Below are 144,179 nucleotides of genomic sequence, written 5' to 3'. Positions count from 1 at the left end.
TTAATGTGAGATACTGACCAGTCAGAGCAGCACCGTGCCTGCTTTCCAGAGAAACAGAATTTCTCCCTCTAAATTTCTTAATAAGAGGCCTTGGAGAAGTTCTCTTGTTTTCACCTATCAAAGGAAGATGTAAGAGGATGGCTTTTATTTTTAAAACAAAGCGCCATGTGAAAGTCATGGGACATAGGCCCCCACCTGCCTTTCTTGATTCTTAAGTTAGGCTGTCTCTTAGGTTATAAAGTTGAGTTGCACAGTATCAAAATGCATTTAAAAACTGGGCTTTAATCCATCAGTGTTTTTACAATCTTTATCTTAAGCAGATAAGGGGCTACATCTGTTACCTGGGGAAAGTGGAGGATACGGTCAGGATGCAGTAGCTGAATAGTTCCAGTGCCTCACCCTGGTATCAGTGTGACCCTTCTCTATTATTGTGATCCATTTCTTTCTCATTCTATATTTAGCTATAAGTAAAGGAAGGGATATTGGATGTACAATGTTAACCTATCCTAGAACTGTGCATCAAGTCCTGTAAACTTGTGGAGCATTGGAGCCAGTCTTGTTTAATATATTTTTCAATGATATGGATGAGGGGATTGAGTGCTCCCTCAGTAAGTTTGCAGATGGGTGGGAGTGTTGATCTGCTCGAGGGTAGGAAGGCTCTACAGAGGGATCAGAGGGATCTAGACAGGCTGGATCAATGGGCCGAGGTCAATTGTATGAGGTTTAACAAGGCCAAGTGCCAGGTCCTGTACTTGGGTCACAACAACCCCCAGCAGCGCTACAGGCTTGGGGATGAGTGGCTGGAGAGCTGCCTGGTGGAAAAGGACCTGGGGGTGCTGGTTGACAGCCTCTGAATGAGTCAGCAGTGTGCCCAGGTGGCCAAGAAAGCCAACAGCATCCTGGCCTGTATCAGAAATGATGTGGCCAGCAGGAGTAGGGAGGTGATCGTGCCCCTGTACTCGGCACTGGTGAGGCCTCACCTCGAATACTGTGTGCAGTTTTGGGCCCCTCACTGCAAGAATGACATCGAGGTGCTGGAGTGTGTCCAGAGAAGGGCAACAAAGCCAGTGAATGGTCTGGAGAACAGGTCTTATGAGGAGCAGCTGAATGAACTGGGGCTGTTTAGCCTGGAGAAAAGGAGGCTGAGGGGAGGAGACCTTATCACTCTCTACAACTACCTGGAAGGAGGTTGTAGTGAGGTGGGTGTCGGTCTCTTTTCCCAAGTAACAAGTGATAGGACAAGAGGAAATGGCATCAAGTTGCCCCAGGGGAGGTTTAGATGAAATCACAAGCATTTTGGAGAACATACACCTTTTTTGAATAATCTTACAATATAGGAAATAGGCACAGTTCTGAAGTTCTTATAATTTTTAAACGGACTGGTTTCTTGCTAATTTGAAGTCAATGTTTTGGATATGCTATCTGTAGCTCAGTTATTTCAAATGCACTATTGAAAAAGACAAATTACTTAAACTGTTCAACAGTTTTGTATACTTTAATATGTTTTAAGTTTTGCTGTACACTTTCTTGTATAATTTTTTGGCAAGTGCTCCATAAATTCAGATAGCAAGTTACAGCTTGCATTTAAGCTGTTTGCTATATTTGATTGACTTTTTCAGTGCTGAGGTCTTTGGATCTTGAAAAATGTCTGAGCTAGCATGTTTTCCAGCCCTTCCTGGAAGTACTGGGAGGTGAACTCTAACAGCTGCCGTTCATTAGCTTGAGCGGTTTCTTTGCTTAAAGTACAAAACCCTGGGCTTATCCTGCAAGGGAGACCTAGCAGAGCTCTGAAGGCTTTGGTTATTATTTAGTGAGTTCAGAAACTGTTAAGATTCAATTTTTTTTTTTTTTTCTTAAAGGTTTCCCTGTAACTTGTGGATATAGTGACAGCAAAAGATAAAACTTATATTCTTTGTTTTGTCTCTATATCTCCTTCTGTACTTCTAAATCCAACTCGTGCCCCACCAGAGGGTTGTGGGACAGATAGCAGTAATAGTGATTCTACTGCTGGTGACCTTGTATTCAACATATGGTCTGCGGGTGCTTAGGAAGGGGATTATTCTATCACAGGACAAGAAGTCAGAGTGCCTGTTGAAATTACCAGCCAGCAGGCTTAAATCAAGCAAAGGCAAGTTCTTTTTACATAGCACAGTAGAAATAAACTATGAGACTGATGGGTGCAGGGTGTTATGGAGACCAGGAGTATCAATGGGTTTAAAAAAGGAGCGGAAGAAAGTCATAGAAAGGCTTTTAAATGCACAGATGCAAAACCAGCCTCTGGCTCTGGCTGTCCCTGAACAGCAAATTACCAGATGTCACTAGGGTATATTAGAGGAAGAGTCAATCTTTACCTGTTTTTTGTACTCTTTCCTAAAGTACCCCTTTTTGGTCACTGTCAGGGGAAGGAGCCTGGCTTTTTATAGATTTGTTCTGATTCACTGTGGCTGTCTTTTATGTTACTGACCCCCTACATCTGTGAAACAGGAGCAGGATTCATGCCCAAGTACACATTTTCTAGTGTGCAGAAAAAAAAAAGTCGTGTCCTCGGCCACACCACAACCTGTTCTTACTTTGTTAATATGCAAGGTTAACGAGCATAAACACACTCGCTTGACCTAAACGCATTCCCTAGACTGAGGGCAGGAGTGCATTAGATCCTGGGATGGTTTGAGAAGAAAAAGTAGAACAACATCAAGTTACTCTTAATTCTGCTGTGGTCTTATTTGGTTAGCTCACAAATACTCAGGAACAGCAAAAAAAAAAATGCAGGCTTCAAGTGTAGTCCAATGCCAAGAATGTAATTCACAGTTTGTCCTTAATCCCATGAGGATCATCTCAATTCCAGTGCTTTTGGCAGGAATATTAAATTACAAAATCCAGAAACAGAAAAAAGAAGGTTCTCAGTAAAAGCAGTGCCCCTCCTCTATGCTTCTGCAGGAGCAAAATGGCATGTCAATATGGATGATTACTTTGAAAAAAACATTAGAGAGGCAACTTCTCCTAAAAGTCTTGCAGCAATCCATTCCAATTATTTCCCAGTACTAAAATATGCACTGTTAGGTGTCTGATGACAATTCAAGGAAGTAAGTGAAGTTGACTATCTTGTCAGTATATTGAGCTTTTCTTTTATGGAGCTAAAAGTACTTATCTTTCTGATTTCCAACTCAGGCTGTGACCTGAGCTCCAGAGCCTGACTTCTGTTTTGTCTGTGTGTTGGAAGGAACTTGCAGAACAGAGTGGGGTTTCTTCAGATTCGCTCTGATAGAACCAAGGCCAGAGTTCAAAGATTGCCAGTTTTGCTGACTTTACCGTCAGAAGGTACTTACACCTTTGTAAAATAAATCCTCGACTATACAAAGAGTTACAAGGAGAGAGAGTTGGAGAACTGTAATATCTTGTTGTAAGTATGTCAAGCCTCCTTTGAGAATTACATGGAACTCAATACTTTATTTGTCAAGGTGAAAGTCCCATTTGTCTTTAGAAAGTGAATCTTTAGCCGTTTCTGATTAAATTGTTATATGAGGGTACTTTCATGGGTATAAGCTTTCCACTAGAGAAAAAGACAAATTATACATTGTTTGTTTATTTAGTTGATATTGGAAAATTTTCTTACATCAGACACGTCGACTCTGACATATTTTCCTTCTTTCTCTCTTTTTCTGCTCTCTGTCCCATATGATTGCTTTTCCAGGGTCTGCAGAGGAGTGCCTGACACTCTCGTCCCTTCTAGGTAATACTCCAGTTGCTTCTGCAAGAGATAGAAACACCAATGATTTATTTAGTAACACATTTGAATTTTGTGACTCTATTTGTGTTGTCTTCCTCATACTTTGTTGAAGAACTATCCTTAAGATCAGGTAGAGATTTAATTTAGAAATTCCAGCTGTACCTTATCCAAAGGTATATGCATCCTACAGAATACCAAGGGTACGTAGCTGTCCCTTTATTGGCTATTGTTTTAAAATGAGTCCAGGCTTCAGTCTCTGGATTTTTTTGCAGTGCCTACCCCATTCGGGTCTATTGATGCGATGATGATACAAACAAAAATAGTGTAGTTACATAGAGCTGGTAACTGTTTTATTGCCATGCTGTTTAGCACCAATGCCAAAAAGTCTTCATGGATGGTGCTGTACTTTGCTAATGCCTCCCACTCCACAAGTGTCCTAACTCAGGCACTAACATCACAGAGTCAGTCTCTTATTTTCTGTCAAGAATGTGGTGGCTGAAAAATACTTTCTTTTCTGTATCAGACAGTTGTGCTTTTCTGTGGTGACAGGAATGGGTGGAGAGGAGGAAGTGTTGACCTTGGAGCTGCTTTCATGCTTACATTTCTTGCCTTTTCTTGGTCTGGGGCTTATGTCCGCCAGCTGGGACTCACCTGCAGCTTCAGGTCTTGCAAAGCCGATTGACTTTTTAGGGTGCTTAAAAGACCAATATATGCTGTTGCATTTGCACCACAAATGTTAGAGGCGACATCTGATATCACATATGCAATTGAAGCCACAAACAGAAAATAGGACACATTTTCCACTTATTGCTCCAGTTTTGATAAATCTGAACATGAGACAGCATCTAGCTTATCTTGATTCTTTTTGCAGCTCTGTTCAGATGAAAGGATTTGAAAGAACACTGAAACTAGAGGGAAGGTGACAGACAGTTAAAATACATGGAGGAGCAATATGCTTGCGCTTTCTCTCTTGTGAAAAAGGTAGATATAGTTTCTGGAAAGCTCTGAAGGCACAAGGCTTGTTAAATGCACTGCACATATTACAGAGGAAGCCAGACACATATTCAGGGAAATCCTGCTGGCAACATTAAAGTTTCTTAAAAATATAGCAGCACTGTTTTCTAAACATAAACTCCTCTTCCTTTTAGTTATAAATCACTAGTAACTTTCATCAAAAGACACAGTAAGATACATTTTTCTTGTTAACTGTATACCTAATGACATCTTTTTATTTTCTGTTGAAGATCGACATGACCTTTTGGTAAAACAACGTTCTTGTTGCCACAGGGTAACTAGCTAGAGTGTTAAGGAGAAGTGACAAAGCGGTAGCATTGGCAGAGAGAAGAAAATTGAGGCTTCCCGCTTGTAAGTGTCAAAAATATGTGACTGAGTGACAGCCTAGTCAGCTAATTCCATACAGCAGCTATTTTGCTTCGTGACCCCCGTTTTCAAAAACTTGGACACTTAACTAAAAGTATATGAAAGCAAGTTATGTACACTTGCTGATAAAGCATACCTTTCAAAGACTGTCTGGCAAGGCATTTAGACCCTCATGTCAATTCCAATTCTTCAATTGCCATGTATGCTAGTTTTGGCTGGGCTAGAGTTAATTTTCTTCACAGTAGCTAGTAGGGGGCTATGTTTTGAATTTGTACTGAAAACAGCATTGGTAATAGAGGGGTGTTTTAGTTATGACCAAGCAGCGCTTACACAGAGCCAAGGCCTTTTCTGCTTCTCACACCACCCTGCCAGCGAGTAGGCTGGAGGTGCACAAAGAGTTGAGAGAAGACACAGCCTGGGACAGCTGCCCCCAAGTGACCAAAGGGATATTCCATACCATACGGCATCATGCTCGGCGTATAAAGCTGGAGGAAGAAGAAGGAAGGGGGGGACATTCAGAGTAATGGCATCTGTCTTCCCAAGTCACTCTTATGCGTGACGGAGCCCGGCTGTCCTGGAGATGGCTGAACACCTGCCTGCCATGGGAGGGGGTGAATGAATTCCTTGTTCTGCTTTGCTTGCGTGCGGGGTCTAGGACAACTCTCTGTGGAGACAACTTTTGGGGGGGGGGGCAACGCTCGGTGGGTCGGCAGATTCTGCGGGTCTTCCCCAGTGTTTGGCGCCATGCTGGTCCTCCCCACTGCATGGCACCGCGCTGCACCAGCCCTCACCAGCATGCAGCACTGTGCTGGTCCTCCCTGTTGCACAGCGAGCTCTGGAGGCGAGTGGCAGGGGGAGCTGGCTGCCTGAGCAATGCCCGCATGCCTCTTCCTCCTCCCCCAGTGTAATGTATACAGCAGGCGTGGTAGGAACGAGCTCACAGACAGTCCCCCCTCTGCCTCCCATGAGAGACCACTCACTGCCAGGCACTTAGAGCTCCCCACAGCACTGTGCAAAGCCCCTGCTGATGTTCAAGGGCTTTGCGAAGCTTGCTGTGTGGCAGGGAGGACCAGCAGAATCAGTTGACCCATACAGAGTTGTCCCATTTCAAACTGACAGGCTCCAGTGCTTGCCATGGGGCTTGCTTCCCTCACTGGAAATTAGAGTCTAGTGCTCGTTAGTGGCTGCTTGTTGCTGTCGCTCCTTGCGGGACTGCTTACCATCTTACTCTGCTGCGCCTGGGGACATGTTGGCAACGGCAATGGCCACACGCCTGGGCTGGCAGATGGGCAGGGCCTCACTGCCGCTTCTGTGCTGCTGTACTGGGCAGCCTGGACCTCCAGTGTGAACTCGAGTCAAAGGGACTGTGACCTGTGGATGAGTCCACGTGGGAGCAGGACACCCTGAAGCATCTGTGGCCATGGATGAGGCCACACCAGAGCAGGTACGTCTTGAAGCGTCTGTGGCCATGGTCCCCAAAGGGACCAGGGGTGGAGATTGTAATGGATATACCTTTAAATTGTTGTAATCCATGACTTAAGCTGCATGTTATAGAAAGTACTATAGGAGGAATGACGTGAACCAGTGGAGGACGAGCCTTACAAGAAGCAGAGCAAGCGCGTCATGTTTTCTGAGCGGTTGTGGAGCAGTATCGACGCAGAGAACAGTCATTTTGTATGCCTGTGCTATAGTGTTATCATGGCATTGTAATGTGAGTGATTGAAAGGCATAAGTAGTTGAGTACATGGGATATCTGAGGCTAAAGTAGACTCATTAAACATACTGAATAATTAGCTTCACTGAAATCAGAAGCAAAACACCCAGCATTTAAACAAGAAATGCTGGCCTCTTTTCTGTGTACTATATACAAGATGAAAAAAGAAACAAAATTAAGCCTTGGAACGCAATCTCAGATAGGCTTGGAGTCCTAAATGAAGAAAGAAAAAGGACACAAATTCAATAACTGAATTCAGCGCCTCCAGTAGGTTCCAGACTCAGCATGGGAGGATCCAGGGAGATTGGAGCCCAAACCTCTTTTGGCAAATAAGGGCAGAGCCTTACTGAAGGAACAGAGGGATAACATAGCTGGTTTGCTTGTGTTAAACTTGTCTTTCAACTGAACAGAAGCTCTAGTTGAGGTCGGTGAGTTTTGCCAAAACAGAACTTTGTTAGGCATTGAATAGAATTTCAGGACTTAAGGTTCATTGATGTGCTTTATAGCCCCTTGGGAAATTGTGGTAATTGCGTGTCTTCCCCTTAGGAAGTGACTCTAATGATACTTTCCTCTTCTTACGTTATATTGTGCAGATTTGATAAAAGCCTTCCCCCCAACTTTCAGCATATCGTTGCATTGCTTTGTGCTGGCATGAAATCAAATGGCAGCTGTTTGGGACTCATACTGCTTTGTTGTGGTTTTTTTTTTTAGTATTTTTTTGTTGTTCATGTTTACTGTTGTTTTATTATAACAGCCTGGATAGTATATGGGGTGCTTTAGTTGAGGAGAAATTGGTCATTTGTATTTTATTAGCGTTCTTGAGGCATGCCAGTCAAATCATAGTAACTGTAAAACATTGAGCAATGATTAATCAACAGTTCAGAGAACATAGGTGAGTCCTGCTTCACATTACATTCTGATAAGCGGAAGAACAACACCCAACATTTTCAAAACATCTGCTAATGCTGTAAGCTTCAATAACTGGGAGATTTGCTATGTGCTGGGCCCTATTAAACCAGCGTTGTTTCCTGTTGGCAGCCCGTTAGCCTTTAAAAAAACATCACCAGCCAGAAATGCTGCCCACAGGATCTTAGAATTTGTTTGCTTCTTGAAGCCTTGTCTTGAGGGATGCTGAGGACCTGCAGCACTGGTTCTTAACTGCTGAGAGCTACTTCCCCTTGGGACTTCTGAAAACTAGCATAATGTGTTTCAAGCAGAGTATCTAAAAATGACTGGATGAGTCATTAGGTAGTAAGCACTCTGGGGGCTCAGCCAGTCTTCCTGTTCTGCATTTATGCAGTGTGTAATATTATAGGGGTCCGGATCTGAGTGTCTTAGGAGCTATGCAATACACTAGATATTAATAGGAGTCATAACTAAGGGATATAGTTTGGCTGCTTCTGATCTCATCAGAGCTGCGTTTTAAATCTTGCAGAGCTGAATGTAGAAATCCAGAGTCTCTAGACCTCACCCTTCATTATTTGAGCAGCAGGCCATCCATTGCAGTAGTTACTCTGTTCTATACACAGCAGTTCCCTGCAAACTAAAATAAAAATGACAAGATGGAGAGAAGATACTTGATGCATTGCCTGATGTTTCGTTTGCTCATGTGGCATTTACAACTCTGCAGTGTGCAACTGGAAATAAGGCCTCCTACTGCCATGTCCTATGCAAACATGCTGGAAGGCACAATGTTTTCACACAATTGTCTTAAAATGATGTTGCCTCTTAAGTAAAATTTTTACTTGGGCACGGAGATTATCAGCAAACCATAAGGAAAGATTAGGAGATGCAATGTTGCCCAAGCCATGCGTTCGAAGATGACTCAAAGTCACAAGATGTGTTTAAAATACATAATAACTTGGGGTTCTTTTCTACTTGCCGTCTTGTGCAGGGGTTCAAATTTTTCAGCTTTAGATCTTTAACCAGGCTGATGAAAGACTACTTTTATCAAAGGAGTTGAAGGTCATGTGTAGTCATGTGATTGCATGAGTTGGCTTTCAGAAAGAAACTCCAGATATGACATTGTTTAGCAACATGGAGTAGCATTACTATCTTTTTAAATTGCTTTTCAGCGCCAGGGAAAGATGGTATTTCTGGTAATTCTTCCTGAGAATATGAATAGACCCCCTTGTTGCTGTATTCTCAAGGAATGATGGTGAATCTTCTTTATAGTCATAGGGAGATCACATTTTGCAGCATGTGGGGGCAAAACACTTCTTAGAGCAGCATGCTTGTGTGTGAATGAATGCTTCCTTAATGGAGCACCCATGTTTCTTTGGGTGGCTGCATGTGTGTCAAAGCAGGGCTTGCAAAATGCCAGCTGTGATTTAGGCATTCTCATGACACTGGAAAAATAAAAGTGAACGTTGCTGAGAACAATAGAGAACTACAGTATGTAACCATTCTGGTTTTAATCTGATCTTGATGCTCATCTTCTGTGAGCAGCAACATTAATGACTTTAAATGGGGTCTGAGTGAATTGATTCCAGAATTTCTGTGGCCTAAAAGCCACACCTTCCTAAATGGTGAAAAGCAAAACCTCAGTCAGCCTCTCCTTTCCACTGGGCCTTGCAGAGGCAACTGGCAGTTAGCACATGTGGACCTCCCAGCAGTTCTACAGCCTGTCATGCCAGTGGCCGCTTACTAAAAAGCACTGAAGTTCTGAGCTCAAAGTTGGGACTTAGAGGTCTGTGAGCCTTACTTATATAGGGAAGGAGCATCATGATTGTATCTACACTTTATTTCCATTCCCCAGTGTGCAGGTTAAATCAAATCAGATGGTATTAGATTAGTTAGACTAATATACTGTAACTCATTTCTCCTTACTGAAGTGAAATTTGTGTGCCTACGCCATCTATCACTTCTTATCGTTCCCCAAAAGGTGTAAGATACATTTATACACCAGCAAGTGGCATGTGACGAAATTACGTTGGCATGCAGCTAAAATAACAGTGAAGACAGAGCAATTCCAGGTAGAACTTGGGGTAAGCCTCTTTTGTTCGACTATGGTCTTGTCAATAAACTTTAACTACTGCAGCCAACACAAGTTACAGTGGCCTGATGGCTGTCTAAACCTTTGTTAAGAACTCCTTTGGTTTGGGGTTTGGGTGTAGGGTTTTGAGTTTGTGGGTTTTTTTAATGATATGTTGAAGAGTGTAAATTACTTTAATTCCTTATGGACAAAAGGTAAGAAATATTAATTAGAAAAGCAACTAGCAAGATAGAGAAGGCTACAGTTTTATGGATGGGGAGACTTGAAATCAGGGTGACATAACTTTCTTGAGGTCACATCAGAGCCCCCAGCAAAGCAGGTATTAGAATGCAAGATCTCCTGGCCACATTTCACAGTTTATTCATGCCTACATGTTTGTATAAGTCAGGAAAAAACATGTGTGAGGGAGAGAGAGAGGAGGCTGTTTTATTCTTGAGCCTGTGCAACTATTTCACAACCAGTCCGTGGCTGTGACTGCAAGTGTTCAGATATGTAGGACTCAGTTCTCCCTTATTAAAGCAGAATTCATGTCCAACCCTGAGGGCGTATACACTCCTACACATATCCTAGTCTTGGACCATTCATTGATACATAATGCTAGATCACATAAGCAATCTGAAGTGACATAGGGACTTTACTGACTGCTGAGCCCATGTGGCATAATCTGTCCCCTGCAATGGGAAGAGTAAGCAACAGGCAGCCATTTTATTTCTAATGCCAGCAGAAGACGGCCTATATCCCAGGTAAGTTTTTCACAAGTGAAAAATTAGTTGCTTAGATGTGCAAATTGGACTGACAGTTCTGGGTGATGTGTTTATTATTTTTCTAGCCATTCAGGGAGCAAGCATTATTATCAGAGAAATTCTGGAGTATCTTGCTGTTTTCTTTTCTTAATTCAGTCTTATTCTTCTAATACATCTTCAGTTCATGCACATTTTCCTTCTCTTTATCATCTTTTTCTTCCTTTCCCATATCTCTTCCTATCACTGTCATTTTTTTGCAGCTCACCTCACTTCAATCTGTTCTTTCTACTCTCCTACCAGATCAGCTTTCTCACTAGTGTACACTAACCCTGGTATGTCAGCACGTACTGCATATATATGATCATAGCATAATATATGGCAATATATGAAACAATATGCTATGATAGAGAAACCGTGGAGAACCGTACATTTATTTTTGTTGCATGTGTGTCTATTATAATACTGTGAGGTCTCAAGCAGAAAACTACTTTAACCAACACATGTTGAACTCACCTAGTTGTCCTTCTTCTAGTTCTGCCATTATTCGGTTTTTATTGACCCAGACAGCCTGGAAAGTGCCTAGATCTGAAGGACACATCATTAAATATTTTCACCAGCAGTCTGGCTGACATAGTGCAGTAAGCACCTAACCCCGATTAACGAAATCACACAAAAGCAGGCTTTCCTAAGCAGTGTTAGGCTTGAAGTATCACAGTTTTTACGCTTTCTACCTCTGTTCATTCCACCTTATCATGATCTTTGCCAGATGATCACCACATGCACTGTAGTTAGAAGAGTCTTCTGAATAGATGAAGAGAATTGTTTTATCTGCATTTTCCATGAAAAATCCTATGTAAGCTGATTCGGTCTATTTTCTGTTGTTACTGCAATTTCAGATTGTTAGTCTACATAAGTAGCTACCTTAGCTAAATCAGTGCAACCAAGTCAGAGTCGAGTGAGTAGGTAGACCCAGATCTTGGTCCTCTGTCCTCTACCCTGGAGCATGAGGGTCATTGTTGAGATTCTGAAAGTGAAGAAATGAGTATTTGTCATAAAGAATGAATTCTTTCCCATTCAAGCCATGAGGAAAGTTACACTGATCAAAATGGAAAGAATGCCAGAAAAAAACAGTAATGGATTGGAACAATTGTGCAAAGACAGATCTCCTTCTCAGTCATTGGCTTTGTGAACAGCTTGTTGCCTAAAAGTAAATTTTCCATTTTTGCAGGAGCAATGGTGTGTTTGGTACTTTTTATAAAACTTCAGACGTTACAGTTAGAGGAGATATGTTTGGGATGCTGATTCAGGAGCTGGGTATCTTCCTGGCTTACTCAATGTCTACTGTAGAATGTCTAATGTTATCATGAAATATTTCATAATGGCAAATATCTTTGGGAATATTGTGTGGATAAAATGATTTATGGGTATGTTTCATTAACTAGGAGTGTTCTTAGTGGCATTACAGTACACTGCAGGAGTAACACCTGTAGCGGGAAGGGACCTTGTGGAAAGTTCCCATGACTGCTAACCTTAATGAAGCTTTGGAAGCAACAATGAGAAATATAACAGCAAAATAATAGTAATTTAAAAAACAACAACAACAAAAAACTACTAAGAAAGTTATAGCTCTAGAGAAGTTTCTTATGTAACATTTAACCATATTTCTCAAACTTATGTTTGAACACTAAAAGCCTTGTTTTCATGCTGCCTTCTATTTGCACATTAACTCAGAAAAGGGCATTAGCCCCCACAGTTTTAAAACAAAGCCTACAAAGCAGAGGAAAGAGATGCTTATGAAATCAATAGGAAATTTTAGCTGGTAAGAAAAACAGGAGCATGCTAAGTAATATGCTTCTTTCTTTTTCCAGCAAAAATTGTCTACAGAGGAGTGCAGCAAGCAACCCAAGTTTTCTACTCGCTGACTCACAGAAGTGCTAGTCTGCACAAGCCTTGCTGGTCACAAAATTTCAAATACTGTTTCAGTGAAAATCACCTTCCAGGTAGAAGGGAATTAAATGAATTGCCAGAAATTAGGGGTGTGGATGGTGAAAGGAGGACTGAGGAAGGAGAAAAGCCTTTTGTAAATGTGTTATTCTTTTCATAGGGAGAAAGAAAAAAAAAAAAAAAGGATACTGAAGGTTAAGTTCCCTGAGGAGAAAACCTAAAGTATGGGAATGGGTGTGCTTTAGAGCAGAACAGAAAGGAAGAAACTTGATGAGGTGATATGAAAGAGAACAGGGCTACTGAAAGGGCATCCATGTGGAAAATAGTCACCCAAGATAAGAGGTAGGTTGCAGCTCATGTATGAGTAAATACAGACATCACAAATTGGAACAAATTGATACCATAGTGAGTATAGCTCTTTGTTTGTGGAAATGATGGTCTAGAATAGCTTTACTAGACTTCTCTGTTGGTTTTATCTTTAACAAATGAAATTTTAATCAAGAGATCTGATTTAAAACTCAAAATGGCCGTAACAAAGGGAGCAGAGGGAATAGTGGGTGTATGTGGGACTATGTCCCATGATTATGTCTTGTGGTTTTATTACAGAGAGCTAAAGCACGATCCAGTAGATAAGACAGATCAAGAAGAGCTTAAGGCTTTTCTGGGCAGCTGTAACTGTTTTTTAAAGGTGGCCATTTACTGTGTAGAAACCTTCAGACCTTCTGCTCCATGGGCAGAGAGAGAAGGTTAATATGCAGGACTATTAACTTGAGTTTCAGATTTAACATCAGTTTTGCCTCAGTTAGTTCCTTTAAACTTTGGCCGTTCATAGTGTTGATCGATCACCTGCTGTGGATGTTACTGGGAGATCCATGTTCAAACAGAAACACCTGGGTTGCGAAGCTGCCCTGGCTAGCCGGGACACCTGGGCTGCCTTAGAGAAACAAACTCTCTTTTTTCAGGTCATTGCAGCTCCTCCTTTCCTGGGGAGGGGTGTGTGTGGGCACCTGATAAGAAGCATGCTAAAAGCTGCTAGTGTTATGGAGATACTGTTCAAAACTTTATGGACTCTCACCATCAGTGTTGGAAGCTAGTTGAGTCAAGTGGCACAGACCAGACCACTCTTGTTTCCTGAAGATGTTTTCATTTGTAGGAATCATTAGTGCAACTTTACACTCATTTAGCAATTCAAGCAATGAAAAGTTGACTGGTTTTGTAGCTACTTACACTAACAATGTGTTCCGGTTACTTCCTTCCCAGGGAGTGAACAGGACTTTGAGCGTGACAAACACTTGTTAGGTCACCCTAGGAACACATTTCTACAATTGTTTGGCCGTTCTTGAAAATGAGTCATGCCCTTTCCTAGCTCAAAGTTTCACTGGTGAGCTCCTGCTTGCTACTTGTCATGTCCCAAACCCAACATGTACCCGTGCCTGCTTGCACACCACAAAATGTTTCTTGCGCTATCTCAAGTGACCTATGCCTCCAACTGATACACTATTATAAACAGTCAAGGTCCATTTTTGAACAAAACTGTAACTAAATACTGAGCTTGCCTCCCTTGGGGTTTTTTGGGGGTTTTGTTGTTGGCTGGTTGGGTTTTAGTGATTATATTCATATAAGCCAACTAAAATTAATTTTGAACCAAGGTGCTGCAAATCCACCTGTATTTTTTCCTACAACATTACGGCAGTAATTACAAATGAGCAAATTTACAGTATCAAGTCTACTTAATGTAGACTTCATTAGTCTACAAATGTGCTATTATTTGTAATAATTAGGTTTGGGTCTTTTGCTTTTTACAAAATAGATTATTGTCAGATTTGATATTGACAATTGACCATATTGTGTTCAGGGATAAAACATGTAGCAAGGTAAACCATTAGATGCAGCTGAGCCTGCAGGCATATAAACAAGCAGCAGAAAATTTGTGTCATAAGTTCTGGGTTTTGGTTTTTGTTGTGGTTTGTTTGGGTTTCTTTAACACTAGTATATCATGGACATTTTCCCCCCCATAGTTGATAAATCACACCCATCAGCCCAAGTATTAGTGAATGTGTGTGACCATCCTGCATAGCTGAAACCAGCAAAGAAACCTGTACCAATTTTGCCAAAAAAAAAAAAAAAAAAGTATCTTGTTTAGCTGAAAGTAAGAACCAGTAACAATCAGAATTGCCTTATCAACTGGAGGGCGAAGAAAGGTCCATGGACTGGATACCAATCATTGTTTATTTCTCCCTTTTTTTTACGTTGGCAATTGCATTTTCTGTTCTTTTTCAGCAGGCATAACTATCAAATATACTAATCAAATGAGTGCTTGCTTACTGCAAAATGGAGCATCTTTCATCCTTAATTTTTTTGCTTTAATTAAAAAAAAAGGTTATTTAAAGTTCATAGTATAGAATTTAAACACATGCATGGGAGTAGAATTGGTTTAGACCACAGAAAAACATCAGGATGCTCAGATCTGCATTCTGTTTGTTTAACCAGTATTTCAGTCAGCTTGGCTGTCTCTTTATTGCCTCTGAGGATTGTGGATGCACTTCATCTTAAAGGTGCTGGTAGATAAAATAATCTGATTCAGGCTCTCTGTTGAATTCTGATTTATGATATTTGAGTTATTTCCTAGACAAAGGTATGGGGGCAAGTTTTCTCCTGTTGTTTAGGGAAAGCTGGTTTTGCTAAGTTTAATCAGCTCAACAGCCAAACATCGCATCTTCAACATTTTCAGTAAAACTGATCCCCAAAAAAGCGCTAAAGTATTAAGGTGAAACCAGCTGTAACAGTCGTCATACTAGACATACTTTTGCAAATCTCCACATATGATTTTTCAGTGTAGTTTTAATATTGTCTTTTCCTTTAAATCTCTTCTATTCTCATGGTAAAAGTTAGAGCCATTTTTGGAAATGCCTTTTTTTTTTATCTGTCAGAGGCTTTTCCTCTTCAGACTAGCCTCTGTAATATCTGCAGATAATTATTAATTACCTCTTGTTCAGACTTGTATTTGCCCATCTGTCTTTCCAAAGACACAATCCTGACACTTCCCAAACCAGAGGCAGGAAGAGAGAACAGTAAATTCACACATTACAGATGACTTTGAAAATCAGCAATTCTGTTTTCATTCCAAATGGCAATGAAAGATAATTGCCAAGCTCTCTGCAGAACAGCAATCTGAAAAATGTTGGCTTCCTAATTCAACAAATTAGGACTGAGGAAGATTAAGAAAGTGCAGGCTTCCAATTTCAAAAGCCCCTGGGTATGCCATAGAAACTGGGGCTAGCTTGTTCCATTTCAGCCTACGTAGGGGGATGGTGGGAGAGGGAGGAAACATCTGTGATTCTCTGATTTCTAGACTATTGTGGCAAGGAATCTGAAAATCCTGGACACTCCTTCCTGAGCGAGCTGCCAGGATCTGTAGGGCTCCTGATATCCCTGACTTTGGGGGGAAAAAAAAAAGTTAAAAAAATCTGCTCAGTAGTCTGTCCATGGCCCAAGACACCAGAAGCATTCCCCAAAGTCTGTCTGTCTGAACTTCTGAGGAGCTCAATGAGTAAATCGGCAAGAGTTCAAGCAGGATCCCAAGGGAAACGTGCCTCTTGTCTTTGAATTAAAATGTATTCCTTGAAAGTTCACTAGCAACTGTAATTGTAGCTCTGGAAAAGCGAGCAGTCTGCATAACTATGGCCAGACATCCCAGGGAGCATCACCAGCAGTGACCAGCTGCAGAGTTAGATGCAGCTAATACAAATCTTCTCACAGAATTTCTGCCTTTTGGTGTCTCATGGTGACATCGGATCTGCACTGGCTTAAAACAAAACTGATCCCTTTCCTCAGTATTATAGCTATGTCTTTCCTTGATCGTCTTATTCCTAAGCTCTGAAATTATTTCAGAGTCATCTGACAGGACCCGTAGATCCCAGCCATCAAAGATAGATCTGGACCATGATGTGTCTGAACTGCAGTGTTGGCTCAAACTCTCTTTTTTTCAGACACTTTGGATGTAGGTAGACGTTACTGTCAAAAAACAGGTAATATTTGTTGAAAAAAATTAACTAAGCCTGTGCAATGTCAAAAAAATATTTTCAACAATTTGTTGGTTTGTTTGGTTTTAAGCCATCCTTTTTCTTTCCCTTCACATAGCCTAGTCCTTCTCCTTTATGTTTGCCTGCTGGTCTGAAAGACCTGAAAAATTGAGATATATGTCACTGTTTATGTGGCAGCATTTTGGTGTCTTGGTTCAAGACACAACTGAGCACATGTTTTGAAGAGGGGGAACAAATCACCTTTTTTGTTCTTCCTAAGAACAATTTTCACTCAGAGAGTGGCACATTACAGCATTCAGTTGCATTTATTTTGTGGAAGCTTCTTAATGCTGAAAGACACTTTGATAAATTTTAAAAGAGCACTCTAAAAATATCAGGTAAGCTGTAGTGACAGATGATACTGAAGTGGGTGTGAAGGTTTTAGTAAGCACCCACTTTGCAGGCATTTTAGATGGCAGAAAACCTGTTCATAAAGCCAGGCTGTGTTACCTACCACACATGCTGAAATACTGTCTCTTCGCCAGCAGACACAGCAGCGGATGAATCCCTTTTGGAAGAACAGCCTCAGGTTAGAGTAGAAAACTGGAAATGCTGGAAAAAGTAAAGGCAAAGAAGCTCCGTCTGAGAAAGGTAAAGTCTTATGGGTCCTCTTCTTTCTGAAAATACTTTAGTCCTTGATGTGAATTCTGCAAAGACCACTTCTGCTTCAGTTAAGAGATGAAGGGCATATAACTACTGTAACTGTTAGCGTTCTATGCTATTTGCCTCTTCTGGAAAGATCACAGGATCCTTCTTTCCAATAAAGTGGACCTTTTGACTCGCAGTATCCATGTTTCAGATTCTGCCCTCTAATTTCTCTTGTCATTGTTTCTCTGTTGTAAATCACTGTTTGTGATTGCTTGTCAGCAACTGGGGTAATTGTCATGTTTGTGCTGCACGTTCATAATGCTATAACATCAAAGGAGTTACAAGAACATATCCACCTGCAGGATGTGGACTCTACTATTGATTTTACATCAATCTTTCTTGCGGGAGCTGCGTGAGGACACTGGCACGATCAATGTGATCTAACAAGTGAACCTTTATTTCTGTGTTTCCAGTGCAATCTATAACCCTCGACCACACCCAATACATACTGATTGGCCTCATCGCAAATAATCGGCCCATAGTCCAACCCGATTGGCTACATTGCGAGTCATGTTCAAGTCACGTTCACAAATGTTCACACCCATCTTCTTCAAGAATTAAAACTGCGTCGTTAATGGTGGCTGTCTCTTCTGCACCTGCAAGATGTTCATGCCCTCTGCACCGGAAGTTGTTTATGCTTTCCGCAGTTCCGGTACATCCCAGCCCAGGCTCTCTGGAAAGGCTGGATTGTTCACATATCACTTATTTCATAAATATCCTTCCACACTTTCTGTCACCTAAAGGTAGCTGTTCACTTTATAAAGCATCCTCTGGTTTCTCAATTCAGCTCTAAATATATGTTTAAACAAAACTTACAGGCAAGAGTCCATCAAGATTGTCTTTGCTGTGGGGATACAAGGCTACTTCCTAGCAGCTCCTACCAGGCATTGTATTTGGGAACTCTTAACAGAGCTATTTATTTAAGAAGAATTATTTTGAAAAAACTATTATGTATGTACATTAGAGCTGATTTGAATAGAGACTTCTGACCATCCCAGATACTCTGTTACTCAAATTGCTCTAGCTCATGCGACAGCTGGTTAAACTGGCAAAGTGAGGCTGTTTGTCCCAGGTAATTTAATTCTGTAATTAGCCTTTCCCTCTTCCTATATGCCTGCAGGGCAAGAAATGGCTTGGTTCAGTTCTGTTCATAAGAAAGTGAAAAGGTCTTTGGGAAACTGAGCTTCCCAGTTACTAAAATAGAAAAGAAGAAGAAGAAAAAAGAAAAGAGAGTGAATCCTCAGAAGAAAAATAGAAAATATTTGTTAAAATAGGCAATGAGATGGATTCTGCTCTTAGCTGTATTGATTTAAATCAAAGTTGTTTCGGTGACATAAAATCTAGATTCATATAAGAGTAACTGAAGGGTGACATCTGGTTTACCACTTGTGTTGCAGTGGCAGCTGGGCTTCACTTGTGCTTGCTGGAGATAATGGGCACTTCCACATGGTCATACCAAGTTCAACGACCAGCTCAAAAGCTGAGTCATGAGTAATGATGCAAGCCTCAGCTGTGCCAGGGAGAGAGTAACATAATTGTAAGTTACTTAATTCTGGTCATCCTTCTGTAAGAGAAGGTGTGAGTTTGCCAGCTCTTCTCAGCTAGGTCAGTATGAACACTGGCCAGTTACAAAACCCTCTTCTTTCGTGTGTTTGTAGGTATTGTGACTTAGCCCTTCCATGCTTTTAAGGGAAGGGAGGAACTGGGGTTGTTCTGAGAGAACTGGGACTGTTTAGCCTAGAGAAGAGGAGGCTGAGGGAAGACTTTATTGCTTGCTGCAACTACCTGGAAGGAGGTTGTGGTGAGGTGGGGGTCGGTCTCTTCTCCCAAGTAACAAGTGATAGGACAAGAGGAAATGGCATCAAGTTGCCCCAGGGGAGGTTTAGATTGGACATTAGGAAAAATTCCTTACTGAACAAGTGGTCAAACATTGGAACAGGCTGCCCAGAGAAGTGGTGGAGTCACCATCCCTGGAGGTGTTCAAAAAAAGGCATTGATGTGGCACTTGTAGACATGGTTTAGTGGGCATGGTGGTGTTGGGTTGACAGTTGGACTTGATGATCTTTGAGGTCTCTTCCAACCCGATGACTCTATGATTCTATGAAGGAGAGTGGTGAAAGACCATAGGGCTTCAAATGATGCCCATTATGTGGGGAGAATCTCACACTGATGAGTTTTCACCCACTTACCTGTACACCTAAATAGTATGTTGAGGCATGTAAATATATCTACTTTCTAAACCTAAAGAAAACCAAGTAGCAAATCGTGATTTCTGTAACAAGTCTGAAACCTCAGTGGCATTGTTGTGCAGGAGTCATACAAAATGTATGCTGGTGAGGCTGCTTCCAAGATAGCTCCTAAAATAGGCACTGAAGACATAATAAAAGAAATAATTCCTGAACATAATAATAAAAAAATAGCTCCTAAACGTAATAAAATAAATAGGATAGCTCCTGAAATAGGCACTGACCCTGTGCTTCCTGCAGAGCCAGCTGCAGGGGAGGAGAGCTGCTCGTTGCACCTATCAGTTGAAGGAGATGGCTGTTAATGACACAACAGCACTCTTGCTTCTGATCCCATTGTTGTGCTTTTGAAACTGGTAGCTCCATGGGAGACTGGAATCCAGTTCCAAGCCTTACGGATTCACCTCTGCTGCCAGAAGAGCCCACATTTAGTTAAGGATCAAGGTTAAATATGCCTGCAGTAGCCTATAGTTGGTAGAGTGTAGTTCAAGCCAGTGCCAAGGTCAGCGCAGGGGGAAGGGACTGTCTGAGCTGACTAAAAGCTGCTGACAATGCTTTTAGCCTTTACCCAGTGAGAGCTGACTGAACAGGCAAGACTCCTCTGCTGAGCTAAAGGCTCGTCTGAATTATTTATACAGTATGATTTGGCTAAGCACCACCAAGAGTCTGGATTGAGGATGTTGCCTTTTTATTATAACTGAAATGCTGTAAATTTTTGTTTTCATCAATTTCGACTGGATCACCATCATTTTCCTGCTCATAACAGTGATCCACAGCATGGACAAAAATACCATGGAGGCAAAGACAGATGGAGAGGCATACTGAGTCCTATCTGCCAAGACTGCAGGTACCTGCTTCAGGCTTATTTGTGCCAATCAACAGGAAATGAACAGAGCTTCTTGTCCCACCTTGTGCTGCAAAGGGGATCGCCCAAACGTCATTTATGGTTATCTTTATGATTTCCTGTAATCTTCACTCTCACTGTTAACAAGCGCTCACCAGGACCTAAAAGACAAGTGGTATCATCCAATTCCATCCTCCCACTACCACAGGCAACTACATGTAACAGGCACGTGGGGATCTTAAGTACCCAGAAGGGCAGCTGTCATGGTTTTTATAGGTGCAAGGAAGGAAATGAGCCCCAGGCTCTGGTTCCTGGCTGGCAGGCTTAAGTAGGCTTTATTCCACAAAGTGGGAAAAGGCTAGAGGTATGTCTGTGCCTTTTAGGAGAGGGAGTTCCCCAAAAAAGGTGGGTACAAGTGCGTTCCCAAGAAAGAGGAACCTGGCAAGACCAAAGGTGATGGCTGCCAGTCCTGAGCCTAACATTAACGGAGTAGAGTTCTTTATGGGAGTGTTTTTGAAGAGCAGGAGGAGAGATTTTGCACCAGAAGAGCTATAGTACTCAGGGGCTTGGAAGGTCTGAGGCATGGCCATGCAAATTTGCACGACAAGTTTCTTGTTCAAAAATGCCCATAAAACATTTCCTTCATACCCCACCAATTTATGTGGTGCCAAAGGTCCTTTGCAATGCTTTACAACAAACTTGAGGCTTGTAGGAAAAGGCCAAAGAGCAATGTGCCACAGACAGAGAGGCAGAAAGCAGAGCAGGGGCACCAACAAGTCTCCAGGTTTCTGCTATGGCAAGGAATTCATTAAATTCACAGACAGTTTGTACCCTTTTGTTCTCATGCCAGCATTGTTTAGCTGCTCTCACAAGACAGGCTGTTCATTCTCTGTGTAACCCTTCTCTGCAACTTCTCCGGAACAGTTTTCTTCTCAAGTGCGAGAGCCCAAATGATATACTGTGTTCTGGGGGAAACACCAGAGTTTTGTACACTTGCATCAGTGCTTCCCTATGTCTAGTAGAGAAATATTATCTTACGTAAGGCATGTTCTCCTTTTCTGTGAATGGCTGAAGATTTATTTGTTGTTTACTTCAATTATCTTTTGCACGTCCTAGCTCATTTGACATTTGACAAATCTGGTCTTAATCCTGTGCATCTATCTCTATCTCTACACCATAGCTATCTTTGCTGACCAGGATTGTTTGCTATTTGTGACTCCTAAGAACGTCTCTGCAGTGGCTTCTCTCACTTATTCAGGCCTAAAATGCTTCCCAAGAAGATTTTTCTCTTGCTTGGAATATATATATGGGATAGTTTTTATGCCTTTGATCTAGATATATCTCCCTACACATTCAAGTCTTTCAGCTCTTCAGTCCAGGTAAATTCACTAATGAGTTTCCTTAATTTGAGAGTTTGTCCTTCTTAAGTTGAAAAATTTAATTACCAACCTGCTTCTGTTTGTTATTCTGTTCAATGTAAATAGAAACAGTTGCTGAATACTCAGCCCAGTGCTGTCTCTTTTTTTGTCTCAGTGACTACTGAGAAGAAATCTGGCAGCTATCATACATGTGGTTAGCTGGGCCCAAGTTTATTATTAGAAGCATTTGTTTCCCAAATAGTATCTTGGAAGTTAAAGTTGACCATGGCACAATTCCCAGTAGTGTTTCTATAATAATATTTCGGTGACAGACCTCTTCTTGTACCATTATATTTTAGCTGCAGACAAGAAAGGCCAGGTTTCAATGAGGTGTCCAAATCAAAAACAACAACCCCCCAAAAACACAAGGGCTGTGAGCAGGTGGTCTGGGCTGCTGGAAGCAGAGCTTCCTGTTCATATACAATGGGGAATTCTATGATAAATTAAATGATGATGCGTTAAATGACAGAGAGCTTATTTTTTTGAGAAATTGCAAAGATCACTTGATGTTTTCTACTTGTCTGGATGAAATGGCTAAGCACTAAAATAGAAGGAGTATTGTACTAAGATGGCAAACGACTTTGGATATTGGCCTATTGATCATACTCGCATGGGTCAGGACTGGCTCCCATTTGGAACAGTAGTAGAGCGCTAAAAAAGAAAAGTCTGCTCCATGAGCTTTGCTCTCTTGAGTTATGGAGACCAAGCCAGCCTTTTCTGCTGTAGGGCTGCTCTGTTCAGCCTAGAGTGCCATGAAGGAAGGATTCCCGCTCCTGCACCACCAGCCCTATTTTGTGTGGGTACCTACTGGATTCTTCTGACCTGTTGCAAGTGACTGTTTGGCCTGTAGCAACGGTTGTTACCTGGCAGAAGTTGTAAGTGGGTAAGTCAGTCATGGGAAAAAGTGCATTTAGAACTTTCCCAGCTCTTGTATCTACATCCAAGACTTTCAGTGCTGCTTGATTTCTTAAATGTAAGAAACATGCAAAGCAGTCTTCTCCTTCTCAGCCCATGTCGGTCTCTCATTGAAATTAGCCTGCTGTTCACATATGACAAGGCTTCTAGTGGCTTCTGTCATACCATTCCTGACTTCTAGTGGCTCACTTAGCCTTCTCACCCTCCTTCTTCTTGGTGTCTAAGCATAGATATTTGTATTACTTTTATAGCCCTGTTTTGTGTCCTGTCTTGCTACATTGTATTTTCAAGCACAGGCCCAATCTGAACAGTACCTGGAGGAAAAACTGTGCACCTGTTCCCAGATCTTTGGCTGCTGCAAACCAGTAAAGGAATCCAGACCAGTTAACACTGGCCAAAGAAGTGGGCCAAGAGTTTGAAGCTGAAAGGTTATAAATCAGAGAGCTGCAGTAGCTGCCTTAGCGCTTGTAATGACTCAGCTGTACAGGTGAAGCCAGCAGGACACGGGACAGAAACTTGGCGATCTGGAGGCCAGAGTGATAGGCTGTGTGATGGGGAGCCAGTGGGAAAAACAAGGAGGTCTTTTTCATAAAATGCACAGAGAAAGAAACTGGGCATTAAGCTGTGTTTAAAATGGCAAGGGCCTCTCACGTGCTGGCCTCTCCTTGGAAAGGAGACAGGGGAGCAGTGAGTCCTGGTGGGGTACTGTAGGAGTGACAGAGCTATCATAAAAGGACAGGTATTTCATCTTCCGAAAAAGCAGCTTATGTCAGTCATCTGAGCACACGAGGCCGAGTGGGTCGGGACCCAGAGCCACAGGTTCAAGGACTCCTCGTTCTGTTTGAGTTCGCAGCCCGTCTGCGTTCCGCGCGGGGGCCGTGACCTAGCAACAGACCGCAAATGAGGGTCTCCCGGCACCCTGCCACGCCCCCCAGCTCGTTCCTCCCTCCGGTGCACCTCAGCTCTCGCCTCCCAGCCTTCCCTCGGGCCAGGCGGCGCAGCCGGCGTCCTCGGCCAACAGCGGTCCGCTGCGTGCCTGCGAGCTACAGGGAGGGGACTGCCGCGTCCCCATCGGACCGGTGGGAGAACTGGGTCGTGGGAGGTTTGTCTCCCGCCAGGGGAGGAAGCATCGGCTCTTGCCCTCTTTCCCTGAGGGAAGGGCTGCTTTCAGTGCTGTGAAGCTGCAGTTTGGGCTACCCTGGGGCGTGCGCAGAGGTGGAGTCACGCCAGTAAACTGGCATCCGTTGGAAGGGTGAGGGGCACTTATCTTGAGTTCCATGTGACAACGTACTTTAACGGAAACAAGGCAACGAGTGGAGGGGAGGAATCTGTGGTTTAACGCTGGTCTTGACCTGGTGAGAACCACTAGCTGTCAGGGCACATTTTCCATACTTTTGCAAACCCTTTCCTCTTCTCCTTCCTGCTGTTTTGCTCACAGTGCTCTTCAAGTGGGTGTGTTTTGACCTATTTCTTCCTCTGCACGTGCCTAGTGAAGCACAAGGATGTTTAGTGCTGATTGGATAAGGTATTTCTTTATGGATTTGCAGATGCTCTTATGTATGGATACATGCCCCGAGGGCTTCACTTGGGTTGGCAAATAGTGCTTCCTAATGTGCTCGCCACTTTCAGGTTGCATTGGATTGGCTGCTGGGGAGGCTCCCTCAGCCTACCTGGGTCACCTCCATGATATTTCTTACTGTCATATGTTTTGTTTCCTTGTGTTCTCTCTCCCACGTGCAGTATAGGAGCACTGCACAGCCTGGGGCAGGAGAAAGCACTCTGCGCTTGCCAGAGAAAGCAGTCCATAGGGACCATGAGAGCAGTCACAGCCCAATGTAGTTCTTTGGTCGACCAGGTCTTGAAAAAGTGACCTCAAACCAGGTGGGGGTTGCATGCTGTGAACTCATGGCAAATGCTGTGGGTTCTGATGAGATGTCCTACAGCAACTTCCCAGATTTTCTGAAGCTCCTGGGACAGGCTTTAGCAAGTTGTCTCCTGGCAAAGAATCTCTGGAAGAAATATCGTGCAACCACAAATCGGTGACTAGACAAGCTATGTGAGGACTGGTGCTGACTACAGCTTGAGCGGTCAGTGCGGTGGAGAGCAGTCCCCTAGCATCTGGGGCAAGGGGACTGAGAGAAACTACAAAACAGATTTGTGCTGAGACAGGTTTTGGAGCAGAGATTTGGGCATGTATGGGCCTCGGGGCTGTTCTCGTAGTGCGACATAAAGATTAGGATCAGACTACGATGGTGGGTAGTAAAGCTAGAAAATGAGTGGAGAAGGGATGTTGTGACAGTCTGTATTTCTATAAATGCATTCATCTCTGTAAGTAATTCTTGAAGGGGGACAGTTCTGTTGCATTTTAATTCTAGGACCAGAGGTGGATGATAGACTGCATGGTGCATTGCATACACAGAGCCTGATTAGTCATCTCAATAATTGGATTGCCAGAAAGGAAGTCACTTTCATGATGCTGCAGCTTTCCATTCTGTTTATTCTGTGTTCTCCACAGTTTTGCTTTTCCCATGTTCAACAGTTGTTTCCTGCCATTTCCCGTAATTTTTATCTTTGTTTTTCTCTGGTTTTGCAAGCTGGGGTAGAGTCTGGCTGTAACATTTTCTTAGTTTAGTAGTGACTCAGGAGGTACATAGTTTCTCCTGGAACTTAAATAAGACTCCATTTTATTTTGATTTATTTTAGTTACTGCTTTGCATTTAAAGGTTTCTGTGGCTTTTATGTTTGGTTTGGGGAGAGATTTGTGTCTCGGGAGAGGTGATTTTGAACTGAAATAGAAAAAAAATCTGTTGACTTTTTGGTCACATGCATTGTTTTTGCTTGCAGGAGCATTCATTTGACTTCCTGATAGTCATCCTTTTCCAAAGCATTTTGACAGCCACTCATTGTTGTCAAATCATTGCTGATACCATTTGTGTGCAATAGGCTATAGCCCAGAGAAGTGATTCCTTATACTTTCTGCCAAATAAATTCATCAGTGTTGCAGAGTAGTGATTAACTTCTTACTTGTGCAGATTGTTTTGAAAACACCTAGGAACTAAACTCTTTTTGCACTGTATTAATTGTTCAAATTGACATTTGAATACTTGGATTTAGTTCAATATATTTAGGTGACAAACACCAGCTTTCAGTCTGTTGCTGTCTTGGACAGTTACAGTTGCCAGAAGAAACTAAAGTGAAATTACATTATTACATTACGTGGCAGAGTCAGAATTTGGGATTTTGCAGTTTGTTCCAGGTGGAGATGTATTCAGGTGTCTTAGACACAATTCTTTGTATTTCTTACACACACTGCCTTTAATGCAAGGGAATAAACCTGAGCAACAGGTCCTTTGTTCACAGCACTACATCTCCTACAGACCTCGGCTGCAAATGTGAATGCTTAGCTCTTCCTAGAGTTGATGCCTTGTGCAAGACTCCCAGAAAACAGACAAGCATGTAACTTGCAGCCAGCTGTGAAGTCAAATGACTACCTGAGTCATCACATAGTACCACCCTAGGAACGTTTTACGTCTAACTAGCTTCAGAGGTGCATTTGTTACTTGAGTTGGCCTCTCTGAGACAGTGACTCAGTCCTGCTACAGCAATTCATGTTCTTCACCCCGATGTTTTTCAGCTGCTCAAAGATCCGTGCCAGACTGTTACCAATACCCAGGTTAGCTAGTGTGAAATTAGCTCATGCCCGTGAACTTATGCACAAAAGATGCAGCTGCAGCGCAGGCATCCTGTCTGAAACAAAGGCAGGAATAGCATCAATTTCCTCAAGGTTTGCTACGCTCCTCTGCAGTGAATAGACCCAGCACCTTGTTCTGCAAAAATCTGGCACATCCCAAGGGTAGGTCCATCCTGTATCCTAAACAAAGGCAAGGCCTTTGATAAAGCCTAAAGATAAAGCAAGGCCAGAACAAAATAATACTGGACTACATAATTTAAGACTGTCATGAAATGTATGAGCAAGGGGACTGAAGTGAAGTCGCATCTGGTATTTCCCAACTTCTGACTCCTTTATTGTGCAACCTTAATGATTTTTTTTTATTGGTCTTGTGCCTATAATACTTAGGTGAATTGAAGGGCAAGAGCACAAGAGATAAGAGCTAATAAGAAGAAGATATAGCAGAGTTAAAAAAAATAATTTTAGAAAGCAGCTAATTTAGCTGTATACTTTAAAGCAGCTTGGTTTTGTAAAGGCCAGGGTGTGAAGGGTGAAGACCTAAGGAACCTCGTAGGAGAAGGGGCAAAAGTATGGGGGTGTTTTCAGCTCAAGGCAAGACAAATTACAGAGGACTGAACTTTGGTTCCCAGCTCAGAACACATTGAAAGCTATTTCAGCAGGCTACAGAGTGGGATAGTCCCTTAAGAATAGGCAAAACTTTCCTGTATTTAATGTGTTATTTTTAATACATGTGCATATAGGCTGTATAAAACTGCTGCTGAGAGCAGACTCCACCTCTGCTCATTCCCAGTGAGAGCCACCAAAAAAAACGGGAGCTGTTCTTCCAATAAAGGAAGCATCTTATTCTGATACAATGCTAAAAAACACACTGCAAGGTCCCTGAAGCACCATATAGAAAAGTTTCAGATTAGAAGTGGTCAGGATCGTAACGTTTGAAACAGGAGAGGACAAAGGAATTATTAACAACCCCTCCTTTCTTCTAGCATGATACACTGCTCTGGGCAAAGTACAACATAGATGCAGCACACAATTCCAGACAAAGTTATTTGTTGCATCATCTTTCCTACTGTGAGAATTACTTATTACCTTTCCTTTCAAATAACAATGTTCTGTCCTGTGCAGTTAGGTGCTGTAGTGTGCGGAGAAGATTTTCCAGGAGTCCCATGACTCTCTCCCGGGTTGGTCATATGAGGCGGGGCTTCATTTTGCCTCTGGCAGCAGCTCTTAAGGGGGGTAGTTCGTCCCCTCGTGGCTTTCACTGGGGCTGGCTGAAAGGGGGAAAGGAGAATCCTCCATCTGAAATAACTGCTGTGGCTTGCGGCTTGCTTGGCTTCCTCCCCGCCCCCCAGGTGACAGTCAGTTTGTCAATTAGCTGTTAATGCCTGGAGGCTGAGAGGCGCGGGAAAGGCTCATGCAGCGACGGGGGCGGCTCGCTGCCCCCCGCTTTGCGGGGGTCCCACCCCCCCGGGCTGCCGGGGCGGGCGCGGAGGGGGAAGGCGCCGGCCCAGGGGAGGAGGAGGAGGGAGGAGGAGGAGGAAACAGTGACTGCGGCTCCAGCTGAAAGTCACTCAGAGAAGATACAGTCGTTATTGCGGGGCGAGATGGAGCAGCGCTTTAGCTTTCTTCACGTGAGTGTCTGCCCCCCCTGGAAGGCTTTGGTAGAAATCGAGGAGGAATTTCAACAGACTCGAACCACAGAGCATCGCTGTCTAAACACACAACGTGCTTCCTTTTACGTTTTCTCTTCCAGATGGGGTTCAGCTGAAACAAGCCCTCCTCTTCACCCTTATCGTAAACACTATCGCGTGGAAATAAGGGGGAAGCTACTGACAGGCAGCCTGGACGGCCCTGATAAGCGAGAAGTTCTGTTCTGTCTCAGACTGAAAGATAAAGTATCTGCTCTATTGACGAGCGGTAAGTGAATACTCCTACTTTATAAAGTGTAGTTAGCTCTGGAAGCTGTTGTAGAGGCTGAGAGGATCTTTTGGATGCTGCCTGAACCCACAGGACTGGGCAGGCTCAAAGTGCTTGTTCCCGAGTTTGCCGGCATTTTTGCCGTGAGCCATCTTCCCACCACGCTCTTGTGTTATTCCAGACGGGAAAGCTTCCAGCTAAGCTGATGTACAGTCTATGCATGCTTCCAATTTTAAAACGTCCTTCAGGTAAATACTGATGGCAGCACCCGCCAACAGCATTGTTATTCAATGTAAATGACCGCGTATTCAAAGGCAGAGCTGGCTATTCCGATACATGAGCGTGTTCCTCGGTGAAAGCGTTCAAGGAATTAATTGAACTTCCAGGGGGATGAAGCCTGTCTCTACAAGCCTCCTTTGAAGAGAATACCATTTTAATCGGCTTTAGAGCTGGTGAGATGAGATGTTCCAGACCTTTCCCAAAGGTTCCTGGGAGCTTCCTGGTAAGAATTAACATCGCGGCGTAGCAGGGACCCCGTTACCGGTGGGAATAAGCCTGACAGACGCTGACGCCCCGCCGCCGGCGTTTGGATGCGCTTGATGCCGCACGCAGGAGGCCGGGCTGAGGAGGCGCTGCCCGGGGCCTCATGCGGGGCCGGGTCTCGCCGCCAGCCGAAGAAGGGCCCCCCGGGGGGCGGCGGGGTCAGCCGCGGGGAGCGGGGCCTCTCTCCGGCCGCAGCCGGGCAGCGCGGGAGGAGGCGCCCGTGTGGCGCAGGGGGTCCGGCGGGGTGCCGGGTACCGCCGCCCAGCCAGGTAGGCGGCCCGGTGGCTTCGGGAGGGGCGAGGGACGTGAGGGAAGGGGCCGTCCCCCTTCCCCCGGCGGCCCCTGGCGGCCGCGGGGCGGGGGAGCCGCTCGCCTCTTCCCGGCCTCCTGGAGCAGCTCCGCTCCTGAACCGGGGCGGCAGGCGGAGCAGGAGCCGGCCACAGCCCCAGCCCCGCGGGCAGCCGCCGGGCCGCATGCCGCCGCCCAGAGCCGCCCCGCAGGCGCCTCGGGGCCCCCCGCGGGCGGTGAGTCGCGGCGGGTGGGCGGGCGCAGGGTGGGGTGGGGTGGGGGGCGCGGGTCGGGGGCTTCGGGCCTGGGCAGGGCAGGGCGAGGCAGGGGGGAAAGCGGGCTCGTGCCGCCAGGAGAGCCCCGCGCAGGGGGAGCCTCCCGGCAGAGCGGTCCGGGAATAGAACTTGCGGGGAGGTTCGTGGCTTCTGCTAAGCTGCTCGGGTCCGGTAATCCCACCGCGCTGCCATGGCTGCTGGTCAGGCAGCTTCCCACAAAGGGTTGGTTTTAGCAGGGGTACCGAAAGGGAGGGAGTGCCCCTTGGAAATGCCGAAGGCCTAGAGGAGGGAACAATGGCTCTGTGGGTAGACTCTGCCTTAAGCTGTGCCAATCCATTACTTGTAGTTTAGGGAAGAAACAAACCCTGGAAGTTTCATGTTCTTTGCTTTTTTTAAAAGGCTTTGGATGATTATTTGGCAGCGGGGGTGGTGTTTCTATTTTAGTTATTGCTAGCTGTGAGATAAGTCCTGCTGTCCCTTCTTAAATTAAAACTTCCAGTGAGATGAACAGCTGATCTATTGGGATTTGCGGCTGTTGCACTGCTGTTACCCACTGGAAACTTTCTGTCCAGGTTTCTTAAGTTTTCGTCTCTCTCTTCACCCACTTTGTGCTGAACTACTCTTGCATACAATGTGGTTGCAAAACTACTTTGAAAGGACTAACAGTGTGGTGGGTTGATTACTTGTTTTAACCTGGCAATTCTGTTGCAGCTTAACTGTGTAAAAAGTTATTTGTAAAAATATGTAACTTCAGTTGTGGAGAATGCCATGGTACTAGGCTGATTACTCCTAAACTTAAAAAAACTAAGTTCAGGGAGGGCTTAAAGGAAAAGGAGATGTGTGTGGAGTGAGGCTTCCTACCCATCTGTTTCTGAATAGGAAATACTAGGTCCCAGAAGTGATATTTCTGAAACTAAAATAACTTTCCTTCCATATGTAATGTTGCACCAGTCATAACCTTGATTTTCCCACCTACATGACATAAACCTACGGATCTTTCTTTCCAGCTTGATGCAGTGCCTGCTCCTTTGGCATGTTTGTGTCTCTGCTGAAGTGATGCAGACACGAATTATTGCTGTTTATTAAAGCAGCAGTGTCAAACCATGGTCTCCCTGACGGTCGTCTTGCCTGTAGGAGCCCTCTCCTACTTGTGGGATGTACGAATCACCCCCTGAGACTCATGAGACTCCCAGTGTCCAGATACCTCCTTGTCAAAACCAGGAGGAAAGTTTCTCTGCGTAAGCAATTGCCTGTTGGGGAAGTGCCCGTGGGAGCAGCTGTAGAGTGTGTAGGCAGGACAGCAAAACCTGAAAGCTGGCAGGAAGACTGCAAGTGCCCGAGTCCTAAGTTGTAAAGGAGTGGGGGAATAGGTGCCTTGCGGTATTTTGGCTAGACAAGGTGATTGGTGAGACACTATTTCGATACGTACTGCATGGGCTGCTGGATAATGCCTTTGACAGTTGTGCAGGGGAAGCTGCCTGTCTGAAGAAGGAAATAGAGCAGCCGACGTGGTGACGGATCTCATTCGCGGTGACAAGCGCTTGAGGCACTTCTCCTTCACCACCTCCTCAGACCTTTGAAAGCTTACAGGCAGAGACAGTTTTAGAGGATTTTGGATGATTGCTTTCTTCCATGTGTGATCATTTTTGGACACAAGGTAGGGAGTGGGAATAGTCTTAACGATAGCTTCTTTGTGCCATTTTAGCCTGGGCTTGTTTACATTGTTAGTTTCTGGGCGCACTGTGATTAGTGCCTCTCAGTAAAGGTTTGATCTGTCCTCTCAAGACAGGCTTGGGAAAGTTCTTGTAAACCTGCTTTGGCTGATTTGTGGTTTTATGCTTCTTACATATTGCTTCATGTGCTACTGGGGGTTGGTTCAAGTATTTTGGCCTAGAAGAGGATGCAATCATATGGGTCATTTGAAGATAGAACTTGCAAGACCACCGGGAGTCTCCATGAGGCAGTCCAGACCAGTGCCTCAAAGGGGCTTGTGAGGAAAGGCTCTCATTTTTTTTCCTCCACAGTATAGCTTGAGCTGTAGTGCAGGATCTTGGTTTGTTTGTCTTTGTACCTTAACGTTAAGGTTATTTTACTTATAAACATGAAAGGTTGTTTTTACTGTCTGTATGATGCAAGATACTCCGCTGTGGCTCCCTAGTTAGGTGCATTTTAGGAATAGGCTCAAGATTACTTGAAATGTCTCTTCTTACAGACACCTTTCCTTAAGGATGCTTGCACTGTTGTAGCTAAATCAGTTGAAATGTGCATTGTGCATTTAAGAGAAGTCTAATTTATCAAGCTTATGAGAGTCTCTATTTTCTACCATCTATTTACTCAAAGACCAAGAGCTTTATAGCAGAATAAAAAGCCCCTAAACTTCCCCGTTAATCTGGTTTCTTCTTTTTCCATTTTTGCTGTGTTGTGTATGACTAGTTCTGTGCCTATTCATCGTCTTCGAGGGAAATGAAAATAAAACTTACTTATTTTATTATTTAGTTTGTGAACTTCTCGAAGTGTTAAATTTTTCTTTTATCTTCCTGCTACAGAAGAACCTAAAACCTCAGCTTTTCTTGATGTGTATTGGGGTCTGGAGGAAAATGACATGTGCAAGCTCTTGTTTTCTTTACAAGTCACCTTTCGGTAGCGTGTGGAAATTAATCTGCTCTCACTTTGCAGTTCAGTGTATTCATTACTGATATCAGTAGCTGCTAATTGTACAGAAAGGTTGAAAAGCTGAAAAGTGATATGCAGCATTAGCTGGTGTATACTATGAAGCAAAAATAGGGAACATGTGGCTTGCATGCCACTACCTTTTCAAGAATGTGTTGAAGGAATGCAGGTGCAGAATGTGGTAGAATACTTTGGTAGTGCTTCTTGCTATGTTCTGTACCTTATCTCGAAATACCATGTCCTTTTAAAGTTCCTTTTGTTGGGGTGGAGTGGCTCTTCAGGGTTCAAAGTTGGTTGTTCTTTGATCTTGAAGGCAAAAGTGAAGCCTTGATACCTCAAGAGGAAGACCTTTAACAGCACTGGACCAGAGTGAGCAAATTTTAAGTGTCCCTCGGATAATACCCAAAGTTTGTGTGTAACTGTTCTGTGTTGTCTCTGCTCCCAGCCCTGGCAGCAGCAGTAAAGCTGGAGTACTAGAGCTTATTCTTTACATTCCAGCATCTGTGGGGAGCCAGGAGGAGCAGGGCAAAAACTTGAATAGCCCCCACTTGCCCTGGCTGGGAAGGGAAGTCTGGAAAACTTGGGCAGTCACAAAGCTGATCTGCCCTGCTGTTAGCAGGGCAGGAATGGTGTAATCAAGGAACTGGTTTTAAGAGCGGGCAGGAATGAAATGAAGTTCAGACTTTATCATTGAAGCTCTTCTTAATATCTGTTGATTTACAGTGCAAGTTACTATTCTCCTAGCAGGAATATTGCTTTCTTTTGGGCCACTAGCCAGTAGGAAACTGTATTTGTGAGGTGAGTGGCTAGCAGTCTTAGATTTCTACAGACTATTCAACTAATTTTTAAAATAACAGTTTCTAGCTCTTGGGAGTACAGGTCAGAAACACTAAAATAAGGATCAGCTGCTGCAGAGCTCAGAAAAGCTCTTTGTTAGTCTGGATCTGCAGACTGACACTTTTGCAGCGCAGCAGTAGCCAGCCACTGCTTTCTCGCACTGCTGCTTTTGAGAGTCCTGTGGCCAGCAGTGAAATGAGAACAGTGTGAGGGGCACGGTCATTGGCTTACCTGGAGCCTTAGCATAGGTAGGCAGAGGAAATATGCATATGTAATAGCCATTTAATAGTCAATATAAAATGCGTATGTATAAAATACAAATGATATTGCATGTGGGATGGGGGAGGAGCAGCTTCTTTCCCAGGGTAAGAAAGGAATTGAAGTTGTGTTTTTGCCATTATCTTTTTTCTTTTTTAATTGTTCATTTACGTGGCTCCCTCCTGGGCAGCTAATTTTTGCAGGTGTAATTGCGCTGACACAGTTTTTTGGCTACATGATGACCTGTGTAGGAGAAAGGATCTCTTTAAGGAAAGGAACATACAAGCACCTTAGCATAACACAAGGGACAGTGTGGGGAAGGAACTTGGGGTTTTCCTCCCTGCAATGAGGAGAAAGGAAGGTGCTTGCTTCTTAAGAATGAAACCACAACCTTATTCATCTTCTATCAGTCAGAACAGATATTTCCTTTTTCTGTGAAGTTCTTGAACCTGCCTGTCTACGTCCTCCACCGGTGTCGCGCCTGAGCACCCTGGAAATGTTATCACGTTGATCTTCACAGTGCTTCAGGTAGTCTGAAGTCAATGTGTGGGATTTGAGACCAGGAAGAGGGTTAGTGGTGTAGATGGGAGATATACCCTGTAGGGTTTGTTTGAACATAACATTTGCACAAGATTAAATGGAGCCATAAGATGAAATCCACTTGAAGTGCCAGAGCAAGTTAGGATTTGTCTATATTGGTGAAGGTGTACAACGCTTTCTAGCATGTGGTAGCTAGTCTAGATCGTGCCCCTTGTGTAGACAAGTTACTGCCTCCTCATTCAGTTATCTGGGAAAAGCCTGTTCTTTGCTGGAGACACTTAAGGGAAAACTACAGCTGGCTCTGCTTCCCTGAGTGTTTTGCAATATTTAATGAGGCAGGGTGACTGTTACTTGCCTCAGCTGAGAGTCTGGAAGGCTATATAAGCCTATCCTCCCTCCTCAAACACCACCCCATGCCCACCCACCCCCCCCTTCCAATTTTATAACCGTCTTTGGCAGTTTTAATTCCTCATTCTCAAAAAGTCAAGAGCCTCAGTGCTGTGTCTGTAGTAAAAGTGCCCCATGGTTCAGCAGCTCTGATGTAGCTCTGCCACTTCAGTCTCCTTTGGATTTCCTGTCCTTTTTACAGCCCTGGTTCCCAAGTGTAGATGTTGGCAGGTCCATAAAAGGATGCTAAAAGGAGTAGGCAGGGATGTTATCCTCCAGCTCCAGTTGTAGGTGCTGCAAGGGGAATGTGTGGACAAGGGGAAGGAACCATAAAATGTCCACAGTGTGTTGTCCCTAAATAGCATCTCACTCTGTCACTGCTGGAGACAGGCTAGTGGGCTGGATGGACATTGGTCTGACATAGCAAAGCTGCTCACCTCATGCAGTGGAGCGCAGGCCAGGTGTGTAAACTGGGTTTTGAGTAGCCAGATGATTAAAATACTGGTCAATGTAAATACTATTTGTACAGTTTCTCAAGATTGACTGCCTTTTCTTGCAAAACATGGTAAGGAAATACTGTTACTTTGTTTTCATTGGAGCAATTTGAATGGAATCGCTATTTTCATTCCTTCTTCTGTGCTAACAGTATGCCATAATTTGTTTTCAGCTTGGGATGTCAGTTCTTGTATGGCTTGGCCTGAAACCTTAGGGTTTTTTATTAGTGTAAAGATTTCTAATCTAAATTCAGAATGTTGTTCAGAACTTGTTGGAAAGAATGGTGAAGTGACATAGAATATGCATCTCATTATTCAGATTTCACAGAGAATATTTCCTATAATCAATGCTGGCTGGTGTCAGAGTGACTTTTTTTGAAGCTGGGTGACTGAAGTCAGCTAACACTGTCTAGTAAGTGACTGAAAAGGATGTTTAAAGTGTTTTAACTTCAGGCAACTCTTTTGGGAAATTTGGACACTTAAATGTTTGTGCAAGGCTTTTCAAAATTTTAGCAGTATTTTTTTTAATGGCCAGAGGCTGTTGTAATGTCACTGCCACACAACTGTGTGACAAGCAGATATAATGCAAACCAGGTTTCTGATGTCTTTCTGCATGTAGACTTTCTGATCTTTAATGAAAGATGAGCTTATAGGGTTTCTTTGTTCTACCCAGCTGCCTGTTTATTTTCGTGAAATTTGTGGAGGTCTCAAACACATGAAGTTCCTCATCCCCTGTCAAATTTGGCTGAAATTAGCCAAAGGGGTTCCAAAGTTCTATAGGGAAGGAAAGAAAGGACATGCACATGTGCATACAGGGTATCATTCCATAAATTTCATTTCATGCTAAGAACACATGCGATATAACAGAACAAAAAGCCTTTTACTGTACTGCATTTCACGCTCTAATGGAGTTCTGCGTCATCTGCAGCATGAATAGCAACGCATGATGCTGGAGGCTGAGCTGGATTTTGATGTGGTCAGGGTAGCGGGGAAAAGATGTCAACAGGCAATGCAGCAGCTCCTGCTTACAGTGTATCTTGCTCTAGAGGACTTCCAGTTTTATGCTTAAGCAAATGTCAGGCTTCATGTTTTTTCCCTGCTGCAGTATGGGCCAGTTTGGTTATGGAAGAGCAGTCGATCACCCTGCTGTGGCTCACTGACTTGCGGGGAGGTGAACCCTGTGTTGTCTCAGGGCTTACCTGTTACTCTCTTTATCTTCAGAGGAGATACTCACACATACAGCCCTGGGCAAATCCGATGCTCAGCAACGATCAGGTAGGGGAGGACAGCTAATCTGTTTAAAAATACTAAGTCCTGAAGAAACTTCTGTTCATTTTGCTGTAGCATTTAAAGGCTATTGAAACTGAGAATTGAACAGCAAAAATAGACACTCTGTTTCACCTACAGCAAACCAGACTTGGCTTGGAAAGTAACGAATCAAACTGGTGGAGGGAGCTGATGATATACAGTAGAAGGTACTGTGTGAAGCCATTGCTGCAGCAGGGACCGGGCTGCATGTCTGGAGTCTACCCCCAGCAGGAAGGCTGCCCAGCTGCCCGCACATCTCCTGGCTCTCGGCTGGGCTGGTAGCCATTTAGCCACTCTAGGGCAACCCCAGTAGGAGGGCTGTGAGACCGTGAAACAGGATGCTTGGGTGGGATGAAATGCACCTTTGACTCCCCTGAGTTTTAGGGGTGACAGTCATTTTCAAAAAAACCAACACCCCCACACCCTCCAAAACAGTGATAAATCAGTTTTTAGTTTTGTGAGGAAATGGGTTGTGTTTAACCTTCAGCAAGGATTGAGGTCTGAAAGTCCTAAATAGGTGTGTCTCTGTGTAGCACTGAGAAAAGCGTATAAGCTTTCCCAGCATTCCCTACAGACTAATTTAGGCAGCTTTCCTCCCAGACAGATGGCAATTGAAGATTACCATCAGAGATAATTAGCTTTCCTCATGTATAGGTAAGGAAATGAAGGTGCATAATTCAGGGCTATGAACTCCACTGTAGGCAGAACACCCACTAAAGGTTAGCACTGCAATATGGGCTGTTGTGTCATTTTTTAGCTGTCTATATGCAGAAGTATGTAAATGAGCTTGTGCAAACTCTTCCATAAGAAGCTGAGTTCCCTTACAGCAACTAAGAGTTGCTCTGTGAACAATTCCAGTTCTCTTTTTTTTCATCTTTTAGCCTGCTCCTTTCTCCTGGGTTTTTATTGTGAATTTGATTTCAGCTTTGTCTAAGGAAACATGTAATTAATGATACTCTGAATGCTGAAGTCAGATACAACTACATATTTGTTCCCCTTGGAAAGCTCATTACCTTACAAATAATTTTTTTTTTTAAACACATATAGACTTACTTGCAACCTTTCCCATTCAGAAAAGGTGTCAGTACTGCATTAAATGTTCTTCAGGACTACATTTTTCAACTATGCTATGTATTTCATAGCTCTTAAAATCCTCAGGATAAGCGCTGTTTGAATATTGTATGTAGTAGTTTTTCCTGTATTTGCATTTAAGAAATGAAACAAAGCATGGAAAGCCTTTAGGGGTTCAGATACAGGCTCTGCTGCAACCTGTACAGCAGTTCTTTGTTAGCTGAAAAACATTTTATGTCCACAAAGCATTCTCATAGTTACAAAGTTGCTCATTGGAGCTTTTCTTTTTGTATTTTGTGGTGGTGTTGTGAATAATATTTTTTGAGCTTTAGTGCTAAGAAAACAAAGCTACATGTAAAGAGGCTTTCAGAAGGCTTCTGAAAATAGCCTTAATATTTACAATATTTGAGCTTTTCCAGTTTGGCACTGTCAGTTTGGGTTTAGCTTTCTTACAGTAGTTAGCAGTTACGGTGTGTATACCGATTAATTTTCAAGATCCAAAGGCAATGTGAATGTATTCATTGCAATGCTGAACTGAGAACACTGGAAATGGAAAACGTTATCGGAGAAGCTGCTCAAACTGATGGTGTCCTACAGCTTCCTCCTGAGCTGGCAAGATCACTGCCTTGGGAAACCTCCAAGACTTAGTAGTAGTGTTGGGTAAGTGCTAACACTTAGCTCCATTTTCCTCCCTCCCTGAATTAATTTAGCTTTACACTTTTCACTGACTTGTTTTGCTGCATTCCTGAGAATCCCAGAGCTCTCCATTGCACACATGCATCCCAGCAGATTGACTCGCAGAATCTGCTGTTGGGGTGAATTCCTGAATTCCATCTCAAGCAGCTGGGGGGTTTGGAGGGGTTTTATTTAGTGTTTGTGGGGTTTTTTTGTTGTTTTTTTGTTGTTTTTTTTTTGGTGTGTGTGTTTGTTCTTGTTTTTTCTTAGCAGTTGGGGCAAGATAGGGAGCAACACAGCAAAAATCAGTGAACAGAATATGTTTGGGTCTCTGGCTACAGATGTGCTTTGCATTTAAATGAAAGTTAAACTTCAGATTTGTGTGCTGGTAGGAGCACATTCCCACCTATTTGTTGGGCCTCTTAATTCACACAAACCTGCGTAACGTAACTTGTTGCTTTTTAAAATATGGGGACTAAAAGCTCTGGTAAGAAGAACTGTGGCATCAGATGATGGCAGTCTAGGCATATTTGTACTTAATCATGACTGGGGCTTGCAAATAGTGCTGTGAAAATTAATCTTACAAAAAGCACTCGTGTCTCTTTAAGGGACAGATTCTGACACCAGTAGAGATCAGGACTTACACTGTTGTGACTAAGCAAGAAGTTAGTCGGATTTACTGTGATGTAGATGGGGAGCCTTTCATTCTCCAGGTGCTGGTAGTGAAGCAAGTAAATTAGCCCTGTCAGTTATATTAAAAAAAAACCAAACCCAAACAAAAACCCAAACCCATTATTCCCTCTGCCCTTGAGACCCCTAATTTTGCTTGTGAGTGGTTTGTGGGTTGTTTTTGTGATTTATTTTAGCCTAGGGTTGAGATTATTCCTTTACTTTCTCCAAGCTGACTGGTAGATTTAGTTTCGTTATTCCCAGCCATTTTTGTGAGAGCTGAGGTTAAATCACTAGCTCCAAAACAGTCAGAGTTGTGTGTTTTAGATATCCTAGGCTTTATCAGAAGACAAAGTGTGTCTTGTTTTAAGGAGAACTTAATGCTGTATTGAATGTGCACATATAATACAGATAAAATGTTCTGGTTGGACCTTTATTTAGATTGATAATGGTTTCTGGGTGGAAAGAAATGGTGAGCTGATAAGTTTTGTAACTGAACTGTTTTGAAACCTGACTGATTTGGCTAGTTCCAGCCTTTTCTCCTTCTACTTTTTTCCAATCTTTTCTCTCTGGGAGACCTAAGAAGGATTGTTCATTTGACCTCGAGCCTCTGACTCTGCAGGCACTCATGGAGAAAGAACAGTGGGTGTAAATGAGTGAGTAATATTGTAGTGGGATGTATATCTTTCTACGGATAATTTTCTGTTTTCTCAAGCATTGTGTAGTATGTGTGATGTCTGTTGTTTATAAAGTAGGTGAAGAAGCAAAACACCTCAATGCAGTGATACTCTTTTCCTTCAGGAAGAGCAGCTCAAATGGACAGAAACCTTTTCAGTTATGCAAGTCAAGATATGAGGAGAAAATAACTTGAACTCTGACCCCCAGAACATGTTACATGGCTTATTTATTTCAGTCTTTATGGAAGAAGAGCTGAAGGGAGAGGGGAGACACAGGCTGAGAAGGAACAGTGTTGTCACCGCAGTATGCAGGAGGAGCTGTGTGGATTTATAGCACCTGTTCTGTATGTATTTTGTTCTATCATGTATTAAACCGACACCTATGATGTGTAATATATAAATAGCAGCCCAGCTCAGGCTGGCTAAAGCTTTAAAGGTTAATCTGGGCGAGTACAACAGGGCTGGAAGAAATCTTTCAGCTAAGGCTGTGTTACTGAATTTGTGATTTTTTTTTAATGTAATTTTTTTAAAGGCATAGTTAGAGCTGGATTTGTGGTGTTTGCTTTGATTAAAGCTTTGGGAGTTGAGGAAGCAGAGCTATGTGTGCTCAGCTCATACCTTCTTTGGACTTCGCATGCACAGGTTACCTTTTGACTAAACCCAAAGTAGTTGTTTTTGTGCTGCGCTGCATCTCTGTGGCTGCTGGGCATGGCAGTAATTGCTGGTCTGTGTTCAAGTGCACTGGAGGAAGAAAGAGTTAAAAAATGTGTCTTGGGGGAGGCCTGTGGAGGGACAAGACAGGGAAAGCATATGGAAATGTATGTTTCCAACTTCTGTGCAGCTTTGCGTAAATTGTCCACTTCCTTCTAGTCCTCATCTCAAGACACAAAAGCAGGCAAGAAGCTGAGGCTGTGGACTTGATGTTATTCTTGATCGTAATTGCAGGCGAGGTTTCTGGAAATGTGTGATACTTAGAAAGCACTGGTTAGATGAGAATCCAGTAGTTGTTATTGTTCCTCTTCAACTCAAAGCCACAAGTTGTATTTGGATCTACCCAGGCCTGACTTTTAAACTCAAGTTAGAAGTGTTTAACTGTGCTACAAAAAGTGTGTCCATTGTAGGAATGAGCCCCAAGCCATTCTGGAACATAGGGAATATTGTTTTCTATCTTGGAGGGGAAAATAATTAAGAACAGCATTCACCAACTGAGAAATATCAAACCTGCTATCTCTTCCACGCATGCAGTTATAATTGTGTGTTTAAACCATGCGATGGAGCATGCTATAACCTTGACTGGTGCCAGGGATCCGCATTGCACTGTGATAATCTGAGCCAAAGTATTAGTTTGGATCTCAGGGGTGACATAGCAACCCTGTGATAGCCCCAAGCTGGAGGTAACATGTTCTGCCTCTCAGCAGGGCTAATTACCTCTGTGTCAGACAATTGCACTGAATACTGCTCCTATTTGAAGGCCATTTCAGTGATATCTAATGCCTGTGCTCTGTTGTGTTTTGCTCATCAGGGTTTTCTGGCAAGATGCACTGGCTGATGCTTTGTACTCCTGATTTGCATCCGTGGAGCTAGTATTTGGTGTCAGTATAAGTGACTTAAATTTTGCATTGGTAGGCCCAAAAGTGGTATCTCTGCTAAACAATGCACATCATTGATTGCAGTACTTCTGAGAACAGGATCACAGCAGTTCTTTGCAGCCAAAACAGGGGGGCTGTTTCAGTAAGCTTCAAAAAGCTTGTAGTAACTTGACCTTTATTTGAACACGTGTTCTTGCTGTCTAAGAAACGTTCTGAGTGTGTGCAAGCTCTTTTTTTTTTTTTTTTTTTTTTTTTTTCCTCTGACCTTTTCATTTTTTCTGTTCCTGCCCCCACTCTGGGGCACATATAAAAGCTCCTGAGTGCTCAGGTAGAGGGAGGGAAGAGGAGTGAAAAAGGAATTATACTACTGAACAGATGATACTACACTAGCTAAAAAGGAGGTAAGAACAAGAGTGTCTGAGCGTGGTGATGAGACTGTAAGAGTAAGTCAGGACTTGCAGGCCTTTTGCAGCTTTTGCCAAACTCTCCCTGTTGATGTCATGTCTTCCTGGAAGGCTACAAACTTGTTTTTTTTCGTATCGTGCCTGAAATGTTGAAGGGCTTAGGTTTGGCTAGAACAAGCCACCATACCCGATTTCTTGTGTTTAAAGGTGGTAATGGGAATGAGGTGAGAGCGCAGGGCTGGAGATGAAGGTTTGGAGGAGTGTGGGTGCTGTGTTGCCTGTTATGCCCAAGACCCAGAGATAAACTGTGCTCATTCCTGTGCCTGCAGCCTTCTGGAAGGGAGCTAACCTCCCTCTTCCACCAGCTGTCCTGCCTAGGTAAATTAGGATTGCAGGGAGTGAAAATACAATAGATTTGACTGGACTCAGATTCTTTATCGATACCTTTTAGCCAAAGGATATGCCTGCATGGGAGGGGTTTCTGAGCTGATAAGTAGGACTGGAGAGTCACACAAGAGGGAAAGTAATGCAGAGATTTTGAAATTTTGGACAGGAGCAAACTGAAATGGCAATTGTCAATGAAAGATACTTAAGTTGCTTTTCCTCCTTGCTTGACCTGGCTGATGGGCATGTTCTGTTGAGGAGCAAAATACTGATGTCTATACTTGAAAGACAAAAATGGAATAAAATAATCAGGAACTGTCCACAAAATTATAAATGTATTGCTGTCTTTTCTGGTACAGAATAGGTTTCACCATTAGCAGGATGTTGAAAGGGAGGGAGGCAAGCATTTAGGCCCAAAACCAAATCTGTTAACTCTTGCAGCCTGTCCTCAATTACTGTGCAGCTGCATAAAAGGTCAAAGGTGGACACAGCTCTAGTCTACATCTCTTTGCAGTAGATTAATGTCAGCAGAGGCTACATTCCTGGCTGTAGTAGTTGAGAAAAAACAAGGGTTGACTAAATCTACTGAACATCACTACTACTGTGATACTGATGACCATGAGCCAGCAATATGCCCTTCTGGCCAAGAAGGCCAATGACATCCTGGCGTGTATTAGAAGGGATGTGATCAGTAGGTTGGGAGAGGTTCTCCTCCCCCTCTACTCTGCCCTGGTAAGACTGCATCTGGAATATTATGTCCGGTGCTGGACCCCTCAGTTCAAGAAGGACAGGGAGCTGCTTGAAAGAGTCCAGCGCAGAGCCACAAAGATGATTAAAGGAGTGGAACATTGCCCTTATGATGAAAGGCTGAGGGAGCTGGGTCTCTTTAGCTTGGGGAAGAGGAGACTGAGGGGTGACCTCATTAATGTTTATAAATATGTAAAGGGTGAGTGTCAGGAGGATGGAGCTGGGCTCTTCTTGGTGATGGCCAATGATAGGACAAGGGGCAAGCTGGAGCATAGGAGGTTCCACATTAACATAAGGAAAAACTTTTTCACTGTGAGTGTGACAGAGCACTGGAACAGGCTGCCCAGAGAGGTTGTGGAGTCTCCTTCTCTGGAGACATTCAGAAACCCGCCTGGATGCGTTCCTGTGTGACCTACTCTAGGTCACTCCAACCCCTAACATCCTGTGATTCTGTGATACTAAATCTGCTGGACATCATTGCTTGTTGTTGAGTACTTAGAGAAAAGAATATCTTGCTATTTCTTTTCAGGTCTTCTGCAGTAGTTGGAGAAATGGGAAATGTTAGAGGAAACACTGGAAACGTTCCTTAACAAAGAGAAGATGTCTCTGGAGGAAGACCATCTTTTTTTCCACAGTTACCAGACTGCTGTGGAAGTAAATGGCTAGTTCAATATGTACGTGGAGAGGAAGAAGGCTCCAGTTTTCGTAGTCACCAGCCTTTGCCTCTCCTGCTTATCGCCTCATTGAAAGAGATTAGGGCAGAAAGAGTCTGAAACGTCTTCTCTGCCAGTGCAGGAAAAATCTTTAACTGCTGGTAAAGATCATACCTGTGGTGTGATGATGGAAGTCCCCAATGACATTTTGATACAGCAAAACCTTAGTCTTTTGGTGTCATAGTTTGTGCGGGCCTTCAGGAACAGAAATCACTGTTTTGGTTTTGTGTGGGGCAAGGCAGGTTAGCAAGGATCTTTTCTAATTAAGATGCCATTAGACTTTCACTTCAAAACTGAGTCACTATTGTCAGAGAGCTAGAAATGTAGCTTTGATATGATAATCCAATATATCTGCTCTCCTCATTTAAACTTAGTATTTCTGAGGACTTCTGTTGCTTAATAAACTAAAATTGAAAGGACCGTTGGAAATGAAAAAAATTAAGGAGTGTGTGAGGGAAAGCACTAGACTGACTCAGCCACTTTGGTACCTTTAAGACTGCTGCAGTGCTATTGTATTGTCTGCTACAGCATTTCCTTGAAAGGGAGAATTACTGAGCTATGCATGTACTTAGAGCAAGAACTGGAAGAGTTAATGACGAATAGTGTATAGATTTGGCAGAAGAAATATCTAAATATGTGCCATAATAGGCTCATGATTTAGCAGCTTGAGACAAATGATGACAAGAGAAAACTCCCTCCTTGGTTGTCCTTTTGCTGCCTAGTTGTTCCACCAGGTGTGCGCTACATCCTGACTAAAACAAAGCAGTGCTGTGGGACTGTTGATCACAAGCAAGCCCACAAAATACTGACTGTCTTAAAAAAAATCTTGTTTCTTTTTAAACTTTTTGGTAGTTTTTAATGGTTTTTCCCCCTGTCCCTTTAAATTTCACGATCCACTCAAAGCATGTTCGTTCCTTCCCCACATCTACAAAGGCTAGCAATTTGAGGTCTGAGTGAGCTGAAATTTTCATGCTGTTGGTTAATTGCAGCAGCAAGAAGTTAAACTGTCACAAGACTAGGTATGGAGCTAAGACTGTTCTAAGATGAATAGTATTTAATTTAGTAGTAACCACTTTTTAGTTAAATATTTGTTAACTATTTATTTTGTAAAGCACCTTTGACTATTACTAAGGTGAACAGAAGGAAAGGCCTCCTGCATTATGTTATTAACAACCTAATTTTAAGCAAGAAAGCAAAAGGAAGTCTTGCAAGCTTTATGAAGAAAGGTGATTGTAGCATGGTCATGTGATTGTCCAGTCCAACAGCTATAGTCTCCTGTGCGATTATTTTATTCTGTGGCATGACTGCGTATGTAAAGTTGAAAGATAAACAGAGGCTATGAGGTAGTGGCTCATATCAGATAGCACACTACATGCAGCTCTGACAAGGACGTTAGTTCCCTACTTACAACAAGGGAAGAAAAAATTAGCCTCTGGGCTTATATAGCTAATTTGTCATACACCCAAAGGCATCTCTGTTGTGGGTTGGTGGGAGCTGAGGTGGACCCATCTGTCCATAGGAGATGCAGGCTGATCTCTGAGGTCTCTTAATACCATACGTAAGAGTCTGTTTTGTCTAATTCTGTAATCGTAGCTCCTGTTGCTTGCTTACTTTCAGAAAATCGACCAGCTAACACCATGAGTGTCGGGCGTTGCCATGCTGGGTTCCTCACTGCTTTCATTGTGTGGGGTCACTGTAGGCTTTTTAGAAAGAGGAGGCAATTGAATAGTTGGAGTTCTGGCTTTGTCCTCCTTGTTTCACTTAACCTTAACTGACCTTGACCTATGGGCATCATGACCTCTGTCAGTCAAGTTGATGGGCTTACATCAAGATGCTGGGCCTTGTGTTGTGATAAGCTGGAACAGGACTGTCATTTTACAGCTGAACTGTGTCTTCTCAATTGCCTATTTTCTTGCACCTTTGACTGCAATATTTGCATCGTAAGAGTTTGTTTTCCTTTGATTAACTTTCTGTAACACTCAGCTATTTTAAAATAGGAAGGGAGAGCTGGAAAATGCTGTCAACATTAAAAATACACCCAGAAAAATTTCTTCCATAAACAAGGCAATGGTTCTGTTTACTAAACCAGGTTAAGAAACTCATCACTAAAAAGACTGTCTTTCTTGACTACACAGCTTTCTCTTCAAAGCACTGAATGAAGCCAAGTGCTGGGGGATGGGATAGTCAGAAGACACTTGCATAATTAAAGACCATTTTATGTTCCTAAGAGCTGAGTTGGGTACACCCTTAATGATGCCACATTCTCATGTGTGTGCCAGGCTGAATGTCCTACATAAGATACTGAAAGTTGTTACAGATTCCTTACGATCCTGTTTGAAGGACAATGTTGGCTTATATTCTCTTGTTTTAACTAATTTTTTGCAGGCTGGGTGAGTACCTTTGTACGTAGTTTACAAACAGAAGAATTTTTTTCTCTGTAATTAGCACTGTTATGAACAATATTTTTGTTTTTAAAGACCTTTTATGGGCAGCTTTGCCTTGTCCTTTCTCTGTTTTGTAATTTGTTCTGACTCTTCAGCAAGGTTCTCTTTTACATTGAAGTTAGCAAAATCATCACTTTAATCAGTTGTTAATTTAGCAACTTTATCTGAAGAGCTGGTTCATTATGTTCTGTTTAACTGAAGTTTGCATTGATTGAATTAGGGAGTAGAAGTTAAACAGCTGATTTCCATTTTACTGGGATATTTTAGCAAATGTTTGCAAAGCAGGAGCTGGTAAAATACTGATGATGGGGGACACCCACCCCCCCCACCCCCCCCAAGAGTGCAGTATCTTTTTCAAGTAAATCATAGACTCGTTTAGGTTGGAAAAGACCTTTAAGATCATCAAGTCCAACCATTAACCTAGCACTGCCAAGTCCACCACTAAACTGTGTCCCTCAGCACTGTATCTACACATCTTTTAGATACCTCTAGGGATGATGATTCAACTGCTTCCCTGGTGTCCTGGTTTGTCTGGGATATAATCACAGCCCAGCCATGCTGGGCAGCCCGTCAGCAGTTTTGAGTCAGCCAGGGCAGCTGCCCTGAGTTGGCTACAGGTGCAGCCCATCCCATAATGTCATGGTCATTGTTAAGGGGGAAGGTTTGCTGAGGAAGGGGAGCTCCTGTGGGGTTCCTGCTGGGGTTCTGGCTGAGGTCTCCTGGGCTTCCTCATGCTCCTCCTCTTGGCTTCTCCCTGCTCCTGAGGACTGCTCTCTAGTCGATTGTGACTGCTGCATGTTCAGTTGGCTGAGTATAACTCTATATACCTTTGTTGGTGTTACTGCTGCTTCATTAAGTCTGTTTTCACTTCAATACATGGGTGTCCTCTCCTTTTCCCGATTCCCCTTCCTGGCTGCTGAGGGATCATCTGGTGATAGAGCAACTGCTATAGTTTAGCCCTGGATACAGGCTACATGTAGACACCTAGGCAGCCTGTTCCAGCACTTGACAACCCTTTCAGTAAAGAAATTAAAAATTAAAATTAAAGTAATATCCAATCTAAACCTCCCCTGGTGCAAATTGAGGCTATTTCCTCTTGTCCTATCATTTGTTACTTGGGAAAAGAGACCAACAGCCACCTCACTACAACCTCCTTTCAGGTAGTTGTAGAGAGTGATAAGGTCTCCCCTCAGCCTCCTTTTATCCAGGCTAAACAGCCCCAGTTCCCTCAGCTGCTCCTCATAAGACCTGTTCTCCAGACCCTTCACCACCTTTGTTGCCCTTCTCTGGACACACTCCAGCACCTCAATGTCATTCTTGCAGTGAGGGGCCCAAAACTGCACACAGTATTTGAGGTGCGGCCTCACCAATGCTGACTACAGGGGCACGATCACCTCCCTACTCCTGCTGGCCACATCATTTCTGATACAGGCCAGGATGCTGTTTGCCGCCTTGGCCACCTGGGCACACTGCTGGCTCATGTCCAGCTGGCTGTCAGCCAGCACCCCCAGGTCCTTTTCTGCCAGACAGCTCTCCAGCCACTCATCCCCAAGCCTGTAGCGCTGCTGGGGGTTGTTGTGACCCAAGTGCAGGACCTGGCACTTGGCCTTGTTAAACCTCATACAATTGACCTCGGCCCATTGATCCAGCCTGTCCAGGTCCCTCTGTAGAGCCTTCCTACCCTTGAGCAGATCAACACTCCACCCAGTTTAGTTTGTCTGCAAACTTACTGAGGGAGCACTTGATCCTGTCATCCAGATCACTGATAAAGGTATTAAATGGAACTGGCCCCAGTACTGAGCCCTGAGGAGCACCACCTGTGACCGGCCACCAACTGGATTTAACCTCATTTCACCACAACTCTTTTGGCTCTGCCATCCAGCCAGTTTTTTACCCAGCGAAGAATATGCCTGTCCAAGCCATCAGCAGCCAGTTTCTCCAGGAGAGTGCTGTGGGAAGTAGTGTCAAAGGCTTTACAAAAGTCCAGGTAGACAACATCCACAGCCTTTCCCTCATCCACTAAGCGGGTCACCCTGTCATAGAAGGAGATCAGGTTAGTCGAGCAGGACCTGCCTTTCATAAACCCATGCTGACTGGGCCTGATTACCTGGTTGTCCTGTACCTGCCACGTGATAGCACTCAAGATAATGAGCCAATTTCTGTTAATGACACTTGGCTAAACCCAATAGGTGAGTTTTCTTGTAATGTTCTTGCAGTTTTAGGGAAAGACTCTTAGAAAATTATTGCCGAAACTTAGGTTTTGCTCTAGAAGTTCAGTGTCAAAAAAAATTTGCAGTGACTTTTCAAAAAGAGTTGGAGCTGTAAGGGAAGCAATGTTACTTCCCAAGGAGGGCTGAAAGGTTGAAATTGCAACAGCTGCAGCCTCTGAGTATTTCATCGAGAACAGAGCAGGACAGCCTGGCGGATATATTTAAGGTTCATAGGTCATACCTTGTTCATTGCCTGGCTTTGTTACTGGTAGATGCTGTTAGAACCCTATCTCTGGCCCTGCAGTTAAACTCCTGTGACGGCTATTGGGGGGGTGGGGGTAGAAATAAGGAAGTGTTACCTTCACTTTAAAAATATAGATATGTGAGTAGGGGTTTATGCATTGTGTGCATTGAGCCTGCTTACCATGATGGGGGGAGAAGTGAAGATAATAGAAGGATACAGCTCTCGAGTAAACTTCCACAGTAACTTGTGGCCAGAATGGTTAATTTGGACTTTCACAAGATTAGGCAACAACAGTTCATTCATAGTTACTGAAAGGGCAGCTCGGTGTGTTAGACGTGAGCAATGCAGAACTTGCTTTCCAACCCAGCGTGTCTTGCCAGATACATGAGCTTCTGATATTTTTTCTGGTTTTCTTTTACTAGGCTGTGCAATGAGGTGAAAACTCTGTTTGAAAAATAAATATTTTCTTTGCTGTTTCTCCGTAACATAGTGAGTTCCACAGACTGCGTCCTAACTTCTCTTCCTGGCTTTGCGATGTGTGCAAATAGCATTTTTCTGTCACTTGAGCAATGAAGGCTGACCTGTGTCAGGAGCTGGAGACTGTGCAGGACACGAGGACATAAGCGGACAGCTTCAGTGCAGCTTTAAACGTCCCAACTCAGACTTTAAGAATATTCAGTGATCCTAAAAAAGCCAGTAGCAATTTGCGGCAGCTATTTGTTATGCTTCATCGGCATCAGCCTATCTGCCTCCTGTAAAGTGCCAATGCTCATTTAACTATGTAATTATGGAAACTGATGGTGGTGTGAGAAAGAGGAGAAGTGCAGGTACCTAAAAAGCCAACTTCTCACCCAAGAGACTGGTTTCTTTGGGCTGCCAGTGGACAGAAAGGGGCTCTTACTCTGACGTGCTTCTGGGAGAGCCTGACTTCCTCCTGTGTCTTCAGAGGGAACTTAAGAGTGAGCCTCTTTCAGTGCTTCTGTGCAGATTATGCACGTGTGGTAGGTGCAAAGCAGCGTTTGGCTCCCTGTCACAGGGACTTTGTGTGAGAAATCAAACCAGAGTGATCCCTTGTCAGATTTGTGGTGGAGGAGAATGTCTGTAATAACGATGATTTCCTTTTGTAGGTTTCAAGATGCTTTACAGAAGTTCAAGTTAATAGCATAACTTGGATTTAATTTTCTTGTTTTGTTTTTCTACATTTCAGGTCTACCAGTCATGAAACGAATTCTTTTGTTTTTTATCCTGGCTGCTGCTGTTATGTATGGTATACTGCATGGAAATCTGTGGAGAAATAACCTCTACTGGTATGGTGATGCTTTATTCAATTACAGTGCAAACACCCTCATGGCTGTATGAGAGATGTGGCTGTGAGTTGCTGTGTTGCTGAACAGCTGTTCACAAGTAATCAACCGAAGTGATTTCTACTCGATGTGTGTGTGTTTTGTTGTGTGGGTTTTTTTTTTGTACTGAGAGGGAATGAATGTGATCGTGTTCTGTCCTGTTGTGTCTTCTCTCCTGTCACTTTTAAACCCAGTAGTTGATTTGAGCCTGGTTGTATGGAGAGGTCAGGACCTCAGAGATAGGGGGCCCCTGAGTTTCATGAAAATAGATGTTCAGGTGAGGAGAAGGATCTTATTTGTATGTATCATGTGTCCATATCTCCTCCCACCCCATGTATGTTCAGTGTTAGCCTGTTCCGTTAGATGTCTGCTAAATGTCGTGGAAGAGACCTGCTCCGCACATGGGAATAACTGCAGGTATAGTGGGCACCTTTTAAAAGCTGAAATATATAGAGTGCCAGTGGCAACCTTGTGGGAAGTGAGCCTTCCCTGTCTCCAGGCTGCACGGGACAGGTGGCTTGGGACCCAGTGTGCTTGTCAAAGGAGTTGAGTTTCCATTGCTCTTTGCACAGCTGTGACCAGTGTGTTTGTGTTATGAAGGTAACAGAGATAGCTTTTAAAAGTAGTGATTGATGAGCCTCTATTTGTCTTGTTTATAGCATACAATTGATATGAATGGTTTTCTGTTGTGGTTTCTGTTATAGCAAACCACACTGTTGTGACATTTCCGTTTTTGCAGGATTAGCTTTTATGGACAGACCTCCTCTGTGAGGGTTCCTCCTTCCTATGATACTAGTGGAGTTACCCAGTAAGTTCAGCAGTTGAGTATTTTTGTGGTGGGTTTTTTTTTTGGTTGGTTGGTTGGTTTTGGGGCAGGTGGGAGGGATTGAGACTAAAATCCATAGCCTTTGTCTGTAGGCTCCCTATTCAATTGGTTATTGTACAGCTGTGTCCATTGGCCGTTTCTGTTATGAACACAATTGTAGCATGTCTGGCAGAAAGTAATTTGTCCATGTCATGTTTCCAGTGTTTGGTTAATATTTATGGCCACTTACAGTGACTGTCTGTAACAAGCCATAAATTATTGGAAGGATGTTTGCTTGCAACTTCCGGATTTCTACTATTCTCAGTTATACCTGAATAAATAAGCAGCGATAAGAGGGCAACTTTTGTGGTTAAAATTTAATAAATCAGAGGTGTGGTTCACTTGTGATGTGCAAGTGCATGTATAAGCAGATCTTGTACTAGTAAATTCCCGCAATTAGGTTTGTGGGATTAATGAGTGCCTATACTAAAACTCAAAAGCAGGCCTCTCTTCTGTCTGAAGCCATCCTGCAAAATGCTATCTGTGAGGCTGATGCTGGAAACCGACGAGCTGGCCAGCTAATATATTTCACAGGGTGCTTTCTCAGTATCAGTATTCACCTGACAACTTGAGGTTACCAAAAGCAATTAACCTTAATGGTCTGTTTAGCTTGTGGTTCTAATGTGGTGGTTTCATCCTTCTGTTCTTAATGCAGCCCAGATGCACACTGAACTTTACCCTCCCTTCTGGGCTTCATATTTGTTACTAGTTGGGCTAAATCACCAAGGTGGGAATGTGCTTTGAAGTGTAAGTCTTAGCCTTATTATGAGAGGAATTACTTATCCCCAAAGAATCTCATTTTCCTTGAAGTACCCTATATGGTACTGTCTATTCCCCTCTCCAAACAAGACTCCCCTCTCCCCTCTGAGGAGCACTGTTGATGCTATGTGATATGGCTGCAGGGGTGATTCAGCCTAGGTGTCCAGCTTCTGTGCAGGTGGGTCTACATCTCACATCTGGTTATGGCTGCTTTAAGAGTTGCTGAGCAAGGGACGTTGCAGACCCCTTGGAGCAACACTGTGAGATGAAAGCCTTTGCCAGTAAGAGTATTCGTACCGTGATGAGAAAGATCCGTCTTTATAATACAGAGGTGATCGTGAAAATTCATTGTGGTATTACCTCAGTAATTGGCTTTTACTAATTTGACTTGTCCAAGTTTCCCTACCTTGTTGCTGCTACCCATTCCTGTTCTTGCTATTTGAAATTTGTCTTTTACAGGCTGCCACCTACGACTATGGAGAGAAGGAATGCGCTGGACACTTGTCTCATGAAACCAGCATTTGAATCTTTACTGGGGTGAGTCTTCTGTGGGAAGTTGGGGGGAAAGGAAATGCCGATTGATGTAGAAACAGGCTATTTACATATTCTGGACTGTTTCACATTATGATTAACCTCTGGAAGTATGTCTTTTAGGCTTGGGTTCATTGCTGCTTCTCCTGCTTGTGGCAACACAAATTGTTTAACTTGCCACTGATCATCATCTAAGCAATACCACACAACTAGCTCAACATGCTGGAGTATGTAATGAATAAGCAAATACTTCCTGTTCAGATATTGTAGGTAGTAACAGTGAAACTATTTTAATGATTGGAATACAAGCCTTATTTCACCCCCCCCACCCCCCCGCTATGCCTTTCTGTAAAAGAAGCCTTCAGGTCCAAGACTGGAACTCAGTCATTCTGCTAATAAGAACCTGGACTTAGCTACCAAAAAACCTTAATCTTTTAAGTATTTCTGTAGCAGCCAGAGACCAGAGAAGTTTTGAAATTCTCTTCGTTTTATTTGGAAAGAGGAGTATGAAATGTGCAAAAATTCGTCCGGTTTTTAATGCTATAAGATTCTTCCCCTTCAATGAAATTTTAGTGGAATTTAATTTTAATGAAAGTATTACCCATGGTTTTGTTCCTCTGATAGTATTGTTGAATTGTGTGTAGGTGTCCTCCACTTTAAGGTACTCATAGGAAGCTTCCTTTGTAAAGCAGCAGTCAGATGAAAAAAGGAAGAGCTTCAGCCCAAAACAAAGGAGGTGTCTGGTCACAAAAGTGCATCTGAGAGGTTTTTGAGGTAATACTGGGAGGTTTTGTTGTTAGAAGCACAAGTCTTAAATGAGAAATGAAGGAAGCGCTACAGGACCAGAAGCAGAGAGGCTATATTGTTGGCTTTGTGTTTTAACTGAGCAAACATTGAGTATAGCCCTGAGAAAGCTTGGGAATATGTTTAGGCCAAGGCCTGGCTGAAGGAGTCTTAAAGTGCTGAGCAAAGACACTGTTGCTGCTTTTTTTTGTTGGTGTGGTGTTTTTTTTTTTTTTTTGCGTACAAGAAAACATTAATTCAGTGCTATTATTGTTTTAAAGAACATGGAAGGAACTCAAGTTTGTCCTCCACCACGCAGTTGTGTAGTCTTTGAGTTTGGTTAGCTGCCTGGCCCAGTGAGGTGGTCCTAGGTCCCTCGCTCACAGAGTGTGCCCAGGCTGCCTCTGTGTCAGGCACAGCAGGATAGCCCTAGTGCTGAGCAAGAGGGCAGGAATGGGCTCAGAGGTGCACTATGAGATGCAGGTAGGTGCAGAGCTAGAACAGAGTCTCTTGCATATTTCCATAGCTCCTTTACAGAGATAGTTTGTGCAAGCTGAAGGTCTGGTCTGTGCACTTCAGTAATAGCCTGGGGAGGTTGAAAGGATTTCTAATCTGGCAGAATTATTTTTTGGAAAGGAACCAGAGCTAGAAGAGCTAGAATTAAGAATGTCTTTGCAGTAGGTAAATTATTTATTATGTCTAAGCTTACCAGCTGCTTCTGAACAGCAAAGTAAGTTATTAAATTTAATATGGGTGTTTGATGCATGATGTCTCAAAGTTAGCTGGTCTTGCTTAGTTAACGTTTGGCTTGGTTCTTGATGTGTGGGCTGTGGTGTTTTGTTGGGTTTTTTGGTTTGGGGTTTCTTTTTCCTTTTTACCATTAGTCTTCTGAATATGTAAAGCTTAAACAAATGAGACATTTTGAGAAACTGAAGGGGAGGATTTTTTTAACAGCTATTAATATTCATAATGGAGAAACAAGTCATGTGCTGGCTGTGGGTATTTATCGTCAACACCAGGTTTTCTCCCTGTGACCATATACTTGTATGTTAATGTTTTAATACAAGACCTAGTATACAGGATTGCTACAGAGTCAACCAGTTCGGTGAGTGTGTGCCTACTTAACTCCAAGGTGAAGCCAAGGGCATGGTAGCATGTGATAGGATTGGGTCTGCTGTTCATTTGTTTGGCTTGGCAGTAATACTCTGGACAGTACTAAGAGTCTCTTCCCTGCTGTGAGATAACCCTTGTCTGTGGTTACTATCACCTGCTTTCTTTCTCTGAGTTCATGAAAGTTCTTGTTTTAAAAATTGATAATACTTGAAGTAGGATAGAGAAAGCCTTTTTTAAAAGCAATTGGATGAACTGTTGGCTTATTCAAATACATCATGTGGATTTTTGAAACTTCTTACTTTTTTCCTTCATCAGTGTTGACAAAATATACCCATTCCTGTGCGCTAATGATTTTATCAGCGTAGCGGAGTTCCACGGGAGCAATAAGTTTGAACTACCTTATGGAATAAAGAGAGCAGGTTTGTGTTCCCAATATACCTTGTTTTTATACAGAAATACCTAAATGGCATGTAAAGCCACCTGAATCTCTGGCCCTGGACTTTCCCATTCACTGATGCTGATCCTTTCGGGGGCTATCTAACAGTGACTTTATGGTTTCATTTAGTCCTTCTGACCTGGCATCTTTCTGTTTTTAACAAACAGAACACTGTGTTGGGGTTCCCTCTCTTAGCAGAGAAGCTCCAGAAAGGTGGAAGTGAGGAAGACTGGAGCTTACTCATCTTCCTTTTGTTTGTATGTGGGCCGGAGTGCTAAAGGTATTTAGCTGATGCTTTGCTAGGTGGAATATTAGCTGGGTCAGTGTGATGGGGTTCAATCAACATACCTAAGCCAATCGGGATCCGGAGTCCTACTGAGGCAGAAGTCCCCAGGCTGGGGCAGTTACAGCAGCAAAATTTTCCTTTTACTGAGCTAACTTCTCCCACCAGGGAAGTTGGGTCACTGGGGCTGCAGGGGGTGTTCCCACTGTTGCATGGCTGCTGTACCTGTGCAAAGTGTTTGCCTGCTCGGATCTGCTGCCCACGTTGGTCAGGGCAGAGTAAACAGGGTCAGAGACCCTAAGGGTCTTAGTTGCCCTTTTGGAAAGGGCTGTAAGGTCTCACATCTCAAGAGTTTTTAACACTGAACAGTGCACCTTCCTAGTACCTTGCGGATCTGGGCTTCAGATTCTCGATTTGCCCTCCCATCAGTGTAACAAGGATGGTGCATTTTCCCGCACCTCTCGGGCTGCGGTGAGGAAAAGCACATTTGGGAATGAATTGAGGGCCCACCCCCCACCCCCCCCGTTAGAGGCATGTTGAGTGTCCAGCAGGCGCTTGCCCACTGAGGGAGGGCTGGGAAGGTGCCTGTGCTCAACTTTGCCAGTACGCACAGGCGGGTTTGATGTCTTCTCCCAAGATATGTAATGCTGTTAGTGTCCCTGGCTGTGCGGCCGCTCGTCTTGGGTCAAGGCTGCTTCTCTTTCAGCTGAAGGTGAGTAGAAGGAAAAACAAAGTCAATTAGGCTGCAGGACTTGGAAACTCTTCCAATGCTTATTTACTCTAACTAAGGTTTGTTTGATACCAATCCCATGCTATTTTCCAACAGGGGAGTGTTGAGCAGGAAAAGCTTCCCAGAGAGGAGCTCTGATAAACCTGAATTTCTTTGGCGTCATTGATTGACCTGTGGCCCTAAATTACAAGTGTTCTTATTTTGAGTTTTTTATGCACAGTGCCTAAAAACTACTGTGTCTGAAAATGCTGTGGTTGGGGTGGCATGCTTATTTTTATATTGAAAAGCACTGAATGTTTTAATTAATCTCCTTTATATTTGCTTTCTAGAGCAATTTTTTCGTTTAGCCCTTTCAAGACTACAGAACTGTGGACTTTCAAATGAAAATGACAGGTGAGATGGTTTATTTGCTACTATTTCTGTTCGTTGCATTTTTAATATTTAATATTTATCTGAAAAGAAATGTCAGTGCTGTTATCCAGAAATTGCTCAAGTTAGCCAAGATCCAGATCTGACTGACAGTGTCTGGGCAATACATAGCTGATTCCAAGATCTAAATAGGTTTGGTTTTAAACACACAAAGCACCAGCATTCAAGAATAATTTTTCTGTGAGGGAGCTTAAACTTAACAGATTTCTTTTTGTAAGTGCGTTAGGAATTTTCTAGCTGAAGGCAGTTCCATCTTCCTGTAGAATCTTTTTATACTTGAGGAAAGTGAAACCACCACTTAAAAATTGAGTGTGATCTGCTCTTTCAAAGTCGTTGGTGTAAGCTAGAGGACGTTTGAGATAAGCAGATGCAAAACAGTGACTGTTTCTATGCAAAAGAAATCTTACGCATATCCCTGTGCCACTGCCTTGGCTGGCCTGCTGCACACCCTTGTTCGTACGTATGCTCAGCTTCCTTTTCCCGTGGGAGACGTAGGCAGCCAGGAAAGGTTGTTCTGGCATTTTGGCAGTAACCAGGGTGTGGCACGGAGCATGCCTTAGATAGCTTGCTTCCCATGTGTTAGATCACCCTGTTTAAATCTCTTGATTAGAAGCCACTTCTGCTGGGAATTTTTGTTTGGTTTTGGAGTGTCTTTCTGTGTGTGTTGTCTTGTTGTTCTGGTTTGTTTGTTTTTGGGGGTGTTTTTGGAAGTATTGTAGTAGGATTGGCAAGTGTACCAAAATCCTATGTTTACCAAGTGATGCAAATGACGTCTTAGAATTTGCAGTCTAGCAAACAGGCTGACAACCTGACATATATTGTGTTAATATGCAGACTTCTTAATAGAGTTGAATGCAAATAATGCTGTGGTTCGCTGTACTTGGTTTTGTTTTTTTAATCAGGGAGATCAAACAGAAGATTATTGCTTCAAGCCAAATGCCAGGATCACATTTTAATTAAACTTGGGTGGAATATTAACAAAATAATTGGTGTTCAAGCCTAAGAATTATCTTGGTTTTAATACCCGTTTTTCCTTTTCTTCACCTGCTGTACTCCCTCCTTTCCCTGTGATTAGTATCTGTTTCTAAGATGTCCGGGTTTACTGTTAAGTTAAGGAGAGGGGGCAAAAAAAAAAAAAAGAGAAACCCCTGTTTTCTATCAGCAGTGTGATAATTGGGGAAATTTATACAGAATTGGCTGACAAAGGCTAGTCTTTTGTCTGGAGTTTGAAGGAGAATGCAAAATGTTGTATTAGAAATTCCCTTAAATCACAAGTTTAGCACCATAAACGTTTTGGCTGTAGACACATTTGCAGTACAGCATAGTAGCTTTTAAATGGAAATGTCTGTGCTATAGATCAAAAGTAAGGTAATTGGTGTTTATCTTTTGAATGTAGGTTCTCTGAGATATAGGTATGTTTAAAGGTTCTGCTTAATTTTCATGAAAGTAATATACTTCAGTGGTACTGAAGCAAAATGAGAACTATTACTATTTAATAGACAGTAGTATAAACAAATCAAATGTACAGTGACTCATACAATATATTTTTTCTAGATCCATCAGGTTTTGTGTATAGCAGTGTTAGGGCATGAATCACTGTAGTATGGAAAAGCTTTTATGTATATATACATTTACCTGGGATACATTGGCTTTTTAATGTGAAACATTTTGGGAATTAATCCTAACAACATTCTCCAATCATACAGAATTATTAGGCAGCTTTGTAATGCTGCTGCTGAATTCAGCCTTCTTGGCAGAATGCAAACCAAATTGTCCCATAAACTTTTCTAGGGGCAGAGTGGGGGAACTGACTATAAAGTATTTTAACACATATGAGGCTATATGAACACCAAATCTATAGTGCTTATATAGCTGTATTTGTGTGTGACTTAGGTAAAACATAGTGAACTACAAGGGATTTTCTTCCAAACAGTGCCATTTTCCAAACTTAGGTGGAATTCTCACTATGTAAAGGTCTAGTTCTCTAAAACTGTTTGGAAGTGAACAGTCTCACTGACTTCAGTGGAATAGTCCATAGGAGAAGGTTTTCCAGGCTAGGAGTATATCTGGAAAGTAACGTCTGAACACCTGCTCTACCCATTTCTTCATAATTTACTTGCTGGGCACTCTCAGGACTCAGAGCTCAACAGCAGTAAATTCTTACAAATGCATTTACACAATCCTGAGTCAACAAAATGTGATCTCTGCATCTTCCTTTTACTGAATAACCTCAAAGGAAATAATTTGCATTCCTCAACTGACTTATGGGGGTGTGTGTTAAAGGAGTTGAGGTTGGTATCTTCTTTTTCCTTTTCTAGAGAAACGGTATTTCAGTGGAATGTGGAGGATGCAAGCCTTTTGACCTTTAAAGCCTACATTTCCATTTAACAATATTTTTTTTATAGACTAGGAAAATGTTTCTTTTAGCATTTTGCCGTATAAGCATTTCACCATATAAACAAAACATGTAAACTAATGCCTGGCCTTGAGATTAAGAGGCTCTTGCACACCGTGTGAATAGGGCAATGGTTTGAGTGACTGAAGGGATTGCATTTAGCTGTTGGAGATCAGTTACCATGTGTGTAAGGATCTATTTACACTCTTAAGTGTATCTCTAACACGTAAATGCAATCCCTTAGTCACTCAAGCCATTGCTATTGCAATTGTTATAGCTGAGGTCTTAAAATTTTCCCTTTCATCAATACTGTGCTGGTGGTTGAAAGCTGGACCTCCAGACTTTTCAGCCTGTTACGTTTCACATCACCTGATGTTGTTTAAGGACATCTGAATTTATTTCTCTTCTTGCCAGTATTGACTTGGAGAAAGGGGGAGTGTTTGGGGTTTTTTTTAACATTAAAACATTATGAAAAAGGAAACTTAAGAAGTGGGCTTGGTAAAATATCTGGAGTAACAGTCTGCTGAAAATCAATGTGTTGATTTCTGTGATCTACAGTAAGTACAAGTGAGTTTATTTAACTTAAATATCTTTGAATACAGTCCATCTTTGCTATATATTCTTTATCTCCATTTCATATGTCAGTTTCTTGTGATACTGTGTTCTGGTTTTCTAGCATAAATTGTTTCCCTCCCTGCTTATTGTAGTCAGTGGAATCTGTGCTGCTATGGATGTAGACGTACGACCGTGACTGAGGACACTTGAATACCGGGGGCGGGGGCAAAGGGGAAGAGACAATTCAGAAATAGCACATTCGTGCCAGACTTCCTGTTTGACTTGCCCTGCTTCGACTTCCTGAGCTTGACAGAGATTAACAGCTGATCTTTCTAATTCGTTTGACCGCATTTATGACTGCATTCATGTACAATTCCTCAGGAGTATTTGGTCTGCTTGTGGACTTTATCCATTTAAAAATCCACATACCAATATCGGATGCTTTATTGGTTATTTGAAGGCAGCTGATAACTTTATTTTTGAATATTTCAAACTCAGGGCACTGGAGTTTGAAAGCTTAATCAAACTTAAAATTTCACTCCATTTTCCATCCAAGTAGTATTAGTCAGCTCTTAGTCATGAAAAAGATCGGGTCTGCATCCATCAGTAAGAAGGAAGAGAGTTTGGATCTGGCTTGAGAGCAGCTACCCAGCTTCTGTAGCTGCACAAACCTCAGTTGTCCAGCTCTAAAGTCGTGTTTTATTTTACCCTCCCTTCCCTGAGTGTGTCCTGCTACATCACAACTGCACAGTGCAGAGAGGAGACACCAAAGAGCTCTTCGGTTTTATACCAGAGTGGAAGGCATTATTTCAATAGCTAGGGATTGACATAACAAAGAAGCTTCTTAAATCATAGCCTCTGCCAAAAATTGGGAGGTATGTAATAAGGAATCACTTAAAGTTCATCTAGAAGGGATAGAACATATCAGAATAGTACAAATCACTTGTGGTGGAGTTGACGTCGTTTTTGTGAATTCACACCAAGTAGTCAGAGGGTATAAAAGAAAATATTCAGCAAGATTAGGAGCAATTTTTCTGGCTTTTTATTGAGACCTGAAGATGAGTTCATGCATGGTGTGTCAGTGCCAAACCAAGGTGTCCATCAAGCATCAGGGATGGATGCTCTAGTCAGGAGGTACCACCAGGAGCTGGAGTATGAGTAGTAGTTTAGGACTTGCACTGTGGTGATGAGGTATGTATCTCAGTTACCTGGCTGTGGCCACATAACTTTCACTGACACTGAATTCGGAGGTTTGAGATGATTGAAACTTTCAGCGGTTTACAAAGGCATGCTGTAAATGACGGGAAAACATGATACACCATACCCTAATTCTGTGCCTTTCCTCCCTCTCCCACATTCCACCGTCATCACTTACTAATCATGTTTCCTGTCTGGTGTTCCTTTTTCCTTCCTGTTTCTCCTTGCTGTTGCTACTCTGTAGCCCAGGGTCTTGCATTGAACTCTGATTTAGCTGCAAGTAACAAAGTGTAATTCAGGAGAAGGGTAACTTCTACTGTCTTTCTTCCACTGTAAACTTGGCAAGAGGCATATGTTATCAGCCTGCTTTCTCAGGATATCTTAAATCTAGATTGAAAAACTAATTTGAAAATGAATGGGCTGAAGCAGTCCTGGAGTAGTGAGGGCAGGGTTTTATGGGTGTAGAGGGAGTGGGCATTCTGAGGACAGGATGCTGAAACAGGTTTTCACCCTTCTGATTTCCAGGGTACTGAGTCACATGGACTTGAGGAATTAGCTGGAAGTCTTTTTATGAATGCTTGGCTTCCACTAAGCTGCTCAGGAAACACCAGAGAAAGGTGTGCCAACTTTTTCCATGTCACCCCACCCTAAGGGCTGCATTTGGCAGCACTACGCTATTTATATATGTGTGTGTGTGTATATATATATAAAAAATTTTAAAAGGCAGCTCCCGCTGCAGATGTGGCCCTAGAGCAGCAGGTGAGAAGGTGCCATCACAGCATTTCTCTTGAAATAAAGTGCTTTTTACAGTTGGCATGTACTCTCATTTCACCTTTTCTGTAAGCTTCACATTCTCAGCTTTGCTTTGAGGCCCATTTTCCCTAGCCCACATGCGGTACAGCATAACTGTATTAACAGTTTTGTAGGAAATACAGGGAGCTGCTTTGTACATTGAGATGTTGGTCAGTCTCAGCTAGAACAGGCTGTTTTGATTGATGTTGAATAATACTCTCCTCAGCTGAAAAAACAGGTTGGACTATTTGAGGAGAAGGTTGTTAATTAGTGTGACTAAAGTGTCACATTGGTTATTTAATACAGATTACAGTATTCTTTGGGACACAGTCCTGGGGTCCCCTACAGTAAGAAATGGCATAGAGCCTTTTTCTTATTTGAAGAACTGTGGGAGTGGGACAGTGGGAGGTGGCTTATCCTTAGTAAGCTGTGAGCCTGTTTGTGTCTGAAGAAAGTACCAATGTTTTTATTTTGCTGTTATTCCTGCCGCAACCAAGTTGAAAAGCTTTTGCGCTAACTAAAGAACCATTTTTACAACAAAAATGATGTGCTTGTTCTTTAAGGAGGAGTTTGCAATCTTATACATTCAATGTAAACCTTTCCTAAAGAGGCAAAATTTCTTGAGTAAAAAAAACAACAAGCCTGTCTGTGTGCTTTTTTTTTTTAACAAAGCACGCATTTTACTAGAATTGAAATATGCAGAGAGCAAAAGATACACTTAGAAAACCTGGGATAACTGGGAAAAATCTTACCATTAGAATTTACTTTAATTTACTTTAGCATTTGCATAATACCTTTTTTGGGTGCTTTTAAACTCTGAATATCTTCTAAATTCAAAAGGAATTAGGGTTTTGATTTGATGTAGTATAAGATCTAATTTGTAGCTCACAGTGGTTTATATATTTAGTAATGTTGTCCAGTTTGAATCTAGTCGTATGAGAATGCAACTTTTAATCAAGTGTATCCCTCTTATGTCATGACAGCATGCACTTCAGCACGTGTTTAAACATGTTTAGACAGCACTTTTTAAGTAGAAGGAGAAAAATCAACATGATATATTCATTTGAAAAGCCATCACATGTGTCATTGGGCTAAGGTTTTTTTACACTTAAAATCAGAGGCCTGTAAGGTAAACTGTGTACATAAATCTTCCTGCTTTAGCTTATGTTGGAGATCTGTAGAGTTGTGGAGCTGACAATATTGCAGAAGCACCTTAATTTGAGTTACTTTTTCCAGACGTACTCTATCCTGCTTGATATACTCCCGAACTGGGACAAGATTGAAGCATTCTGGAAGATAGTTTATCTAATGGCACCCGTATCACCAACTGGTTAGGTGATCTTAAACAGCAAACCACTAGAAGAAGGACATGTATAAAAACAGTTTGACATGAGAGAAGCCACTTCCTGACTTTGACAGTCCCTGAAATAATGCAGCTGCATTTTTTTTTGAAAGCAGCCTTAGCATGTGGTACAGGATTGACACTGCTCTGTAGGGGCCAAGGAGTGTAAAAGATACAGGACCTCAGTTAATAAATAAGCCAGCTAAAGGCAAATATATCATTAATAACGATATGAAGGAAGGGAGGTTGTGCATGTTAAAAGTTCTGTTTGTTTCCACAGCGTTGCCTGTCGACGGTGTGTAGTGGTCGGTAATGGAGGAGTACTTCGAAATAAGACGTTAGGAGAGAAAATTGACTCGTATGATGTGATAATAAGGTAAATGGTGCCTCATTTTCATTTTGTGTACATGGAAAGAATTAACAAACTTTTGCTGTCAGCCAGTAGCTTTGGAGTTCAGTTATTATACGAACGAAAATGTCTAAAACTTCCTGTTTTACTTACTCTGCACAGCCTTCATTAAAAAAACTTAGGAAAAAATAGATCAGTGTTTTATTACACAGACTGATTGATACAGGGGAGGAAGAACCACTGGGTGGGCAGTCTGCCTCGTACAGATGTGCACGTGCAAGGTGCTGCCATTGGGCCTGGGTCCAAGCATGTGGCAGCCTGGAGCCTTTCATGTGCCCCTCGCTGTGAGCCAGCATCCCAGGCAGCCCTGCCTCTTGCCTTCAACACTATCCCTTACTCCTCTGCTGGCATCGGCATTGCTCGGAGTGGGTTAAATGTAACGTTTATGGTGGGAAGTCCATCTCAAGGCATGTGTTAACTGAAGGATGATGTTGATGTCTACCTGTTTTTCTCAAGCATGTTAGTTCATGTGGGAAGTTTGAGATGCCTCGACCTACCAGAGGATGCTGGGATCTGAAGAAGGGGCATCTGGACTAGGGAAACTGGCGAAGTGCTCAGAGAGGAACAGGCAAAGGCAGGGGTGGGGGGGCGTCGTCGTGGAAAGCTCAAATGGCAGACAAACTGAAAACGGACTGTTTGGCTGATTATAACAGAACTTTCTGCACCTTAAGAAAAAGATAAATCACTTTCTCCTTTGCAGGAATTGAGATAGTAACAGATTAAACAGCCCTTCTGCCTGTAGGTACCTTGTCAGATAGTGTGCCTGTACCCGCTTTCACTGAAACCTCTGAACTGCCGTTTCAGTTTGTCTGCTTCAACGTTGTGTTGAACATTGTACAAAATCTCATTTTTGTTACTTTGCCATCAATCCTAATGCTCGTTTTAGTAATAGTGTTTCAGTCTTCAAGCACTACCATAAAAAGTTGTATACAAAGCCTGAGTTTGACACGCTTTTGAAAACACACTGGTAAGATAGAATTGAATACATGCAATTCTTCAGTTGTAATTCCTCTTACAAACTTAAAACTATAGAAAGTGATCCAGATAATATCCCTGTTCTTAGGAAACTACTTGCCTGACAACTTTGTGCTTTAGAAAAAAACTCCACCTTGCACTTATCTGCATTGTAGTTTAATGATGCAAGGAAGCTTCATGGATTGTTTTTAAGCTATTTCAAGTATTTGGGCTGCTTGTTAATCTATCTACTCTTCTTAAAATGGAAATCTTTATGTAGACGGGTGTCACACATTAAAAACCAGCTCTAAATTCAAAACTGTTTCAGAAATGTGGTTTGCATTTGTTAGCTATCAGTGAACAAAGAGGTGACATTTGCATTCTGTATTTAATGACGAATTCAGATAAAACTTTGAAATACTCCCTTGCCTACATACCTTGTTTTGCAAACATTTGCTCCTAAGCAGTGTGCCTCCTATTCTGAGCAGTCAGTGACATTGGCAGGAATGGAGCATACAGAGACTGCCTGAATTCTCCAAAGAGTATGCAACACACCAACCAAGCAAAAACTGCAAGATGGAGACTTAAAACACAGCCCATCTAAAACCTCAGAGCAGAGAGACCTGATACACCTGCTTGCTGCTTATTAATCTGTTCCATCCCAAAGCATTGGCAGCAGCGCAAGTAATATTTAAAAAAAAAAAAAAAACAAAGAAAAAAAACCCCAAAAACCCCCAAACAAACAAAAAAACCCCCAGACGTAAAAACATGTCAGCATGAGGTACACAGTCATAATCCCTGTTCCTGTGTGCTGTAGACAGTGAAGAATATTTCTCTAGAATTGCCTCCTGTGTGCCATGGATCATGTAGTAGCATGAATGGAGCAATGGGTAATTCTCCAAGTCAGATACTCTCTTGGGACTTCTCCAGTTTCTTTGTTTGAGCCAAACTGGAAGGCCCTCTGCTCAAGTGATGCATGATAAGCAATCGCGTGATTGTGTTCTAAACCACCTTGGCCAGGCTCCTACATGTGCTTGATCCCTCTGAGTAAGAGGGTAAGTGCACCTGGTAATTGCTTATTTAGCATGTAATGTGATAAGTAAATGCTGGGCCGCTAAAGCCTCCTGTACTTGGACACGCTGTCTGCCCCGCAGACGTAACGTGTGTACCAGCCACCACACAGTAAGGACGCGGATGGGGTAGTCATTGTTGTCTCTGTGTCTCTCCTCTGCAGAATGAATAATGGCCCTGTTATAGGGTATGAAGAGGATGTTGGGAGGAGGACGACCTTCCGCCTTTCTTACCCGGAATCCATCTTCTCGGATCCGATCCACTACGACCCTAATACGACTGTTGTTCTCATTGTCTTCAAACCACATGACTTGAAGTGGCTTTGGGAGATACTAGGCGGTCAGAAAATAGTGAGTTTAATTATTCATGACTTTGGCTCAGCTTGCCACACACCTCTGACGTGAAATACCTGTTCTGTTTTTAACTTTAGTCCTCCTAGCTGAGGGGAGCACTGGATCTCCTGGTCAGTCTGCTCAATATCCCTTTTCCATAAATGCTTCTGTGCTCTTTCTCACATGCATATTTGATCAGTTCCTCACCCTGAAGCAGTTTTCCTCTTGGAAATACGTTTTTATCCTCTTCCTAGCACGGTTTCATATTCTGACATGCATGCTCCAGCCATGTCCCAGGTTATTTTATCCTGTGCACTTGGTGGAATTGCAGAATAATGTTGGAAGGGACCTCTCTCTGGAAGTCTTTAGTCCAAAACATTGTTGAAAGAAAGCAGGGCCAAATTCAAAGCCATACCTCAGGGTTCTTGAGGTGTCATCCTGGTAAGTTTTGAGTATTTCCAAAGATATTTCTACAACCTGTGTTTCAGTGCTGCAGCACCCTCACAGGAAAGAGTGTCTCCTCATCCTTTCACCGTGCGCCTCTGAGAACAGCCTGATGTTGTCTCTTTTTGTAAACACCTACCAGGTAGTTGAAGATGGGCTGAACAAACCCAGCCTCCTCAGACCCTTGTTCGCTGTATGCTCTGGCCCCTTAGCCATTTTAGAGGCCTTCTGCTGAACTTGCCCTGGTTTGACACAGTCTTGCACAGGGGGGAGCCCAAACCAGCATTTGTGAGATTGCAGAAGGGCATAGTACAAAGTACTTGAGAACAATAACTTCTGCCTACCTGTTCTCTATATGCTTTTATTAACGTGTCCAAGCACAAGTGAGCATTTACTGCTTCTAGAGCACGCTGCTGGTGCATGTTGTCTATCAGGGACCTTTCTGCAAAGCTGTTTTCTAGCCAGCTGTCCCTGACCTCTGCCGCCGCAGTGGGTTGTTCAATAGCAGGAGCACAATCTGGCACTTGTTTTTGTTGGGCTTTGGGAGGTTCAACACACTTCTTCCTTAACTTCCTGCCCTTGAATTTTACTCTGGTTAGAGTTGCTACAAAACTAACATCAACTGTTTATGGCTGTTAAAAATGTGTGTTTGCTTGCCTGTTACAGAATGCTAAAGGCTTTTGGAAGAAACCGGCTCTGAACATGATATACAAATCTAGTCAAATCAGGATTCTTGATCCCAGTATCACCAGAAAAACGGCTTATGAATGGCTTAATTTCCCAACAAGGTTTCCCAAAAAGGAGGTAAGCTTTTTCTGTGCCTTTTAGTTTTGTGCAACCGAATGTTGACTTAAAGGTAATTATCTCTTTATTATAGTGGACTATATTAGAACATTAGTTTGCATTTAGATGGTCCTCAAAAAAGATGGGAAAATGGAACGTGGAGAGAGAGTGGGTAGCCTTGTATGCCAAAAATCTCTTTTTTATGGATTTTGTAATTAGTATTAAATGAGACTGCTTTTGCAGTCAGACATAATGCTATTTATAAAATTGGGAAAAGTAGACAGGCATTGGAACATGGCTGATCTGAAGAGCCTCTAGAAACATTAAGGAGTATTGAATTATTAAATGTAGGGAGTTTTATAGTTTTTTCTTTAAAAAAGCCCTAAAAAACCCCAACAAAAATCCCCAACTAAAACAAAACACCGAAAAAAACCCACACCTAGCAAACAAAATCCCCCCAAAACCCCAACAACACAGTAATTCTAACACTGCTATAATTTCGCACTGCTGGGGGCGGCTAGGGACTAGGGAGTGTACAGGATATTCCAGCCCTGCGCTAATGACATGGGTCTAGCAGCATTCTTGTGCTGACTGATTTGATGCCAAGCATTGTAATGAGTTAACTGACAATTTGGGTGTAAAAATAAATTTTAACTGTCAGTTTGTGACTGAAGAATGTTTCTGATGAAAGGTAAGGCTTCAAGCTGGAGACCGCCCTTGCGCAGTCGGGGCTGGCCACGTGCTGTTTAGCACAAATGTGGTTCTTTGGGGTCACATCGTTGCACAGAGCTGCTTCATCAGGATCAGCCAGCTGACATGGGTGGAAACATTTGACAGGCTGTCACTGTGGAGTATCTACCACAACTTTTTTCTGGTTTAATCTTTCTAATATTTGAGGCGGTTGAGGTTTATTTTTGCTTTTGGGAGTTTTGGTGCTTTTTATTTCTTTTCCCTTTAAAAAAGTTCTTTCTTTTTTTGAGCCTACTAGTGGCTTTTTCCTCCCTTATTAACTCTCAAACTGGAATACCCAGTTTGACTGCGTGCTTGCTGGGGCTCCATGCCATTTCAGCTGTTCAGCCAAGGGTGGGTAGAAAGCAGCGTATTGGTTGGGCACCTGGCTGTCTCCTCAAGAGCTGCAGAACATCTGTGGCCACTGTGGCTCCAGCAATTCCTCCTGTCTCATCCTGTGCTCCGCTATTCCACTCCTAGTGGGAGTAAAAGTCAGACCAGTGCTGTCAGTGAGCCAGAGAGATGTGCACGATGTCCTGGAGCTGGTACAGAGGCACAGGCCACTCAGTCGCTTTGGGTAGCGTGCATGCCCTCTGCCCCTCTCCTGCTCGCTGGGCGTCCCTTTCTGCCACCTCCACATCCCGCTTGCTCCATGCCAGGGGTTTTGCAGCCCCTCATCCCCGGTGGCAGCAATGGTCAAGCTGAGGTGTGCTTTTCTTTGCTTTTCCTCCCATCTCAGAGGTGGGCTGTGGCTGAGAGCCTGCAAATCTGCTGTGTCGCTCTGGCACAGCTCGGTTAGGCTGCGGGCCACGCTTCGGGAGTTCCCATGGGCACGGCGGCCTTTTGCCGGGCCCATTTTAAAGCCCTCTGTCCCATAGGGCGTCCCTGGGGAGGGCTGGTGCTGCCTTCGCTGTCCTGTGCTTCAGGCCCCTCTGTCTGCCGAAGACCACTGTTGCTTTCCCTGCTCTCTCTGCCTTTTCCATTAAGCCAATTGTATGTTCCCTGTGTGCACATTTGTGCGTACTTGTGCACAGTCCAGCAGGCATTATTCCTTTGTTAGCAACTGTGATGGTGTTAGCAGAGCTGGGAAGAACAGCTGTAAGATTGGATGTGCTGCCCCAGGAGCACTGAAGTGGGAAAGGGCTGCACCTATTCCCATTGAACGTGACTGGCTGAACACATTTCATTACAGGCTGAGGATGTCTGCGTATTGCTAGGGCACTAGCGTGACAATACATTTTAAAAGTAGTGTTGCTTTATTTAGTATATTCTTCTGACGTGAACTTTATGATAGCCAAAGGTAAACAGAGCTAGTTGCAACCTGTGATATTCCTGATACTCCAAATCGCACTAATCCTGGCATGTAGCAGTCCTGACATAATTTTTGGGTCCTGTATAGTATGGGCATTGCGACAGGGTCACTTCTAAGTTTATAATATTGGGCCTCCAGGGCAGAAATTTACTTTGCTAACTGGCAGGAGTCCTGAGCAACAGCATGCGTTTTAAGTTAATGTTATTCTTGGAATCCTCCAAAAGTATAAAGGTACAAAAAGTTTCTACATAAAAGGGGGTAGTTCAGTTCTGTGACTTTAAGTTTACAGAGTTGATGTTAGTAATTTTTTTCCTGAGAACTTGTTCTTGTATCAAATGATACAAAGACATATTTTTCTGTATCATCAAGGGTATCTGCCTTCTCTCTGCGCAGAATTCTCCACTACTGGTTTGCCTACTTAGTTTTCAGAGGCAAATGAACTGTGCCTTGAGTCAGAGACCAAAAAAGCATATGATTTTGTGCTCAGTTGAGGTCTGATTGCAGCTACTGAAAGTGTTTAGCTCATTTGGTCTCTGATAAAATTGTTATTTTACCTAAGAAGGGCATGAGTGCCTGAAAGTTTTGTCTGTTTCTGAGGGCACTTTTTCCCCTCAGTTTCATCACTTAGACTAATGAAAGAGTTCGCCTCTCTGTACCTTGCCTCTTTTACTTCCTTAGATCATTTTAGCTGCTGCTTCAGTTAAGAGTCAGGTACTTGGTCACAAGGTAGGACAGGTAGTTGCAATGAGTTGTTCTGTGCTCTTGCAAGAAATGCTGATTTTTCGTTAGGTGCTCTTAGTTTTGCATGGTTAAAACCTGTTAATGACCTGCTCTTGGTATTTTACATTGCATTTGCTTATGAGCTGTCTCACTGTAGAGAGAAATTAGCAATTCTACAGTTTATTTTCTTCTAATAGTAACATAAATAGTGGGGGAAGGTCTAAAGCAGTGTTCTCCTGGAATTTCCCTGCTCTGAAAACATTCAAATGCAGCCAAGTTAATGCAGTGGTAGCATTCATGCATTTTTAGTTTGGTGTTTTGAAGATTTGAGGCATGTCATGTTTTTCTGTTGGTCTGGATCTTCGTCATCTAGAAACTTCTGATTACATCTGCTAATTCAGTCAAATTTGACAGGGTGAAATGGCCTCCAATATACTGGAGCCTGACAAGTTTGGTGAAGGTAGGTTGCTGAGCAGAAAGATGGGGAAAACTTCCTGATGCCTCTGCTGAGGGAGGGAGTACGGTATGGGCTCAGCCCTCACTAGAAACCGGAGAATCCCAGGGAAAGCCAACATGGCAGATACACCCCGGTCATGGAAAACGTGCGGGCAGCACCTTACTCATTATGAGACATGGGGGGATCAAAGCACAAACCCAAACGCCTGTAGAAGAGCCAGGCTGCCTCGTTTCTGCTGCCTTGGTTCTTAGGCTTGCTCTTTGCGTCAAGCTGCCAGTTATTTACGTATGCGTGCTCTCTGTGTTTTGTTTTAGAAACCCAAGCACCCAACAACGGGTCTAATTGCCATTACGCTGGCATTTCACATATGCCATGAAGTTCACCTGGCAGGCTTCAAGTACGACTTCACTGACAGAAACAGTTCTTTGCACTACTACGGCAATGAGACGATGTCTCAGATGATGCAGGTATGACAATGTGGGTAATGATATCAGTGTCCCTTGTGCCACACCATGTTCTGCAATGTCTGCATGAGATACGGCTGTTTGAACGTTCTGTTTTGCTTTACTGGCGTTATCCTCAGGCTACGCAGCTCTTGTTTGTAGAAGCGTATTTGCTAGCGCTGTCAGAACACAAATAGTGTTGTTTCGGTTTGCATTCTCTTTTTCCTTGGCAGCTACTTGCACAATTTATCATAGTTGCCAAATTTCTTTAAAAAGAGAAAGAAGAGTGAAGTGGAAAGGAAGGCATTAAAGACCTATAAATTTGCAATTAGGAAGAGAGCTGAATTTCAGAAATGTAAAACAGAAAAGAAAAGCAGCTCTTAGAGGGGGTAGGGGGAGAAGGAACTGCTTCTAGGAGGGGGAAGCCACAGCTCACCAGGGGGAGGGAGCAGCAGGAGGCTGGCAAACATCAGAGATGCCTTCTCCTCCAATCCTGCAGAGAAGGGCCTCCTGCTTTGCTGTGGTCATGCCTGTTTTCTTTTTCTTGTCTTCAGCTCTGTACTCTGAGCAACCCCATCTCAGCCCTTCACCTCAATGTGAACAGTTTTCTGTTCCATGTGCATGCCCAGTGCACGTGGCGACTATTTTCTCTCCTCCTCCCTCCTCCTGAAGGAAGAGGAGGGGGCCAATGTCACAGGAGCCTCCTATGCCTCTCTGAGGACTCCTAGGTGCCCGCTGCTCTGCGGTAATTTTCCTCTTACACTGAACCTGCCTTCATTTTGAGGTTCTTCTCTGCAGGTGCTTTTTTGTAATGTGTACAAAGCTAGGTGAGGTTGATCACTAGTTGAATAGACATCTGTTAGGTTTCCTACTAAAGTCTTGAAACTTTAAAAAACAAACAACTAAAAAACTTATTGTTAATTCTTTAGTAGCGTTCAGTTGTAAATCTCACACTATATATGTATAACCTTTTATGCAGTATTTGTATTCATTTCAATTTACTGGTTGGCAGGACACATCCGATGTACAAATGCTCTATGTGTGCTTTGCAAGAACCTGCGTTGAGCTTTGAGAATTAGTAACTTTCTGACTGCTTGTGCTGTAAATGTGCTTATGTGGCGGTTCCCTCTAAGCGGGGGGAGGAGCTGGGAGAGTTAGTGATGGAAGGACTTCTGTGAGACCACGTCTTGCCCATTCTTGCCACTGAAGGTTGATCCCTTTTGGTTTGTTTCCTAATGGAGAATCTAATCTAGTTTTGAGCAAGAGAGTCACTCACCTGTTTTCTAGGGATACTGTGCTACAGCCTTTGCTAAGAAGTCTTTTCCCCAGGGCTTTCCTACTCTTAGTATCTTCCAAGTATCACAGGTAATTGAAAGGAAATAACAATGAAGTGATGTCTCTGGTAATAATTCAAATTCAATTTTTTTTCTCATGTGTCTTTAGAATGAATACCACAACATCAACGCTGAGCAGAAATTTTTGAAGAAGCTTATAGACAAGAACTTCGTTGTCAATTTGACGTGAAAGCTGAGCGGAAAATACAAAGAACAATCACTATTTTCAGATTTGAAAAAAATTTATTTTTTGTATGACATTTTTATTTTTTGAGTGCGGCATAACTGTTTACTGTTTAAAAGGAGCACAGAAACCTTGCCAAGGCAGAAGCTTCTTCTAAGCCTATTGCAAACAGAGTTACCTGAATTTCTGTGAAGTTATTTAATAATGGGAAAACCATGAAACTTTCAGCTGAAAGTATCAGGGATATATAAAAATGTGATGCACATCACTTATTTATCAGCAAGAACTCTTTCCAAATGATTACTTCTCTGGAATACTGTTGTTTCTGATGTCCTCCAAAAGAGTTACACTGTCAAGAGACTGAGATGACCAGTGTTTAATTAGTAGATGGATGTAAAGTCCTGAATGTCTGTCTTGTAGTGTGAAAAGGGCTTTAAAACAATGCCTATAAATTGTTACTGTGTGTTTGGGAGAAGGGGGAACATACAGAGTGTACAGGCTTTGATCTGCCCTGCTCCCGAGGAGGGGACGTCCATCTTCAGCAAAGAAGCCACAGCTTCTGCACTGGCCATTGACTCCAAACTGCTGTCTGCCTTTGCCAAAGGTGGAGACCCTTTGGTCTGATTTGTGAAGGGGTTGGTGTTGACAATGCTCGTGTTATACCCAGTTTATGGAAAACCATATTCCTCGTGCCGTGCGTCCAATAAATTTTATGATTGGTGACTTGACTTGGAGAAGAAAGGGAGTACGAAGACCGAAGAGTTGTCCTGACTACCTGCGTGTCAGCTGCTTTCCCCAGACCGCAACAGAAATGTGATCTGGGGCCGAGATGTGTTCATGCCTGAGTTTAAATTTAGAGCCAACACTTGTTGGATTCGTAGATCTCCAAGACAGGATCTCACATATCTTTCAGTTTGCTCCCCTAGAGTTGAGGTGTATTTTTATCAGACTAGCACAATCTCCTTTCTCAGATACTGTAACGTGTTTCCACTTTCACAATGCATTGATAGGGGCAAGGAATGTTCCTGGTTCTGGCAGTAGAGTGTAGGGGATATCCAAGATGGACCTCAGCTGAATTATCAGTTGCCTTCTGTTTACCTCTCCTGTCTCAACATTCAGGTTTCAAGGATGTGGCTGAACTGAATCGTTTAGTAGTAGGAACTTACTTGGGCTTTTAATTGAAACATTTAATGGAATGTTTGTGTTTCCTGTATTGGTTTGTCTCGGACAAGCCTGCTGAGTAAGTTAAATCTGCCTGGGAATGCCTGTGACAACTGTCAAAGAAGAACAAATGATATGCTGTTCCCATTCTCTCATAGGGTGTGTGTATATGTATAATTATTTTTTTGTAATTGTAGCAGGCTTGCTTGAAGATCTCATCTAAAGAAAGCACAAAGAAGTCCACTTCAAAAAAAAAAAAAAAAAAGAAAAAAATATTTAAAATTGGCAGAAAAACCTTCGCTGCTTTTTAATACAGTTCTGTATTCTAGTACACTTAGGAGCAGTGCAAACAATTACAATATGAATACAGACCTCTAGCAGGTCAAGAGGACAGGATTTGTGTTTTCAGAAGCTGAGGGTGACAGGAGCTGAGGGTGACAGGAGTACTGAACACAGTTTCTTTGCTGCAGCAGTGTAGAGGCATAAGCGTTGAAGTGGCCAGAGAGTCTCATCTTTCTTTTTTCATATTTCTCTTGCAGAGTGCAATAGGTCATTTAAAACCCCACCTTCCCTGTAGTTCTCATCTCCCTCTTTAGCTGCTTGGCTCTGCCATATGGGAATTAGCGAGAGCAGTGTGATTTTGGAGGGGAGCCACAGCCGAACAGGAGGAGGCTTGTGTTTTCACCCCATGGCTCCTGAGCTTTGGTCCGTTTCAAGCAAATTGGACGTATCTGACGTAACTCTGGAAGTAACAAAAATCTGTGGCAGCCGGCAGGGGAGGACCGAGGCATGTCCCCAGCACGGGACAGGCTGTGCCACGGTGTCCTGCCACCTGGATGTACCTCTCTTGGGCCCAGCTGATGCTGGTGGTGCTGCAGGGGTGGCCCCATGTCCAGCAGGGCGGCAGGGGAGAGCATGGAGGAGAGGGGGGTGTGGGAGGTCCTGGGGCACCGGAGCTGGTGACTGTGGTGGTGGAAATGGAGGAAACCAGAATTTCTTCACCAGGTGGCAGAAGGTCTCTTACTCAGTTATTTGTGTTTCTTTTTTTTTTAAACATGCACATTTCTGAGGCTTTGAGGAGCTCTTTACTTAAAAATCTGAATACAAACAGGGTTTTTGCATCAGAAAACAGTCACATGACACTACTGTCCTTGTTTCTACCAGCATTTATTTCTCATGATTATTTCTGTTAATTAAAAGGGTCGGTATGTGACTCTGCTGCCCCAACCTGCAGTGATTTAGACTACTGACAATAGCGATTCCACATGACAGAAATGCCGAGGTAGGGCTTTTCACAGAGGTCATGGTGTTGTCCGAGCTCTCTTTGCTTAGAAGTCCTTGGTAGATCTCAAACTCTGAGAGCAGAGCCAGGCAGAAGTGGAGGGCCACCTCTTCCCCCTCGAAACTTGTGGTCGCTCCCAGAGCCGGGCCCCCCAGCACTCCCGCGGGCTGCTGGCACAGATCCAGCCGCATCCGTGTAACATCTCGCAGTACACCGACCGTGAGGATTTTTCCCAGGAGAGCAGTTGAGTTTGCTCTCTCCTTGCAGTGCCTGGTTCTTGTGATGGTGCGGGCTGCCTCCCTCTGCTCCTCCACCCCTGTCCCTGGAGGCAGGAGGTGGGTAGGGAGCTCTGCTTTTGACTATGTGGTTATTTTCTCTGCTTTATTCCCTCTCCAGAGATACTCTTCCCACTAATCTAAACTGATTCCTTCTCCTAATTTTCCTAGGAGGTTTTCTGCTTTCTTGGGGGCTGGAGTTTGTTCTGCTATAGTTAGAACCCATCAAAATAATTGGAAAAAAGGCTTCATGGCAAACAAATGGTGTCCCCCAAACTCATTTTACTTAAAGTAGACTCAGTTATTCTTTTTTTTTTTTTTTTTAACCACATCAGCACTTTTTGGTCTCCCTAAGATTTTTAATTATTTTTTTTTAGTAATGTGTTTGGTATTTTCAATGCATTTAATATGCTGTCTAAAAGCATGTATCCCTATTGGCTGCTCTTGTTTACTTCTTATTAATGAGCCTCTCCATTTGTATGCATGACTTCTTCTTTTTGAAATTAAGCAGTACTCCCAGGGATACTTTTCCCCAACTTCTGTGCTCCTGGGGGCATATTGAGGCCGTGCGTGCCGAGGTTACTGTTGCTGGTGGCTGAGTAACATTTAGAGCCAGGCTTATTCCATCAGGACCGAGCCAAGAGCTAATACCATTGATAAACCACGGGGTACTGTGTTTTTGGGTTTTTTTGAAAGCACAGCTTGCAGGCCAGTAGCTTTTCTCTTCAATAATCAGCAATGACCCAAGTGATTAATTTTCCCTGCCGTGAGATATTTTGGTAGGATTCTGTGTGCACCAGCCCCGCTGCTTCACCCGCTTCACACAGTCGTTTCTGCTCCTCTGCCTTGAGGACAGGTATCGCTTTTACACGATAACTTCACGCAGGCAAGAACACCTGCACGTAGGGCGTTTCTCAGTGATGCCCACAGGTCACAGCGTCTGTTCTCTCTGGGCACGCGTTTTCACGGGCATTTTGCAATACCAATGACTTGCCTTGGGACTTCTGGAAAAAAGCAGTACTGCTGATTCAGATCTTTTCTGAGGGTGAGCTGAGCTGCTATTAAGATTTTCTTTTTCTGTTTTTGTCATTCCCGAAAGTGAAATCTGCGCTGAAACTTCCCTTTAAAGCCTACATGATTTTTTTACCACATCGGCAGCAGGAAGCTGCCAATTTTGAATCCCAGGGTGCTGCCAGCTTTATTTCCGTGTCTGGTAATGGTGTAACTATGTAGGTACCCAGTGTCTCCCGTCAGTTTTCTTCCTGTGTCAACTGCAAAGTCGGATGGTCTCATCCCTTCTTCCTCTGTCGTGTTCTCCATGGAGCCTGCTGAATTTCAGCATCTTGCAGCAAAGGTGCTCCCGCATTTTATCTGTCACCCCTCTCAAAACACTGCACCATCAGCAGGACCCAGCTCTGAGGTACCAAAGTGCTCCCAAACCAGGCAGCATGGCATGCAGCAGTGGAAAGCTCCGTTTGGTTCCAACTTTTAGGGGGTTTTTGTTTGTTGGTCTTTTGTCGAGAAAGTATTTTCCCTCTGCTGTAATTAAGGCAAGTACAGAGACGGGACTTGAGAAGGAAGGTCATGAACTATTGCACTGAATACGAATCTGAGAGTGCCTAAAAGATATTAATAAATTACATTTCCAGTGACTGGTGATAATAATACAGAATCACAACTTTGGTGTTTAATAATCAGTGTGTGGTACCTCTTGTTTCCTGTGCTACGCTTTCCTTTTAAACTACCCTGGGAGGTAGTATAGATAACTTTTAAGTGGAGTCTGATTTTTAAGAACGTATGAAGCTCAATATCTGGTTTTGATATCAGTAAATACTTATTTTATTTGCCATTTGTCTTAAGTTTTATACGTCTTTAAAGTGCCAGCTGTATTTTGAAGACATTCTTAACAGTTGTTTCAAGTGAAAATTTGAATGCTACAAATGGAAAGAGATTATTTTCCTGTGAATAAACTGTGTTAAAGACAGTGCCCTGAGGTTTATTTTTGCCAGGTTAGTAGAGTGTGTGTGTGGGTGCACGTGCCCAGCCCCATTAGTAACGGTAATGGTGTGTAAAGTACACAAAGTGCTGTCAGATACGGCATCGATTTTCAGAACAAACTTTGGGGCTTAGTAGAGCAAACAGAGCTGAAGATCTGTGAACGTAGGTAGGCTGAGCTGTACTGCGGGTGGAGATCTCACTCCAGGCTGAGTAAAAGCAAAGCTGGGACATAGTTTTTGTGGGCAAGATCAAGAGCAGCATCCTGATTTTAATTTTTCATGATTTTTTTAATGTTGCCTGGGGAGTTTCAGGGGAATGCTAAAATAAAAGGTGTTTAACTGAGAAAATGGTGTGTGATGGAAGGCTTTAGACAGAAAGTGAGAGAGACTGATTGTGATACTTCACTCATGTTTTCTCTTTCTCTTTGTGCAGTAAAAAATGAGACACTGGGGAGCGGGGATGGCTTCAGGGAGTCTAAGGGAGATTCAGGAAACTATTACCTGACACAAGTAGGTATTCAGTGCATTCATTTTAGCGTTGGCAGTGTAGGAGTTTGCCTGCTTGGAGTAAATCCCTGTCTTTCTAGACGTGGTTTAGTGGGCATGGTGGTGTTGGGTTGGCGGTTGGACTTGATGATCTTAGAGGTCATTTCCAACCTGATGATTCTATGCTTCTTTGGGGTGAGATCGGGGCAGGGGCCACACTATGGCTTATAATTTACTCCCCACGATGGAGCCACAATTAAATAGTGATGTGGATCAGTGACAAATGTGTTGCTGCTTTCACGCTAGGTTTTTGCTGCAGGTGAGAAAATGGGGAGGGGGGTGAGGAATGGGAAAAGCTGTTTTCAAGTCACAGGGAGAGCCAGGGACAGGGCATGCATCTCCCAACCCAAGCAGCCAGCTCTGTTTTTTCAGGTGAGCACGAACCCTCGACGGCGCACCTCGACGTGGCCGGCATCTTGGCTTCCCGCGCGCCGCTCCTGTGCCTTTGTAAGCTGCGCTCCCACGTGGGCTGGTGCTGAGCAGGCCCCGTCCCTGCGGGAGACCGTCGCTCGGCACGTGGCCCCCAGCCCCAGCCACTCTCGCCCACTAAGTGCGATGCCGGGACAGCGCGTTCCCCCTGTGGCTTTGGGCAGGTTTTGTCAGTAGAGGGGAGGTTTTTTTTCATGTCAGGCTGCCAGTGGTTTCAGAGAGTCCTTGTGGTCTGATATGTGTATTCAGCAGGTTCAATGTTCTTTCCAGCAGTTCTGCTGAATGAAAACAGCATTATTTTTTTTTAAAGATATTTAATAAGATATTTTTTTCAAATCAGTACAAAAATTTTAAATACAAAATTATTTGCTTTTGACATATCTCATATATTCTGGAAACATACTGAAGTCACCAATGCCTGGTAAACTGTCCGTCCGTTCCTGCCACCGTTCCATAAAATTTCTGAGATAAAGCACCACATTATATCACTGGAGTCCTTAGTCAATGTTAGACTGCATTAAACTCTGCATTTAAATAATGGTAATGCCAGTTAAATCCAATCTTAGTTCTGCATGAAAAATCTAGTTCATTTTTGAATCAAAAGCGGTAGCGTTAGCTAAAGACGTTGAAGAAGTGATGAGCATTTAACTCTTTCAACTAGCGTAACAGTGTGTAATGTGCAGCACTGTACAGGGAACCACAGCAAAGTACACTGCCCTTTGGAAACGGATACCCTTGAGGCAAGATTAGCACCATTGATGAGCAGACAGCTCTTGCAGAGAAGTTGTGTTCCTCACGTACAGAAAAGATCGAGGCCTGCAGGTTCTCTTTGACAATTGGTAACATATAAATAAGGATTGGAAATCAGCTTTTACGTAAAATGAAGTTCTCGGATAAATTTGTGCTATCAGTGTTGCTGGTAAAGTTATCGGGTGATCTCAAACAACAAATTAGTTAATTAGCAAACAAAGCTACTTCTGCTTTGCCTAGTCATTGAAGAGTAAATTGATTTAATTTTTGCTGAGTGGCAGAAGGGGCGTCTCTCCTGACAAGCCAAACAGATGCATGAGCACAGAAATCCCAGTGAATTTGTAGCTCCATGCTGTATTGCTACATGTTGGCCAAAATGGCTCGACCATGTGGCACAAAGCAAATGGGGAACCCTTCGGTTCTGTCTCTGATCTACCTCGTCTACTTCAACCGTGCAAATGCAGATGGAGGCTTTTCGAGTGCTGTGGCATTTGGAGGTGAACCCAGCACCTGCTGGAGTCAGTGGCAGTGTTCTGGGTCCAACAACTGCTGGAGAAGGCTCGTGGAGAATAGTTACACCATCAATACTCCTTTTCCATCATAAATAAATTGTTGAGGCAAGAAACCCCACACCTCCAGGAATATTTTGTGTTGGGGGGAACGGAAATAAAGGTCTCCAGCTAAGAGAACCTTTGCTTGTCAGGCAGACCTGCTGTCAAAAAACCCCCCAGCCAAAAAAATAAAAAGCCGCTCAAATTTTTCCATAGAATTTGAGACAGACCTACTCTAGTTTAAGTCACTGTTTTCATCTCATAACTATGATCAATCAAAACAGGAGTGAGTGATGTACACTGATTTGAACCTTAGTACTGAATTATTGTGAATGAAATTAAGTAAGCACGGCATCACAGAAATATATAATGTACAGCTAATATGTCCCCCTCGGGTGCAAAACAACTGTTTATGAACCTGATATGCATCTTTAGATATGTTCACCACACCTTTTTTTTATAACTAGCTGTGCATAATGTTAAACTTTGTATTTTTTTTTTGTACAAGACGGTCCGAAACAGTCATAAAATGCATCTTTCATGGTATAAAAGTTTGAAGCAGAGAAGAAAGGTTTTGATTTTGTGTGTATGTGTGTGTGTCTGGTTTTTGTTTTACATGGGATACAATAAATATCCTGAAAAAGACGAATGAACGTACTGCCCAGCATAGAGTCCTGCCGCCTGCTCGGATGGCATTTGAACGTAAACCTTGTCTCCGTGCATCAGCTGGACAACGGCACTGCCTGAAGCCTGGTCCAGGAAGCCCTTCTTGTACTCGTCATAGGTGTACATCAGCGGCTCGTTGTTCTTGAACAACGCCACCCAGACGCTGGCCCCTTTACAGTGGACGTGGTAGGCGAAGTAGTAGATGCCGGGGATCTCACAGGTGAAGATCCCCGTCTGGGGGTTGTAGTTCTGCCGGCCGTTGTAGAGGAGCTTGTCAAACTTCACGGGCACCCCAACCCGGGGGAAGGGGGTGAGGAGCTCCGCCGTGAATGCAGGCATCTCATAGACAGCGCCGCCAGCCTTGCCTTTCTTACCCATGTAGCCGTAGGGGGGCTTGACGCCCTCTATCCCTGGCCCCACCTCAGGCAGGTACTGTCCTACGGCCGGTGGAGTGGGTGGGATGATGACTGGGGGACCTGGGGGCCCAGGGGGGCCTGGCGGCCCTTGAAGGCCTGGCTGACCAGGGGGACCAAGCGCCCCAGGCTTTCCTGGGGGTCCTTGCAGCCCTGCGGCGCCAGGTTTGCCCACGCCAGGGAAGCCAGGGGGTCCGGGCAGGCCGGGCTCCCCCTTTGCCCCCGGCAGCCCTGGGGGGCCGATGGGACCACTGGGTCCCGCGATGCCCGGGATGCCCGAGGGGCCCTGCAGCCCCTGGGCACCGGGGAGCCCTGGCTCACCCTTCGGTCCCATGAGCCCTGGGACGCCCGGCAGCCCTGGCAAGCCTTTTTGCCCGGCCTCCCCCTTGGGCCCTGTGGGGCCCGGCAGCCCCCGCAGCCCAGGGGCCCCCACTTCCCCTGGAAAGCCTGGCTTCCCCGGAAACCCCTGCAGCCCAGGTTCGCCCTTGGGGCCAACGGGTCCTGGTGGCCCCACAGCGCCGCCTTCTCCTTTGGGTCCCGGGAAGCCGGCAGCCCCCGGGGGGCCCATGATGCCCGGCAGCCCTGGCTGGCCTGGCTCCCCCGGCGGCCCCCCCATGCCAGGCGGCCCTGCGTGCCCCTTCTCCCCCTTCGGCCCCAGAGGGCCAGGCAGACCACCCACACCACGCTCACCTTTGGGCCCAGGGAAGCCTGGCTTCCCAACACCGGGGAGGCCGGGGGGCCCCGGCAGGCCTGGCAGGCCCTGCTCTCCTTTGCCGCCCGGGAAGCCCGGCTGGCCGGGGACACCGTCCTGGCCAGGTTTGCCCACACCGGGCAGGCCGGGAGGGCCTTGGATCCCGGGGGCCCCCGGGGGCCCCTGCAGCCCCAGCTCTCCTGGGGGTCCGGGTTTGCCCAGGGGTCCCTGCGGGCCGGGGAAGCCGACCATGCCCGGCTTGCCCACCCCTGGCAGGCCCACGGGGCCAGGGGGGCCAGGCAGCCCAGGCGGACCCTTCAGCCCGGGCAAACCCGGGATCCCAACACCCTTCTCCCCTTTTGGCCCTGGGATCCCAGGGGCTCCTGGGGGCCCCTTCATCCCGGGCTCGCCCTTTGGCCCCGGCTGTCCCTGCAGCCCCGGAGGACCTGCTTTCCCTATGCCTGGAAGCCCGTGAGGCCCTGGTGGTCCTTGTGGCCCAGGTATCCCCATGGGCCCAATCTCCCCCTTCGGCCCCATCTCCCCTCTTGGCCCTGGGGGCCCCATGACCCCTGGTTTCCCTGGCATCCCTGGCAAACCCGGCTTCCCAATTCCTGGGTATCCTTGTGGGCCTGGTTTTCCTTTGGCTCCTGGCACACCATGACCTGGTAATCCTGGTGGCCCTGGTGGCCCTCTTGGTCCAGGCTCACCGGGAGGACCTTGCTCGCCCCTCAGACTGCGCACAGGTACTTCTAGGTCAGAGAGAAAAGAACAGGAAAAAAAGAAAAGGAGAGGGGGAGAGACAGAAAGTGATTGCAATTGCACCCTTCGAGAAACACAAAGGCAGTTTTGAATTGAATGTGCTTGTTATGATGCCTCTTGGTTTTGTGGTAGGCAGAGCTGGCCAACAAGTTACAGGTTGGTGTTTGGAGTGAAGAGGGTGTTCCTACTGTTTTGTATACTCCAGACTTGCATGCATATTTCTGTTTCTGTAAAATAATTATTTTGCATCATATTTGCTTTTTTTTTTTTTGCCATGCAAAAGCTATTTACACTTCACTAGTGTTTTCCACCCATACAATCTTATGCAGCGAAATCTGCTTTTTGTCCCGTATTGCTGTAGACTACCCTACTTTTAAGACTTTTTGCAGGACACAGAAGCTGCTCGGTGCTCTCATGCTGTGGGAGTTCTGACATGAAAGTGCTTTTGCTGGAGGGGCGTACATTTGCAAGAACAATTTAAAATGTTTGTAGGTAGCTATGACTGCATTTTCACCAAGGCTTTGGTTCCCATTAAGATATTACTGGAAACCTACAGCCTTACCCAGCATTGCTGAGCTCCCACAGGTTTTTGGCGTAGCCACATCTAGTCAGAGCTCTTCTAAACACTTCACAAAATGTTTTTATTGTCCAAACCCACATTTTTGTGTATGAGACCACTTAGCGTTGCAGGTCAGGGTGAGGGAGTTGCCGTGTGGGAGTGGTTGTGCTGGGGTTGGTTGCTTTTCAAGCTGGAGGCTTTTTGTGTTAAGTGGAAAGTCTGCTCTGCTTCTCTCCAGCTATAAAATGGAAAAAGAAGTGAGAGGTTTGGGGGAAGGGGAGAGATGAGGTTTCAGGGCAAGAGCATTAACTGTTCTTTGTGAGGCAGAAATCCTCCCTCTCTGTACATGTTGTGTTTTATGCACGTAGAAAAGCGCCTTTGCTCACAAGATGGGTTGGTTTTGCAACAGCCAGTTGTGCTTTTTCAGACACTCCAAAAATAGGCCCTGAAATCTTCCATTTCCCTCTGAAGCCAGCAGAGGCTGTGGTTACACTGAACCCTCAATAAGACAAAGAGTTAACCAGCTTGTCTGAAGTTGCACAGATGCTTGCTGTCCCCACAAGGATTTTATGACGCAAGGTGTTCCTGGTTGCCCTTTGTATTTTGAACATGTTTTTTTTTGTTTTCTTAAATGTCCTAATATTGTCCAAATTTCCTTTACTGAATACTGAAAGTGCTTGTACGTGCAGTCTCATGCAGTAATGCCCTCTACCTTCAATGCCTCTGTTATGCCTGTAAACAACCTACAGAAAGAGGACTGGAGAGTCAGAAGAGCAATTGTATGTTTTTATCTGCAAACCTCTAAATCACAGGGTCTGGACAAATGCAGACAAACTGGTCATATTCCTGTAAATTCAAATCCTGGGGCTCTTAGCTCTTATTTCATGTCCGGTCGCTTCAGTGAGAGTGGGAGCACCTCCAGGCAGGACCCCAGCCTGTCTGCCTGGGCCATCATTGAAACCCCATCAGAGGGTTTTCTGCAGGCAGGTGGGGTTATAAGGTTTCTCCTAGCCTTGAATAAGCACCCAAAGAAATCTGGGGCCAGCCCTGGGTGCTGGAGGCTCGTCACAGGTAGGGCTGCTCAGAGGCTGTGCTGCGGCCCGAGGGTGACTGTGGCCTTGCTCTGGTGACCCTGAGCTGCCCCACAGCTCACGTGAGCCTGTTTTGTTTGCCCAGGGACAGGTACCAACCGGGTCAGTCCTTGGGGCACCTGGGTGCCGTGCCCAGCCTGCAGCAGCCTGCTCCCCATCTTCTGTCCCTGCCCTGGGCAGACAGTGCTGTGGGGCGCCAGGTGGGACCGTGCAGGGGTGGCGAGGGACAAGCGGAGCCTACCTTTCTCTTTCTTGGGAGCCATGTCCTTGCCGAGCAGAGGCATCTGCGGGACCTCCTTCATGTACTGAGGCAGGTGGGGGTACTCTTTCCCGTACTGCATGTGGGGCACCTCCTTGCCCATGTGCGGCATTGGGATGCCTTCCTTGCCCAGCGGCATGTGAGGTACTTGTTGTCCAAGGGGTTGGTACTGGGGCACCTGGGGTGGCAGCTGCTTGATCCCATAGTAGACACCGCCTTGAGCAGACCTCACCAGCTCTAGGTAAATAGTGACAGCCACTGCCAGCAGCTGCACAGGGAAGAGCAGCACGGCCATCACCTGCAAAAAATACAACAAAACCCACAGTTGGCAGAAAAATGTTTTCTCGTGTCATGTGTTTCACATTAGGGCCGGCCTGCTTTCATTTTCTGCAGCGAACTGGACCTAAACCTCTGGAAACTGGCTCTGGTTTGTGTGTTGCCCTGGAGGACATCCTGCAGCAGGCCTGTATCTGGTTTATTGGTGGCTCTTACTCAGACAGTACTATTATAGCAAATGTCCTTACATGCGTTTAGTTTTGTACTACCCTGCACACCCTGGGTGGTGCACTCTGCGGTTTCTCCATACGAGGACCTGCTCCCTCCCATCCTCAAGCTGCAACTTGCTGCTTTCTCACTTGTGTCAGCGCTGTGACACAGGGTTTGGGGAGCTCTGCTGCAAGCTCTGGCACAGGGGGAGAGCAGGCCAGGGGCACGTGGGGATCTCTTAAACACTTTCTGCCCAAGGAAGTGAAATTATCAACGCCTCTTCTGCTGTGCTTTCCATAGCAATGAAAGCTCATTTTCTGCAGCTTAAATCTGTGCCTAGGATTGTGCCCCGTGGCTGCAGAGTCCAGGGCCTCTCCATTTCTATCACAGCTCCTTGCCAACTCTCCTAAGCTGGGCTCGGATCCTCTCCGCCTTCACCCAGAAGAACTGGGCCATCACTGCCTCCAGGCATGTTCAGCCATCCCAAGCCTTTCTCTGGGGATGTTCAACTCTTTTCTAGATGTCTCCCCCGCTGCAGACCCTGTGTCCTCCCCAGGCAGCCCATCCCAGTGCCTCACCAGCCCTGGTAACACAACAGAACAAGGTTGTTGTAGAAGCTTGGGACGTCTTGTCCCATCTGCTGTTGTCTTTCCTTTCTGCAGTAAGGGCATTACTAGCAGGTGAGCAGCAAATCAGGAACTGGAAACTCCCTAAACGAGTGCAAATTTGGGGGCAGCCTGAGGTAACAAGGACACCCTCCACGTGTTTGAGTATTTTGCAGTTTGTCCCGCAACCAAGCCTGGCAGGGAAGTCCTGCTCTTTTCAAATGCACACAGCAATTGCCAGGCCTCATGGCTGTTCCCCGCCATCCCTGCTTTTCCACCATGCAAAGACATCTTGCACCCAACCCGGGCACCTTGAAAAGCCCCCGCCACACAGGCACACCTGAGCTTTGCCAAACTGCTCGGCGGGACTTGCTCCCAGCAGCTGCTGGGCCCTGCTGAGCCCAGGTGCGAGGGGGCTGGCCTGAGGAGGCAGCGAGGGCTTTGTGCCACCTGCTTATTTTCCTGTCCTTCCCCAACAGCCCAGCTCAACGTAGAAGACAAAAAAGCCCCTCGGTCTGTAGCAAAGGGGCTCAGCACCATGCCCTCTGTGTCTTGGGAGGTATCTTGTGGGGAGAAGCTTTCCCCCTTTTCCTGCTGTGGCTGTTCCCCGCCTGAGTCCAGCTGCTCGTGGGGCTGCAGCCTTGGCTCCCCTGCGCGGGGTGATTCTGCAGCATGCAGCAGGACCCCCTCGCTTGGGGGGCAGCAGGATCCAATGTGGGCTGGGACGTGTCCTTGCAGGAGCCCTACAGAGACCTGGCTTTGGGCAGGTAAGGCCGCTGCCGAGAGCCAGGGGAAAGCGCGAGAGTTAGGAGGGGTTGGAGGAAGGAAATTATTTATGGAGGAGGGGGCAGCAAGTGGCTCTGTTTGCCCCCTGTAACGCTGCATAGTGTACAGCAGGCCTCAAAATGGGCCTCAGAATAATTTGGGAGGGTGGGACTTTGCCATCCGTGAGGGACTTGTGCCTGGTGGGCAGAGGCTGTGAGCAGGCTGCAGGGCGGCCGAGAAACTCGCCAAGCTCAGGGAGTGGGTCAGTGGCACCGCAGGCGTCGAGCCCCGGAGCCATGACTTGTGTTTTCCTCACTGGCCGCTGTAGGGCTCGGCTCAAGCACTGGGCGGGCTGGCAGGGACCATCCCAGAGAAACGGCTTCTCTCGCTGCTCTGTGCTGTGGTGAAGGTTATTGATCTGGTGGTAACGTTGGGTGTCATTTAGTTTTTATGTTTTACTCCTGCTCAAAGTTGTCCATTCACATTGCATTAGCAAAGTACCTGGAGAAATGCTTGCTGCTTTTTAAAAACTTTTCTCCTTAATTTTGTTCTATAAGACCTATCTCTCAATTGAAATTAGTGTATCGTCATTACTGAAGGTGTAAGTGGAGGCTAAGTCAAAACTGTATAGTTAAAACAACCAGCAGAAGGTTAATATCTTCAATAATGATCCTCAGTAGACAAACGAACTACAGAAAAGATGGACCTATGTGTTAACAGCAACACAAACCATTTAAGAAAATGAAATATTAATGAATAAACACTAGATGGAGCATATGTTGCGCAGCTGAGTTTCTACAGTCACTTTCTCTCCCAGGAATTTAAGGTCTTGGATATAACCAGCTGCCATGTGGCAAAGAAAACCAGAGCCAAGATGTACAGGAGTTTGTAAGTGTAGCTAAAGCCCAAGCACAGTTGCTCATCTTTGTCCAGCAAAGCATTTCAGCAAACGCTTCATCTCCAGTGAGCTGAGTGTGGCTTTTAGCCCACAGCTGGCTGCTTTGCTGTGAGCTGAAGGATTAGGGCCTTAGGACGCAGTCTTTCTGCTTAAAGCTCAAAGGCGCTGGACTGCCAGGACAGCCTGTGTGTGATTTGGTACTGTGGCTCAGCTGGGATGTGGTAACTTATTAACCTGCTGCAGCTTCATCTGGGCACGTGGACGCCCAGCAACCTCTTTTTGGGGGGATGGGTGGCATTCCCCACTCTTCTCTCTGTTGGCCCTTCTGTTCCTTTCTGTACCATAACGAGTAACTGGCTGCAGCTTTGGCTCTCTGTAGCTGAGTAGGGTAACACCTGCCTCAGCCTGCAGGGAAAATCCCAGCTACTGGAAAATTCGCAGCATTCTGTGCGTCGCTCCCAAATGAAAAGAGATGGAGAGAAATGCGGTGAAACCTTTAAAAAAATTATTAGAAAATGTCAGATGATTTAGGACTGTTGTGGAAACCTACAATCATGAAGGGCAGGGTGGATTTTGAAGAATGAGGGTATTAAATTAGCTTCTTGGCTACTTTGTTGTTCTGGTGGCCAGTTTTCTGGGGTTTGTTATTTTAAAAAGATAACTTCAGTGGAATAAGTGGAGAAGGAAATAGGTAAAATTCCTTTGGATGTAATTTTTCTCTTTGTTTTTATTACAAAACATGGGCTTTGTGTGCGAGTGGGAGCTATTTGAAGTAATTGAAAAAAATTTCCTACGGGGACACCAGCCTGCTTGCAGCTCAGGGTGAACTCAGCCTCCTGCTGCTTGTGCTGAGCTCCCTCGGCCCTGCCAAGTGTCATGCGACGCACCTGCGGTTTAACAGGCGTGACCGCACAGCACATGAGAGGATTTTGTGTGTGCGTGTGGAAATTTTGAGGAAGATCAGGCAAGAATTCTAGAGATAGGAAGGCTCCAGAAAATGAGGTGATCTCATTACATCTGTGTTTCTTTTGGTGTTTTTTGACTCATCATAACCAAAACAGTGTGGCCTGGAAATGAGAAATTGCTTCTCATCTATTGATTTTGTCTGAGGCTGGTGCCTGTGAGTAGCTGAGGTGGCAGGTGGGGGTTTGCAAGAGTCAGTCCAAAACCAGCATTGTCTCAACCTTGTCATCAGGGATATGGACAGTAAGGTACCCCAAAAGTTAAGCTAACATCTTGACATGAGTCTGCAGCAGCCTGCCTGAGATGCAGTTGCTGATCCTGGGAATGGAATGCCAGGCTTGTAAGGTCATTATGCCCTGGACAGAGCAAGGATGAGAGCTGAGAGCTTGTTCATCTGGCAGAAAAACAGCAAAAGAATGAGAGTGCTGGTATCTGCTTCTCCCTTCTAGAAACTTTGTGAGGGGAGATAACAGCCGAAAGAGGGAGCCTTGCAGAGGCAGGATGGCTCTGTTTTGGCTAAAGAGTGCTGTGCCATTCTCCGGTACCAGGGATGAGCCTGAGAACTGTTATTAAAAAAAAAAAAAAAATTGATCAGCATCGATGGAGCCAAGAAGAGGCGGAGATACAGAGGAGGAGCAAGGTGTGCTACTTGGCATAAAAAAGGGCTCCTCAGCACCCGAACTTGGGAAGCTTTCCCCACCAGCAATCATGACGATTGTTAGGATCAGCGGGACGCTGCCTGGACCTGGGACCATAGGGATGCCTTGGACCCACGGTGGTAGCTATCGATCTCTTTCCTCTTTTCACTTTACTTTCCCCTTTCCTTTCACCCTCTTTACCTATCGGATGCTGCTTTATGGGCGGACAATAAAGTTTCACTGTTTGATTGAAGCAAACCCCTTTGGCGTGGCCGCCTTAATTTTGCACTTTGAGATCACAGCAAACGAACCATCATGAGTCCACCGAGTGGACTGTGACAGGGTTTATTTACTGAACAACCTTGGGCTAGTTGGGACTTGGCCGATGTCTTTTTTGGAGGAGGTCAGAGCCTCATGTGAGCTGTCAGGGTCTTGGGATCTGCTGCAGGTACCTGGGAAGTGGCCTGTGTTCAGCACCGGCCGTGTGGCTCATCTCTCCCCCTGCTCCCAAAGGGAGGGGGGATCGGACAACATTAGTCTTGATGAGAAATGTGGCAGTCATGTGTGCAACTGCTACTGCTCGCTGCCTCCCGGCAGTGGGTCCAGCTGGATTATTGCTATCAGATACCGTCACTGTAAGGCAGGCCTGCCCTGAAGCATGAGGGATGCCTGAGATGGTCCTTCCGTGTTTCAGCTCATTGCCTGTCTCATCCTACTCAGCTTCTCTAGAAAATTATTTATGTACTGAGAGAGAGAAGTTGAAGGTCTTTTTTTATGCCCAGCAGTTTGTTCCTGAATACCTGGGTGCACAGCTCTTGTTGTTTCAACAAGAAGGAAAACACCAGCATCTTTAAATGCCTAAAAGCTACTGAAAATCTTGCTCTTGGATTTTAAAAGAAGCGTATAGATCTTAAATGTTGGACAGGTCCTCCAGAGGTTATGAACAGTAAAAGGAGATTTTCCCAGCGGTGACAGGACTTAAGGAAAATATCAGAGTGAGGAGGAGAAAAATCTGTGCTGAAGATGCAGCCAAAGTGTAAGAATTCTCACACCCTTTACCCAAATCCCAGCAATTTAGGGATCATCTCCAAACATGTTCATGTAATGTGATCCAACGTGCTTTCAAAGGTGTCCATCAGCAGAGCAATAAACTGACTTTGGAATGGGATTTTACTGGGTTTCTGTCAGAAAACAATGAGATTGTGTCTACATATATATGGCAGGTAAATCAGTGCCTGCATGTACCTTTAGAGAAGCCAAAGCCTTGGAGAAAGCAAAGTTTTACATTAATTGTTTGAATGTCTGAAGGAAGACAGAGGAGAAGCAACCATAGTGTGTGACAAGTCATTTTGCACCAGTTGTTCAGATTAAGACACAATAAACGTTTTGCTTTACCTAGGGTGGGGCAAGCCACTCGAGGGCAAAGGAACATTATCCTAAACCACAGTGTTCAGCTGCTTGTGTGTGAACATGTGTGGTTGGCTCTGTGGGTGAGAGACAGAGTCCCTGAAAAAACACATTTTTATGGGCAACGCTCAAGTGAGAACATTTCTCAATAACCTCTTTGGTAGAGTTGTTCTCCTGAGAAAACTAGAAAGGCCCTTCCTCTGGCTATTTGCCTTTGTCAGTGGAAACTGAAGACAAAACAAAATGTACCAGCAGTTGTAATTCTTAAATTAGTGTGAAGAAATCATGGCTGGTTTAGCCTAATTGTGTAAAGAATGTATGGAAAGAGTGATGTCTGTCCACGTGGGGCCCGAAATCATAGGTGGTATTGCAAAGGGTGGAAGCCAGACCTTGATTTATTGGTTCTTACCGATAAAGGGAAGCGATCGCTCTGCAACCAATTTTGGGGTTAACAGAAATTTACCCATGTCTCAGAACCTCTAAGATGCTTACCCAGAGACTAGCCCTATGGGCTTAATTTGCCATATGTTACTTTTGAACTGCTATATTTCCTGAAGAGGCAAAAGGCATGAGTAGATCTCAGTGACCTGAACTACTTCTTCCCTTCCACAGGGACTGCCTAAAGCTGCAGGGACCCATTCCCCGCTGCACTGAGGGGAAGAACTTGTTAGTATTCAGGTTTCCACATGGAAAATCCTAGTGACTCTGGAGATTTTGTGCCCGGAAGAGGAATACTAACAAATATTTGATGCTAAAAAGCTAAATTCTTTAGGATGTTTTTGACTCGAGACCAAAAGTGGTTAAGAACACGGCTACCTTTGGAGTGACCTTGACAATTGATTGTATTTACCAAGTAGCTACAATGGTGTATCCAGGGATGGCTCTGCTCTTGGAGATGAGGGGAGTCCAATCCCAAGGGAACATTATAAACCTCACTAAAGTCTCTCTTTGTCATATAGTGACATGCTGGGACAGCATAATGCAATGGAAATGGCAAATAATATGTTACCACGTGTAAGGAGTAACTCCACTGGGTTGCAGAGACCTGGTGGGTTGGAAGAACAGCAGCCATCTGTGGGGAGTTCCCTGGCTGTCCCCCAGCTTGCAGGCAGAGATATATGGGGCAGCTCATGTAGAGTCAAAGAAGGGCTTGTAAGAGAAAGCTACAAAGTCTTCACAAGACGATAACCAACTTTTTTTTCTGTTTTCATTTTTAGTGTTACTTTGGTAACATAACCTGTACTGTTCCAGTTTTGTACAATATGGTTCCCTTAAACCGCTGTGCTGTACGTGCAAGTGCATGCACACCCCCACCCCATACATATTTTTGTTAAGGTCCCCACCACCTGAAAAGTATTAGATTAAGCACTGGGCAAACTAATTCTCTTAGCCAGCTACCTTCCTTCTAAGAAATTTTAGCGTGACATGAGAAGAGCCGCTACCAAGGCCTTAGTTCCTGTAGTCACTCAGCACCAGTGAATAGTTGGGGTGAGTTCAAGTGGGAGACGTCTTTAGATGTGAAAAGCCAAGCAAATGTTGGTTGTGGTTCTCAGCAGCAGTGCTGTGATGTGTAGGTGACTTGATCTTCCCAGCGTGTTGTTGTCCACGGTTTTCAAAGACACTGTTTCAAAACTTAATCTCAGCTAAAATGAAACTCTGGATCATAAACTCCTTTGAGGACCAACTTGTCAGTCAGTGAGTACTTTCTGAAGGGATCTGAGCACAAACTGTACTGCATGGAGACTGAATTTTAGTGGGAACTTGTCAGGGGCAGGAAAACCCAACAACCTTCTGCTTGCCAAATAATTCTGTATTTGCTCAGAGCTTAGGATGCCATTTAATATACACGTTACCACTTGAATATAAAGCACTCTTCTGCCTTTCTGTGCCAAACAAGGTTTTGTGTCATTTGAACAGATGTTTTTGAATTTGCAATCAAACTAATTAAACTCAGTTTGGGAGGTTTCTTTTTGCAAGTTCAATTGTACTTCGCATAGAAACAGGGAATGAAGGCCACAAAATGCCTCTTGGCACAAATTTCCTCTGAAAACTAACCAATTTCATAACACAAATTAAGACTAGCTACGCTGATTTAACCTTATTTTCAGCAGTAAAGAGCAGGAGGATGGTAAATGAGAGCACAGCCCCTGTGTGAGGGCTCGGCCATGCCATTGGCAGGAGGTGGTTGCTCTGTGTCTGACTTCAGCCCAAGGAGGTTTGGAGTCCCCCATCATCGTCCTTTTAACGGTGCCTACAGCTTCACTGAACCTGACACCTGTTTCTTGGGCAGGCAAAGAGTTCGCCTTGCTAAAGGGTCTGTAATGGCCTGTGCCTCCAGCAGGGAGGAAAGTAGGATTTATGGTAAATGTAATCCCGTGTTCTTGCCTCTTGTGAAACTCTCCCACAGAGATCAGGTTTATTATTATTTTTTTCCCCTTTCTCCTTTTCACTGTCCCCTCCAAGGAAACAAAGTAGCGTTGAGTGTCTGTGTTCAGTTTAGATTACCAAGAAACAGCTATTGTTCAGTATGTTAAAAATAAATTAAATCATATTTTGCTCAAGGTCTAACAACTGTGTCTGATTATCATGTGGTATTTACTAAATCTAAGACAGTCATAACAAGGATTGTCATAATAAACATTTTAAAATGCACACATGCATAAACCTGCTGCTAATGGGGAATATTCAACATGTGGCGGATGCCTATTTCTGTTTTTTAAAAAAATCAAAATGGTGCCTACAGTTGCTTTCTTAGAGAAGTGTGAAAACATCTGAATAAATGGCTTCATCTTAAATACTGATAATCATCTATAAGCTATCTTTGGCTTCAGTGGTAATTATATGATCTTTTCTTGCAATACTTGGGGAGATCTCTGTTTATCCATTCGTAAATCCACTTTCAAAGACAAAGCAACTGCCTTTGCTCCAATTTTTTTGCAAATACATTCATGCATGTGCTCCGTCTGGATGGTCACCCAGCTCTCTGTATGAGAATGGCACCCTTGGACCTCCCCCATTTCTTACTTCCAAGCAGTGTATATGTACATGTGTGTCTGTTACTACATGTATATGAAAACTGTTGTCTCTGTGCAGGTATTTATGTGTGCATGTATGTGCAAACACATGTTCTGGGACTGGAAGCAGCCACGATGAGGAGGAGAAATTAGGCTATGCAGCCATAATTATATTGCCTTTAGCCTTCTCCCCATGCCCAGTCTGCTGTGAGCCTACATGCGTGGGCCCAAGTAGGCATCTCCATCTCTCTCTGCAAATCTGGGCATGATTAGATTGGCATCTCCACAACCCCTAACTCCCAGGCACGGGGCTCTGCCGACTCAACACAAACACGAAGCTCACGATTTACGATGGTATTCAGATGCCTGGTGCTAGTAATTGATTTCCAGGGGAGCTAGTCTCTTGCATGTCTTTGGGGATCTGGCCCAGAAGCTGTTTGCTGGAAAATGCCTGAAAGCTACTTGCAGTCAGACGGCAGGGAGCCGCGACAAGGCTCAGCAAGCTGGGCATCACTGGCCGGGTGACCACAGTCCCTGGGGATGCAGCTGTCTTGCACGGTGGCATGTACTTGTTTGCACAAATCGGTGTCTGACCTCAGGGCGAGGAGGAAGGACCAGCGTGGGGGAATGTTTGCAGAAAAGCATGCGACTTTAATTATGGGATTAGAATTAATTATAGGTAGGATTTAGCAAATACCTGCCTCTGAATACATTTTCCTGTTCTCTGCCATACGGCATGTGCTTGAATCCTCTGCCTAATGCTCTCTTCTGGGCAGTTTGCCTACAGTCTTGGTGGCAGACGGCTTTGATGGAGACACTTAAGCAACTGCCACTAGCTCCCCGTTCAGCAGTCAGCTGTGCGAGGCATGTAAACCTGGACCCCATAATGTGGAACACACAAAACGATCAAAGCGTAGAGCTGCCTCCCCGCTTATCGGAAGGTAATCGCCCTCCTGGCGCGGAGCCCGGGACTGGCAGCCGATGGGTCCGAGCACAGGCTGTTTGTTCAATGTGGGAACTGAACGGAGGGCTCCTTCTCTGAAACGGTGGTGCTACTGGGCGCTGCAGAAGGAGCTCCTTGTAGGGCACAGGCACCGACACCGTCCAAGGAATTTGCCTTATCGGATGTAATGGGTTTGCTGTGCGCAGCCCACTGGCAGTGAGGCTGGTTTTCATGGAAGTGCTTTTATAGTCGACCAACCGTCTCCCGCGGGCGTTGTTAGTTTGGAGATTGTTTTGGTGAAAACGCTTCACGGCTACTGCCAGTCCCCTACCCCAAAATAAATGCAAAGACAAACAGCCGGAGATGCGCTTCACACTGAAGTGCTTGATCCAGTAAGCTCAGCCTCGAGGTGTTGATAATGAGCTGTGGTGATTACTGGTTGCGAAACAGTGTGGACAGGGAAGTACAGGCTTTCGTTTGAAACCTCCCTTCTCATCTGTCACTCATCACTCTTGGCTTTACTCTGCCCTGAGATAGGTTGTTCTGGCTGCGTGCAGTGGAAGACTCCCAAATTTTCATGGTACAACTGCACATTATTACGGTACAACTATTTGCAAAGTGTATCGCAGCATTTTACTTTTTAATCCAAAGCAGTGCCTCTAGCAGTGCTGCTATGAATTATACTTGCTGGTAAAAGTGTAAGAGGTTTCCATTTCGCTACCTCTTGGTTCAGCTAGCTACAGCTTGTGAACAAACCACACACTGGCAATTTGCTCTAAATGACAAGTGAATAATCTGCACAGTTTAATGCTAAGCTTGTTAATCAGTGAAATGCTCCATTTTACCGGATGTATGGGAGTAGACAAAAGTAAGGGAAGAAGACTGTCTCTTGCTGTGGCGATTAATAAAATCAAATGTGTCCTGAATCTTCACCCAAATACTCACAAGTGGCAGAGACTCTTATTCTGAAGGATATCTACCAGTTTTACTGCTCAGAGAACTCTTATTTCCTAATTTGATTAATCAAAATACTGTACTAAAAGCAGAAAAAATATATTCTTTGTGAAGGTGCATTGAGTCCTAAAAAGACACAAAATATCAACTAAGGATATATTTTTTTTTCTAATACAGCCTGGTTTAGGGTTTTCTTTCACATGTTTGGGAAGACTGCTTAGAGGGTGGGAATTAGCAGATCTCGATACCTTTAGGAAAGCTTAGGTGTATATGCAAAAATCCAGTTCGTTAACATCCGGAAGACACAAATAGGTGCTAGAATACATGTTTTTCTCAAACACTTCCCAAGAAGTAGCAATAGAAAGGAAAATCCTGATTATAAAACTGCTCTTGGTAATGACAGTGACTGATTGTCACAGATAGTGTAGGGAAGATAATGGGTCTTTTTATTAGATTAAACATTATGTAAAGCAGTACAGGTGTCTTCAGATGTAATACTCGTGTAGGCTCAACTTTTCAGACTAGCTAAGCTATACTTGGTGCCAAACCTGAGGAGATGAGGGAAAAGTGGCCAGAAACTCCTCCTGTGCTTCTCTTGATCCTGAGGCTGCAGCAAGCGCCATTTCAGTCGCTGATGCTGCTTGAGGTCTGACTTGCCTTGCACGGCCTGTGGGCCACCCGCAGGCACCCTGCCAGGGTGTGACATCCTGCCATGACACAGTCGCTGTCACCATATCTTCATTTTGGGGGGAAAAAGGCTGCACTGTGTTTTTGGGTGGATAGAGCCCTGCTGCAGCTTTGGGAAAATCAGATGTCTGTCTCCCTTACCACTGAGGTCTGGCTCTCCAGTGGGGCATTTTGGGAGGTGAGGACTCCTGGCACCTCTTGGGTGCCTGAGGCAGACAGGAGGGCTGGCTCTTTGGAAAGGGCTCAGTTTTAGCCTCTTTATTGTCAGTGATGAAGCAGGGACTTCTCTGAGGTTTAGAACTATATTTCCCCTCCCCTTCCCTCCTGTGTTTAGCTCTGCGTGCGTGCCGATTAAATTTAAAGTGCTTTGCAGTGATCTAGATGGGAGCCATTAATGCCCAACAAGGCATCAAGATCATGAAACCTCATTAAGAAAAAGAGTCTAGTTCTAGGTGTACTGGTTCTTTGGTTAAAGTCTTCTGGTTATAGAGAAACCTTGTTTCACGTGCCCCTTCAGAGTTATCATACTCTAGCCTTTGCAACCCAAACAGCATTTACTTTTACCAGTCCTGGGAGTTCTTGAACTATAAAGCAAGAAATCTGTGCAGGACTCTGAAATACTTGGCCTGATCTTAATTTGAAACAATTTATTGTTCTCTGTGACTCCTGTTGCAATCCTGTGGCCTTATGCATTGCTTTCTTACCCATAAAATTTGCTTGATTGCCTCTTTCTGAAACTGGCACAGCATAGCATTTCTGTTCCTTTTCTCACTTTGATGGTGTACAAAATGTTTTCTTGGCTCTCATCCTCATGCTGCTTCATGAGTTTGGTTTTTTTTTTTTTTTAATAAAAGGAAAAGGCTTTGGAGGCTCTATTTCAGAGATGAATTGTTACCACTTACAATATTTCCGTTCACTGTCCTTTGACGAGCCTGTCGAGAGAAAGAGCAGCTTCTCTCTCCCTTGTTTTTATTTGCTATATTCTAACCTTGCAGCTCCTCGGAACTCCAAAGTCCCAGTCCGAGTGAGACATGAAAGCAGTAACAAATGTCTGTAAAGTATTTCTCTTGAAAAAACCTCCTGTCTCTCAGATGGTTTTTATTGGAAAGTTATTTGCCATTAAAAGGATACCTGCCCTTTGCATACTTATCCTACGTTTGCTCAAACAGTGGAAGAAATGATCTTGCCTTAGAAGGTTAAACATACTAGATTCCTCCACCCAGATAGAAATCAGGAGAATGTTTTAACATTGCTTAGCAACAATTGTTTTCCTATTTTATTATAAAATATCACAGATACTGTCATATTTATTAGGATGTGCTGATCTCAGTCATGACCTGACACTGTTCCATTCACAACAATCAAGCAGATACTATGTCACAATCATATTTCCAAAATGCGTAATTTTATTTTTTATGCTACTTTTCTTGATAAAGACTAAGATGACAATAGCCACAACTAAACACTCATTTAGTTAAAATGATTTTAAAAATGGGCTTTTAGCTTTTATAAAAGACCCTTTGGGTCATATCTGTGGGCGGACATGAAGTTGGAAGTTGCTAGATGGTTGACAATGGATCTGCCAATGCACATCTCTTTATAATCTTGCACCAGGGTGCAATGACCACCAAAAACTCTAGTGTACTCCTCTACACTGCCTCCGTGGCTGATCTCCACACATACATTCCTGTGTCATGCCAGACAGATCTGCCCATGAAGACCTTCTGTCTTTTCCTCTTGTGCAGCAGGTAAGAAATGGTTCTTATTCAAGTCTACTTCAACACATAACCACTTGTCTAGTCAACAGGCAGAGAGACAAGGATTGAAATCGCTGATACTTGTTAACAAGTGTAACATGTACAGGCCTACACAGATGCCGCTCTCTTCCCACTTTACTAGTGCAGAAATAAGGGTAGCATGACACCAGCAAAACAACTTTCAACCTGAGTTGTGAAATACTCCCTGTAGGTTTGATTCGGTGAATACTTACCTTAAATGTTTGCCACGTGTCTCAAAAGCACAGTAAAGAATACTTCTGAAACACACACACACACAAAAGACCCCACTCTCACACACTTGATCTGAATCCATGAAAATACGTAGTCATTTAAACTGCAAAGATGCCATGAGGCAGAATTAATTTCCTATATGCAATCCAATGTGCTATGGTTGAAAGGACTTGAAATTACCATATCTGTCACCTCAGAATAACTCAACCAAGTCCAAAGGAAAGTCAAGCCAAGTACTGAAGAGCAAATAGTATTGCTCACTCATTTAAATCTCTCAACTCTACTCCAAGAGAAACAATACGAAGTGTTCAGTGCAGCCATTTGGACCCATGATCACTGGTAGCTGTGAGACTAGCAAATATACAGGATATAGAGCTGGTCAGTGCTCAGCTCTCCCATCTAACTGTTACAAAATGTCCGCAGTGGGAGCTGGCACTTCCATTTCGTCAGTACTGCAGCCAGGACGAAGGACTATGCCAGCGGTTATAGGCTGACAAATCTCTTGCTACTCAGCTGTTAAACCAGGTCGCAGGGGGACACCAGCCTCCCTTCAGCTGCCTGCAGCACTATGGGGCAGAGGTGGGCTGGAAGCATATGAGAAAACAGGATTGGAAGGCGAAATTAAAGCACTTCGGTCCCAAAAGCCAAGTCCCTGATTTGGGACTGATTAGCTGTTGCCTGAGCTGGCGGGCCATTAAAGTCCTTCTCAAGAGCTGCTCTGTCCCAGTGCACAAACCTTCCTTAGGGCAGGGCATGGACCTGAGGCTCCCTTCGCCTGTTGAGGCCTCCCAAGCTTTCAGATAAAGTTTCTCATGGCTTTCCTTCTCCCCAGGCCTCCTTGGGTCTACTCTGACCCGTGCCAGCTCCTACCTACCTCCTGGGAGCTGATGCCTGGATCCTGCTGGCTCCGGCACGCCTAGGAGGTAGGAAATGTGCACTTCAATGCCCTTTGCTTAAGGAAGCAATTAGACCCCTCTTCCACAGCCTGAGTAAGACCGTGCTTGAGCTGCTGACGGCTGCTCGGAGTTTGAAAGAAAAATTTGGCACCTGCCTTCAAAAGAGGATTGTGGGCTATGAGCTGAGAGTGGAGGGACTTGTGCCTGTGTACTTCATTCACCAGAAGGCACTTAAACCCAGGAGAGAGCTGGGATTTAGGATGAACTGCAATCTTGAGCTTTTCCTATTTGGCTGGCTTAGGCAGCTCCCCAAACAGTGGCTTTTGTGAATCCCCCTCCAAGGCACTTAACTCCCCTTAAACACATGCGTGAAGTCCCAGCATCTAGTTCAGGCATGTGGACTCCATTATGGGGCCAGATAGAAACATCCCCTCATGGATTAGGATCTGAAAGGTTCTATATCCTGTATTGTCAATCTACTAAGGCCTCTTTTTTTCCCTGCTCAGTCCTCCTTTTTTGTTTCAAAATCTGGATTTTTTGGAAGCAGTTATGTGTTTTTTAAAATTATTCTTGTATCTATGCAGAGGAGTAGTTAAGGCATGTGCTAGCTATTCGCAGGATGATGCAGTTAAGACAACAATGACTAACTTCACAAAATCTGGCATCAGAAAAATCAATGCACTGAAATGAAATCATGTTCTTTCCCACAAACTTTGTCCACCAGATTCTTACTGCTGAACATCTGAACCAAAGGTTCGTGGCTACCTACAGGCCATGGCTTAACCAAATAAAAAATAAATCCACTAGGCAGATATTTCTCTGGCAAGGAAAAAGGAGTCTGGTTTCTCCAAACAGCAGAACAGATATCAGCAATGCTTACAATGATTTTCTTTTGTTTGTTTTGTTTGACTGTGAGATGGGGGCACCTGTGTTAATTCTAAGTTAATTTTATGTTATGTCAAGAAATCTCCTGAGATTTTCAGATGTTAGTGGAAATCATGTATTCTTAATAGAAATACTTCTAATGTGCTTTGTGGAAGGTTTGTTTAACCATGCTAAGGAAATAGATAATCTGGAGTACATAATTATAGCCCACAGGCTCAGAGTTTGGGAGGGGTTTTTTAAGGTCTGAGCTGCAGTCCCTGAAAATTATTGCAAAATCCTCAATAAATTAAATAACCAGGCTGATTAGATCCTGTGGGAATGAGCTCCTTAAAGGACTGTACTTGCAAGTTGTGCTAGTAAAGTCATCCAGGCACTAATGTTTCCAAAAGATGTGTTTGAAGCTTTGGAGCTCCAAAAACCTTTGTGGGATACTTTGGCAAGTGCCGGTACTGGACACTGGGTGCAACTTGGGCTATGTTTAGAGTAGGAGCACTTTGCTGCTGAAGGAATACTAAACAGCAAACTGCTTCTAGCTGAGAAGTGGCCGTACCCAGAACTCTGAGCAATGTGCTGGGATAGTGAGGCCGGCCCATACATGCACACGTAAACATACACACACGAATGAAACAATCAGTAAGAGTTAAAACGCAGAAATCAAAAACTCCCACGTCAGCTTGGCTGGTATTACTGCAGCTATACGAGTAGCTTGTGGTGGTGTAACTGTTTCATGCTGCTGGCTGATGGGACTCCAGAGTGTAGCAGCTTCATGGCAGGCAAAGGAAGAAGCACCTGGAAGAAAGCTGGATTATGGACACAGGGGAATGTGTGAAGGAATTACCTAAGGTACCAGAGATTTAGCAGCCCTCTGCTTGGAAGTGAGGGATAATCCAATTTCTTCCATCTTCACTGATTTAAGCTTTAATAATAAATCACCAGTGACTGTACCGGTCAAAAATCTAAGAGGTTTTATAATCTGTGGGATTGTATAGCATCCATGTTTGCTCTTTCGTTAGATAATATTTTCATTACACATTTTTGAAAGTGACATTTCAGAGAGGGGACTTAAGGCAAACTTATGGAGAGTTTCCATCTCTTCTTTTAAGATGTAGTGGGCAAAATGTACAAACTACTGCCATATGACAATGCCATTGCTTTTAAATGCAGATTTGGATGGATTAGTTTCAAACAGTATCTACAGAAAAAAATTATTACCTTCCTCTTTTTCTTCTTTCCAACATAAAAGGTAGCACTGGTAATCAAAATCACTAAGAAATTAAAAAAAAAACCAAACCAACTCAGTATCTTTCATTTTTTGGCAGTTTTGGGTTTTTTTGCCTATTTAGGCTCTAGACTGGATTATCTCCTAATGTGTGTACAAATCTCATAAATCACCTTTGAGCACTGCTGTTAAATTCTACTCATGTCTCTCCCTGAATTCCTTCTTATTGATCTCTCTTCTCTTTATGACTAATAGCTATACCTTTTTTTATCTTTCTTGTACTTACAGTTATTTCCCAAATGATGCAGAGTCTCTTAACAGTGATCAGTTGAAAATTATTTACTTTTTTTTGATATTGTTATAATGCCGTTACGTCATGGGTTTGGAATGAAGTCCTCATCTTGATTAAATGTGACACGTGAAATAAACTTGTCTTCAAAGGACTAAGCCATGACAGACCATCCGGAGGAAGAGGAGAGATTTGTGTTTTCCCCCACTTGTAGTCATCAGTATATTGTGACCAAACAACACTGGTGTGGCATTCATAATGTAGTGATAACCGTTATGGAAGAGAAGACCAAGCTACTTACTTTTCATTTGGAAATGCAAAATTATTAACACAATATTGTTGAAGAATTTTCCTGGCTAGTTTTCCCTTGGCTGCCTCAGGTTAAAAATGACCACTAACGTTTAATATTGTATGAATCCCCCTGACTATGAAAGTCTAGTAATTCTCCTTGGGAGGATCTGTGACACAGATAAAATGCAGAAATCTGAACAGACATGATGGAAAGCTATATGCAGTAGTGACTGTAACTTCAAGAAACTTGTGTCCCATCAGTTCCTGTGCATCAATTACACTGGTAAATATCTATTTTTTAAAGCAAAAAAAAGGAAAAAAAAAAGGGAATATTTCCTAGAGTTTGGTAATTCAGGCCTCCACAATTGTAAAGAAAAACCCTACATGAGCTGGAACAGATTTTTCTCAAGTGACTCAATTAATTACTTCCATGTGACAATTAGCAACATTAGAAGCTTGTGTAATTCAACAGTCGGGACACTGGTCACTCGTGCAGACAGGCAATTTGACATACGTAGATAACTCCATTAATTTTTAATGAGAACTATAACCTGTACAAAGGTTGCTCATTGTTAAATATTTTTAAATGGATCTCAATTACATATACCCAGACAGTTATCCATGCAGTAGACTATGGCCTGTTTTTCTTAATCAAGGAAAACTACAATGAGAATTTTGCTCAATTAAGAACTGAAGAATTTGCCTGAGTTTTATTCAATTCTTGGCAGTAGGAAAATCTGCTCTTTCCAACAGTAAGTGCCAGTGCAAAATATTTTGGCAAGGAACAAATGTCGAATTAGATCTATGAAATTCCCATTTTCAAGCAGTAAAATTAGAATCTCTCTGGTTTGTATTAGCTTAAAAATACCCCAACCCGGGCCTACTATTGTGTTGCTGAGTAAACAGGTATCCACTACTGGCCCAGATTCTGTCCTCAGTTACAGCAGAATTTTGACTGCAGTGGAGGTAACCTCTATTTATAAGCAGAATAACCAATATCACTGAGTCCTAACTTTTCTGTGTGCTCAGTTTATTGCTATTGGTATACTTCTGCTGGTGAAATGATCACAGTGGTTAAACATGTCTGGTTTGAAGTGGACAGCAGTGATTGTTATTGAGTCCCTTTTACTGCAGCTTATTTGCTAATGATGACATTTAATGGGATGTCACAGATGAGCAGCTTTACTTGCCTAGCCCTCTGAGCTAAAAGGAAAATTTCCAAAGATGGAAGAGTTGGAAGATAAGTGGGAGTGTTACTGTCCTTTAATTTTTTTGAAGGAAATGTTTTTCTTATCATTCTTTTCATCTATTCAAAACTATCCCAAATTCTTCCTGGAAACTGGGCTGGAGATGTCATGAGAACAGACATTGTTTCATATAGCTGATATTTTTTTTTTTTAACTGGCGACAAAGATCCCATTTAATTAAATGAAAGCAGACTTTGGATGTCTCTGTTGATGTACAGTCTTACAGGCAGTAGGAGAATGAGGGAAGAACCTGTAAAGTAAACCTATCTATTAAACTGAAAATACATACTTATGTTCAGACTTGACTATTGCTTTACAAGGAACTCCCAAGAAAACATGCATGTGGATCCCATTTCCTGCAGAAGTTTGCTTTGAACATTCGTGAAATCAACATATCATACTTCAAAGATTTCTTAGTTTAGCTAGAAGTAGGGCTGTAAATGTTCTGCTCATATCCTTCACCATGGCTTAGCTGATGCTATCAGCCAACCCGCTTCATACCTGCGGAAAAGACTACTTCTCTTTGGCCTGCTAGGGAGCTCTGTAGGCCAAGTGTCAGCCCTGCAATCAGGTCTATAAATCTAGATTATTTATGTGCTGGAATTTCTCTAGCCATTGTGATGAAGAAATAATTGAGTTGCAGAACTCCACCAGTACATATGAAGCTCATTGAACTTTATTCTCTAACAAAAGCATTATTTTGTAAATGAAAAAAAAAAAAGTATAAGTGTAAGCAGATACATATGTTTTTGATATTTGAAGCCATTTAATTGTATCATTAGTTTTGCCAAATAACATGACATGGACAAGTTAGATGTTAGCCTTTTTATAATTTAACGAAAGCGATCACGTATATTGTGTGCTGGCTACACACACTGTTATGTTTGATCCTTGTCCAGCCACAGAGAATTGGTGCAAAAAAAAAAAAAAAAAAAAAAAAAAGCGTGGGAGGACCCAGGGCTTCCAAATGTGTTAAACTCATTACAAAGACACTTTAAACTTACTCATCATTCAGTCTTGTTCCCTTTTGGTGATGATGCCTCACTGACTAAAAGTAATAATCCTCAATTGAGTTGTTTTGTACAGAAATGCAGTGGTGCCATCTTTTTTTCCTTGTAATTCTAATATAGATGATTCTCAAGAAAAACAAAGTTCGAAGGTTGCAACATTTTAAAATGCACATCTACGGCTTTGCTCAGCTGTGTGCTGCCAAAGCACGCGCATTTGAAATGAGCTGAGGTGGCAGTGTCCAGATCCAGAAAAGCCAACACTTTTTACTGCAGATATAACACAGACACCCGCAGTTGCTATCTCTGAATGTGGAGCTGATGCTCTGAATCAGAGTGGTGAAGCAGGCACATGCTGAATGTTTACTGTTCTCATAAGTTATTCTTTCTTTCCTACAGTGCTGGAGGGGAGGGGGTTAGAAAATGATAATTATGAAATACTCTTCCTGCCTCCTAGGAGAACTAAGGAAATATCTGGCTTGTACTTTTTCCCAACGAGTTCCTCAGAATAGACTTAGACATGCTAGTATCTCTGAAAAAGACTAAAGGCAGATTATAAACAGTCTGGTACTGCTGAGTTAAATAATGAATTGGCATCTGGCTCTGAGGAAAAACTCCTATGTTGGACTTGAATCCTGCCTGCTTACTCATGTCACGGGACTACAGTAGCGGGTGGCAGAATTCTAGTTGTGAGTCCTGATCCAGTACGTCCGGACACTACCACTCAAGCAGCAGGCTCAAGGTTTAGAAGAACTACAGATTTTTAAGCATGTGTGTAAGGTCACTCAAAACTAACTCTATGACCTTGGACAAGTTACTTACAGCACCAGTTTTTTCATTCCTATGGAAAAGGCAGGCTTGATCCACCAGCCCCTGCTCCCTCTCCACATGTGTATGTATTGCTGTCACTCCCCACCTCCTACTTTTTAACATGTTCTAGCCCCTGCTCATAAGTTCCTTCCACCTTGAGTAGTACAGTTTGCATTGGAGAAGGAAAGGAGCTATGAAGAGAAGTAAACCAACAGGCAATGGAGTTTCTTGTAGTGCCTTAAGTTCCTTTAGCTCACACATCTTATTTAGGACACATCTGGTGTTCAGGTCTCCAGACGGGGTCTACAGTGCAGGAATAGAAATAACTTGGCAAGCCAACCTGTGGTGGGCATCAAGATGGTGCAGCCTGACTGGTTAGTGGTACCCATGCTACCTGGCTTAAAGTTAAATCTTTCATACCTCTGCAAAACAATGCAGATGCTTCTGGGGCGGCTGTATAGGTATTGCTATGCTTTGCCGGTCTCCTTCAGTTTCTCATGCGCAAAACAGATCTGAAATTCCTTACTTAGCTCTGAGGGATTCTGTAAGAAGTACGTTGAGCATTTTCACGAGGGCTACACTAAGTCATCAGTCTTCTCTTATCTTTCTTGTGCTCATGAATGCATAACACACTGATTTATGGAGAGATGAAGCTTTTGGTGACAGCAAACTTTTATGTACTACATTGTTTCTCACAATCTCCAGTCCCTGCAGTTGATTGTTTACAGGTCTCTCTGAATCTCTAACTTTAAATAAAGCCACACAGAGACCACAAGTTAGTCTTGATAAGCAGACGCATTTATTCAGGTTCTCTTCAGGGCTACAAGATCCAAAAGAATAGTTTCCTGAAAATATATTAGTCAAGAAGATGAGCACTCAAGATAAACAATATAGTGGAGGCCAAAAAAAGAAATTAAACCAGGACATCCCCTCCACATTGTTTGGTTAAGCAAAATCAGATGGATTTGTCTCTTGGGACCCCTGGACTGGAGCTGCTTATTTTTTTTTTCATGCTAGGTGCCATACTTTGCATGCTTTTTTTCCGGCCTTGCTTTTGTATATATCATCGTGTCTAAAGCAATTATGCACATCAGCTGTTCTACTTCATCCATGCAAATTAGAACTGTAGTTGCAGTTAATATGAAACCATAGGTGCTATCCCCAGTTTTTCTTAAATCCTCACTGTATTACTTAAATTCTACATGTTATTGCTTCTTCTGCATTCATTGCTTGGTCTGAGTAAATGCAATTCCTTAACTCTATTTTAACCCACACATAAGTATCCTCTCTACACCTTTAATTACAAAATCTTTCAAGAACATTTGTCTTCGCAGTCTATGATGCCACTGAGAGATGGAATAGTACTTTACAATTAATGGGACACACTTCTTTGTCTTGACATTATCATTTATACTGGATTAGATCACTATTTTGTATGTTTTGGAGCCACCTGAAAATATCTTTCTTCTGTAAGGTACCTATTTCACTCTAGTTTTAAAACCACTGAACTGCCTTTTTCAGAGTCTTTTCCAGAAATGCTTCGGTCCTAGAAAAATGTGTGCTTCACTTAGAACAAAACAAAACCAAAAACTATAAGAAGAAATGAGTCTTACTGGAAGGAAACTTTACAACAACACTACACATTGTGAGAGAGGAATAAAGTTTTAGGCCCTGATATTCATCTTTGAGTAGCGTAATTTAGAAGAATCTTTCTTCATATTGATGCCATTGTCCCTGTGTAAAATTGGGACAACGTGGCTGAGCAGAAACAACAACTGCTTCTTGTTTGTAGCTAGTCCATCTCCCAAGAAACAGTGGAGGAGCCTTCCTTACTGCCAACTTTCCAATATCGCAGTGAAAGTCTTGGGGAGAAGGAGGTGAAGAGGGTAAAGAAGCATTGACTGAAAATCACATTAGCCTAGTGTGGATTAGTCCATTAAAAAGAAAAAAAGAGCATAAGAGGGTCTGAAGTAATTGTTTTAAACCAGTTTTAATCACATAAGTCCTTGTCATGCTGTAAGCAGCCCAGTTTGCTGAAGGAAGAAAACAAAACAGGGCATGTTCTGGGCAAAATGCACAGGGAGGCCATGTCTTTTGCACACATTGGCCTCCGGCCACAGGCTGCTTCCAGTGCTCCAGTTGGGTGCCGAAGGCATGCTGCAGTCCTTGTGTCTTTATCCATTAGGTTGCTGGTTCCTCCACCTCCACTCCCTCCCAGAGTGGCAGAGCAAGCCCACCTGGTGCCTGCTGTCCCAGGGGCTGCCCCAGCCCCTGTGGATTAGCCTTTGCTGCTAGGGGGCTTGGGGAAGGACTCCTACCACTGTCAGTGGCTCCCACCTCCAGGCTCAGCTGATCAGGCTGTATCCTGCTTTTAAAGCTCACTGTTATGACTAAACGACTAGATAGTGCTAATAAGTGAAAAAAGAGCTGAAATGGGTGGTTGAAATGAGACTGCGAAGGCATTGGAAAGGCTGGCACTTGCATGGTTGTATAAAGGAAATATTGTTATTCCTAAGGGAAAGGTACTATTTCTACAGCTTTAATCTAAGATATTTTTCTCTTCAGCAACAAAGCCATACACTGGTCTTCACCTAGGCTTAATGCAAACACTACATCAGGCAGTTCAGGGATAGTCAGCTCTTGTGAGCAATTGCAGCTTTGTAAGCTTTGTTTGGAGTTTTATCGGATTCCCTACTGCACTCTTCAGTAGAAAAAATGGGCTTGACATTTAAAACCCATCTTGTATAATTTTTCTAATTCCAGATAGAGTGACTGTAACTAGTTTGTGGCACTAATCAAAAGAGGATTAGATGTTTATGTATACTTATTTGCAACCATGATAAAAAAAAAAAAGATTGTTAGCAAGTATATTTATAAAATCAAGCACACTGAGTGTCAAATGTTGTAAGAGTGCATCTGAAGATCAAATGTTTCTTATCGATGTATATATATTTAAATACTAACAGGTACTACAGCCAATTCAAATGTCTGTTGGAGCAATTTTTGATCTGTACGGAAACTGTAGTGGGTGTTTACGGGAGGTCCTTGAGTGGACACCTCTCGCTACTGAAGCTGCCCCGTAGGTGGCGTGAGCCATCCACTCAGGCACAGATGCAGGCCTAACACTGCTTGCATTTTTAACAAAAAAAGCAGAATAACAAAACCATGTTCGTATAACTGTCTTTTATATAGGTGTTACAGCTCATGTTGGCCTGGGGCACAGCTGTGTTACACTGCCTTCAATTCAGAACTATCATGTCATGATAAATTATAAAGATATTTCTTTCCGGTAAAGGTAAAATCTTAAGACACAGTATCCACCTTTGAATGAGGAGGGTCCTCTCTTCTCCCAGTTAGTTCAATCACCTACAGACAGCTCATTACAATGTATTCCTGGTATTGGCCAGGGCACATATGATATAAACTGAGCATTAACAAATACTTTTCATTTTAGTCCTTTCTGGCTTCCTGTCTTTTAGTCTGTGTTTAGTTTTCCAAACACTATTTCTTGTTTTCTAGAAGTGTATTGTGTTGGAATGTGCTTTACTCTGAGCACATAAAAACCTGCAGATTTTTCTGCTGGTAGGTAGAAAATAGTGAGCACCAACCCTTTGATCTTAATCTTTCTATATTTAGGGAAGAAAGGGAATTAATTTTGAGTGTGTCTGCAGTTCCTGTTCAGTTATACCTCTAAACCTAGCATTACTAAACCTCAGAGCAGGATTGTCCACATCTAGGTTATAAGTGAGGGGGGAGAAGAAATTAAAAGGGGAAAGAAGTCAAAGGAGGGCTGTCTGAAGAGACCTGTCTTCAGCTCTTCACAACCACTGAATACTTGTGTGGGTAACTACTGGACTTTTAAGCCAGGTAGAATGGACATCAGGTTTCAGGTACAGTAAAGAAAATTTAATGAAGGGGCCCAACAACAAAATATGTTTTGTATCTCAAGACACAAAAATATCTGTCTCAAAAAGAGTATTAAGGAATATGTTGCATAGCAGCTGAACAGGTATTCTACCTGAGCTTGCAGGACAAGATGTGCAAGTATCCAAGGCTTTAAGAGTAGAAATAGGTCCCTCATGCCATTGTTAGGTATGCCAGCGTGACTTCCAGGGGAAACCTCACCAGGCACCTCTCAGCACTTATAGGCACAACATGAGCTTGTCTGTTTGGCACTCACGGTATGCACAACAAACTCCTGATGTATGAACATGCTGAGATACATCAGGGGTTGCAGAGCACAAAGGAAAAGCTCATTTAGAAGATTAAAAGCATACACTTGGCAAAAAATTTAGTCAATACCTGGCTCACCTCCTGTCCTATTTTTACTATTTGATACCGTTCACACTCCTAAGATATCTCTGAATATTCTGAGCCCAGGAGAGATGCATCCAAAGACAAGATTGATACAGAGGGTTTTTTTTCTCATTTGTTGCTTCAGCAGTACGGGCCTCAATATTAGAAGTAGCGGTTTCACAAAAAGCAGTGGTTGCACTCATTTCTTAGGCATATAGGTAATAAAACTTTTCTTTGGATTTCTGAGGTTACATACCTCCAGGAAAACAGTTTCCACTTGGTTTAAATTACTTGAGTCCAGGGAATAAAAATGTCATTGTCAGTGTTTCACAGGCCAGAGCTAAAGGAGACGTTATAATAATATCCAGAGGAGGGAATGAACTCACTGCAGGCAAAAATTATAATAAAAATAATAATAAAGAATCAGACTCCTCCAAGTCTCCTTTGGTTCAACTACAGATGGTAGGAGATACTGATAAAAGTATTTGATATTTTAATATGACTGTACATTGGTTGGGAAAAGAGGAACATAACCTGTTGAGAGTTAACATTTTAAGATGCTTCCTCATCATGCTAAATTTGATACTGCATTTTCAGTAAGAGAACTGCAGGCCACTTGGCTTAACTGGAGCTGGGTAAGCCTTTTAACTTATCAAATGTCACATTAAAAACATACTAAGCAAGTTGGGGATCAGTAAGTGTTAAAGCTTTGTTAGGATGGCGTGTCCTCAAATAATCATAGAATGCCAAACACAGAGCGTCCCGTGTTCCTTCAGGCTGAGCAGAGATGCCAAGTATACAGAATTGGAAGCTGTCTATCAGGGTTTTTTTATTTGCTTGATACTGTGCAGACAGCAGAGACAAAATACCAAAAATGCTTGAAATCCTTTTGACCTTTCACTGCAAACTGTGAACTTCGTCCGCTAAAGTAAAAATTCTGTTTACACTGTCAGCACAGGCTCCATGCTGTTGCCTTTTCTTTGCCTTTCCAGTTTGTCATGTATCGAGGGACAGTTTCACAAACACTACACAGGAGGGGGGACCTGAGCACATTCCAGACCTTTTGCAGGTTCAAAATACTAAGTCTCCATGTTGTGGATTGCTTAAATATAGCTGTAATGCAAGCAAAGTAGCATGAAATATGCTGTTTGCACCCAGAGCAAGTATTCTACTGAAAGCCTTAGCTTTGCCAACAGCTGGCATGGCCCACATTCCCACGTTGTGCACCGACACCATGGTGCTGCATAGCTGACCCCATTTACACCGTTTCCCATTTGCACCGGGAATACACAGGTGACTACAGAGTAAGCTGTTCAAAAATGCATTCAGTAAACTACTGTGTCAGCTTCTCAACTAAAAAATCCCTGCTTTCGGCATCATGCTCCAACCTTCATCCACCCCTTGTGAATCATGAGTTAGACTGCTGCAGTGAACAAGTATGGGGGAAATTTCAGGTGTATAAAGTAGAAATTGTGAGAGTGAGTAGAAAAGTGGGGGTGACTGAACACTGGCATGGGTTGGCCAAGGAGGTTGTGGAGTCTCCATCCTTGGAGATAATTCAAAAACCATTTGGACATGGTCCTGGGCAACCAATATAGGTGTCCCTGCTTGAACAGGGGGTTTGGACAAGATAACTTCCAGAGGCGCCTTCCAACTTCAACCATTTTGTGGTTCTGTGAAATTGTTCCTATGCAAGACTACTATGAACTGTAGTATTTGACAGTATTTGCATAACTTTTGCAATTGAAAAAGGATACCCTTAACCTGTTACTTAAATAAACCAAACAACTACATTGAACTCCTTTGAAACTAAATAGAAGGTTGAATTATATAACAAATATTTTAGCTGAACTGTCATTATTAGCTGGGTAATTCTTCTGACTGTATTTCAAATTTAATTTCCGTCTGTGGTAGCATTCCTTGAACTTTACAAGACAAAGGTATTAATAGAGTTCTGTGTCTGAACTCTTCAGGGTCTAGCAAACTGTCTTAAAAGGAGACATTTCCAGAGAGACTCCTGCATAGAAAATACACTGTTGCTTCCTAAAGAAACTCAGTGGGTTCACAAGGAATCGTTACATTGAAAAATTATGTGAATGAGGCTTCTGAAAGAAGACTGTTCACTTAGTGCTACTTTTTGCTGAATGTGGAAGCTGTGGAAAATGTGTGAAAAACATTTGCAAAGTGATGACTGCTGCTCTATGCTCTAAATGTTGCTGTCTATGAGCTATCTGGTAATAAACCATATGCTTCAGCACATAAACAGGAGGATTTATGCTTAATTCAAAACCCATGAAAAGATTTACTGTTCGGTACAACTGTTTCCCAAATCAGACAGGAACATTACTCTAGTCTTCCATGAACTCCCTGTTACCAGTATAACCATCTGCTGCCTATTGATTTGAAGTCTCTTTTCAGCCTGAGCAACCTTGAGTTAGCTGCTTCTCCTCACTTTGCAAAGGTACAGTCACTATGTATCACCAGCCAAAGCACTTCCAATGAACTTGTTGCCAAAGACCAAAAGTAAGTGTGTACGTGTGCGCACATGTGAGGTTGTCTGGGGAGGAGGAGACTAGAGAGGCAGAGAATTTAATGAGCAGCAGGTCCTTCAGGTCTCTGCTTTGCACAGCGTGGGATCGTAAACTTGTCATCATGGTTACTAACAGCAAGCAGGAGGTATCCGTGGAATATCCACAATTCTAATGATTTGTGGAGGCAAGTTGATTTTCTTTTTCTGTGTTCTTCTGTACTAGAGCTTTATGTGTCAATTATCGCCACTAAAGCCCTAAAGAAGCCCCTCTTCTTCAAAACACAGACAAAAGCAACCATTGGGTTTATTCACAATAATGCTTGGATTAGTTAAAGAAACCACATTCACCAACAGGAAAAGAGAAGTAAATTTCTAAGCTGTTGAATAACACTGCTATGTTTGGAAAGGATTTTTCTTTTGTAATTCCCCTTTAATTTCCTCCCATCCAGAGCTGCTGAGAGGAATCTGAAGCTAGGTTTTCATGAGTGACTAAAGGAGTCCAGCAACTGACTCCTGTTTGAAATCAATGGTCCTGGAAATGTAAGGTAACATTTCCATAAACACATGAGTAATTTCAGGTTTAAGTTTCACTAAAAATCATCCAGTACTTCCAGTTCCTCAAGTCAGACAGGGAACAGGCAGACTGGAAAACTAATTCTTATTATCAGGTAAGCAAGGATCAAATGAAGGAACATAAAGCACAAGAAAATGAGGAGGACACTGAGGACAGAGAAGACAGCTATGTTCAAGAAGTTTATACACGGAGAGGCAGAAGAGGCAGTTCAACAGGAAAAATGATAGACAGAAAGAATATCGGACTACGTGAACCGAAACATTATTTTCAGTTGCTTAGGTTTTCTTTTGAGATATGACCTCAGTAAACCCACATAACATTGTATAACTTCATCACCTGACTCAATGCCTCTGAATCCAGCACGATAAATTTTTTTCATTCTGCTTCCTGATCAGTTTAGAAAGTGTCTGAAATGAAACCGTGCATTCTGGTAACCTTTCTGAGTAGTTTTGCTTTCTTCATTTCAACTGTCATTTTTCAATTTAGAAATATTATTAAAATACCACATTTGGGTGGGTAGTGACTACCATGATACTGTGTAGAAAACCAAAGCAATTTGAAGCAAGCTAGACATTCTGAGTACATTTTTAAAATACCTTATTGCTTAAATAAAATAAACTTAATCCCTTAGTCTAGCAATTACTTTCAGATGTTTGATTGTTTATTTTTGAAGCACTGTCATATCAACCATTTAGAACTGACAAGTACTATTTTGATATCTTCACGAGTTTTCCCTAAAAACTGCTCCCTGTCTTATGTTGGGAACTACATACTAATCTTCATTGTCTCTTGTATTCATCTTAATTTTGCTGTATTTTATTTTATTAGAGGAAAAACTTAGCAGAGCTGTTTGTGGCAAGATTTAGTTACAGGAAACCCAAAAGCTAAGCCCCAGTTTCAGCTGAGACAATTAGTCTGTTGATTTTGGTAGCAGCTCAGGACTTCTATTGGACCCAAATGCCTTTCAATTCTATCTGCCAGTTGATGCTCAAGTCTGAACATTTTCTGTATTCTTGCTACAGATAAAGGGCTTTGTTTCCTTTTAATATGAGGGATATTTCTATCCAGATCTGAATGTTTTGCTGAAATTCTTCTCTATTCACTGGAATAACTTATTTAAAAAAAAAAAAAAAAAAAAAAAAAGGAAATAATAACGTTTTCCAGAACTTTCAACCCTTTTAAAGGCTTTTTTTCCCTTAATTCTCTGTTCCTCGATATCTGTGGATTGTTGAGAACAGTGGTTTTTTTCCTTAAAGCAATTTTGCCACACATGAAAAGTAGCAAGTGCTAATTTGTAATGCTTAGCTTAACTGTTGCTTTTTTCTGTCCAGTAAGTATATTTAATAGCTCATATTACTGTTTCACTTGCCATAGGTAAAGGACTCTAAAATACTGAACATGTGATACTTTTTTTAAAGTGATCTATATTATGATATAACACCAGAAGATCTTTATCGAAAGGCTTGAAGAAATTACTAATACAAAAGCAGTGGTCTTATACAGTCTTTTCATCACCTGCTTTAGAAACTTTGCAGGCGAGTTATCAAAGTCCACTGCCATCCTTGGATGGATGTTTTATTGCTAGGTGGACTGGGCTCTAAAACTTTCTTATGGATGCTCTGGGAGAATGTAAATACTTGCTGGGAAGTGTTTTATTCTCTGTTAATATTTTGTGGGCTGAAGCCTTGGGCTATACAAATCTTTTTTTTTTAAATTTTTTTTTTTCTCGGTTTTTGTTTTGTTTGGGTTTTTTTGTTGTTGTTGTTGTTGTTTGGTTTTTTTTTTTTTTTTTTTTTTTGGTTAGACTTTTACGGCACCCGACTTAGGGCAGGTCACAGCAGGCAACGCCGGGTGAAACGGTTACCAGGGACAGCTCCGGCGGCGGACACTGCCAGAGATCCTCACACCCCGGCGCTGCTCCAGTCCGCCCTGGTGCCTGGAGAAGCTGAGTGGGTTCACAGAGCAGGGTCTCTGCCAGGGCTGATGCTCTGGAGCCGCGTGTTTGTAGAGTCATGTTTATGTGACTCTACTGGTTTCATTTCAGACAAATTGTGTAGGATTTGTCAGCAAGAGAGAAACACGATTGAATGTGGCACTCGTCCTTCTTAAAAGATGTTCAGAAAGTCTGAGGAATTTATGTGATTCATTCTTAACATGTGGATTCTTTTAATTAGCTATCTAGAAACCTAAACAGAGTGCAGGACACTACTGCAGTGCAGCTTGTTAAGCAATAATGCATTTTTTCTTCCAAAAGTCACACTTGATAACAAACAATAGTCATAGGCATAAGATGACTGTGGATACTATGAGCTAATGTCTAGTTGTCAGAAACTTTTCCATTAAGGCTCAGAATGATGTTTAACATATTATTCTCATTATTGAGCTGAACTAAACATTGTATTAAACATGGATTTCCCAATGAATGTTACTGCTGTTTATTTTTACATGTGCATACATATGGAAGTAGATATGTATAAATATGCTTTTTAGATATCAAAAGCACATCAATAGCATGGCTCCCTCTATTCCCAGGATATAATGTTTTTTGACATTTCTTTTTTAAAGAAACCTGTCCTTACTCTTTCATGACCATGAATATAGATTTAAAGCAAGATTCATTAAACAAACACGAAATACTAAAAATTACACATTCTCTCCTACTAAATAATGTAGAATGACTGAAAGGGTAGATTTCTTTAATTATCTAGGAAAAAAAATGCTGCTGAGAACGATCACCAAAATTTATGTACTATATATATTTCTACTCCAAATTCAACAGCTTTGGTGGATAGCAAACACTTGAATAACTTATCAAATCCTGTGTAGGTGACAGCTTTAAGACAACTTCAGTTTTAAGCCTTTGTACTTTATTTTTGGCATTATGTATAACTCATTTAGGATTTCAAAGCTTGATATACTTACATTTATATTTCAGGAAACGGCAGAAGAAGGACAGGTTGTTTGCTTTTCACTTTAAGAGACCTTGATTTCCTGACTGTGTTAGGCCCGTTGTTACTCTGTTGGTTTTAAGTTGGTCCCTAGGGGGAAAAGAAAGCTTATAAGAAATGTATGAGCACACTATCATTTTTTGCAGAAATACTAAGGAATATTGGCCAAGATTTTCAATCATATTGGCTTAATGTAGTGTTTTAACTCCGTATTCAGGCTTCATATTCAAGGTCTACTGTTCAGAAGCATGAAAACCTGGCTACTCATTTCAGTAGGCTTCTTAGTTACTCAATGCTTGTGAAAACTCTTGTAGCAGTTTTAATATGGACTAAAAATTCTAATGTTTGATTTTTTTTTTTTTTTTGCAATCCTGCAGTAATTATGCTGTAAATCAAAATACAGGTTTGGATTTCAAGAAAAGTGCCTTAAGCCTTGTCATTCCCACTCTTCTGCAGAGACACTGCATAGCTTTTTCAGATTACTAGGTATGAAATGATCAGTTTGAAGGACAGCTCAAAACCTTTTACTTAATCTCATCTTTCTCCACATGTGTTGCACCCATGAAAATGTATATACAAACCCTTTCATGCGATGTGCAACATGAAGCCATTCGTTCCAAAGAGGCTTGGATTTATACAATTTTTTGGAACTACCCAAGTCCCAAGCATGACTGCACTCATAACGTGAGGATGCTAACAAGGGGAGCCACAGGCAATGCTAATGTACTATATAAATATAGAAGATGTGTGTCTATTTTATAGGCTAATCACTCTCATGCAGCTGCTACCAAGTCACATGTGCTTCGTCTGACCCAGATCCCACTGACATGACTGGGAAGAGTCTCTGTGATTTGGCGGGCTCAACTGCCATCGAGATATTTAGGGTTCAATGTGATCAAGTCCTGGATGGTGAATTCTGGAGACCTGTGCTCCAGCTGGAGGGTGAGCATGTGCTTGAATGCTTTGCTGGGTCAAAGCTAGAGGGGGCCCAGCACCTCTCTGCATAGCCCCTGCCTTCAGCTGCTGACAACATGCTCCTTTTGCTGCTCAGTGTCCATCACGCATGAACCCATGGGCTGCTCGAAAAACAGTTCTTTGATAAGCAGGGTGATGTTCTTCACATACTGATTGGCTTTGTCATTGCAAATTGAGATATCTGCCCTAAGATCTTCCTTGCCTGTGTTTTTACTCTCTGGAACCACTGGTTTCCCAGCAGTCAGAGTAGCTTCAGAGAACCAAACACACCCAAAGGTATCTCTCCATTTACTTTAAGCATTTTATCAGCTAGGGCAAAATGAAAACTCAAGGGTAGTGGCTCCTAACTTCTGCATAGCTGAGCTTCAAGCAGTGCTGCGTACCCTAGGACCCAACTGGCCCCAGGGAGCTATGGCCTGGGTGGCCTGGCTGCCAGAGACTATGCTAACCTTAGAGGGAGGAAGCATTTGGAGAGGGAGGAGACCCAAAAAGGAGTGCTGATTTCACAAGGAAAACTTGAGAGTATCTTGACTGTTTTACCTCAGATTTATTCTAGCCCACTTGAAACGTGCCTGCCACCCCATTTCATCTGAATGCCACACCTGGGGTATTGTAAGGTCTCTCTTTTTCAAATCCAACAAAAGAATTAATTAAATTTTGGTCAAAACAGTACATTTGCACAAAAGAAGCTTGAATCTTGTAGGCAAAGGAGCATTTTCAGTCAGAAAGGAGATCTCAGAACATCAGCCCAGATACCTCCAGAGTACATTGTTGCCAACCAGCCCTTGAGCTTCTGGTCACTAGCTGGAATCTGTTTCTTCATTTCAGGTCACTCCAGATGCCCACCCAGTCCCAGCACAGGCTCTGAGGGCTGCTGCATGATGGCAGCCGGGTGGGTGCCTTCCTCAGGAAGCCCAGAGCCCTCGCAGAAAGTAACTGGCTGCTTTTCAGGCCCTTTGTTTTATATTACAGATTAGATTAGTGGATTATTTGCAATTGGTTTCATCCAGTTCATCTGAGCTATACAAAGAAATGTGCATTTGACATCTTTCCGAGAGCACTCTAAAGCCTGGAAAGCAGAAATTACCAATGTATTATGCACAACCTCGTTGCCGTTTGCTTCCTAGTTTTATGATGAGTAGCTTTTTATTGTTTGTCCTGCCAAACAGGCCTTCTCCTTCAAACAATGAATCAATAATTCAGAACACATCTACACCTATTCAGCACTTTTAGAGATGGCTCTGGGCTCCACAGTTCAGTTCTGGATACGAACTTCTCTGTAGCTTGCAGGTATTTATGTTTGGGGCTTTGGCTCAGCTTCTTGTGTGGATGAAGGAAAGTCACAAAGTCAGAAGTAGCTTTGAATAGTTAAAATGGAGAGCTGCCAGACTGAAGGGGGATGGCAAGCTACTTTGCCTGTGCCTGAGGAGAGAGGGATTAGGCATTTCAGCCAAACAGCTCATTCCTGCCTCCTGTTTGTACCATCCATGCTGTTGTTACTGCCTTTGTGGGATTAGAGAGAGGGTAAAGGAGTGCCAGTGTGTACCAGAGGGTCCCAGTACAGCAGCAGGAGCAGCAATCACACCTGCCCTTTCTACCTCCAGTGGCAGCAGGATTTCTCTGGCTTTCTACCCCGGTCCTGTCCTAGTTCCTGTCTCTCCAAACCAGGACATCATCAAGAAGGTACAGAAAAATGTGTAGATGGTGATGGTGGAGACAGTGAAAGTGAAGGGAAAGTCTCTGGGTGTCCTGCCTCTGGGGAGGAGGGGCAGGAAGGAAGGAAAATATTTTATCCCAAGGAGAAGAGACAATTGTAGGAGCAGAAAAAGTGCCCTGTCCCATCACAACCTCTCACACACAGTCCCTTCAGTCCTCAAAAAGCCCCCACATCACTGACACAGTCCATACCTTTCCCTTGCACGTGCCTTTCCCCACCCCACAACACCACTGCTACCCCTGCCTGCCTTGCCTGCTTCAAAGATGCCCTTGGCCAGCGCTGAGATTTTGGTTTTGCTGCACAGTGTAACCAATGAAAAGCCAAATTCTGGCTCCAGTAAATCTCTCAACAGGCTCCCATTGATTTTTCTGAGAAGAACTCCTGGCCACTTTGAACTGACGTTCTCTTAAAAACTAATCCATTATTATTATTGTTATTGTTATTGTTACTGTTATTATTATCCAGCTCTTCATGTCCTGAGATAGACCACTTCATGTGCATTCTTCCACCTAACTACTTTCAGAACTGAAAGCCTATAATGTTGCAATTTTTTTTTTTAACCTGAAAAAAATAATCTCATGAAAGCTTTCCTACTGCTATAGTCCCTGTCTTCCCTGTGTTATTCAATCATGTGGAGATCCCGAGATATATGTATTAGGACTATTTGGAGAAGTTCCAAGTCTAAAACCATAATGTTGGGGGAAAAGAAGCAACAAAAGATGGTCGTCTTTGTTATGGAGAAAATAGGTCCCAAGAAGGCTTCCTGGAGAAGCAAGGGAGGAAGAGACGGAGGGGAATGAGAGAAGCTATTCCTAAGAGGAAACTTAAGCATTAGATTTCCTGATTGGTAGAGTTTCATTTCATTGCTCTGCTTTTAAGAATTACTTGCTGCAAAGCTGTAGCTGAAAGGAGAGGGAAGAATTTATTTTCTGTATACTAAATCTTCTAACATGGTGAGGTGACATGCACCCTCCTCTGTCTTCCTCTCCCTGTCTGCTGCCTGCAGGTGTTAACTGTGTGTGGAAAACAACATTTTGTGTTTGCAATTCCAGTGCAGAAAGACAAAGGCAGAAAGGCAGAAAGTCACCGTATTCTCTCTCTTAACACAGAAACAGCATGACCCCTGGTTAATTTAAGTAGTCATGTAAATATAACTTCTATTTTATGCATATACTTAAGTCCTGCTGATTCACTATTCAGCCCAAATGCAAATGACTTTTGCGGAATGACGTTTGCATTGAACTGGATCTACTTAGTAAAATATCTCAGTCTGGTGTTTGAGGGGGAAAAGAGGAATCTGGTCAATAACTGCAAATCCTCTGTAGCAAAATTGCTGCTGTACTCATTGTTTGTGCTATTTTCTAGTGAATTTTTTTAATTTTTGTGAGAGAGAACTACTGTGGAATAGAGGGCTGGTCTGGAGAAAAGTCAACAGGAATATGTACGGATAAATACATCTTTTGAAAGGTGCATGCTACATAGGATTTCCTAAATTGTACCAGAAAACATTGACATTCTGGAACTGACATTTGCAATTTCAAATACCAGCTTTCCAAGCATAATTAGTGTCCTTGTAAACGTTTCAATATCAAATTTGAGACTCCGGACAAGCCAGTCCATAAACTCTACTTTCTTTTTCCCCATTTATTATGCCTTTTTCCAGTGTTCCAGGGATGACAGCTGTGATATTTAAAGCCGAGAAATAGCAAATTGACATAGTATGTTTTAAATTATTTATTACATTTAATTACAATATAAGTTGCTTTCATTTATAATTTACTCATTTCTCCTGACATTGTTCTTTTTTTGCTTAAAGTACCTATGATTACAATTCCCCCTTCTACAAAATACACAAACACTTCTGCATAGCTACAGCTTTCCTGTAGCACACACCAGAACAGTGGGTAGAGGATACGAAAATTACTTATGACAGATGAGTCACATTAATATTTTGTTCTAAGCCATGAGAAAAATGAGACACAAGGGGTAGGAATCAGAACAGATCAAACCCCTTAGTGCTTTATGATCCAAAACCACAAGCATCTATTGAGGTGCAAACTGTTCTTTTTTCAAATAAAGTGTGAGAAAAACACAAGGAGTTTTGTACTGCAAATGCTGGCAGCACACAATGTTGCAATTATTCTTAATATTTTGAGATGCTTGAATCATAACCAAAACTTTAAGCAACACTGAGGTAAAAGCATTTTTATATTCCTCCTCAAAAAGAAAGAAAAAAAAAAAGTTTGTCACAGTTGCTTCAGAAATGGTGTGCCAAGTTTCTACCAGTGACTGATAATAAAAACAGAAGGGAGTGATGTCATGATGTCCTCTTGCCTTTTTTTCTTTTTTCCAGTGTACTAAATTCAGAATCAGTCAGATAGTACTCCTGTTAGCTTTATCAGATTTCTGTGCTGCTAAAAAAATCTTGTATAGTCTCTCTTCGGAAAAGATCATTCTGATTGCCTTTTATAGGTGCTTTACTATTTCAGTGCATGTGGCTAACTTAGTCTGGATATGAAGCATTATCTTGCTTCCTATTGAGAAGGAATAAATTGGTCACATTGGGTACAGTAGATTACCACTCACTATTAGACTTAAGAAGAAACATTAATCACTCCGTCTGACATGAACAAGTAATATTGTCTGTAATTTGGGCCACCGCTGGGTGAACTAGGTATTCTGTTTCCTGAGACCAAAGTGTTCTATTTTTTTCATTCCCTCTTGACCTAGAATCCAACGTAGAGACAGCAAGGCGGTAAGTATCTCACACGAGCTCGTCAGCATGCTCAAGCCTTAGGAAAAGATGTGCTCCTTTTGGTACCTGATGGAGGCAGGCGGGGACCTCTGTCAAAACGCACTATCAGAGCTCTTCCCTGACTGCACAATGGGTGCTTCAATACAGACCTGATAGACACTTTAGCCTGCCAGGTCCCAGTTCAGCAAAATACTTCACTGGGGAGGGAGCTAAGCATGTATATGGACACATGTATTTCCCCAACTATGATGGGGACTTCAGTGTAACTGTACATGTGCCGTAAACTCTGTAAAATTAGGATCTATAGGATTGGAGTTGAACTGTGTTTCTCATCATGAGAGTGATTTAAGTAGGTAAGTATTAACCCTGCTTGACACCGCTTGTTTGTTCTTCCAGCTGCTAGCAGGGGCCCTGCTCTTACCCACTCCCCATCGAAATCTGTCTTTCCCTCATACGATAACAAAAGTAGCTGTTCACGGTGCATACCATGCTGGGCTGGGCTGGTTTTATGCCACTTTTTCATGCTGTGTAGGAGAGATTAAACATGGAAAGTGAACAATTTATGGAAAATCAACATGAAAGATTAAGGATGAAAATTTAAGAACTAAATGGGTGGTCTTAGCCAGACAATTCCTGTGGACTTTATTCAGAGAAATAGATGGCTAAGTAATTAGGAACCGGCACAATCCTTTGAATATCTAGCTGTAAAGGTGTTCCTTTAAGCCAATAAAAGCAAGTTCTTTTTCTCCATTTTTAATTTGCCTCATCATGCCTCATCAATTTTTCTAGCTTCTTAATTTATGCAATACTTTGGACTTGTTCTATAGGTATAAAACATATTTCCTATCATCCATAGAACGTCAGTAACTTGATTCTTTATGATTAGGCTACCAGAGTCTATTGGTATGTGATTGCAACTTGCTTGCAAATAAGTATATTTGTTGCACTTTGTTTAGTCCATGAAAATTCAGTGATTTAGCTTTTGATGGTCAGGCAATGTGTGAGATACTTGCCTTGAAGTAACCAGTAGGTAATGGCAGGCCATTTCTTTAGTGATACCAGAACTATCACAAGATGTGTTTCTTGTAATAGTGGCTTATAACTGTGCTAAGCTTCTCAGGCTTTTCAGCCAAAACAATTCCTACAAAACCACCTCCCCAGAAAAGGTTTGGTAGGAGCGCGCTGAACTGCAATTAAAGAGTAGACCTCCAAGTGCCAAGAAGATTATAGGGAGGTATTATGGGTCCAGACAGAAATTTTGCCAGGCCTTCAGGACAGAATTATGTATCACTGCATGTTTCTCTCTGGTATGTTTCTACACCATGAACTTGGACAGAATTTCAAATTTATGATGAAATCTAAGCTCTGTTAAGACTACTGAATTTCTGCCTTGAAATTTTTCCTCATTCAAACCAATACATACAAAGATTTGCTAGTGCCAGCCAAGACTAGCTATTTGTGGGAGGGGTACCTGTAAAAGGGAACAGTAGGGATAAAGGACATGGTGTAATTTTAGTTGAGTTATTTATGCGTAACTCTTAAAAAAAAAAAAAAAAAAGAAAAGAAAAGTAAACTTTCCAGTTCCTTATTGCTGCCAAACTCAACAAATCAATTCTTTATCCATCCTGGAATTTTTATCAGCTTAGTCTCGTGTTAATAGGAAAAATGAAGTGAAATGCACATTTTTTATATAATCTAATAAAAAGTCAGAGCAAATAACTTGCTTATATAGTTTGCAATGACTAATGTGCTCTATTTACCACAGGTATATGTAGGGTTCCTTACCCTCATTGGCAACAACCAGTTCTTGCTGCTTTGCTTATTTCTTTGGCTAAACTCCCTGAACCACACCACATCCTTTTATGTAATTTACCTTAAAAAGCTAAGTGATAGCCATAAGGAGTATTCTAACATCTGGATAATATATTTGAAATAATTGTTCTAGACAGCATAGTATAATCATGATGAAATATCAGCAGAGAAGAACCTTCACTGTCATCTGCTTAGTCTGCTTAGGCAGAAACAAACAAACAAACAAAAGTAAATTCTATCCTCCATTGCTGCTACCCAGATAACTGAATATTGGACACTCTACGTCTTTGATCATTGGCAAATGACAAAAGCTTAAAGGAGATAAAATTGCCAAACAGTTTCTATATTAATGTTATAGAATCTCACATCATAAAGAAAAGGCAAAACTTTTCTGCTCAAGTCTCCAGAGCACTGAGTTGGTAATTAAACATATGTATCATTTATTTTTGAGAGTAATTAAGAGTTATACATTGAGCTATGTACATGATTAGTTTCTTTGCTCAATCAGGGGCTTAAATTAAACTGGTGGAAATGCCTCCATACTTAGCAGAGAGCAAAATATTAATTGCAGGAAAAGCATGGGGTTTTTTTTTCATCGTACTTTTTCTCTTAAGTAAAATCAAAGCAATTAAACATAATCAAACAGATGTGTTTTCTACTCAGGTTGGGATGAGGAAATTAAATGGAACATGGTCCACTATTATTATTCAAAAAGTAGAAATGTTATATTTGTATATTTCATTATAAAGTAAAATGTTTTCAGGTTTATAGAGAAAAAGTACTGAGAATATGTTCAAAACACCACCCTTGGAAATAAAAGGCCTCTGTGGACTGTAAAGTATGACCTCCCCTTCATCCCCCTTAGGGATTCATGCTGTTTGTTGACCATTCCTTTTAAGGCAAGATTTTAGGAGTTTCCCATTACAGGCAAGCAGGAGAATTCCTCTCCATGCTAATATAGTACCTGATAAGCTTATGCCAGTGGCTTATTTTGGTCTTCATTACAGTAGTACCTAAATATTCACATATTTATCTTCACAGCACCTTGTGAGGTAGGGAAGAGGTACTGCTCCCATTTTGTGGCTGGAATGAGGCTAAATCCTCTCCCCAAGGTTGGTCAGGAGGTGTGTAAGAGATGTGGGGCATAGGAAGGAGGTATTCCCTGCCTCAGGGCAGTGCCTTAGTCAGTGGGTGGATCCTCCTTTCTACAGGAATACAAAGCCTTATCCAGGACCAGCAGCACAATCACTGCTTGTGTGTTTGAAGAAATCATGACACATCCACCTCTTAAACTGTGTTTCCCTTGGGATATGTCCTGTGATCTCAGCTGGATCTCATGTTCCCCTTCCCCTTGCCTCCCTAACCCCAAAAAGCATAGCCTGCACTTTTACAAGTACTGAATTATTTTTATCTTATGAATGTCATTAGCTAATTAAAACCTACAGTACACACTCTGTTTTTACCATGTTTGGAATTTCTGTTCCAAAATTTCATCACTTGATGTGGTTATATAGGTGGTACTTATACATGAGACTGTACTAGTCTCCCAGTTGTACTGCTATGCAAATTAAAGGCTTTAAAGAGACAGCAGTTATAAGGTGAGGTCTGTGTGACAAGTTTGAAATGATGCTCAAATGTCACACATGAGTAACAAAATAAACATTTCAAATGCCATTGAATATACTTAATTAATAAAATGGGTTGGTAAAAATGAGAACATTAACTAATGACTTCAAAAGAAGCATTTAAATATTTTCTCAAATTTATACCATAAGAGATAGCATAAGCACTGCAAAATACAGTAAGTATTTTGACTTAGCTGAAGTCCTACAGACAGTCTAGAAACAGAAAGAACATATGGATGGAAATATAACTAAGCAGAGATTATGGAAATAATTCAGGTATAAACAGCCATAGGAGTTCAGGCTTTGATGAATTCCTGAGACCATTCTATAAAGAATAAAAAGATGTACTAATGCTAATTCTAAGGAAAGATACCTCCTTTGAGTTGGACAGGAAGTTTTTGGTGATGTTTCTAATGATAATCCTAAAACTTCTGAAATTATGAAGGTGTGGGGAAAGTACAGATCCTGAATAAAGATGGATTGTAAGACACTGGCAACATTTTGGCCAACGATTGGAAAGAATCTCAAGTATAAATCAGACGTATCACTTCACATTAATTAAGAACGAGTTCATAATAATGTTAGTTCATTGATTTCATTTTACATTTTCATAAATGTAGAACTGGGTCTAATGACAGCTTTTTCTGGGGATGGCAAGAAGGATTTTCATAGAGTGGGATGGATTGGCTACACCCAAACTGTTCTCCATACTGTAGCTATCTGAATGTGGCAATAGAACTTTTCTGTTCTGGAGTTCATACTGCAATTAGTACTAAAATGAAATTTGCTTGTGTGTGTGAGAACAACTCCGGAAGTTAACCCCTCTTCCTTTCATCCCTGGTATTTTAATCTGAATTAATTTCAAATCAAATGCTACGTCAGTAATAAAACCATTTCTAGGTAAGTTCCATCCTCCTTCCAGATGATGTCAGGGTGAGACCACAAAGTGATCTATAGAGTTGTAACTTCCAAGGTGGATCTACTATCACCTGTAAATAATTTAGATGTTACATGTGGTAGAAAATAAATCTGTCCTCTGTTTCTGTGGCTTAAACTATTGAGAATTTAACAGACTTAAATACCTCCACTGTTGTCCAAGTCATAGGGAGATGGGGAATTCCTAGGGAATATTATTATTGATTTCATGTGCGATGACCTCAGATACTACGTTCAGAAGTGGTAGCCTAAACCTATATGGGAGCACAGAGTTAAACAGCATCTTTGACTTCTGGAAACTGGAAAAATACCAGGCCCTTCTTCCCTCAAAATTTGATGAATGCAAATGAAAATATAAAATTACTTATCTTCCACAGCAGCTGGTTAATGCCTTTAATTTCTTAGACAATAATAGTACAAATGCTGGGATAAGTTGTAGGTCTGGCAAACATTAAAAAAAGATATTTCAAATCTTAGCAGGATAGCTGGCAGATTTAGTAGATACCATATTTGGTTATGATAACAGTAGAACAAAGGATATAGTTATTTTAATTTAAAATTGGACTTGAATAGGATGAGGTCTGATGGAGGAAGATGGGTCAAATTGCAAATCTGACTGATAGATACAACTGTGTTTGAGATCAAAACTAGCAACAGAATTCCCCAGCTATTAACATCCTATTTTTATATCAGTATTTCCAGGTGAATTTTTATCGGGGAATGAAGCATAAAATTTCTGCGTGTAATGGGATGACCCTGACAAAGTATGGGGAAAATTAGATATGATCTGACTCTTCATTTTTATGACAAGAGAAAAATGAACCTTTCATTCTTCTAAACTGAGTGCTTATTTGAAGAAAGATAGAAAGATATCCCCGTGGGTTGCTTCTTCCCAAAGATGAAATCTTCATTAATTAGATGTATGAAGTCTTGCAAAGGTCACCAGTTCAGTGAACATAAGAGGATAGGAGATGTGATGGTTTTAAGAATCCATGTATCACCTACACAGTATATCCTATTCTGAGACTGAAAAATAAGATAGGGGTAAACTGGGCAGAACATGTCTATGTATTCAGCTTATCTTCAGCACCTTAAGAGCACATGAAAAATAATCTTGTTAGAGAAAGGATCCACCTTCCACAGAACTCAGCCAGCAGGCAAGTCTTTTAACAGCTCTGTGCTAATATCTCTCCATTTGCACAATGATTACATTGACATTTACCTACCTCATAGTGGAAGCTGGAAGAGCTTAATTAACATGTGTTGTTATTTAAAGCTCTTGGGTTGAAAGCTGCACTAGATGTCCAGGGTATTTTATAATATTATTATTTTTATACCCAGATGACTTGCTCACATATTTGCAACATGCCAGCATGGATGCAATGCAGTATTGGACAGTTCACCAAATGAGAATCTCAATGCTATAAACAATAGTTCTAATTGGCAGGGTGCTTTGGAAGATCCACCCATGTTAAGGCTTTACTGCAACTCTTTGGCTATACAGAATACAAATGAGCTTCGATTTATGATTCTATTAGCTCCAAGGGAACAGAGAGCTAGAGTCTGGAACAGAGCCGTGAATTCATTCCAGCAGCATGCGGTCTCATTTGGGCAGATGTCACAACCTCCACCTTGGACTGAAAGCTCAGTGTGAGCCAGCAGAAAATACATTTTTAATATGCTGGATAATAAGGAAAATGCTGTTACTTGGAACTCCTAGCAAAGACACCTGCTGACAGTTGGCATTAAAGTCAATGGCACCTGCTAGACACATTGCAGGGAGAGAGGTGAAATCTGATCCTTGTTGAAGTCAAGGGAAGTTTTGCCACTGACTTCAAACGTGTGAGACTTTCTCTTACAATGATTAATGATTTATATGTGTATCTACAAGGTTATGGGTAGTTTATGAAACTTCTATACACAGGCAGATGTCCATAATGTCAAATAACAGGGATGCTGAGATACCAAAGGAATACAATTAGCGTAATAAATACCTAAAAGAAAAAAATAGATAGATCACACCTAGCATAAAAAATTGATTGATTCCAGAGTTTGATATCATCCGACACAAAAGTCATAAAAAAGACCATTCGGTGGCATTGGTGGTTGGTGAAAAGCACTTTTCAATGTTTAGATGGTTTGTAACTTCTAGTAGCAGGACATTGTCCAAGAATCTGGGGAGTAGAAGGAACTTTATGCAGTAAATAAACTGCCTGACTCCTCTTTATATTCATGTAAATCCATGGGCTTTGATGGAGATCAGAAATAATTTATCCAAAGCAAGCTCTAAGGAGAACCAGCTCTGGTTTTCTTGTGTATTTTGCCTAGTGTCTCTTTCTTCTTCTGTATTTTAGTATTATCAGCCTCCCATAAGTGTCCACATTTTTTCTCTTGAAATTGTATCAAAAAATTTGAAGCTTTTAATAACCTGACAATAAAACCTCTGCATCTGACTCTGTTAAAACAGCCCTGTCAATTCTCTAAAGGGAGCAAATTTGCATGCAGGTTTTTGAGTATGCTGAGAGAATGTTTCTGTTTAAGTAATTTTTTCCAGTAAAATCCCAGAGTGCTTGTTCAAGAGGCTGGTCTGACACATGAACTTTCACAAGCTGAAAAAATTTAGACTGGTTGTGTGCTTCCAGTGTATACATCACTAGCTCAACGCACAGACATGTGTGAGGCTTTTATGCAAAGCCTGGACAAGAGCTTGATGCCTTTTTTCAAACTGTGCACAGTCAGCCATTAACCTGCAGCACAGGCAGCCAATCCGCTATGACCTACTATGGACCACAGACAAGAAAACCGTTCCTACTTATGCCCCTTGCAGAAGAGTGTCTGATGGCTTTGGGGTGGTGTAACCTATACCCTGGCAAAATATAAGTGTCTGCACTTGAGAATACAAGCCTGAAAGGTTCAGGTGGAAGAGTTGTGCAACTCCCTTCCTGTAGAAGGGTCAGCAGCAAGGATTCCCCCTCCTGGTGCTTCAGGACTCAGTTAAAACTGTCACTACCTTCTGTGCATGACTATGGTCTTTAGGTTCTCTCTTTCTTTGTGGTTGAAGATGCAGAGATGCTGGAGGAACTACAATATCTGCTTTACTTCTACTAAAATCCTGGTTTTGGAGGAACTCGCAGTGACCAGGCAATACCATAGCACTTACAAGGTACTTCCATGTTGGTGACTACAGCAGAATGAAAGCTTGTGTTCACATGAGGAATGAAAACTGAGTTGACTGAAAATTTCTTCCAGAATGACTGTTGTAAAGTGATCCCATCACCACAACAAATGCACAGGACTAGTTAATCTGTGTTGCTGTGATTCCTCAGGAAATGCAGCAGCTGCTGTCCTGTCATAGGGAATGTATGGCAGAAGAATTCATGAGTCCAGTTTCAGAGAAAAGGTTGTGGGTAATCTCCTGGTGCTTTGGAAATACAGTATGGTGTTTTGCGGTCCATAAAAACGGACAGAAGAACCCTGTGGCTCCTGTTTTCTTCCCTTTATGTAATTCTGGTGGTGGACAGTCAGATTTTAAAAGGCGACTGTGTTTTAAAGAAAGTCTAACTATAATCAAGTGACACTTTGCAACAGGCATTACATGTACAGGTAACAGTTCCACCTGCTCTTATCTGATGCAATCACATCACATGCCATAATGTTTAAGTTTCAGTAAGTACACTGTTTAATTTTTTCCTGCTTTATAGTATTTTCTTCCTAAATCTACCTCTAGATCCTGTAATACTCTTAACATATCTGCAAATCTACTACAGTAGCTACTTTATTTAAATAACAAGACTCCCCCTTTACTGAGGAATTAAGCAACCTTTGTTGGCAGCAGTCTGGTAGGGTGCTTAATTCTGAAAAGGTTGTGCAAAACCCAGGCTAAACTATTGAAAGAATGTTTCAAAAAAAAAACCAACCCACCAACCCAAACCCAGAACTGAAGGTTTGCTCTGTTGCAGAGCAAATAAACATGCATTAGCTCTTCAAAGCAGACCTCGTTGTTCAATGGCTCTGAGGCAGCTGTTGCTTTCTCAGCAGAAATGCTTGTGATTCAGTTTGAACTAGTCCTCTGACTTTTTTCACCACATAAAATGATATCAGCAGAAAACTCTGTGCTGTACATAACCAAGAAAATATTCCGCAATATTTTAAGTAAATCTCTCTTTACAGCAGAAAACTATCAGTATTGCTTACACTGTATTTTTACAGCCGATACTGGGACTTACACTGAACTGCAGCCTACTAAGTTGAAAATCTTTGGTAAACAGGGCTTTTTGAAGGGACAAACCAGCCATCTCATTTCAGCCATCTCTTAGGAAGCTATTGAAAGAAATCTTTTGATTTTCCCATGCTATGATAATTCTTGGGATTAGAGCTCCCAGCATCTACTGCAAATCTTCTGAGATATTTCTTTGAACTGACATGCTGTGGCATTCACTCTTGGTACCAGTGACAATGCAATTTTACAAAAACACATCTTCAAGATGTTTGGTCACGAGTCTTGAAGGATGTGCACAGTATATTTCACAGGATGCAAAATATCTGTCCTGTAGGGTAATTTGACATGGTCTGTTCTCCCATCTATCTCCAGCATCTTATGCTGCAACAACAAAGTGTCAGATCACCAAGGAAAAAGGCGGTATCTTCTCTGTAAAGGTAGTAAAAGCAAGAACATTTTGGCCTATGCAGTGGAAATGAAGGCAGATCCACAGGCAAAGATGAGCAAGAAGGGCACTTACCAAGACAAAAGATTATCATAGAAGTTAAAGGACACAGTTGGCTAAGAAGCAGTGCAGAGAAGAATGCTGCAAAAAGCATCTGCACCAGCCTAACAGGAAAAGAAAAGAAAGGGATAGAGTGATAGAGCAAGAAGATAAAATTTGGAATCTCTCAAGGATAATATTGGAAGCCTCATGTCTGAAGGTAAAAAGAGGTCTGAAGGTAAAAAGAGCTGTTTCTACAAAAAGTATCACAAAGTGACATGGGGAGATTATCCCTATTTGACCTAAGTGATCTGCTTAGTGTTTTGCATTCTGTATCCTACACATGGATGCTGTTGCTTCTTTCAGCCTGGGCAATTCTTTGGTTATTAATTAATCTCAGTGTCTCTCACGAAAGATCTTGGGGAACGATCAGTACAACCCAGTCTGAGCAAGAGGCACAAGATCAGTCTTTAGGTCTCATGAGTTGTTATTGCTCAGCTCTCCATGGAGAAAAGTATCTCTTTGCTCAGAGATAGTAGCAACCCAATGTCATTCCCACTCGGTGGAAAAGCCTGTGAAATGATAGTATAACAACAAATGTATGTAAAGGCGGAGATAACCCACTGAAAGGAGCATTAGCAGGTAAGACTGCTGTTTTCCAGCCAGGGTTTAAAAACAGTTGGAGGTGGGTACCGCTTCACTTGGGAGCAGGCTGAGGTACCACAGCTGGAGCAAATGAAATGCTGTCTCTGTTCTCAACAAAATGAAGTGCCTATCACAGCCAATTTTGTGCTAATGCTGTTTAGCGATGAAGAACCGTTAGGTTACAGCCACAAGACTTTCTAGGCTACGAATAAATTTTGTTACTAACACTTTAGAGTTAGGAAAACAAAGGAAAATGGAAAGAATCGTTTGCCTGAAGGTTCCCAGCAAGTCACTGGCAGCGCCAAGCTTTAGGTCTCATGACTTGTTGCTCAGCTCTGGGTAGAAGCAAGTACCTCTTTGTGCAGAGATGTTAGCAGCCCAATCTCATTCCCACTCAGTTAGTGGAAAAAGTCCAATTCATGTCAATTCATATTTAATTTTGTAACTTGGCTTAGGTCACAACTAGACACCAAGTAATACATTATCTTTTTTTGGGTTTCTGCACTAAAAAAGCTGACTCAAACTTTATGTTTAATGTAAAGTGTGGGTAAATAACTGCATATATGTACCAGATTAATATACATGCAAAAGGTCGCGGCTTTCTCATTTTCCAAGAATTTGAGTAAATTCCTTATTTGCTGATATGCTGATCAGTCTTTCATTACCAACATTTAAATAAAATGAATACATATAGATAATCTCTATCTATAAGTATTCATGTACATGCTACTGACACATATAATTTTGAAGGTGCAGTAATTTGGAATATTTACACCATGCCTTGTTTCCCATGCATTTACTTTAAATTAAAAGAAAATCCTTAAACTTTAGTTCTCTTTCCAATCCTTTCCAAAAAATGAAAGCCTCACTTTGAAGAACTGGTGGTGTCAGGTATTAGGGAGTTAAGCTGGGTGTCCTTGGTTTAAAGTTGCTAATGTCTATCTCATCAGCTCTCTCCTATCATCTTCAATTTGTCAATGGTGTGTAGGAATATGTTTGATTCATTAGAAGTGAAAAAAAGGATGGTGAAAGCAAGTAAATATATCAGTTAAATCCCACAAGTATTAAGTCACCTCAATTTGTTTGTCTGGTAAAAACTAGCCTCTCATTGGGTGAACTGAGGCCAGCTTGATTCACCACCAAAATGTGAATCTGGAACTGACATTGAGTTTGCAGATGTGCACAAAAGAAATCTCTTGGGTTTTGAAATAATCGACTTCAAGGAGAGGCAGGAAGAATGTAAACAGCGTTGTTAAGCAGACTGAAATTAATCAGTTACTGTCATTACTACTGAAATCAGTCTCAGTTTCATCATGTTGATTTTCTAATTATTTTGTTTAAATAAAGATTAAATTATTTTTAAAAATTCACTTAGATTACACAAATCCATGACATTTCTGAACAATCTTCTTGCTTATAAACAACAAAAGGAAGTGATATCATACAAGAGATTAATAGCTGAGGACTGAAGGTTTTGAGTGTGCAAAAATTGTAATTTTAAAGCTTTCAGGGGAGAATGAGGTACAAACACTGAAAGAAAACCAGCATGAGTTGGAGTGAAGAGTGCTGAAAACATCAAGCATATACTGAAAACACCAAGCATGTAATTATATGCTGTGCTTGTAGAAAGGGCTCTCTAATTGTAAATTCGGGCTTTTGGAAGCAATCATAAAAACAATGCTGTAGTGAAAAAAAAAAGGACAATGTCTCTCTTTCTTGCCTCTCTGTTTATGTAGGCTGTCATCCAAAGCTGTCAAAGAATCAAGTCCTCTTAGCAGAGCTTTTCCAGGTGTTTTCTGTCTAGTGGAAGTTTACATACAGGCTGATTCAGAAGTGCAATGACTACAATTGAATTACCAATGTTCAAATTAATTTACGCTTCCATTCTCTGATATTCAGTTGAGCCACAGAGCATCTTTTGGGTCATTTAGATCCACATCAGCCCTTCTAATGGGAGTGATGTACTTTATATGTCAACACAGACTAACTTATCTGGCTCATATTTTCGCCCTTGGAATGCAAGACTTAAAATAGATGCCATTTTAATACTTGGCTTTCATTTAAAGACCCATCTGCTGATGCCTGATGGAAACATTTTTAAACACTCCATTTAGAGATAATTTTGCTCATATGTTATAGATTTCTTCTATCCCTCTTTCTCCAGCTTAAATCAGCAGGAAAAAAAAAAAAATGTTTTGTCTGATTAAGATTTCAGTCTTTTATTTTATTAGTGGCTCTAGAGTGCTGTAACTTCCAGAGCAATCAATGATGCTGTCACAAACAGAAAATTGCAACCTGTTTTTTAAAAGCAGTGAACATTTATGTCTCACCTTCCTAACTGTTTAACACTAACTCTAGTATTACACCCGATACGAGTGGTGATGACATGCCTAAGTTTTGAAAAGTGTCTAATTCTCAATTTGGGACACTTTAAGGCAATCTTGTTCTCAGAAATGGGTGGTCAGCACTTCATGAAGGTCAGCCTTGCTGCACAGTCTCCAGTTGGGCTCTTCAGAGCCAAATATCCAAAATCACTCTCTCCTTTGAATATGTATTCCAGTCGTCTGACATGTATGCAATTTGAAGCAGTCAAATATGTGCCCACAAACTGTGAATGACTGATTGCAAGAACAAAAATGGAATCAGTTCTATAAATTATCGCTGATCGTTCAAATGAAAAATAAGTTACAATTTGAGATCTGAAACCAACCTAAACAGAAGATGGTTAAGGAACTCTGTAAACATAATTCTGTGTTTAGCACATACAATTTTATTATCACTGTTACCAAGATTGTGGCAAATGGTCATGAATTATGGAGGGCAGCCAACAGAAAAACATTGTCTTGAGTTAAAAAACTAGTGAAAGCTATGATGGGTACAGGGATATCTCTGCTTTTGCCAGAACGGTGCCTAAAAATTTTAGAAGGAAATAACCATTTGCTGCAAAAGAGAAAGAAAAGGGTCACATCTCAAGTAAACAGGATACAGTTAGAGCATATCCTGGGCCTTTTGCTTTTCTGACAATTTGTCTAAAAATGTTTTTGCTTTTCTAACCATTCTTCTGAAAAGTTTTTCATTATTCACAGTGCTACATATCATGTTGGGAAATGCATTATTTGAGCCCTGAGGTATGTTATAAAGGACTTTGGATATTTAACCCATGGAGTGGGAAAAACAAAACCTGTGATGCTTAAAAAAATAACACACAGAGACAAGAAGCATCAGCTATGGGTGCCTTTGCATCTATCAATCATCAGGTGGTCTCCTCTCAGCAACCTCAAACCAATGTTGAATTGGTACCACATCCTTTCAATCAAAATACTCCTTTTGAGTGTACCTCAAACAGTGCTGGTTTTCAGCCCACGCAATGACCGCTTGTTCGCTTCATGTTTACAAAACCCTTTAACAAGATACCTAGAGCTTAACCAAGGAGCTTTGGCTAATATTTTCCAAATGTCATTGCCTAAAGCCTGGCATCTTTTCAGAGCCACTGAGCATCAAAACTTACTTGAGACTTGGAGAAAGAATTGTTGTTGCTCAGAATTTTATGGCTAAGTCTGGAATTAAGCACCTTAGTTTAGGCGCTCGGCATTTATGTGTTAGGGTTAGGAACCAGATGTTACAACACCAAGCAACAGAGTTTCTATCATAGGCATGCAAGTAAGGTGAGCAATTAAGATATATTAATGATCTATTATGATGATGGGAACAGTAATACTTTATGGATATATTATATGTGGCTAAGGCTAGTTTGTCTTGCAGGTATTTTTCATTCTGTCTGTATTCAGAGGAAATTGCAGGTGCTAATTACCGGTTAGGAATGACTTCATGCATAAGGACAAGTCCTCTGTGCATGAGTTCTTTTGTGGCAGCAGAAAGAGTGACTGGCGGTGCCACTGCCTTAGGCCTGCTGACTTGGAAGAGTTCTTGTTTTAGGACCATGGCTGTTGTGTGAATGAGGTTGGTGCAGGGGTCAGCATGAGAGTTATTTTATTTTTTCACCTTGCTCACCCTTGATTGGCTACTGAAAAAAAAAATAAAATTCCTGTCTGCAGTGATTCCATGGAAACTCAAAGCAAATTATTAATATCCATATGTGTGTGAGATCAGTTCTTTGCCAATCAAATGGTGCCAGAAGTAGGATGTACAGGGGTCAGTTTTTATAAGGGCAGGTCTGGATTAACTGTTTTATGGAACAGCATTAAGCAACTGACTTTGCTGTTGAGTAGTGATGGAAGAAGTGATGCTAAGTGGAAGGGGGGGCTTGACTTCAGATTTCATGCCTGAAGACATCAGATGTCAAGATTTTTCAATGTGAGAAATGTAAAGTGGAGTTCATATAAGCGTGACAAACTTCCAGGATTCAAGCACATTCTTAGCATAGGAGTGTAAGGATGGGAAAATGTTCATTACAAAATATTATTTAATTCAGATTTCAAAGTTTGCCTCTCTTCTTGCACAGGTTTTGATTTCTTTTTTACTATTTTCCTGCAAAATCGTCTTGCTTTTATTACGTAAGAGGAGCATCCTCTCAAAGTCAGAAAGTAAGAATAAGCACCTTGGAACAGTCTTTCTTGAGACATAAGTTCTTATTTTCATTGAACTTCAAACTTCAAGCATCACTAGTCTTCTAATAATTTTTTTTGTCTTTCATGTTCTACCAGTCAAGTGACCCTATCACAGGAAAAAGTTCTAGAAGTAAAACATCTATGAAGTTTAGGTCCTCCTATGCTTAGGTACCAGCTCAGTGGTGGTTTTCAGGACTGCAGTTTCAGTCAAAAGCGCGCATGTTGCAGCTAAGCCTCATTTTATTCTCTGACAGGCAAATGAACAATTTTTTGTAAGATAATCTGAGACTTTTATTCACAATGCCCATGCAAATATATTTATTTACTCCTATCTTTTAAAAATAAAATCAAAGGTAATTTTTCCATATTTTTGCTGAAGGAGAAAGCATCTTATGTTTACTACAGTGTTTGTGTAAGGGCAGATACCACAAACTAGCCAAAGCGCTGGAAGTTCCTTTCCTAGCTGACCTGTCAGTCATTTCTCTATGTGCAAGTGCCCTGACTCCTGCATGGAATTAGGCCTAACTTCACTCAGATTTGTCTTAAGAGATAATTTTCAACCAATTTCTAGGAGTTTATAGAAGCTTGTTTAGTTATTAACTAGCTTTAAAAGTATTTCATGACTTGGAACTTGTACAGCATTTGAAAACACCAAAAAATTGTTCTTGATACTGAATGTAATAACAAAAACAGCCCATGAAAATCAAAGATGCAGGAAGAAACTTAGAGTATTGTGGTGATAGAAAACAGTTGCTAGCTCCTTCAGTGCAAACCTAAGCCTTTGTAATGAGGTACACCTGGTCTCACTTAACCCTTCCCACAGCTGATTTTCTATGGTAAGTTATTGCCTTCTCCCTGTCCTCAAAGTGACTCAGAAGCCTGATGCAATAGGATTGTTTGATACTTAGTGTTTGCATTTCTGTGTAAATATGTTCTTTTTGTTTGTTGTTGTTTCTTTTCTGTTTCTAAATGCAAAAATCATATAGTCTCTTGAGGACATCTAGCTCTTAATGAAAAATACCGTATCTGAAAATTGGCAAGACTGTAACAAGAACTTTTTTTCCCACACTATGCTTTTTTTGTGGCTTTCTCTTCATTATTGGTAGAGCCAAGTAGCTACAGCCCTAGAGGGGCCATTTTGGAGCTGGTTGCAGCTTGCTACACCTCCTTTTTCCAAGTGGTAAGTGCTCTTGATTCCTGCTATATTTTTTTAAAATCTTTTTTTTTTTTTTTTTTCTCTGTTACTCTCAAGGAGACAGTGAGAATGGAAATATGATTTTCTGAACCAGAAGGAATGCTAAGGTTTTTGAAGTGGGTTTGTATTTGTTGTTTAAGTGTAATTCTTCTGGGAGAAAAGTAACAATGAGTGTGCATATATATATATATATAAATGCTTTTAAAGATTTGTGCTGACAACGTTTTCTGCCGTACTACAGTTTGGAAAAAAACCCCAAACAAACGTATTGAGGAAAAATTGTCTTTTAATACTTGGAGATATATATTGTATCTCTGTGCCTATGAAATGAACTTCTTTAGTTACTAGGGACTCAGATGTGTATGAATAAAAGGGAATGAAAAAAAAAACAAATTTATTTGCTTGAGTTTAAAAATGTCTTCAAAGTTATCTGAAATTATTTTCTGTTTTTTAAAAATGCTGATAGTTAAAACCCCCTGCTTATCTGTATCTTCAGGCCCCTAAAAAGTTCCAAGCTTTTTTTTTTTTTTTTTTTTTTTCTGAAGGGGGGAAGGCAGGGACAGCATTTAACCACTTCTGAACTAATTTGCTAGCTTTCCTATTCTCTATACTGTGCATGCATACATGTGTACACTTCTTCCCCACCCTGTACCTCTTAATAAAATGAAGGCAGAGAGGTTACAGAGGTATTGCTTAGCTCCCCATCTCCTGGAATTGGGGGATTACAATACGAATATGAATCTCATATTGCATGAAGGCTTGAAATAACTGTGAAAAATATGAACTAAATGTAACCCAAATGCAATAGTTTTTGAAGAGGTTAAAACAACAGCTTTGAAAATTATCAACAGCTTCATACATTTTGATGGCATAGCACCTTCACAAACATTACTAGTGCCACCTCAGCAGGTGACTGTAGAAGATGGAGCACCAGGAGCTAAACCTATTGTGCTTATTTGCTATGTCTGTTTCTTCTGAGGGCTGTGAATAAAAGTAGCTTGTGTGCCTACTTCAAGAGGTCTCATTTACCAGGCTATGGGCAGAGTAATTTTCCTGGTGTTTGCCATGTTTTTCTGGGCTGTAGAGGTGGATTTACAAAACATGAAGAGCGATGTTGCACCAAAGACTCTTGAAATGTCTTCATAAGATGCCACCTGCCTCCTTTTTCTCATTTGAATTTAATAACAACATATACTGTGATAAGGAATAAAACATTCATGATTATGTCTCTATTTTTAAAGAGTTAGTTTAAAGAGTGTAGTTCCCTGTTTTTTTCATCCTCTTAATATTGCTATATGGACTGAGATCATGTTCTTGAAAATAACCTCAGGTGGGAAAGCACTTATGGATGTTGTGAAAGGTGTCTGTACCTGACACTGTTCGTCTTAAGCAAAAGCTCCTTTTTAAGTACATAGGAGTGTTATCTGAAGGCCAAGTGGTAAACTGGGCCCTGTGTGGATGGTTTTCATATTTTAGTAAAAGCATAAGGACTGTTTGAAAATTACAAAGCTTGAAATATGCCTGCTGTGGATGTAGTTTAGATTCTAAGCCACAAAGGTAAGACAGGGACTTCGACATTGTGTTGAAAGGTATGTATTGCTGTAGGAGGCAATACCGCTTACGACTGTCTGAAGGACGCTTCATCTTTTTCCTGCAGGCTGGCTAAACTCTCTGGAGATTATTTATTTCCAAATTAGTGGACTTTTAAGTTATCAAATCATGTTTTACTATTTTATAAGGCATTCTGTTACTAATTCATTTTGCTTAATCTTGAAGATGTACGATAGGAACTGAATAAAAAGAAAAAACATAGAATCTGATATTTTAATAGTAGTAAATATAGTAGATTGCATGACAAACTTTCAGGTTTCTACTACCTGTACAGCACTTCTCTGGAAAGCCTTTCTTTGGCAACAGAACGATGATTCCTTCACCTGTTCTTTCAAGTAAATCTAGTACGTAGTCATCTTGCTGGACAATGGCATGTTGCTGGCATTTGTTTTCCTTTCAGTGGGCTATATGTAGCCCGAACTGATGGTTGCTCTGTTTTTCTGTCATCTGGTTCATTTCAAATCCAAAGTGGTTTAAGCTGTCTTGCAGATTAGCATGTGTTACTGAATGGAAGGCTGTACAGGAGGAAAACCAAATGAGCAGCAGAAAGGATGCATTCTGCTTTTTTAAAGGGCAAAATATCAGGCTGGTCTCCTTCCACAAATTCTGTGTTCAGTGTAACATCGGACTTGTACCCAGGCAACATGTCTCTGATTTGCTATGGTGAGGATGGGGACAATATTCAAAGGACTTTACATATGGAAAACTAGCTGAATCTCATCGATGATGATGAATGAGCAGTGAAATGACCATGTGCTAGTAAGCATACTGCAGAAGAACAAATAATTAAGAGGATCTAAATAATTAAGAGGATCTGAATAATTACCATTCCCCCTAACCAATTAAGTGGGGCATGTATGGCACTGCGGCACGATGCTGGATGCGGACAGCACATAGGAAGGGAAGCTAGACAGGAACGTGGCTATTTCACCATAATAGCGATGGTGTGGTTTATATGTTGGGTGTGCCATGTTCAGTGGTATTCTTAACATGGCAACCTATTTTTTCATTCAGCTACCCTGGTCAGTCGGTCTCTCTGAATAGGTCGATTTGTTCCCCTCCACCATATCTGACTTAGCCTAGTTGACAGAGTAGTCAAATACTAGGGGGAAAAAACCCAACCCACAACATTCCAGAAATGTTCATCTGAATTCTCTGACTGTCTTTAGGCTTCTTTGCTCAAGTTCTAAACAATGTATGTGTTTGGTGGATGTGTTCTTTGTAGCAACCAGTTCCAGCTGAATCCAGCCTTTTAAACCTGTAGTGGTAACTTCTGGCCCTTCAAAAGAGAGGCTAAGCATTCCCTTACTAAGTCAAGAGAAAATATCTTTGACATAACTGTATGCCATAAGGACAGCTCGTATGTTGAACACCAAATATCATAAACAACTAACAGTGAACATGATGAAGACTGAACCCTACTTAAATAAAATTCTGATTAAAAACTTTGATTACAAACACTTTATTAGCAGTAGGAGATAACCATCTTGTACGTATGAAGTGAAAAAACTTTCACCTTTTTCTACCTAGGATTTTTTATGATCAGGATTCATATTTTGTCATAGTATTTGCACAGAATGTAACAGACCCAGAGAAAAAGTTTTGGAAATAAGCTTTCAGATCACTTAAGCAGCTCTGAAAAATTCTCCTTTCCCCACAAGTTGATGTAGGTCATTGTATCCTTTTACTCAAGGAAAGGTGATGCCTGCATCAAAACTGGGTTAACTAGTGGACTGAAGCTGGTGAATTCTTCTGTCGTGCTCAAAACCAAGGTAACATCCATGTGGCTAAAAACTTAATCCAGTTTGTGAGCCAATGCTGTTAGGAAAAGGGAGTTTCAAAACAGAATATGAACTCCTATCCCTGTCTGTTCTTTCAAACTAGACTGTTTCTAGAGGTTTTTTTTCCCTGAAGTCCAGCCTATCCCTAATTCCCTTTCCCACCTCTCCTTTGCTCGGTCTAGAGTCTAACCAGAAAAATGCCTGCTAATGGAAGTTACCTTTAGACGACACCCCAACAGCTGTAGTTTAAGGTAGCCAACAAGAGAATCCTGGCATGATTTTACATGACAAGTTCTGGCAATGCAATAGTAGTTAATCCTATTTTTTTTTTTTTTTTTTTTTTTTTTTTTGCTATACAGGTCACCCTGGTGTTGAATGCTTGCTAAAACTGAATTATGTGTTTAACATTGCTGTTCCATATCATTAGTCTAAATTGGGTTCTTGAGGGATAGCCTAATGAAGCAGACATTCCCTAAAGAACAATCCATTGTTCTGGAACATGTAACTGTCCTGTGATAGTTTTAAGAAAACAAAACAAAACAACTTCACCCCCCCCCCCCCCAAACCCACAACCCCCCCCCCCCCTCCAACCTAATGTTTTGTAGATGTGGTGTTGGAGAAGACTATAAAAGCAAGCTCCTAAACTGTATTATCTCACTGTATTTTCACTGAGATTCTCTTCCTACCTCAATCAATAATGAGGGAGCAGGGTTGGATCACAAAACATTCCTTTACCGTATTGCCCAACTGGATTGTCCAAGTTGCTATACGAGTAGCAAAACCAATGAATTTTGATTTCTTCTGGATTTGCATTCTTTACTTTCCTGAGGCCAAACGGAATGACTAACAGATGAATCTTGTCTGCCTTTCCCTCTGTGAGGATGCCAAGTTTTGTCTCTACCCATTGCTCGCCCACTGATTTTCAGGAACTTGTGTAAGGGTCTAATTTTCTTTTAGACCCTAGGCTTCTTACAAGATGAGTTTCAAATTGCCCAGCAAGCTCAAAAGTTATTTGGGGAGGGGGAGGAATAGATGGGTAGGCAAGAAAACATCATACTGAGATAAGCATTGCTGTCCATTTAAAAAAAAAAAAAAAAAAAAAAAATTAAAAAAACAATAAAAAGATAAGTAAGCTCTGAATGCAGTGCTTCTCAAGAATAACATTGTCTACCACAGCATTAGGGACTTGGATACAAAGTCCTGCAATCCATGTAGAAGACTGAAAACACTCGGAATGGTATCTGGCACCACTGAACACACAGCCTCAGCCAAGGTAGCGTATGAACTATCAGCCTCCTTCAGCATTTTTGGTAGGTTGGTGAGGAATTGCAGATCTCGCTGTTGGAAATGTGTGTATACTGTTTTGAATCACACCTACGTGTAGAAGCATTCCAGATCTTCAGAGGTGCTGAAGCATTTGTTATCTAGTCCAGAGGATATGCCTTTTCACTTTTCTCTCTAAAGTAAGCTCTTGGTTTAGTTTGCATGTGCTATACAGTGATTTAGCACTTTTTAAAAGTTTTTTAAACATATTGACATAATTGCAAAAGCACATGTGTATCATGTATTACTTTAAACATTTCCATGGAATTGAAATACTTAGCATTTCTGCAGCCAACCATATGATCACTTTAACACTGCATATATAAGAAAGGCACTGCAATAAATCAGATGATTTGTTGGATGTCTTTCCCTTTGCTTCTGCTTCAAAATAAATTCCTAGTGGCTTTGAAAAGGTGACAGTATATGCTTGCAAATGCAATGGACTCAGCAAAAAGCTGTTTTATTAATACATTTTTAAAAAGGTTGCTTCAGGTAAGGATTATTTTGGTCCTGTTTCTGGTTCAGCCTCTACAAGGTAGGAAACCCCTGCCTTGAGGTAGAGGAGATGAGAAAAGGAAGTGTTTCTTGTGACAAAAGATGAAGTCCTAAGTCAAAGTCTTTCAACCATGGGAATGTATTTAGCGGAACAAGAGACATTCAGAGCCGAACACTGCCAGTAATTTACTTTTAGGACCTAGCCTACTCCTCCACTTTACAGAGGCACTGGACTATGACTTCCTACACCATTCTCACCCTGGCCAATAAGCAGGGATGAAGGGAAAGATTTTTGAACCCATCAAGGGCCGTAGTTTTGACAAATTAATGCATTTCATGACTTATTGCAACTTTTTCCTTTGGTGTTTATATATGAATGTAATGATTATGCCTGGGCAAATAAAACCACTGTAGATGTATAATGATACCAGTAGAATTGTTGGTGCTGATCCTCTCCACTTCTGCTACTGTAAGTACATAAGCATGAGCACGCTGCAGGGAATTAGACCCTTTCAGTTCCAGTTTCATACTAGGGGAAGCTGGTATAATGCTACGTATCTTGCAAGATTAAAGCATTGGTAGTGTTTATTATACTTGCACAGAACTCTGAGATATGAAATAAAGTACATGTTAAGGACTATGGATCAGCTAAAGGCTGAAATGGCAAATGCCTGTCTTTCTGGAGTCTCAACCTCTATAGCCTTACTCTAGCTGAATACTGGGCAGCAACACAAATTAATTCTGTTGCTTTTTGCCTTTGTTATGGATGTAACGTCATCAAGAAAAGTGATTGTCTTTTTTTGGTTGGATAACTGAAGAAACGTGTCGAACATGCACTGGAAGCGATTGCAAGCAGGACTACAAACAAGTACACTAGCTCAGTGTTTATTTCCCGATATCCTACTATTATTGCATTTTTAGCCATTTATCTTTTTCTTTTCCAAGATGTGACTTGCTGAAGTATGTTTCCTAGCTGAATTGCAATCTTTGTGGTACAAAACAGAAACATAACATGTCTGGGTTTTACTTCAAACTTCATCTCATAAACATTGTGCAAAGACCCCAGTTAAACACCCTAACTGAATTAGCATTTAAACTCAGCACAGATTTATCATTTAATAAATTTAAAATCTTACAGATGCCAATAAATCAGTCTGTTTCGTGAGCGGGACAAAACGATGCCTGGGTAGAAATAAATAAATGCTAACATTTTCAAAAGTTCATTTCTGTAGAAAACTCTGAATCGTGTCCCAACAAATGATGTGAAACCATTGTCTAATCTCTACCTATCACATTATGAATAAGACATTGGCCGTCTCTCAGGGTGCACTTGTCACAGTGGGAGCTGCACTGTCCTATTTTTGGCCACATTTATCATAGGAAATTACCTAAGTATCTGGTTAACAGAGTGTTTTGGTTTAAATACAAAAGGACTTGTCCTCACTTTCAAGGGTGGGTTGTAACGTTGGCAGGTTTGTGAATCTTATTGGCATCTGATGGAGGACTAGAGGATCTAGTTGAATATAGAGCCCTTCAGCTCACAAGCTGCTTTCTTTTTATACGTTTAAAGTGCCATAAAGAAGTATTGATCCATGACTGAAGAGTCAAGGATTATTGGTTTTGAAATAGTTCCTAGAATTTAATGCATGATCTCCTTCATGAAATACAGTACAAGTGTGCACATGCACAAAAAGCACATATGCTCCTTCTGTTGCCTCTTATAATTATTTCCTGCTCTGTCTTGTATTCAGCAGTAGAGGTAGAAAGACAGAAAGACAAGCTTCTTCCCTTTTTGAAGACTTTGGTTTTGGTTTTATTTCGGTTTTGTGGGGTATGTTTGTTTGTTTGTTTGTTTTTAGCCTGGCAATGAGGTGACTCAAAGCAAAAATGTGGTGGCAAGGCCAATGGCCTGTGAAATCAGATAAATCAGCTAAGGAATTAACTGGAGGAAATAAATTACAAAATAACAAAGCCTTCTTGTTGCTGCTTTAGCTGTGTTTCTGCATTGGAATCTTTCCATTAGATGCTCATAAGAAAAGCAGAATCTGAGTTCCTCTACCAAACCAACAAAACAAATGTGGACTATCATATATGAATTTACATTTAGTTTATAAGGAAACACTTAATTTGAAATGTTCAATAGACCTTACCGTGGAGGTGGGAACATGCTTTAAGAAACCATATATCCTACCTCCAAAATACGTGACAACTATGAAACTTTGACATGAAATCATAGGATAATCCAATAGTTTAAATAAATAGTTTAAAAAGGAAGGTAAAAAAGAAAGATGACAACTTAGTTTGTGATAACAGGTTTGGAGTTCAGGTCTGTATGCATTTATTTCCTTATGCTTTTTGGAGAATACGTATCTCAAAATATCCTTAAAGCAGAGAAAGCAGTGTGTCTGATAAATATGTCCTCCTGACGAACATTCAAGCGGAGTGCTTTTGTCAGACACACAAAGAGGGAGTCTAAACACCATGCAATGAAACACACTGGATCTGGGGAAATTACTTTATTCTTCAGAGGCCGACTGTGTTACACCAAATACTATCACTCATGTCAAAATCATTGGACAGTATTATTACAAACTGTGTAAGCTTTGGTGAATTAATGAAAGCAGATACAAAATTGAGGTCTTCCTTCTCTGTCAAAAGCTACAGGGTTTCTTTTCCTTTTCCTTTTGGAGAAACTCTGTCTTGACAGCATGAGTGAGGGGTGGAGCAGAAGTGGAAAGAGTACTCAATAGTTGCACTGCGTATTTATTTTAGCAACTCTTAGGTGGCTGGCGGAGCTTAAGTGTCAGATCTGACAGAGAAAGGAGACCAGGTGTTATTAGCAAGTAATACTGTGTTTGCTTTGTGTGGGAGTTAAAAAGTCACTGGAATTTTTTGTGAGAGGACTTGGCTATGACCTCCACAATCAAAACTTGCCCTCTGCTCCTCACAGTTAGGTGCCGTCATCAATCATTTTACACCCAAAGAGTGACGGTGGTCTGTGTTGCTGTGTATAGAGCTGGGAGAGCTGTGGTCTTAGTAGCGTTACTAAAATACGTGAGGAAGCTGGCTCGGCTTGAGCTGTGCTGCAATGGACAGCACAAACAGTGAGGATTCCATCAGCTTTCATAGCTTCAGCTTGCCCCAAACTGCACTTCTAGTGAGTTGATTTCTGTGATGTAGAGCAGCTAAAGGAGCTAGGATGAGGCCAGCAGCTATGAAATAAGTGGCATGGAATATCAACTGAAGCTTAAATGGAAATGGTTTATGTCAAGCTGGCTTCTGTCAGCAGACACATACTAACAACTGCTGAGCCACAGAGGTTTTCAGTTGCTCTGTTCAATGTAAAATCCCCAAGGCTTATCAAAGAAGGTGGTTTGCACACTTGTGAATACAGAATCATGAAGTTCCTGAAGTTGTTCACCACTGAATTGGAGGGCACTTGCCTTGAAAGAGTTCTAGCTGGTGAATAGAGATTCTCTTGCTGTCTGGAAAGGGAATGAACCAGGTGGTAATCTGGCTCAGCAGTGAGCCTTTCCAGGAGCAACATAATTGCATTATAAAGAAGGTATTTTAGATGTGAAAAAAAATATTAAAAACAAATTATAGTTTGTTGTATTTACTTGATTTCAGCCTCTTCACTAGACTGTTTCAAGGCAATGCCATCAATGAGCTTGGAAGCTGTTGCAAAGCATATGTTAAGATGCCTTATGTGCTTATTCATCGGAGTTTGGACTTGGGAAGCTTTTTTTCCTCTGCTTTTATCAAAGTAGCAGCTTAGGCTGTGGAATTATCTGTCCCAACTAGAGTAAAAAGCACCATCCCTCTCCAGTCTAAAGAATGAGAGGAAAACAGGAAATGTGCCTCAAGAAAATGTTCCTCCTGTGTTCTAAGAGGTGATGGGTTGGCTCATTAAACAGGCTTAATCTATTTTTGGATGTGCTAGGGTGCAAATCAGCTAGCTTTAAGCAGTGTTATGTTGTGCACCCATATCTCTGTTTTATATCCGCCAAACTCATTGTGGTGTGTTTGAGGATGTTTGATGTCTGGGTTTTGGGGGGTATTTTGGCTTTTGTTTTTTCTTTCTTCCGATTATGAATTCCCAAATGAGCAGACACATGAGTTATTTGATTTCTGTGAGCAGAAGGGACTAGAACTAGGAAGAAAGAAGCTTTTGTTTTTTTGTGGATGGGAATGGAAGCAGTGTCAGTGCCTGAAAATCCTCCTCTTTCCAATTTTATGCAACTCGCACAAGCCCAGACAAATATCTGACTGTTTTGCTGCTTATAGTGGAGAAAAAGTCCTCAAATCTGATTTCCTTTGCCTCTATCTTTTCAAGAGAATTATGCTTCTCTTAGCAAGTTTTCTGATTGACTATACATTTGACTGAACAGACGGAAATTTACAGAAGGTAACTTACCTGCATAGCTCCAAGGAAGAGGGTATTCTTTTTTTTTTTTTTTAAATTTTTCCCAGTTGCTGTGACTGTTGATTCAATAGAAAGCAGTTTTTCTTTTAGACTTATGACAAAGCATTGCTGAGAGAGAATACTGCGTAGATTTTAAAGACCTTGCGGTGTTATTGTGCTGTGTTCACCCTGAAGCTACCCCAAGCTCTAACAGAAGGCTTGCCCAAACTGCAATCCTACCCATAACCACAATCTTCAACAGAAGTGTATGGTTGGTTTTTACTTCACTGCCTGTCAGGGAGTAGACTAAAACTTAGTTTAGGACACCTTATCATTTGCTGTCAGAAATACTCCATGGGCCTTGGGATGAAGGTTACCCCACTCAAATGGGACAGGTTTTCCAGTGCCTTCCCATTGTTCTTAGTGGGAAAGAATACATGGAAAGCCTAAATTTACTGCCAAGTGAAGCAGCACAGATGTGGCCATAGGCCTTTACTGCCCCTTCCCAGAGAGGGCATCACTGAAGGCAGGAAGCATTGTTTGCTGGTGTGACCAAAGATTACTGTGTTGCTAATCTGTGAACGCTCCTATGTGCGGCACTGCCAAATATTCTGAATGATTTTCCCCTCTCTTAAAAGCAACAAGCATGTATTTTTCTACTCGGGTCACAATTAAAAAAGCTATGTTTTTTAAAGCTCACATATCTTTAAAAGTATAAATTAGCTGTCAATTGATGATCATCCAATTTTCTGTAGTTCAAGACAAACATCTTGCATTTCACAGGACTTCTGGTCTGCTTTTCTCCTTTTCAAATGTTCTTAAAGTTCTTTTATTAAAGTATATAAAGATCTGATCTTTAGCATAGTTTTTCACTCCAGGTTTGCTTGTTTTTCCTCTCACTTATTAGCTTTCACTCCTCAAATTAATGCTGCTCAAGTAAGCAGTACCCAAGACAGTTACAGTAAAATATAAAGAAAAAGGAAGACACTGATTAGCTCTCTGAATTTTAATTGAAATAAGGTGCTGATACACCTCTTCTTGCTGTACTTTTTTTTTTTTTTTCTAAAAGAGAAGCAAAATATTTATTAAATTTACCTTGCCTTGTACAAGTTACAAGTTATAGATACTTTCCAGATTTACACAAATTAGTCATAGAACTATTCCTTTTCTCTTCCGGCTGCTTTAAACACCTTCAAGAACAATCACATTAAAAGAGAAGGTTCTGTTGCTGTCAAAGATATTCTGTCAGAGACAGTACTAGAACAAATGGGCTGTGGCAGTTTGGAGGAAATAATACTCCAACTTTGCACTTTGATTTGTAACCAGTATAAATGTGTCAAAACAAAGGACACATCCAAGAATATTTCTACCCCTTCAAAAGGACAGACAGACAAAATTACAACGAAATTCCTTCATCATTTTTGTTTTACATT

At 42.3% G+C, this 144,179-nt stretch overlaps 2 protein-coding genes across 3 annotated transcripts; one reads left to right on the top strand and one right to left on the bottom strand.

The window, feature by feature from the left end:
* Positions 1-28,565: 28,565 nt before the first annotated feature.
* ST3GAL6 (ST3 beta-galactoside alpha-2,3-sialyltransferase 6) lies at positions 28,566-71,138 on the top strand. 2 transcript variants are annotated; one of them, XM_086478195.1, is made up of 11 exons: positions 28,566-28,760; positions 48,893-48,992; positions 49,768-49,836; positions 51,112-51,189; positions 53,395-53,498; positions 54,858-54,921; positions 61,519-61,614; positions 63,836-64,022; positions 65,115-65,252; positions 68,764-68,916; positions 70,336-71,138. In XM_086478195.1, exons 1-11 carry the CDS (start codon positions 28,721-28,723, stop codon positions 70,414-70,416), a joined length of 1,110 nt encoding a protein of 369 aa, XP_086334321.1. In that variant the 5' UTR covers positions 28,566-28,720; the 3' UTR covers positions 70,417-71,138. The 2 variants fall into 2 exon arrangements, with proteins under 2 accessions (XP_086334321.1, XP_086334323.1); XM_086478197.1 differs by lacking the exon at positions 49,768-49,836.
* Positions 71,139-78,013: 6,875 nt separating this feature from the next.
* COL8A1 (collagen type VIII alpha 1 chain) lies at positions 78,014-82,134 on the bottom strand. Its single transcript, XM_086463797.1, has 2 exons — positions 81,822-82,134; positions 78,014-79,920 (listed from the first exon to the last, which is right to left on the bottom strand). Exons 1-2 carry the CDS (start codon positions 82,132-82,134, stop codon positions 78,014-78,016), a joined length of 2,220 nt encoding a protein of 739 aa, XP_086319923.1.
* Between the last annotated feature and the right edge of the window lie 62,045 nt (positions 82,135-144,179).

Source organism: Leptosomus discolor, chromosome 1, assembly GCF_034619465.1.
Source record: "Leptosomus discolor isolate bLepDis1 chromosome 1, bLepDis1.hap2, whole genome shotgun sequence".
NCBI classification, from domain to species: Eukaryota; Metazoa; Chordata; class Aves; order Leptosomiformes; family Leptosomidae; genus Leptosomus; species Leptosomus discolor.
This window is presented reverse-complemented; position numbering and strand designations above follow the sequence as displayed.

Excerpts from the sequence above, each read along its gene's own strand:
- ST3GAL6 (XM_086478195.1), top strand. The coding sequence starts at position 28,721 with ATGTTCCAGACCTTTCCCAAAGGTTCCTGGGAGCTTCCTG. Across the intron at positions 49,837-51,111 it reads GATACTAGTGGAGTTACCCA|GCTGCCACCTACGACTATGG; the intron begins GTAAGTTCAGCA and ends TGTCTTTTACAG. Across the intron at positions 61,615-63,835 it reads TCGTATGATGTGATAATAAG|AATGAATAATGGCCCTGTTA; the intron begins GTAAATGGTGCC and ends TCTCCTCTGCAG.
- COL8A1 (XM_086463797.1), bottom strand. The coding sequence starts at position 82,134 with ATGGCCGTGCTGCTCTTCCCTGTGCAGCTGCTGGCAGTGGCTGTCACT. Across the intron at positions 79,921-81,821 it reads GGCTCCCAAGAAAGAGAAAG|AAGTACCTGTGCGCAGTCTG; the intron begins GTAGGCTCCGCT and ends TCTCTGACCTAG.